Genomic DNA, 143,319 nt, shown 5'->3' on the forward strand with positions numbered 1-143,319 from the left:
GCTGTTGGACAAACTGGCATTGCCTATAATTGGAGCCACATAATTTGGGCTATAATGGAGAGGAAACATACACTCAATGTTTACTACACCTGTTTTAACATTCCTACGTGGCGAACAATTGGAAGAAACAGAAACTAGTGCAAGTTTTTTCAAATAGATACTCCAACATCCGCAGAAATTAAGGATGCGCATGCCCATTTATATTAGATTTTGTTGTCGAGGCAATCCAATAAACTGAAATTTTGGGGTCTAGGAGGTCCAGGCCGGACCCATGTCCATGGCTAGGTTAACCTGATCGCCAATGTGTTGTATATACTGGGGGCTTCTTTATAAAACTTCCAGTACAACTTAGCATATAAATTGTAACAGCATCAAAAAAAAAGTTTAGATATTATATGTCCGAACAACGAGCAAACGAGTGTCAAGTTCTTGAGGCACCCCGGCAATTGCATTCATCATTGAATCCCGTTGTATGCTTTTGATTATTCATCTATAAAGTTGAGCACTTTTTTTTTTGATAAACATTTTTTGTCGACAATGTGGCCTGTGACATAATCTTCTCGTACGAGAATTTGTATAATGCAAAGATGATGATGGCGGGCAATTTCTGCATGGTTATATTACAACCCAGGAGTCCAGGACTTCATCAAAAAAGGCCAGTCAGAAGATGTTATTTAGATTATTTGGTATTGTATAAATACTCAAGATCTACCTAGTGCATAACTGATGTTGGACTAAACACACACCTGCATAAATCTTCACTTAGTAGCCCTGGCGTTCTTGTCAGGCTAAGGATTCAAATTTATTGAAATCAATTACAAATACCACGACTAGCCCGTGGTCAGCCCCAATGGGCTCGTACTATAGTGTTCTCTAGTCTACATAGGCCATAAGTTGGATCCGCTCTTATACCATTTGTCATAACCTATGACCTCACCCAAAAAAGATTAGCTGAAAGATATTATTTAGATTTTTTGGCCCTATATAAGTACCCAAAATCTATCTAATGCATAACCGATATGAAATTAAACACACACTCATATGGATCCTCATAAGCCTTTCTTTTCTTTGCAGCAAGTTTTGGGTCTTAGTCTTCTCGAGGTTTCTGTATCAAATAATTTATCTAGTGTATGTCGGTCATTCTTTCTCTCTGTTTTTTTTTTTTGATAAAAAGCAACCACTCACCTTACAAATAGATTGAATTATTATTAGTGGGTCAAAGGGGTTGGAGAAGAAAATGTGAATTATTTATTAACTACATTTTTTTCGGAATTACCTATATTATGCTTAAGGAAAACTGATTTAACATATATGCTGAAGCGACCAATTGGCTGAATAAGATGAAATAAGTAAGTTGATAAACCTTTTTATTTCAATTTAATCCCGAGAAAACACTGTCTTGGGTCACTGGATTGAACGAGTGTTACTCGCATACTTCAAATTTTTTGTTATTTAATGTGTCTAACACATTATAAGATGCTTCAATTGTTGAATTGTTAGACAGTAAATAACCTAAATTTTGAAGTGTCTAGAGGTAACGCCGGTTCGAACACTTCAGCATTTCATACTATTAAATCTCATTGTCATCACATACATGTCCAGTTTTGGATATTCTGCATAAAAGTTATCTAGTCTAGCGCATCAATTAGCAAATCTTTTGCTATCTTGTGAACTAAAGTTACAATAGGCTTAACTAAACAACTAATATAGATATAAATCAGCAATGTTTACGCAAACATATATAGGACACGTCTTTTTTTTTTTTTTTTTTTTTTTTTGCTGGACCGGATGGTTCATACAATACGTGTACGAACGCACCTAATAAAATCGAAAAATAGAATATCACGGAGCTTCCGAGGCAGCTTCCCATCTCTCATCCACAGGGTGCTATCGGAATGGTTAGCCATGTAGGTGGCCACTCAATCCGCAGCCCAATTAGCTTCTCTAAACACATGCTTCGTCTGGATAATCCCTTCATCCCTCATCATCGTCCAGATATTGCGAAGCAAAGGATGGTCACTAGCAGCGACCCTCGGCCTTCCTGGATCCAGCTGATGACCGTAGCCGCGTCACTCTCCAAGATGACTGAACCAGCTGAGAGCACACGCTGAGCATATCGAAGATCCACCCAGGCAGCCCTTAGCTCCACACCAGGAACCGTACAGTCAAATAATTGACAGCCTTCCGCTGCCACGAATATAAAGTTTGGGCTCCTAATAACGAAATCCGCTCCACCCTTAGTGCCTCCATTCAGCACCGATCCATCAAAATTGATCTTAGGACACGTCTTTCTAATTCTGGTTTTTAAAAGGTTCTCGTGTCAAGTAGTTCTCGACACTTTGACATATAACACCCGCACCAGGTGTTCGAGTAACATTGGATCGAACCAACCGATCAAATTAGGCTAAACCCAAACCATAACCTGGGTCGGGTCCTCAGTGAAATTTGAAGAGATAGAACAAGACTGCAACTGATTGGCTTGCAATATATGCGTATCAACCAAAGTGCTGCCCAAACCAAAACTGAAGGCAAGAGAAGTCGGCACGGATTGTGCCCACCTGCGTCATGCAACAATGGAACAAAAAAAAGGCATGAAGACTCCGATATCCAAAGCGTATAAAGTTTTGTTAGTCGGAATTCAAAAAGCCCTCAGATATGTACGAAGTACGAACTTTCCTGCCAAATATAAGGAAAGCCCCCCCTTTCCTTTCTCTTCTGACCCTTCCAACGTCAAGCCTATTAACGACCCTATGCGAAAAACTTGTAAAGCACCACTCGTTTCCTAGAGATCAAAACCTGTTCAAACCCTGAAGGCAGGCGTCCGCAACATTACCGTGTCTATGGACCGTACGGAGGAAGAGGAGAACGAAAAGAGCGTGATTGGGTGACCTTCTATGTAGCAGAGCATGTTGACGATGTGCTGCGGACCAACTTGGCACTAATACTCGGGGCACTCTAGAATATTTTACTTTTCGATTTTTTTTGGAATGTATTCGTGATAGAATAGCGTGAATCGCCTGTCCTAACAGAAAAAAAAATAGAGAAGCATGGAATTAACTTGTGCTAGCTTTTTGTTGGAAAATTTAGGAGTGGAACTGTACGGTGGACCTGGGACCTTGTGATACTCAATTGAGTGTCTATCATAGAGAAAGTCAATTTTTTTTCGATTTTTTATAACAAAAAGAGACCACCAAATCTCTCCCTAAATCGTGGATTCTTGTGCCAAAGAGAGACTCCCAACTTTAGCTTTTTCTTCCAATTCCTCCATCTTTTGTTTACTAACCATGTAATAGCTAAAATAATTGGCCGTATGTTATTATTCTAATTCCCCGAGTGGTATGAAGATTTGATGGAATGAAATAGAGAAATGCATGTTAAATGCACCTATAATGGTGTTCAATTATTGGGTGCTCCATACCAAGAAGAAGTCTATCTTATGCTGTTTCAGTCCTAACTCGGAATGCCCTGTAACTCCAATGTAACTGTCCCTTAATTTTACATTCTCTTTTAATGAAGTCTTGGGGGGAGAGGGAGGTAACTCCCTCCTTCCATTTCCATCCAAACAAAAAAAAACATTTGTTGTCATTTTGGGAAGGGGAAGGAGACATGAGGTAAGATTCTAGTGCTTGGAGGCACATTAGGATGAGTGAACATGGAACATGCGGTAGTTCTCCGTTCATTAGCATCCCTCCATGTGCCCGGTTCCTTTGACCACATGCAAGCCGTCAGGGGTTGCCCCCCTTGGGTTCTTTTGGGGCCCCTCCCACCTTTGACGCATGGGATTGTCGCGCAGGGCTTCTTTACGCCCACATGCTTTTGCCTAAGATTTCATCTTCCGGTCATCTGGCGTAAAAGCCATATGATTGGATCTGCTATACATTGACATTTTATGGTCCTTGGCTTGGAATGGGCTAGGCTAAAATGGGTGTTCACTTGCCAAAATCGAGAAATTATATCCTACACCACGTGCACCATTAATGTGGTGCAGTGTAAGAACAATCCGAGATAAAATTAGGATGACGGTAATCCAAAATGAGCGCATGATAAATAAGGCCTATAGGAATGAGATCAGATGATTGGCGTGGTGCGTTATCATATCGTGCACGTAGTATAGGATATAAAAGGCTGCCAAAATAGGTATTAGAAAACTATTCATTCAGAGCCAGCCATAAAGATTAAGCTGAGCAAAGCTGTCTATAAGGATATAGATGAGTATTGTTGTACTACAAAAAAAAAAGATATTTTTTATTTGGTTGCGCTATCCAACCTAGCTCAAGATGCATACTGGCTGCCATTAATGATGAATGGGGGTTATATTTTTCCCTCAAAGAAGGATACACTTTCCTTCATGCGAACTCGCTATTGGATCACTCATCCTACAAAATCTCAAAGCACTCCGAACCATGTCATTCTCCACTTGCACAGATCTCAAAGTGACAAATAGATGATCCAATGGCGGATTCGAGCGAAGGAAGATGAACCATTCTTTTGCACTGAAAGATAAACCCCCAACTTGCTTGAGGTTGCGTGTGTAATCTGTGTTTGCATATCTCTGGATAAGCTTATTGGCATCAACAGCTAGAGGAAAGCGATACTCTTTTAGATCAGGAGAGCGTCTTATTTCTTTTTCCACAAGGGTCAGGCACAGGTTTAAACTCCTCGGAACAGGCTACCATTTCAAAATTCTTTCAGGATTATATTTGATTCTTCGATTTCAAAAGTAGACAATAAATCCTCTTGCCAATTAATTTGGGTGAAGCTATGAAGAAGTATCACGTATTTATTGAGCAAGAAAATGGAATTTTTATTGATCGAACTGTCCAACTTATCTCAAGGTGTTTACCTAAATCGAGATTTAAAACCTTGTAGATGAGCTTTGCCCATATTTTAATACTTATTAGAACGGGAAAAAAAAGAAAATAAAAGGAGCCTGGGAGTCTGGAAACTTCTGCGACGGCCGGTCTTGCCGAGGACTTATGAATTATGGTACAACAGCCACTGGAACCCGTTCCACTTCGTTAAAATACCAAATCTTGGGCCAATTACTGTAACAGTTCTAGCAACAGTACTGGGCAGCCCATTCAAAGCCCCTATCATGAGCTGCTCTAGTGAGCCCAAATTTTCCCAAAGAGTACTCTCTATGAATTTACGTAGACAAAGGCCCACAAGGTATGGGCATTTGGTTAAATTGCACAAATGCATTATATCACTATCAAATTTAAAGCTACACCCAACAATCAACCAATAGGGTGGACTGAAGCTCTATATGTAGATTCCATGTGGGTAAGTCAATTTTCTGCAAGTCAATATTTGCTAACTAGATAACGGCCTGTTTCATTTCTCTTGGCAACAGCATGCTGCAATCCATCGTTTAATTCCTATATACAGATATAAAACTAATCACAATTCAAGTGATCATATAATCAAGCTCAAGGAGTCAGATCCCACGGCTATAATGTTTGCTTTCAAGCAAAAGAGTTTTAGATTTAGTGGTTTGTTTGGAGAAATTCAAAGATGATCCTAATGAGAATGTATTAATGGAATGGTAACAACAAAAGAATGGAGCTCTTGGCATTTTTTTTTCTTTTGAAATGGTTCAAAGAGTGTCATAGCAATGAACTACACAGCGGGCGGTAGCCTTCTGCGGATGTAACACAGTACTTGGTGAAGGCAGCAAGGATTTCTGCCTGCTCGGATAGTATCTTTTGTGCAAAAGAATGATTCATCTTCTTTTGCGACATCAACTGTTAGATTGTGCAACATCCATTTCAAGAACCATGCAGACGGATGGAAGAAAAGATTGGAGGGCTTTAAAATCTGTGTAAGGTGCAATCCAACGGTTGATGTTTCAAAAAAAAAAGATTAATCATTCATTGCTGTAAAACATACAACCTGAACCGGTTTCAAAGACCCACTTAATGTTTCCCCTTCCACTCCTCTCTTGTTCTCTCTCTCTCTATTGCTCTGACTGGGCTCTAGGTCGACATTTGTGATAGCCTGTTGGGCTGACCCAGCCTGAAATTATTTGAACTTCAAATATGATGCTTGGACCGGATTGTGAGGCACTAGAATCTTGGGACCAGACGAGCAACCGTGTGCTGAGATCCGGGCGGTCAGGTCCAATTTCGCCTTCCGACCGGTCGGAATTGGGCCTCGGTCCGGCTTGCGATATCGGCACTTGAGAGGGTCTTTCCTTTTTCTTTTCTTTTTTGTATTTATTTATAATATGTTGTGCGCCGTGAGAAGAGAGTGGAGCTCTGTTTGCCCATCGCTTGTTATCGAAGAAGGCATGCATGACCCTGCGGATATTCGAAACCTCCCCATCGACATCGCCTTCGCTCGTCTCGGAGGTTTCGACTGCATCTCTATTTCCCCTTTTTATAATTTTTTTAATAGAAATCTGGAACGCTTTTCTGTCGATTTTTCCTTGGAGTAGTGATTGATTCCTTAGTGTGTTTCTTTTGGGTGGGGGGAAGAATGGCTGGTGGATCGGAAGAAGATACCGCAGGATTGGAGGAAGCGGCTGAGCTCGATCAGATCTCGGATCTCGTCCGCCTTCACGTCGCTGCCCAGGGATCTCGATCCCTTCCTCCAAACCCTAGATCCCGAAGGTAATTCCTTTCTGAGCTAGAGCTGTTATATTTAGTTTTTCCTTTTAACTTTTTAATGATGATTCAATCGATTGCGTAAGGATTTTTGAAGATAGCATGGGATGCCGTAGCTTGAAAACTTGAACGCTCCTGTCACTCAAATATGGGGTGGGGATGGAGTAACAGGTAAGTTCGGGATTGACACTTGTAGTGCTGGGAAGAAGATCTTTGCGTATTCAAATCAATTATGGTATTTGGAAGAAGCAATGATAACATAGTAAAATGAGATTAAGAAATCTTGCTCGATGTATTAGTACCATATTTTATAAGATCCTAGTGACATCAGTCCACATATGTAGCTAGATCAGTACAATATGTCTTGGCTAAAATGAAAACAATTGTTTGAAGTTGACCAGAGCTTCAGAATTATGGTAGACTTCGGCCAATTTTGCTTCCTCTCAGCTGAAACTGATGTGTTTTGTTGAATTTTGTCATACATACATGCATATATATACGATCATTATCCATACATTTAAGCTAAATTTGTTCGTAGAATTTTATTTGAATTTTGCAAGTTTTTGGTGGCGGTGGTTGTTATTTGTTATTTGAGAGTTTTCAGTAGGTTTCAGACAGCCCAATAGACAAAACATATGCAAAAATTCAGACAGTATCATGTAATCTAATATGTTGTAATTTTTTTTTAAATTCCCCCTATTTTTTTTAAATTTGTTGAACAATGTTTTACCAAAACTGGTTCAGTTGGAGTTGAAACCATTTTGAATTGCTGAAACTGAATGCAATTTGGCTCGACTGACTATGATTAAGTTTCTGAACATTTACCCTTGTTCCTGTTCCTCGTGTTACTTTGCATAGTAAGTAACATAATTCAAACCTTTTTCATAGTTTATTATGTTTGTAGCTGAATGAACAAGCCTACTGTGAATAGGTTTATGAGCTATTTTTAGTGTAATAGGATCTAATGCAGAGTGTCGGGATCAAAGGCTGAGAATTGTTTGTCTACTGTCCTAATTTGTTGTTTGTTGCCTTGAAGCTAGTTGATGAACTGATATTGTTAGGTAGATGGTGTTAAGAAGGAGCTATTTTGTTGACGTTGAGTTGATGAATTTCTCTATTATGTATTTGATGGACTTAGGGCATGTTGCTATAAAGATGCCGAAGGTGCAAGCTAATTTTCTATGATAGGTTCTGGACAAGGCCTAATCTCTGATGAAGATACTGTTCTACCGAGTTTCGCAAGAAGGTTTGGTGTGTTATTTCCTTGCATATAAAACTTGTGCAATGGCTACCTGTGGGGATGGGTATCTGCGCTCTTTTACTTCCTTGAACTAGATGTTGGATGTTGTCCTCTTTTAGGTGCTTTGGGTGCTTTTCCTCCTGCTCGTTTCTTATATTGGGTGGCGATACTTTGCTGAAAAGAAACAATATGGAATACTTTGGTGCAAGCCTTCTTTTGAAGGGTCATTGTGGGAATCTTATGTTTGGCAGTCTTGGTAGAGAATGTAGACTTGTGAGGAAATTGAGCATTGATTACAAGTGTATCATCCCAAAAATGAAACTTTTTAACCTTCCCTAGGAGATTTTTTTTTCTGCTGTATTCGTCACATCATCATAGAGGATTAGAAAGTTTGGCACCACCATGTGGCATGTGTCTGGATATGTAGATAGAGGGATAACCAGAGTCCCTGAAAACCATAGTTTATGAGGACAGAATTTGATATTATGATAAATTTCTTAACAAATATGAGCGACACAGTCTTGGGGGATGCATGGCAATCATACCTCTTGATTTTCTTGTTAGCACTGGTACATTGAGGAACTTCCGACTTGTGTTTTTCTTTTGATTTATTCATTACATTCTTTTCAAATACCATTGCCTCTGCTATTTTACAGCTGGGTTTCCTCTATTCTTCTCTTATTTTTTTATGCTTGAGATATACGTTAACTGATTTTCCCAGAAAAGATGTTAACATATGTGGTCATCTAAGTCTTGCGTATTTTGTTCTATTTATTATAAATTTCTAAAACTTCTTTTTTTTAAATACCTACATTATATTTTCAGTTATTGGGTACATGGAAGCAAAGAAAATATACAATATTCTCTTGAATTCAACTACAGAAAGTCGTAATATTTTTGGACGCTTATCAGGTTCTGCTGTAAGATCACTGAAACCCGAATTCCACTTTTTGATTGAGTTTTTCCAGTTCTTTTGGTAAACCTTTTTCGTGATTGATCTTATGGCAGGGTGAATGGGAAAACATAGTGCGCTCCTTTGAGAAGGACCATATCTTTCTTGGAGAGGCTGCTCAGATAATGGTTCAGAATGTTAACTATGAAATGTATGTTTTATTTTCATGCCAGAGTTTGGTAAGTTTGGAGTATAATCAATGCACTATAACTAATTTCACTGATCATCATGCTGGGTGAAGTCCCTACCAGAAAAAGCAGGTGCAGAAGATTCAGCAACAACTAGCAGAACTTGATCGTAAGGAGGCTGATATCAAGAGAAATGCTGCTCTCTCTGCAGCTAAATATTCTGAAGCTTGTCAAGAGCTTGGATTGCAGGTATGCATTCCTTAATGGCAGCTTTTGGACATGGCTGTCTCTTGTCATCCAATATGGCCATGTTCTGCACTCTGTAATTGGTTATGTTCTTTGGGTTGTTAAAGATAGGTTAAACAACTTTTACTTGACTTTTATAGGGGAAAAATGTGAGATTAGAGCTTTTGGAGACAGCAAAGTCTCTTCCATCCACATTCAGCAAATTATTGCAAGTCCTTAATAGTGATCTCATTTTAAGGGCCATGGAGTATTATAGAAACTTTGTCAGAGATGCTCACACCGAGAAAGAGGTATGTTTATAACAACGGCTGAATATTGATTACTTAAATGCTTCATTGCTATGGGCGGGAGCTCACATTCCAGTACACCTTTTATATTGCAGATTAGTAGTTGACATGCACTTTGTGCTTGGCGGTGTTATGCATGATTAATTTTATGTTGTTGTGACTGCAGAAAATCCCAAGTGATGTGCTACAAAATCTGAGGCACCTTCTTGAAAATCCTCCCTCTCTTAATGTGTCTGTTTCTCCAGTGGTCCAAAATTCTCTGAATGATGTGTCGAAGCCAGACTCAACTTATCCTGTGACAGGAAAGCAGCTACCTGATACCAATCTTGCCACGGATGGTATTGACTGGAACATTTTGGTAGATGATACACAAATCGATTGGGATATTGGTGCTGTGGAACAACCTGAAGAATCTGGCAATGATTTTGGTTCTTATGAAATAATTGATTCTAATATAGATTTAAAGGGGTCTGAAAATGCTGACAGCGTGGCATCTGATCACATACTGTTAAATAGAATGGAGGGTGTGGCCTCTGGAACTTCTGAGTCAGAAATATGTTGGGATATCGGCATTGAAAAACCTCAAGTGGATGTGCTTGATGTTACAGCAGATGCAGGCAAGGAAAGTCAACTATTAAGTCCAGCTGAATCACCACATCAGCAAAGTTTAGTTGTAGAGAGAAGCCAATTTTTGGAGACTGAATACAGGAATAAGATACTTGATGATCTGTTTGAGGTATTTTGTGAACTTCATATATATTTGGATAAATACATAGATGTATGTATGCATGCACATGTATATGCATGCACTCATGCATACACATCCATGCATATGCATGCATTCATGCATACACATCCATGCATATACCCATTTGTGCAAATACCCACACCAGCATATATGTACATACATGATGATGCATATATAAACTCACTTCATGCGTAGATATATATGCATGTATAGACGTGCTTGTTTTTGTGTAAATATATATTTGTATGGATGCGTATAAGTTTCTCAGCATTCCGAAGGAAAGTATGCGATAAAGTTTTAATCCCTTTTCTTCAGTCTTTCATGTATGTTTCTCTGTAAATTGTGAATACTGCATATGCTAATTTAATTGAAAGCATGTAAAAGATCAGCATCACCGTTATTAAGCAGTGTATCTATTTCTAAGTACAATGACTAGTGATCCAGAGTATCCTCTATAAAGTAGGCATCTGAGCTAATGCCCTTTGACAGTTCTAGGACAAACCTTTTTATTTGAAATGTTATTGCGTAAGTTATCACCAAACAGAAAACTGTATTCAAGGATGCAAACCCTTCACAAGTTTGAGTTGTAATTAAATCTTATACATAGACTAACATAAGATGCTGATATAGTTGCCAGGTATCCTATATAACCAAGAAAGAGACTGGCTTTGTCACAAACTGGCCAGTTTCTATCAACAAGGACCCTTAGACCCTATGATGGGAGTATGGATCACGCTTGTGATAGAGTATACAGAATTCCTACCACTTACAGATGTATTTGACATGATATAGGAATGCAGAATTTCTCATGATTCCATGCTACCAAGTTGAGAGAAACCATAACGTATCTGCTTTTCATTTCAACTCTTAACTCTTGACTATATTGTCCATCAGTTTTTATCATAGCCTTCAACCTTTTTCATCTTCGTTATTAAGTGACTCTAGGATTTAGTTTTCCGCATCCTTTAAAAAATTCCTCCAAAATCCAAGGGTTTTAAAACCAAATTGGATAGTAAACTGGCAAGCTATCCGATTACCGGGTCAATCGATCTGACTGGTCCAATCGGCTAGGCCAATCATCACGGTGCTCATGGAGGTCTCTTTCAATGTTGTAGTGGCATTGGTGGAGAAGGAGACCCGAAACCCCCCGACGAAGGCCTCCTTGGCTGTGGTCTCATAGTAGAGCTTGGTCATCACCTCGGTGATGACCACCTCCACCATGTTCATCCCATGCAAAATTTCCTCTACCTCCATCGCATGAATGGTGGCATCCAGCTAACCATGGAAGGCTTCCCTGGCTGTGGACTCTGGGGTGCCTTCAAGGATGAGGTTGCAGGCCCATCAGCTGCTGAGCATGGTGTAGTCGGCGAGAGAGGTGACGGGTGAACATGATGGGGATGCCAACGGCAAGGTAGAGGGTGATGGTGGAGCAGAGGGCGGAGAGGATGGGACTTGGGAGTGGCCACGGAGGCAAAGTAGATCTGCATGTCAATGGCGAGGAGGGCAGTGGCATTCGAATTAGGGTCTCACTGTTGCATCTCGTACTTGGAGTAGGAGGCAGTGAAGGCTGCTATGGCTAGCTGGACGACAGGGAGAAAGGCTAGAATGGAAATGGACAAGATTGAACTACAGGGCACAGGTGGGGTTATGAAACCTTTGAACTGGACCAGACAGGCGACTGGTTTCCGATAATTGGTTGAACCAGCCAAATCTGGTTCGTTTTTAAAAATAGTGCCAAAATCCAGTCAATATTCTCTCGAACCACATGTTAATATCATCAACCGATGTAACATGCACGCATATGTACCTGAACATCTTTTATTTATTTATTTATAGTCATTTATTTGGTGAACATAAGTTATTTATTTTAAGCTCTTGTATCTTGTAACTGTATGTGTTGTTAATGTTGTTAAAGGTATTTATTTATAGTCGTGTCTTGTTATTGATTGTCAAACTTTCTCCAAATCTACGCAAAATCTATGCTAATGTTCGTTGCTAAAAGTTTCCCTTTTGTTGATCAAGTAGACTTTCTTGATAATTGATATGTATTGTTTTGTTTCTATCTTCAGTCTCTGTTCTCATTGTTCATACCTTGGTGCTTTAATTTATATAGGTTCACCAATGGCTGCTTATTTTGTAGAGAATTGTAATGTCTTTTGTATGGTGTTGACCTTCAAACTATTGAGTCATTGGTTATATGTTATTTTGCTTCCACCAGAGTTCAATCTCTAATGTATCATGTGCCTTTTCATCAGATCAAATCATTTTTGAATCAGCGGTTAGTGGAGATGAGGAGTGAAGACACTTCCTCGTTACAACATCAAGTTCAGGCGGTGGCTCCTTTTGTGCTGCAACAGTATGCTTCTGATGCAGTAGAGGCAATGCTAGTGGAGGTATCTTTGGCCATTTCCATGCTTACAAACCGAAAAACACGTGACTTGATTATGATTCTGAACTCCAAAAGGTAAATAGTTGGTCTTATTAAGCTCTTCGCCTTCAACATGTTTATCTCTTCCTTCACATGTTGTCATCATTACCCACAGTTGCATTTGCCATTCTTGAATACCTCGACATGTTAGTCTTTCCATGAAGACTTTTACGCTTTAGTTATCAATGACGACTCTTCAACTTCTTCACCCTGCATCAAATGCAGTTTTTAGTCTGATACCTGACCAATCACTTCTTTTGGGAAACCAGATTTCTAGACAGATTGGTGTTGACAGTGGAGGAAAAGAAGCATCACGAAGTAAAACTACGAGAGAGCTTGGATGATTTATCAGTGAGACGCATGGAGCTGCACAATGCGTTATCATCATCTTGGCCCAAACAAGTGAGTGAGAATATTCCCATTTTGGTGAATATTTGTATTTTCCAAATATAGTCAGCGATTTGTTCGACTAGCAATTTCCCTTTGATGAAGAGGGCATGTCTGTCAACTATCAGTATAAGTATTTGAACAAATTACAATCATCATTACCATCATCGGCATCATCCTCACACCACAAAGTGAGAAATTGATTCTCATTTGGGAGGGTGCAGGAAATGACACTCCCTGAATATTGTCCATCTGAGACATGCTATGTAAGCTTTGCCTGTCATCAGCTAACCTCTGGCATGTTCCAGATGCGTAGGATGGTAACAGATCTTTTGCTTCCAGTATTATCTAAGATGAAAAGATAAGACGCATGCATATCATATCATTAACTTTGGAAGACAATGCAATTTCATCAATACTTTCAAGTCATTTTGTTTGAAAGCTTCACTGTTGGCACGAGTTGTTGGTAAGAACACATAAGATCATTAAAAGCATTTAGAGTTAGGGGCAGTGAATGCAATTTTAGTTATAGATACAATTGCATCTAGTACATAATTGTATCCTGATGCAGTTATGCTGCAGCTGCAAATGCAAACTGTGCGCACCTCACCTCTCATGCTTTAGGTGTTTGGCTTCAGGCTTTAGTCCATAAAACTCTCTCTTTCTTTATGAAGAACCTGAGTCTCGAAATGCTGATATGATCCCTTGATGTATTTCTTTTCTTTTTGGATTTGTAACCTCAGAAGGTGGTATGGATAGTGAAAGGTAATTTGCAAATTGTTGCTATAAAAATGATTTTGTTTTCTGCTGAAATAATTGTGGAACTTCTTCTCTCCAGGAAGCAGCAATTGCACAAACAAGGGAACTGAAGAAGCTGTGCGAGACAACATTATCATCTATGTTCGACGGACGACCGGTCAACATAATTGGAGAAATCAATGCATTGTTGAGTACCAGCATCAGTTCATAAAATGGTGAAAGTAGTGAACTATGTGGAAATTAATCATACCATAAAAAGAAATTGCATTTTTGATATATAATGGTTAATATAGATTAAATCCAGCTTTTGCACTGGGTATTGTATTGTTCACCACTAACCAAAATTCTTTATTGGTTTATGCAATTATTCCTCCTTGTCAAGCTGTAAATAGTCCCGTTGCACAAGAATAGTCAATGCATTGTGAGACATTGACCAGTCGAGGCATTTCAGAGGAAATATTGATGATTGTTACTGATCGATATCAGCAAGAATTACTAATTTAAACTTCTTTAAGAGTTTAGCTGGCTGGTGGGACATCATCCCTCGTTATTAATATGAAAAAGGCCTATTTTCACATTCGAAGAACAATGTAAAACTAACGAACTATCCTTCTTCCTAGTAAAAGTTGTCCGTTAAGAGTTATTCGTTATTTTAGCAATTTTCTGTCTTAACGTTCTATATACATGATTAAATTTATCAAGAAAAATTTACTCGAGCTTACAGTGGGATACTCTTAATTATCTCAGCTGAAAGGATTATGATTTGCAACTTACACGCTATGGTGGTTCACTGGGTTTCGAGCCTGTCCACGTTCTGCAAATTGGTCTAATCAAAATAGGAAAGAAAAGGTGATGACTGAATCCATACCATTGGATGAGTTAGTTGATAAGGTTCCTATACGTAATACCTTCTCTATTGATTTCACCACTTAGGGTGCCATCTGTAATTATATGAGTTTTTTTCTTTTTTCCTTTTGCGCTAGAATCTGTTAGATGATAATATTATCGATAACCTAAGGTAATCATATACAAATTATAAACATAGGACTTCTACAAGTTTTCTTGCACTTCTATTTGTAATTGGAATGAAGATTATTGGCTACCAAAATTGTTCTATATTCATTCATAAGCTGCGGCAATCCCCTTTTGGATTTTAGCTTGAACGCATCCCTGTAGTAGTTTCAACTTACCAGGCAGGATTCTAGAGTCCATGAGATGGAAAACCTGCAAGCGTCCAAGTCAACGTCCTCCATAATGTCAGCATCTTCCTAGACATATGAATGAAACGATCAAATACCAAGTCTGCATAGGAGAAAATGTTAGGGAACAAAATCATAAAATGGATAGCTGGAGCTACCTCACAACAATGATAAAAATTTATTGCTACATCACCCTTGCTTCAATCCCTAACCTTATCTTGAAATTATTCATGAACCCATTAAGTTGTTGCCACCTATTTCTAAAGTTTAAAAGATGGGCCAAGAGTTGCCTCAAACCCATAACAATTAATTATGCCAATCCAAGTTAGAAAAACTAGTTGGTGAGCCTGCTAGGGAACCCAGTTTATGGCACCCAAATATGTAAATGTTGATATGGTGCAGGCGCTTTCCTCATAATATCAGCAAATTCATAAAAAAATATTTTTGCACATATAGCAAAGGTTGTTTAAGTAGTTGAAAACTTGTTTAATTCCTGGTGCTATGATTTGGGTAAGACTAACTTATCAATGCAAACTTTTCCTTCAGCCTGCAGCATATTTTTTGGGACATGCAACATACATTTCAAAAAATAAATATTAACTTAAAGTCTTGCAAATTTTCTACATGACCTGTTATAATTACATTTACTTGTTTAATGGTGCATCAAAGCAATATTATAGCTACCATCCCTGGATGGATCTAGCATGCTTTTTATCATTCGAATGACATGCATGACCATTTCCAACACAATGCATTCTATGATACTGGACCATTGGTTTGGATGTTGGTTATTGCAGTATTTACCACGTATACTGCTATTCAGACAAAAAATAGCATGAACAAAATTTAGTAGAATATCATATGGAGAGGGTGCAGCAGAGCTATCTACCTAGATTTTTCAACTGAGATACAATATTACGAGTCTCATAGGTTACGCCTGCTGGTCAAGGATTTTCTGGAGCCATGTTTAACAATACCCGCCAACATTGATCTAGAATTCCATGACCTGATGAGAATTGCTCATTCCAAATCGGATTGATCTTTTTACCATACTGAAGAGGTCTGCGTCAATCTTGTTCTTAATTGAGTCATATCAGTTCTTTGATACCAGACTCACACTTCAATTCATAAACTTGATGATCTGAATCAGAAACTTGGTCATTCTCATAACACTGATTATGGGAAGAGCAGTGTAGAAGGTGATTGGCTTATCAATAACCAGCACAAACATTTTTTTTTCCCTCCCCTTTTGCATGCCGATTTAAATTACCTACATGATAAATGTAGAACCATTAATATTTTTCAACAATGCACTAAAATCGTTCTATATATTTATCACAATCTCTTCCGAAAGGTACTCAATGTAACTGGAGGGGGACCAAAAAAAAATAAAAATAAAAGAGCCTTATCTCTAGGCTTTGAAAAAAAAAAAAGTAGAATTGGAGGACAACCTTTAATAACTACACATGAGTTGTCATTATGAGACCGGTCATTGATTTAATAAGAAATACATCATTGATTTTAGAAAGAGCTACGAAAGGCCCGCCAAAGTGCCAAACCTGATGTGACATTGGTGTGCCAAGGACAGTATTTAGGAAAAAAATACTAACTTGGCTGAAGTTAGACTACTTCTATGTATTGTATCAAGAAGGCAATTTCAAAAAAACCACCAATTTCGCATTACCTCTAATTTTATGAAAACTAGATCATGCCCACTAATCATTCAATGTACTAGAATAAAATATACTTCCAGATCCTTTTCAGAGAAAGAAAATGAAACTTCTGCATTTTAACTATCCAACTACAAAGTTTTGAGGATGTACTATCCAAGATTTGAATTCACAATCTTTGGTTACTAAGCAGAAAGGAAATAACCATCAAGATAAGCCACAAATCAGAAAGATACTGCAACATCTAAAGCAGCAGGAAAAGTAAAAGATTGACCATAATCCACTGTAACCTTTTAGCAACTCCAGATTCATCTTGAACTACAACAAAACCGGCCCTACTAAAAGATTGTTCCAGTAAATTCATAATTAGAGAAGGGATGATGATCAAAATTCAATCAATGCAGGATCATCAAATATGAAAACACTTCTCAACAGCATCATTTGCAAGCATGCAGGGGGGAAATTCAAAATTGCTGAACAGCATGAAACATTGAATCAAAGCGACAGTAATCTCTAAGAGGTTATCTTAAATGGAAAGATTAGACATCATTTAACACAACTGTAATGAACTTAGTGTCTAGCTTTAACTGGATCCTTCACAGAATCCCTACAAGAAAATGCAATTTGTAACTGTCAGCAAATAAAAGAGATGATTATTACTCTATTCATCTTAAGAGATTGCTATAAGAAAGTAAAAATGGCAAGTGACAACAAAGAAAACCTAAAGAAGGATGGGAAAAACGAGACAAAAGAGAAGGACCCAAGCAACGGGAGAAGGGAGTAGAAGCTTACTACACCGAGTTGCTGGGAAATTTATTTATACGCCCAGAGGGGATTCTTAATTAAAAATAAATCCTCACAAAAACAAGTTTAGATAAGTCGGCAACCGCAGCCGGCTCTTCACTTTATATGCTCACTACGTCAAGGGAAACTTGTTCTGAGGCCCCTAGTTAAATAGTTAATGCGTAAATACTATTTTGTTTTCTTAAGAAAATGACTTGTGCGGAGTTGAGCACCAAATCAAGTCGGCAATGAAAGTGCCGGCTTTAGTTTTATAGGCGACCGCCATTTTTCCCGTTCGCTCCATCCATTTCCCCGCACGGTTCCCATCTCACGTGCAAATCCTTTTTCTCTCGCACATCAATGGCGGGCACAGACGGCGGCGGAGAAGATGACGACTACATGGGCGATCTCTCCCTCTTCATCCCTCCTGAAGACTCCTCTTCCAAGAAGAAGGTAAACCCTAACCCTAATCCCAACGCGCCAATTCTTGCTCCGAAAACCTCGCAGCTCACCCGCCGAAACCCTATTTTCCCTTCGTTGCGAAGTTTTATGGTGAATTCTAGCGCTAATTTCCCAAATTCTGCAGAAGTTTGGGCCCAATATCGAATCGCCGCAGGCCCCGAAGCCGAAGAGACCGAAGGGTATAAGCTGGCAGGAGCAGCGGAGGCTTGAGAGGGAGCGAAAGCAGCGGGAGGAGGACGAGCAGACGATGGCTGGGCTAGAGGCAGCGATCCCGGAGACGAACGTGGGGTTCAAGATGCTGCGCCAGATGGGGTACACCCCCGGGTCGGTGCTGGGGAAGGGCGGGGCCGGGCAGGCCGAGCCTGTGGGGCTCGAGATCCGGCGGTCCCGGGCTGGGATCGGTGTCATCTCGCCGCAGGAGGAGGCAGCGAGGAGGGATAGAGCCGCGGCGGAGTGGAAACGGTGGAGGGAGGAGGAGCTGATGGCGGAGTTCGGATCCCGGCAGAAGACGCAGTGGAGGAGCCGGCGGATCGTCGGGGATTACCGGAAGGCGGAGGCAGCATTGGCGCAGCTGGAGAACAGGGAGGTCGTTGAACCGCCTAAGGAGGATGGAGATGAGGGAAAGGAGGAGGAGGAGGAGGAGGAGGAAGAAATCACCGAAGAGGTAATTTCCTAGCTTTCTTTATATATATTTTAAAAATATATCAGCAAATATGTTATCTACTTATATAGATATCTCCCATCCAAAATGTAGAGATCAAATATTATCTTTATTTGTAGTGCTCCAATCAGTTTCACAACTCCAAGATAATTTTTTTTAAGAAGATATGTACTTAGCCTGAAAATATAGGCAATTAGAGATAACTGAGTGTCATGTTTCTGGATAGCCATTGGGCCGTTTGATTTACTTGGTGATTGCGATCAAGAATGTTCGAGGCAGGGGGAACCCAGTTAAAACAAGTTGCAACATAATTCTCACTGATGTTGAGCAGACATCAAAGCAGCAATTATGGTGTTTCAAAGATGTAGAAAATGAACACGAGGAAGTTCGGTGAAGAAGTTAAATTCATCTAAAAAGAATGAGCTGATGTCATTTATGATTGATTTTTGGTTTTGTTCCTTCTATTTTGGAATGCCAAACACAACATAACTACTATTGACCAACCTCCCTTCTATTTTGGAATGCCAAGTACATCATAACTATCGACCAACCTCTAATCATATGGTTTAATCAGAATAATGATTTTTAAAAGCATTTTACATAATTGACTTGCAACTAATATGAATATAGAGATTTGTGAATGCTATCTACAGTCAGGGAAAAATCTTGACTAAATATATTGAGGCTGCATGTGATATAACGTAAAGGTCCTTTCAACAATTAATTTAAGTGGTAATGAACTAATTAAATATTGGAACATTCTGATGTGATATTTTGCAGTTTGATTAAGTACTGACAACATCAAAAGGCATTTTTGTCAATACCAGCTGATTCACATGCTTTGTTGTGTAGGTATTTTGATATAAAGACCGTTGCATATATTGCAACTGTTAGGATAATGGTCTTGTTGTCCATCAGTTAACAGTACTATAATTTCAACATTTAGTATTAATATATTACTTTTGGCATTTGAAATTCATTTTAAGCAATATGTTTAAATTACCAATATTCATAGCACATTATTATTATCATAGATCAGTATCTTTATTTAGTTTACACTAATGAGTATTATACTTTAGCAACATTATTTTTTTTAAAAAAAAGATCATACCTTTTGTCTTGGCCATAGTACTGACCATTATTCAATTATAAGCCTATAATGGTTTCAGAAGATGGGGTAAGTAATATGTCAACTATTGAATTATCTGAATCATGTTTGAGGTCAATGGAAGTTAATATGTCCAATGTCTACATGTCTTCCTAACCTTATGAATACCAGGCATATTATGATCATGGACTTATTAGCATCCATAAAGTTGTTTGGTATGATATGTTTAAATTCTAAAATCAAAGAAAATAGATAATGTTTGATCAAGGTGAGTCCATGTTTTGTTGTCCAAAGCTAAGAATATCTTTTTTCAGTTTGGTTATATAGGGGCATCCTCATCCTGATTCTCAAGAATCAAGGGGAGAAGAAAGAAAAGAGGGAGAAAATTGATGTCTTTGTTTTTTTTGTTATCATCTGCTTTTCTTACGAGATAAATGGGGATTGAGTGAAATTTTACATTTTACAATCTAATTGACTGGGGTAGAACCAGGAATTGCACTTTTTGACCTTTTTTGGGAGGGGATCCCATGGGATAATAAGTAGGAAACAAATTTTTTCTCTTGAACAGATGAACGAATCAAGTCATCTTTCACAAATAGATTCATGAAATGTCTTAGAAAATGGGACAACAGTGAGGAATGAGCAAGTTTTTAGGTGGTGGCTGTCACCATGCCTTATTTCTATGAAGGGCCAAATCCAGCTCCATGGGCATTACATGAGATTTAGATCTTCTGGGAGGCTGTCATCCTGCCTTCACCAATTGTAGTGGGTCATAGTGGTTATTCATGTTTATTTTAACAGGACCTTGATTGTAATGCTTTCAAATGCATAGATCTCACCATCAAAGCAGATATAGAAGTAAGCATCAAAATCTGAATTTATTCCAAAATGTAAGCCTAATCCTATCAATAGAGGCATATCTCCATTTTACAGTTACCATTTTTCAGATGAACTACTTGTAGAATATACAGATAGGATACCAATGGTAGCTTTGAAACACATGAAGCTGGTAGACAAGGTAATGAATTTGCAGTGCAAGTCATATAGTGCAGTTTAACTAGAGCATGCTTATCGCTAGTATTCCATGTTCATGTGTCAAAGATTGTTCAATATATCATCTATCAACCCTGCAATGTGCTAAAGCATGAGATGATATGGTATTGCTTTGTGTTACTGTATATGGAAGATAATAAGATGTGTAATTAACATTTTCAGGTCTATATCTAATCCTGTAAAATTAATATAAATCGAAGTTTATATAAAGCCTCAGACCATCATTGTTTTGCCTGTGACAGTTATGTAAATTCTGTGTAATGTCGCATAGTATCCTCTTTATGTAGAAGTTCAATCCTGATTTAATCTTTTGCCTTGGGAATTTTGTCGTATTGTTTGATCTATGAGATTGATTTGCATGCATGCTTGACAAGTGATAGATACCAACCTTTCTTGCAGGATTTGCATGATATATTGATGAAGCTGCGGGATGAACATCATTACTGTCTCTATTGTGGATGTAAGGTGAGTAGGGCATTTTAAAAGGCTCTTTTTTTATCAGAATTAGTACTATGCAATCTATGCTGTGGCAAATAGTGATCTGTTCACATTTAAACTGCCGCATGTGGCGTTCCTTTGATGGTAATCTAGTTGCTAATTGATGGCCATAACTGTTTTTTTTCCCCTTTTATTTTTTGAGACCAGGAGGGGCTAATCCCCACCCGCCACCTGTACCCACCACACCCTACCTAGACTAGAGCCTAGGCCCTCAAGCAGACTGAGTCCAAGCTGTCGAAACAGGTTAATCAGGGGTTGCAGCAAGGGTCGGTACCCCTGGAATCGAACCCCAATTCTCTTGCCCAAACGACAAGAGGGAAGACACATTCGAGCAAGTGCTCGGTGGTATTGATAATAAATTTTAAGGATATGCATATCATTTCTGTCATTTTTCACATAGTTGATGTATGATCTGCTTCACTAAAAAGTCAATAATCTAAAACTGTATTATACATTACTGCTGTGTCCTTGATTTTGATTAATCATTCTTCCCCCCCTCCAGTTTGAATCAGCAGAGGCACTTGCAATTGATTGTCCTGGACCTGACGAAGAGGACCACTGAAAGCGAATCTTTTGGCAGCTTGGACTCATACATGTGATGTTGTATGTTCACATCTTATGAGGATGGCTGCACACTAGATATGCCAAAAGAAATCCCGGAACGGACTTGACTGTTTACAAGAACCCAGAGGATCCAAAGATTGACAGGCAATGCATGAGGTCATCACCCTTAAGCAGATGGTAGATCTAAATTCTGTGCATATTATGTCAGTTGATGTCATAAAGTAGATCTCCACACTCATGACGAAACAGAGGTGGTTTAATCTGTCAACCAAGAAGCCTGTAGCTTGCATGGATAAAGGTAATATATTTACGGCTACAAGAAGCCTGATCATCCTTCAGCTGTGGACAGATGGAAATCATGGCCTCACCAGATGTAATAGCCTTAACAGGGATTCAATTGCTGCTGGAGCACCAATAGAACCAGGACCAAGCTAGAACGCAAGCTAGGTCTCAATCTCTGTTTACCTATACATGAGACGTAATCTAACAAGTTGTTACATGCTTCTCATTTCTAAAATTTTTTGCAATTAAACAGATACCATTTCGAACATTTCGAATTGTCTGCTGCTTGTGGCCTTAGAATGCACTGTCATGTTTTGTTATTTGTTTCACAGAGAAAGCTATCAAACTGACAATATTAGGGGATCCAACAACAACAACAAAAAAAACCTCCAAAAAGAATTTGGTGGATTTCTTCACAGGGAGATGTTATCGTTGATGCATAAAAACATGAGAGATAAAAACGGAGATCATCTTATGCTTTTGAGCATTTATGCTACATATAAAGATAATAGTTTTGCAGTTAAAATATGTTTTTGATATTCTGTAAATTTGTTAATTATCTCATTAATTTTCTAGTCCATGCTAACGATATGCGCTATCTCCTTTTAGTCACTTCTTTTATGTAACTTCCAAACAGATTGGACTTCATATTTCCAGTTTTCCACGAATTCGACTTTCAAATGATTAGATCTTTCTTTCTTTTCAAAATATACATTGTACATAGCAGTATCTAATATTATCTACAAATGGAGAGTCTTTGTATATGATAAGATACAGCACAAACGGCAAACAAGGTTGTCATATACATCCAAAAATGTCTGATGCAAAAAGTTAAAAGTAATATGTCCCATATCATCTGGGCAAGCAACATAAGTTATTGGAACGACCACAGAACCCCAGAAATTATAATCAAAACATAGAAAATCACCTCAAACTTCGTTTGAAGCCAAACGTTAAATGAGTAGGATTATGCCTCCTCTATTTTGCAATGGCCGACCCATGATTCCATGAAAAACGTTAGCCACGAAAACAAAATTGATATCACCTACGCTAACATCCATAAGAAAAAGACACCACCATGAAGTTGAAACATTAACCAAAAACACCTCCAACACACTAGTGCTTTTAATGGTCTAGGTTCAAAACAGAGCAAATGGATGAGTTTAAGTTCTGAAAGATCTTACAAAAGACCACCATAGAGATTTAGCCAATGTCATCGATATCCAAAACATTGGAGATAACAAAACGGTCACACGATCCACAATTTTGGAACAGAATAGATCCACCGGTCTACAGAGACCAGTGCATCACATGTCCTGAACCGTCGTATGCTCTGTCTGAGCCGTGGTCCAGGCATTGGCCATTCCCCTGCAGAGCTAACTCAAGTTCGCCTGAAAACTGACTACTACCGGCCTCGGTGACCGGTCCTAGTCCTATGTCGTGATGGATTTCATGTGAGCTGCTCCTACCTCCATGCCCCCTGAGACCCCAGGGACTGTTCATGTAATCGTTGGCGACTGACTGAGCTGTCGGGACACCATCAAAGCTACTGCTTGCTGGGATCACTGGAGCTCTGTTTCTGGTAGAATTGCTGCCCCATGGCTGAGTTGACAGAAGAGAGAGAGCACAGCTGGAGTCAGAGACTCCCGAAAGACACTCACCCGGCGGAACCTCTGCTGAAGAGAAGAGCCCCCCCGCTGCAGAACCCTGCAAGTATTGGTGGGGGCCCTGCACCATAACTGCACTAGTTGGAGGGTCTAAACCCCCCTGCCATTGGTTGCTAGCCACCCGATCGCCAGCCCTAATGGTCGGCCACACATCTCTTGCATTACTTGGAAGACGGGGATAGCCGAAGTCCATAAGAAAGCTTCTGAACCTGCTGGGGTCTTCTGCAACAGTGTAGAATTGCATGAAATCATGGTCTCTTGGAAGAAACAGAAGGACAGCATCTAAAAGGCCTGAAGCTTTAAAAAGAAAGATGATTGTAAAAAAAAAAAAAGGACCATGGAAGGAGGTGGCCAGGCGGCCATAGCGCGACAACAGCGGCCCGGGAGGTGGCTTCCTTCGCCGCTCGTTGTGGCCTGCCAGACGTCTGCGGCAACTGCGTTTTCCTTGATCAAATTCAGGTAACTGGTGGAACCTGTTGTTGTTCAAGATGGGTTAAGTGATCATGAGAGTCGTGAATGAAATATTGCTTATATGCAACTATGGCTGGACATTTCTGGGATGCATCAGATGCAACATAGTGAGCTAAAATAAATCAGAGCAAATTATGTGAGCTGATATACTCATCACAGGAGAATATTAAACTAACAGTACTTATAACCAAAGGTAGGAGGAGGCAGCACTGCAAAACAGTTGTTGATTTCCCAAGTCCTAATAGTGATTTGAAGGACTTCAGCAGGCAGACTTTTTGATGTCAGCATTGTCACTGGATACCAACATTGCAAGAGCTTCCTTGGAGCAAGGTAAATATTTTATGCAGATCATAATCTTCTTGATTTTAGAGCCCTTTTAACAATAATACATCAATTCCATGGAGCTCTGTGACCATACATGAATAGGTAAAGTTCAATGTTAGTTATAGTGAATAATGCAGAAAACCTTCTTAGACTTCAGTGAAAACTACTCGGAACTAGATATGCCTAGCATGATACTGGTTGCATTGTACAGAAACCTTGGTATGACCGATGCAGGTAAACAAAGAGAGTACCACCTGTAATGGATATAAAAGTTTGATGAACAAAATCAACAAAGGATAGGTTCAAAAAAGCCGATTGGGTATTAATTTTGTTGGTGACAATATCATATGGGTCAATGTAGGGTTGTAATAGTGATCAAAGTCACAAGCTGCAGGAATTTTCAGGAAGACGACTAATTGATTATTAAATTAAAAATAAAGGCAAAAAAAAAACAATGGGACTTGCGGAAATAACAGGGTTAGGGTTAAGATTTAGGAATCCAGGCTTTTATAGAAAATTTTTTCAAGGTTTTTGTATTAAAAAAAAGGAAAAGAATAATAACCAGCAGAGAAGATATGACAAAGAAATAATCACCCCAAATAAATGTCTCAGAAATTCGATACAAGGTTCCTGCCATTCTCACCAAGACTAATTAAACAGTTATCACATTCTAGGGGACAGGCCCGGATAGTTCACCACAGAGAAAAGAGGAGAGACCTCTCGTGTTTTATCTAAGTTTGTTGTGAACTGATATCTCCCATTACATGTTTACGTAAAGAATAAAAACCTTGTACAAAAACTAACTTACCAAATGGAACTAAAAAGTCTCCTAAATTAGTAATGCGAAAATTTGGCCTCCTTTAGACCCCATGCATTAGACTCCTTGGGTTACCCAACTTCCATCCATGTTGGCTTTGGTCTTTTTCTCTTCTTCCTAAATCCTTGAACAAAGATTTGAGAATTTCGTTGATTTTTTTGTCCCATCCCATCACAGTCAGTTCTCCATCACATTGTTCTTAATCAATTTAATTCCTACAATTCTTATTAACAACGCATACCCTTCATAGTTTTACTATACATCCATCTAAACATACTCATTTATGCTATGCCAGTTGTATTTTCTTGGATCATATTCATTTCTCAATATTTTGAGCTTTACAATGTCAACAGTCTTATAGCTTTCTAAAAGAACATTCATCCAAGACAATCTACAAAACATTTTTGCAGATTGAGCTAGAATATGACAAAACTAATTAACACAAGAGATGCTTTTCTGATGCAAATGATCCATCAGGATATAGATCCATACTGGCTCAAAGTCAAGGAGATATATCCATTTTGTGGATTTTGTTCAGCATGCTTTTTTCTGGTACATATGTTTTGTTAACTTGATAATACCAAGATGGCAAAAGAACAAAAGAAACTATCTTGTTCTCTGAGCTTTGATCTATGGAGTTCTAGGTTCTCTCCCAGAAAGCAAGATTCTGTATAAGGAAGATTCAAAAAGGTTCTGCATTTATAATGATGCATGTGAAAAAATTTATAATGATACATGTGAAAAAATGTATCTAGCACTGGTATCTAGCTAGTAAAAGAAATAAGTATTCATTCAATATATTCATTGTCAGCATATTCAAATATGAAACCTGATTAGAAAATGTCTTGCACTGTTTTTGATGTTGAGTTTCTCATTGAAATCAAAATAGAATGCTCATTTTGCTTTTCAAATGTCTCTATGATGGGAGTCAACTTCTTGTAGGCTACTAGATACGTAATTTGTGGCTTAACTTAAGCATGTTCTTATCTTAATACGTAGTGTGACAATGACTCATCTATGCATCAAACTGGAAACAAAGAAATGAATTTATGTTATGCACAGAATAATGTTTTGAATGTTGGTCAAAGCAAAATATAAATTAAGCAGTATAGTTGCGTTAGTGAATCGAATACTATACATGCTACAAAAGGTTCACATAATTAGTACACTGAATCATGCTTTACTTGATCATCACTAAGCTAAATAGCGCATGCTATGTTGCCCAGGGAAGGCTGTACAGAAGTGTTCATTCCATAATATTCAGGATGCGTGACTTCTATGAACAAAGAGTACGATGTTGGTTCATCAGATATTTCATTACAAACAATGATTTATCACCTATTCCAATTATAGTATACATACACAAACTATAGACATCTAACTAATGGATGTTTCTCTGTTGCTTTTTACTTTTACAAGTGCTGAACACCAAAAAGTAGTCAATCAACCCAACAAAGCAAAGCATTACATTATAGTCATAGAACAAAGCTAGTTGTTAGCGGATCCAGAAAGATGGTGGTTCTCGTCATCAACACTGATTGTGCTCTATAATCTGGCAATGTGATTCTGTTATTCACCCTTGTGTACAAGTCCACACACGCGCGCGCACACACACACACAGAGAGAGAGAGAGAGAGAGAGAGAGAATCAAACTCCATCTAAATTCATGCACTCATTTCATGAAGAGTTTTGATTCAAATCCACGATAACTTTAATATTTTTAATCAATTGTGCTCTCCTCTTCATCAAAATTAATCATGCTCCATAAGTTGGCAGTGCGATTCTGTTCTCCGCCCCTCCATACAGTTCCACACACACACACACACACGTACACACACAAAGTCGAAATCCATTTAAACCCATACTCATTCGTACTTCTGTGCATGAAAAATTTTGGTTCAAATACATGCTAACCTTAGATTTTCAATCAACTGTACCTCCCCTGCTCTTCATGAGTGCTAGCTTTGGACCCATCTTTACTCTTTCAAGCACCTTCACCCTTTAGGTGTATATATTTTGTCCTTGCTCCCAGTTACACTTTAAATAAACAACTCAAGCTCAACATGTTGAAAAGAGTATGATGCTGTTACCCTTAACATGACCTGCAAAGTGCCAACCCAAAGGTATACCTAATTGAAAGAAGATTCAGTCAATTTGTGTTAGCAGTGCAGGTTAAAGTTTGTTAGTCCCTCTGCTTTTGCTTAGGATCCCTCTTACTGACTATGAAGAATACACAGATATGAGATGCATATTTGACACGATACAGAATCACCATTATGACAAGTCTTGGAAAAGCAGATTACGATATAACTAGGATACAACAATGAATAAATATAGATGTTTCAAAACATATAATAACTTTTATACATTATGGTAGCTTATCAAAACAATGCAGTCATCACTAGTTATCATTCAAATCGAACAGACCATAATCCATACTCCATACAATAATATCAACACCACAAGCTCCAAATTAACCATTTATCATTAAAAGCCCAACACATCTTGAAACATAAATGAAATAAAGCTCTCCCACTCAACCTTCGAGAAATCATGGAAATATCTCAGGCTTAGCTAGGATGCATCTGAAGCATAATTAGATCTGAAAAATAAGATATTTCAAATATTTGACATGTATCCTTGAATTATTCTACAAGTATCGGAATCCTTATGGATCTGATACAGACAAGGCTACCAATTTGAATTATCTGTGTTCCTACCTTTATAATCTAACCCTTCCAACCCTAATCGCCATATTCTGCCCTTTTTGCCTTCTCTAGTCCTGAATCATGATGAAGGTTTAAGTCTGCTCCCACCTCCTACCCCTTAGTGTGGTCTCAATTAATTTCACCATCTAAACAATGTCATCACCCTAGGGCATCCTCAAGTGCTTTTGTTTTTAATACCCGTTCTGAAAGCCTTCCTTTTATTTAAATTCCCACCAATGCATGCCCAGTGTTATACACCTGCTACCGAACATGTCAGTATGTTGATGGCATAATGTGTGTCAATGGCACACTGAACTATTTGGGCATATTTATGACTGAAATGAACCATTCAGTGTTTTGATCCCTCACAGCCACAAGAATCAACAGCCCTATGGTAATTTAAATCAACATCCCATGTGGCTGGCAACCACAACTAAAAGATGTCCGCCATACTCATACTTAATATCTCATTATTCTTCCATCTTTTAAAATTGCAGATGCTTTCATAAACCAGTGGAGCACTAAAAAACTCATATTTCACATGACTTCACAAAATATAGAACTAAATATGAGCAAATACTTCTTAGGGTTTAGAACTATGGGGAAACCTCCTTTTGTTTAGCTTTCTTCTTTAACATCCACCAAATAACCTATCATGGTACATACTTTCTACATATAAATAATGTCATTGCATAGACTTTGTCTATTTATCTAAAGATATTTCTGCAAGCTGCCTAAGCATTAAAGTAACTATTCTAGTTGACTTCATGGCATTAAGAACTAAAACAAATTGCTTTTTGAATAAATGTAATTTTTTTTGGTACATAAATATATGTAAAAATGATAGAAAAGAAACACTATAGAGAATTGGTCTCAACTCTCAAGTAACTAAATTCAATGTCAAACAATCTATAGTTGACGTGAGATGAATAAATCTCTCTGACTGCATAAGAAATTGATGGGCAAAAATGATACGTCAATAAACTAAGTCCATAAATGTTTTAAGAGTTCACAATTTGTCATGTGACCATCGCTTGCAAGTTGATCTACTATCTATAGCCTCCCTCTTAATTTGTTGGCAGCGATGCTCATTGGCATCCCAAAATCTTGTGGCAACATCTATATGTGGAAGTCATCTGAAAAGATGAGCCTCATCTTAAGCTTCACATCCAAATTTATATATCATTCATAGGAGAGCATGAACCCCAACTAGTTGAGCCTAGTTTTTTTTTAATTCATATCGGTGAAAGTAAAGAAAACGCATTCACACAACATCATTGCACGAACCCATGAATTGAACTTCTTTGAAAGGCTAACTCTCAACTCCCAAAGTTTTCCTTGTTTTCTCAAGTCTTATTTTTCCTAGCTTCAGCATTCAACTGCCTTAGCATCTTTATCAAACAACAATAACCCAATAAGCAGATCTTTTAGAAATAGAAAACACCTCGCACCATAGGGACAGAAGAAAAAGCAAATTCAACATAAGCCACAGAATGCCAAACCTATTTCTTCATCAAAACCAAACATTCAGCTAGTTCCATTGGACAGTTACAACAATAACTGATGCAAATATTAGAAAATTCCATTAGACATTACAAGGTTAACCTCTGAAACCATCCATGTTAAACCACTATAAAAGTAAAAATAGCAGAAACATTCTATAACAAAGTCAAAAATAAAAGGAATATCAAATATATAAAAATTGACTTGTCAAATTCTTTTCTGAACCACCGATCTTTAGTTTGCATGGTACTACGATTTGCCACTTAAGGCAAGGGGCAGGGCTTTGATTATCAAGTGTGTAGACCCTCCTTTCGGAACCCGTTACCTTGGTTCCGCAAGCATTAGGCTTGGTCCACCCAGGACCTGGGCGTTCGGCTCGGGTGGAGAGGATTGTGGGCATAGGGTAGAAGGTGGGGTTAGAGCCCCTCCCAATCTGAAATAGATAAATATATATATACAGACACATACATACTCCTCCTCAAGCATCATTGATAAAAAGCATGAAAGTTGCATCCCATGAAACGTATATAAATTAAGCTACTCTAAGCACATCTACAGCCACAAGAATATCACAACAAAAATTAAGTAGAAGTCTTAATTCTAGCAGCCAAAACCTTGAACACTCAAATATCAACAGCAGAAACACAATTAATCATACAAGTTTCAAGGCAATTAAACATACCGAAGTGAAGAAGTGTCTGAATTTTTCAACCAGAAATCTAACCTCTTTTTAAAGCGCAACAATGCATACAGACTCAAAAATACCTACATCCATGGCAATCTGACATACCAGACAGCGCACACCATCCCATATTAAATCCAGTTTAAAACAGAGCCCTTAACTATAAACAGTAAAGAAGCCATCTACTTGCAACAACAATAAGAGAGATCTAAACCTAACTACGACAGTCAAACACACCACACAAACCCTGCAGATCAACATTTTTTTAAAAAAAAGTTTAAACACAAACTCCCAACCCCATGAACAATAAAAACCTTGACATTAAATCAAGAAGAGAGACCTAACTAAAGCACAAATTTTTGGCTAATCCAAAATAAGAAAAACAAACTGATGGTCAAAAACAAACCTATAATTTTTTTTTCAAGCAAGCATGCAAGCAAAAAAATTATACAATGAAAAAAAAAATCCTTGTTTAAATAAAACAAATAAAATGCCATCATGGATGGAGAAATATATATATGTATATATATATACACACACCAAGCAAAGTCCAAAAGTTTTCATCATCAAATCTAAGTCCATGAGAAATCGCCCAACCCAATAACAAAAAAAACAACCAACCAAAACCACAAATCTCCAAGTGATGGTCACAATCATAAACACATCCACCAGTACTCCCACACTTTTGACAAATCTCGACCTCAAAAGGGAGGAAAATCCAAAAAGAACTCAGCTTTTCCCCTCCAAAGCCACCCAAAGCCCCGAGAAGCCCCTAAATAGACCAAGCAGTCAAGAAACCAAGAATCCAACATCTAAACAACAGATACCTGCTGCACTGCTGGCAGAACCTCTGCTCGAGCCCTCCCACGATGACCTTGGGAGCCTTGGAGTGCATACCGCAGACCTTGTGCCGGCAGTAGTAAGCCTTAGCCCCCGTCAGATCCGCCTTGCACCCCTCCACCTGACACCTGGGCGGCCCCTGCCCCCCCTGCCCCGCCCCCTTCCCCTTCCTCGCCGGCGGCGGCGGCGGCGCCGCGGGTTCCTGAGCCTTGGAGGAGGAGGAGGAGGAGGAGGAGCTCCCGCCGCCGCCGCCGCCGCCGCCCCCGGCCCCGTCCTCAAAGTAGATCTTTTTGCCGAACTTGAGCCCGTGGAGGGAGTCGCCGGCACCGCCGGCCCCGGAGACCGCCGGAGAGCTCGATCCCGACTCCATTTCTCCACACCTCTCTACAGCCCCTCCATGGACTCTGTGAGACAGGGGAGGGGCCGGTTAGGGAAGTGGGTGTCTTTAAAACAAGTTTGGAAAATGTAAAACAAAGGAAGGTGGGTTCCTTTAGCCGCTGCTGCTCTCCCTGTGGTGCACTATTTTACTAGCATAAAGCCGACACCTGACATCTGGGCCATGCCATATTGGGCATGGTACTTTTCTCAGCGAGGGGGAGAGGGAGGACGTAATGGCGGAACATGCTTAAAATATCTAAAAAACCTTTTTTTCTTTCTTTTTTTTCTTTCTTTTTTTTCTGGCAATGGACTGCCCTTTCCTTGCCGAAGTGTCTCAGATTCTGGGTCTTCTTTTATACCGGCTCGCACCGTAATAGAGATTGTGGGATTTTTTAAAGTTTTAACTGATAAGGTCATGGAGCTTTTCTTGAGCTGCACCTCAGCCGGCTTCTTCCCTTCCTTCCGTTTTATGCATAAAAAGATCACCTTGAACTCGAGGTAATTCTGATTTGGTACGGGGATTATACGAGGCGTTTTTGCTTTAGGATTGAGGGGGCTTTTCTCTTCTTCTCGCTTGGGTTTTGGTGTGCGGCATTCTTGGAAATGTGGCTAGATCTCTCTCTGCTCCACCTTGACAAGATGGGGAGCTCTTAAAAAGATTTTAACGTGGGGTTGTGTGAGGATAGGGATTTTTATTGGGTGAGAATCTTTTCGAGTGAGCCTTGGATTGCCCGAGCACTTATTCTCATGGGGCCTTGGGCTCTCGAGAGCGGGGACGAAACTTCTTGGAAATTGGCTACAAAATCTAGCAAAACCAATGACTTGATTTGATGGTGAGGAACTTCCTCCCAAGGCTGCCCCTATATCTTTTATGTAATTACTAAAGAGGTTATGCCTTTTTTTTTTTCCTTTCAAATCCAGTGTAAATTAAAAATATACATTCTAATCAAATTTATTTATGTCAAGCATCGAATCATGTTTTATGTCTAACTTTTTTTTTTTAACATATAGATAAGAAGAACACCAATTAGAAATTGCTTCGGGATTGTAATTTAAAAAGAAAAGAAACAAGTTGTGGTATAATGATTCTGCTAGGCATTAACTTTTTCTATTCTATCATCTACTCTAGTATTCTTATTCCCAAAGTATACAGTTTGAGTACATCGCATCTCAATCTCAAAAGCGGCTGTCAAGGGTTGAAGGCTATAGTTTTTGGAAGGGAAGGGTTTGATTCCTCATTGGGCTAGGCAAAGGGGTGTTAGGCGGAGGTTTATTAAATATGGAAGTAGTTAGGACTTGGTGCAAGGTTAAGTACTCTAAGACTTCAGGGGGTTGATTTTTTGTTACTGATGAAGTAATGCAATCATAAAGATAGACTGACAAAAGGGCTAATAAAAAAGAATGAAAGAAAACAACTAGGTCAGTGCCAAGTACAGGCGCCAAGTTAGCTAAGGAGCATGAGGAAATGGCTATTTAGTATGTGATCCATGGAGAAAAGTTTTGAGCTACTTTCGGCTGAGTACATTTATTTACTCAGGATGTGGCTCCCCTTTACATTCTAAATTTGGAATGAGTGTAAGCGACCTTCAAAATTTTAATATAGTTTTTCATTTTAGGGTCTGTTAGCTTCGAAAACCTGAGGCAACAGAGAGGTCCTTTTACTGTTATTTCTTTGTTATGCTTTTAAATAGTAAGCTATGGGTCAAAACTTTCTGACCTCCAACGTTCATCTGCAACGAGATAACAACTCGCTAGCTGTACCATTTATCTTCCGAAGTACAGTTGTAGTTCCCTGACAACTTAAGTTGCTTGGGTGGGAAAATGACACATGATCATATTAACAAATCTAAGTTAGGTACTACGTTATTCGTAGGATATATTTAACTAAGAAAAGCTTAAAGAAAGTAGAAAGCTTTACAGCATATGACAAGGTTTTCGTGGATAACACAAGCCCCTCAATTAAGGATAAAATGACTTTTTAAACAGCACTTCTACACAAAAAAAAAAAAAAAAAAAATTCAATCAGGCATCTTCAAGATAGTAGTGCCAGGTTATTGGTTTAATTGATGTTGTCATGTCAGCTTAAGTTTAGTAAAACGTAATCTTTATTGGCATTAGTTGTGATTATTTAATTAGGGCCCATCTGATGTAGCTATAGTTTACAAAAATCCAAGAAGAAAAATGAACTAACCGATAGATATGTAAGATGAAATAACAAAAATTCTATGCAGATGCTATCTTAATTAGCATCGGTCTCCTTGTGGTATTTCACTAGTTTGTAGAGAAATATAAAAGCGATCATAATGCCAAGCAAAATTTTAAATCATTGACAATAAACTCAGCTTTTATTGTATCTGAATGGTTAGGTAATGGTCCCAAATGACTCTTAAAGTGCATCCTAAGATAAGATCTCTGGGTGCTTCTGTATTGTTGCTTCAAAAGATATTGTGGTCCCTGAACAATTGCTTTTTTTTGGAGCAGAAGAAAGCACGAGATTATATGAGAAAAATTAGAGGTGGTTCCATCGCTTGTAATATGGGCCACCATGAAGCAAAACAGTTTGCTCATTTTTAATTCAATGATTAGAGTTTTGGATAATCAAGGTTAGGAAGATGGTAGCTAGAATATATCCTAATTAATTATAAGCAACTTGGGGTTTGAAGTCAAATAATTAGTTGGAATAGAAGCTCTTTGTTCTTTCTTGGCCCTCAACGACTCGTTATAGGCAATCGTAGTACGTAGAACCGATGGTTGCAAAATTATTTCCTACAACTTGTCCGTTCTTTTGCATGTTCAAGGGGAGATGCTCGCCTTGGTCATGTTTCCAAATTAGTTTGAAGTAACAAAACAAAAGAGACAACAGCTACAGATTATTTTGAGCTCAGTTTTTTTTGTTTCAAAAGCAAAGACCCGTTCATAAATTGACCTATGAAACTAGTCTAAATATTTTTTTTTTTTCTGGAACTAATGTTTTAACTAATGGATGTTGGGTATCACTCTCCCTTTGCTTTTCGTTGGCAGCTTGCAAGTTGACCAATAAACCATGATGAAGCTTATCAACATTTGAAGAGCTTAAACTTGCAGCCTCAGGTCGCCACAAATCAAATAACTCTCCACTGGCTGAGAATTGATGCAAGAAAATGGAAATCGTCAGTTAGTCTACCGTGGACGAAAATTGTATGTGCTTGTCTTTGCCATTGCGTTAGCATACATAGGATATATGCCAAAATCTTGCATAGATCGGTAGTAGAGCTGGATTTGGGAGCAAGCTAAGTTGCTTAAATTTTAGATAACGTATAACCACAACACTTAATTCGAACCAATCTTATCTAACCGAGCAAGATACAATACACCTAGAAGTAGCCAATTGAATATAAGAATAGGATGAAAATTTGACACCTAATATGATCTAGGTATCAATTATATTATAGCTTTATAGGTCAAGTCCAGTCCAAAGAGATGCCCATCCATATAGAAAAGAATGAAGGCAACAGTCACTATATCATGAGGTGTAGCAAAGTTTCTCACTCCAAAGCAAGCCAAACAAACGAAAACAACATGTGAACTCTATGTCTCATCCTTTTCATTACACCAAACTCAAAAAGAAACAAGCTTGAAGTAGGAAAAGTCATGACAAATGTAAATCATTACTAAATGCCTAGGTTTAACAAGGATTTTTTTTCTTTTTTAACATCGAATATAGTGCACACAAGTCTCTCTATATAGATAGACTATACTTCTCTCAAGAGGAGAGGGTAGCTGCTCTCAATTCTAAAAACAATAATAAGATGTCCAAATCGAATATTCACAATGTTAATTATAATATATATCATTGAAAATGCATGGAGACCAAAAAATATGTATTTTCTAACCTATGTATCAAGTAGATGTAAAAATAAATGGTTAAAATGATACAAGGTCATGTTTCGCATGATCTGAGCATTGAAATCAATTAATTTTTGTTTCACACATGCTTGATGATATGAATATCATCATAATTAAGGTAGATTTGATTTAAATATTTTATCATGTATTTTAGCATATTAGCACAATAAGAACTGTTCATTTTTGTATCCATATAACATATAGTTTGGAGACCACCAACATGTGTAATTTTTTTTTTTATTTTTAAGCATTTTTAATAATATGGATCTTTAATTTACGTGCTCTATTATTAATTTTAAAATGGAGAAAAGTACATACTTATTCTTTATAAGAGGAATATAGTCCATCTCCTATATATAAAAAAATAGATTGCCTATCCTTCTATTTAAAGAAGAGTATCCATTTTTTTTAATTTCAAAATCAATAATGGAGCATTCAAATCAAAAACAGTTGATCAAGATCTATACTACTAAAAATCTATAGAAATCAAAAATTGTAAATTTTAGCGGTGATCTTTTACCTATGTACAAGTGGTACAAATTTAAACTGTTAAGATATTATTAGACCTTGTTTTAGTACAATATCTAAGCATTAAAATTTATTATATTTAGTATGATACTTGTAAATAAATTAATAATATGGATCGTCAAGTTAAATGCTTTGTCATGTATTTTAGCAGACTAGTATTATTTTTGTATCAATATGATGCATAGGTTAGAAACTACTAAAATATATGATTCTTTGTCTCCAGATAATTGTAATAATACAAATCAAGATCTGAAAGTTCGATTTGGATGCTTTGTAATTGATGTTGCAATCGAGAGGATATATTCTATCCTCTCTCTATATATATGTACATATATATTTGTATGTAAGTATGCGTATGTGAATTGGACTCCATCCTTTGTGTTAACTCTTGACAAAAGAAGTTAATATTTTTTTAATGATTTGAAAAACCAATGTTCAGGAGGCAAAATGGATCGTCCTATTTCAGTATGGAGCCACCCAATTCCAGCCGAGCAGACCTCAGAGCCGAGCAAGTCAGACCTCGGTCCTGCCAAGGGCCAGGCCAATCTCAGCCTGCCAAAGGTCGAGCCGACCTCGACCAGAGGCCAAGCCGACCTCAGCTTGCCGAAGGCCGAGCCAACCTCGCCAAGCACATGCCGCGGCCTCCAAGCCTGCTCGACCTTGCCCGCAGCTGCACCTGCGCGCCCGCCCACACCCACACATGTGGCCAAACATTCCAACCTGGCCAGCTCCTTTCTACGAACCATTGCTTGCTAGTCACGCCATGACATGCCAATCAAGAATCATGCTTTGCTGCCCCAGCCATGCTTGCTGTCAAGGGCCATACCCTGCCACACTTGTCAAAGGCCATACCTTGCCACACCTGCCAACACACGCCGTCTCCAGCTATTGGCCAGCTAATCACAGCTCAGCTCGAGATTTCAGGTAACGACCGTCACCCTCACCCTATAAAAAGAAGGTAGGAAAAGACCCTCGGTAAGCTTTTACAGGCTGTTATAAGTTATTACAAGCATTCTTAAGCGACAAGAGGCCATCAAAAGCACTAAGAAACCCCTAAAAAGGTCCGGCTAACTTAGCCATCGGAGGGTCTTTGCCATAATCTCCGGCTAAGGCTTTGTGCAGGTACCCTGGAGCGTAGGAGGTGGCCCTCTTTCTCCGTCCCAGCCGGCGTCTTCTCGGAGGTACCCCGGAGCACCGAAGGTGGCCCTCTTTCTCCATCCCCGGCCGATGTCTTCTTGGCTTCCTCAAGCCAGATTTCAGCCACAACACAATTGTACTAGTACAATAAAATATACGACAAAACATATAAATTAAAAATCTACTTTATAGATCGTGATTTATATATCTTAAAATATGGGTAGATTTAAATTCATCAGACTTTGATTATTAAATCATAGTAAAATATAGTATCATGCTATTAAACCATACATCTAAATATGAATTTTGATTTAGATATTTTTCTGTAATGTAAGTCATATTGAGTAGCTTGGATTTTGAATTTGAATACTCAACCAATGATTTTAAAACGCTAACTTCTTTTTGAAGGAGTTAATCAAAAAGCATGTAATTCAACTATACATAAACATGATTGGATGGGATTCAAGGACATGGGAAATGTGATGAATACTCTTCTTTTTTCCATATACTTCTGAGTGCCTAAATGATCGACAAAATGGAATTTGGTCGCTACAAAGGGGAGTCTGTAGAAAATTCTTCTAAATTAATACCAACTGACTTTTCTTTCATGCCAATCTATATTCTTCCTTCCGTTCTCTTTTTCCTCTTGAATCCATTCATCATCGTACCACACCGTAAATGCCTCCAGGCTAACCCTTTTTTCTAAAAAAAGAAAATTTTGTTTTACTCCATTTAATTATGGATATAGCAGTATAAACTAGCCAAATACGAGCAAGCAAAGGCTAGCTCAAACTGGATTTCGTTTAATAGAGACCCAAATCAGAGTTATTCGTAAATAGTTCTTTTAAGAGGTATTAGAAAAATTTTAAATCTCTCAAAAGTTTCATTTAGATTTTTTCAGATGCCTATCCTATTAATATTTTATTCCCATAAACAAAATATTTTTATTTAATTCTTGTAAAATGATAATTAAAAAAATAAGATATGATTTGTATTGATTATTTATATATTTATATTTCAGGTTTAATCTAGCCAATCTCAAGCTCTAGCATGACTTGTTTGCTACAAGTGAGAGCCAAAATTCAGGAAAAAAAAATGATTTGTGATTACTTCTCTTGCTTGGCAACTTTATATGCATCATGAAGCTTTTATCCATATAATAATAAAAAAAATTTAGGGTAAAATGTTGAAATTTTTTTGTCTAAAAACTACTATATCTTTATTTTATAAAAATATTATAAAAAAATAATATATTAGAATAAAATTAAAAAAATAAAAAGAGCTTGCCTGGATCGAGATATATGATATATATTGCCCTAAGAACGTGATTCGCTCCTTACGTGCAGGTCTGTGACGATTCCGTCCCCGAGGTACAATAATTCGGTTTAGCTCGATCCTTCTCTAACGAGCATGATTGCTGGAGGAGCTTGATCTGACCGAATCCTTCAGATGCCTAGATTAAAAAAAAAAAATCAAAAAAAAAGCTTAGAAAAAAGAAAAGAATAAAAGAGAGAAGAATTCTATCTCGTCTCAAAAACAAAGAAATAGTAATGCGGAATGAGTAATCTAAAATACTGGACCCAAAGCCTATTATAAACTGTCTGATGATCGATAAGATGCGATATTTCAGAAGCATCTCATTCCTACAAAAATCCAAACTAACGTTCTTTTCAGAAGAGTACGACTCTTCTGGAAAAAAGCGTATGAAAAAAAATGATAAGAATTTTAAAATTTTTAAACTATCTAAAATTTAAAAAATAAAAATAATTTATTTATTTATTTGAATTTTTTTAAAGTTAAAACTCTAGCAAAAATCACATTTGTTGTTTAACTCAATGTTTATAGAAATATCACCAATGAGAGAGACTCTTGCTATTGCTTTATATATAAATCTTTTTATGATGATTTCTACTTTATATATTCCTTGCTCAAATATGTAAAGATGCAGGTGTCCCATACTACGTACTCGGCGCGCGAAGGGGGCTTGGCTTCTCTTCTCTATGCAGCATCCCGTTTTGCTGAGACTGAAGTTTCTACCATCAGGTCTCTCTCGCCATTGCTTTCAACGCCCCGTCAGTCCAATCGGGAAACAGCACCCAAGGAGGACAACCAAGATGCCCTGTACCAGTAGTGCATCGGTGGGTTAAAAAATGGTCCCACTTGGGTTTAAAATGCTAGAAATCTCTCTCCTTGCATTATTTTGGAGCAGGCACGGCGCCGTGAGGCGTCAGTCCATGAACGGGCAAAAAGCGCCGCGGTCTCCATACAGAGCACCATGGGGCTGTGGGTCACGGGTCGTCAGTAGATTTCCCTTTGTTTACTTTTCTCGGCAGAAGCCCCCCTTCATCGCGCGCGGTCCCATTTCCTTTTCTCTTAAATTCCATTTTTAATAAAATAATTTTAGAATTTAAAATTTAAATACAAGCAAATTATATTTTTGCTCGGCGTTTTTTATGATATATTCTCGGCATTAGTCAGGCGGGAAATGGCTTCGAAGATGACATTTGTAATGGTTTAGCATAAATTAGATCTATTTGAAAATAAATATTACTAATTCAATGATTATTTTAAAAAGATATCTTACTTATACTGCTGCTCATTCAATGGAAAAATAAATAATTTTTTGCAAGCCAGATTTAAATAAAAGATACTTTATCGAGATACAAAGAAAAAATGTAAAAAAAAAAAATTATTATTAAATATGCCGAAGGATTAGGTTACAAATTGGCCGGACAGCACCTGACCCAATGAGATTCAAAATTTTTCCTCCAACTCTTTTGAGTTCATCAAATCAAGCCACATCTAAACTAGCACCTCTTTATTTATCCAAGCAACTCCATGCTCGCTCTTGTTTTAGCAACACAACCAGCTTATGCTCATGCTCATAATGTGATTGCCAAAATTGCATAAATTAAATAGATGTAATCATCGAGTACAAAAGGAAATGCTAACACTTTAAGATTACTCAAGAAAATGATGATAGGGATGGTGCCCCCCGGTCTCTCCGGTACGTTTAAGTCTCTAAGAAACGCCGAATCAGTGGGTCACAAACCCGCTAGAAGCCTAACGCTCCTGAGTACACCCCCATCTCGGCTGGGATCATTGGGACCGCCAATTCCACGGCACAAATCTCTGTGGGGCCCTTTTGACGGATTACAGTAGCTAATCACCAAGTCAGGCCGTCCAAATGATGACGAGCCGCTTCAATGTTCGCAGTTGGGTCTGAAACATTGGGTCCATCAGCCATCATCCCTGAACAATTAATGCACGGATCACGCAGCGCCGTGGTCCCGTGGACCATATCACATGGACGGATGGACCGAGAGCCGGACGTCGTGATCAGAAGAAAGTGCCTCTTTGATGGATCATCACGGCTGTCCGTTGGAAATGGAGCTCTCACGAGAAACATGCTCCGTGTAATGGGACCCCGGCGGGCGGAAGACCTGCATTTGGTCCCAAAACTTGATTGAAATGGTCCCTTCCCTCTAAGTACCACACAGTTTCCAAGGTAAAGACTGGCTGGAAATCTAGTAATTTCAGCTCACACCAATCCAATTCCAAGGAATTCAAGTCAGGGCAACAAGTGGATCAAATTGGTTCCCCATTAAAGGTGGCAATGGGATGGGTCGGATATATCAATCCGAATCTGATTTTTTTATTAAGTGGGTCAAAAATCTAAATTTGAATGTGATCATTTTATTAAATAGGTAACCTGATCATATCTACAATGGGTTGGATTATTACTATGGATGCAGTTTGACCCGATGGATTCTCTTTTTAAGGTCAGGTCTTATCATTGCCAAGCAATAATCCCTCTCATGTTCATGTGTATGTATCGCACCTCCAGTGCCATCTTCTTTCTTCGATTTAAGGTGTTAGATCAGGTACTTAAATTAATGTTTTAGGGTCCGAAGAGCTCGGTTGCGGATCAATTGGCTAAGCTAAAGGTAATTCTGCAAGGTTCATACCAACCCAATTGGAATAATGGTCTTGCTTTGCTACCAACGGACAACCTCAGGATGGAATTCATGCCTGGCTGACCCACTTGGGTCCATGGAGCTTTAATTTTTTTGGCTTTAATTGCAGCTTTTACGAGAATCCAGCACTTCCGACACCGAAATAGTCTTTAAATCCTTCTCGACCTCTCTCCCCTAAGAAATAGATGAGGGATATAAGTGGCGCTTAGGAGAGTACCCGACTGTTAAGAGCTTCCGCCCAGAAATAAGAGTATATTTTGCTCCAGTGTTACTCATCAATATTTTTCTTTAACGCAGAGTCAGATGGTGCAGTCGGCCAGACCCTGACCACCACCTGATTTGTAGCAAAGAGAACAGATAGAAGTGCCATTTGAAGGACTGGCAAGTGCTGTTTTCGAAGGTTTAACAAAGTCATGGTTGATGAGAGGAGGATCAGGTGTACGATGTTTCTTAGAGCATGCTTGATCGGGCAACAAGTGAATCGATCAGTACGGTTGATTGAATGGCATCTTAGAGCACACTCGCAAAATAGTATGGGTGTCCATATCGGAGCTACCTTGGCACCATCATGATTTGATTATGCCGAATGCTTACGGTATTTGTACTTAGGCTTTATAATATAACTATCTTAACAAAAATAATAATAATAATAAGATTTGGTTATGCGCAAAAAAATTTTCCATGAGATATATAATTAGATTTAACTAGTAATATGACGGGAAACTTACTTATCCTTGGTTTGAAATAGGTTATGCCTGATGAGTTAAAGTGCCATCATATTTAATTAAATTTCTCATTGCTTACGTAATTGGCAAATGGATGCTCGCATTTTCTTGGTGGACGCCTCCGGTTTCTCTTCCTTTTACCCTCCCTTGGTTGCTTGAAATAAAAAATAAAAAATAGATATAGGAAGTCTGAAGGATATCTTTACTAGAAATAGGAGAAATTAAAACATCAAATCTTTTCTCTCGATGGATGGGCTACAATTCTAACCTCTCAAGAACCAATCATATGGGAAAAACAAAAATATTTCTACATAACAAAACCATACCCAAATCATTCCCTGCAGCTTTGTAGCTCAACCAAACACATGGAAATTTCTCAGTTCTCTCTATTCTTTGCTGCTGTCGACTTTAATGCATGACAGTAGGAAAAAGAGGGAGAAAGTGAGAAGAGAGAGGAGAGAAGAGAAAAAAGAGAGAAAGGGGAGGAAGAGAGCTAGGCTTCATACCTAGCTCTTGCTCTTGGCTTTACACCAGGACAGAAAGAAAGAAACTCAATTTTCATTCATCATAGCATAATCCTAAACAATGTACAGACTCATATATATATATATATATATATATATATATATATATAGTCAAAAAATAACAAAAAAACTTTTAAAAAAAAATAATTTCATAAATATCCTAAAATGATAATATGCAAACAAGCCCAATCAATATAAAATAAAACTAAAATAAATCAATTCAGTCACAACGAAAGTGGCTAAACCGCCCTCCTGCGACGACCATGGCCTCGCATAACAGACGGTCCAGTACTGGTGTCCGCATGTTCTTTTCGGGGAGAAGCAACATCTGGATTGAGAGAGTGTGACAATTAATGATATGCTGAGCTTAGGAATATGCAGCATAATAATAGAGATGGGTCAAAGTATCCGTCGAGCAGCATTAATGATCCAACAGATGATCGCTTTGGGCATGGGAAAAAACCACATGACTTGGTCGGGCAACCGTTCACTTCGATGTAAACTGATGAACAACATATTTTCAAATCCAAGTGGCCATCAAATAATTAAACATAAATCCACGACTCCTAGTTGATGCATTCTGAAGGCTCGTTTAGCTCCAAATGTTAGTCACAGAGACCACGAGAAAACGTTTGGTTCACTATAAATGTGGCTAACAAATAATAGTCAACTGGAGTAAACTAGGATGGATCACCTAGTTCAACCCACCAATTGGTCCTTCTCAGATTTCACCTACTGCTAGGTGGATTAAATAGTGGCAAATTAGCAATCATGGCAAGAAAAGCAACAACTGTCCACTCTTTCATAGGCACAAATGCAAAGGAGAATACTTTGGATGCCTAATAATAATATCCACACTCAACCAACCACCCCCTAAGTTCCTACCTTACTGGATGAAACTGATTCCATTCGAGCTACACTAGGTTGATGTCAAATCTTCCAAGTGAATACTCCCATGGAGAGCGCAAAGATCTGCAATCTATGGGAAGAAGAATTACGGCTTCCGGGAGCAGTCTAATATTGGATGATCCTGAAAAAAAACACTAACTACAGGGCCGCAGATCTACAAGGTGACTAAGAAGACCTAATCTCCTAGTTACAGTTTATCATTTTTTTGCTAGAAGTTACAATTTATCATTTAATGAAATAAGTCGGCATACCTAATAAAATCCCTTCAGAAAAAGCTAAAGCAGCATTGGGATATAGTGGCAGATATCTATGGGTTGAACAGGGTCAACAACATCCAGCTGATACTTTGGCTCATCGACAGTGAATCTGTCAACAACTCAGACAGAAAGTACTGCCTATTAGATCATCAATAAATATTTTTTTCGTGCTTGATTTGATAGATTCTGGTTATATTTCAGTTTTCTACTCAGAGTAGCTACAGGACTACAAAATCAAAAGGTTGAGAATCATATATTTGACTGTTTGTTAACATCATATGGTGGTTCTATAAAACAGCTCCATGTTTCTTAAGCAAAGATGTAATGAACAATATTATTAGAATTGAGTTTTCACTCCTTAATGAATACAGGCAAGGAGCTTAAAATCGAGTAATAAATATGAAGATATTTAAAGAGAAGAACCATGGAAGCTCAGTCTTGCAGTAAAGATTGGTAGTGTTTGCAATGTGCCTGCTCCCTCTTCTCTTCCTTGGTTTCCTTCAACCCTATTGTTTTTTTTTTTCATTGTCTTGACTAAATAATGACCACGGAAAATGAGATAATAATTATGCATAGTGAGATTGCCAGTTTCACAACTTGGCTGAGTTCGGGGAAAATATGGTGTATAATATGTTCAACATGTATATGGTTTTTGCCTAACAACAAGAATCTCAGAGGCACTATATATCCTTCAGCATGACCTATATCACACAGGCCAGAAAATAGTGTTATAAAATAAACTAGTCGAAAAGTAATGTAGCAGACACCGATGTAGACTGGCTGATTTGCAGAAACCAGCAAATTTCGTACCCTCCAATTCTTGAAGCTGTGTTGCAATCAGCAACACCACAATTATTGGTTAGCTTTTGACATTCATGTTTGGCCGACACGTCATCTCCTATATTTTCACTAAAATTAAAATCTGGACACATCATTAACATTTTTAATGTATCCTTCAAGTAAACAATGCTACCTTAGCATTGACCAAAATATGTCTCATGATACTGTATCAGATACTTTCTCAAGTCTAGAAATGCCATAAGTGGAGACTCTCAACTTTTGATCAGATATATTTACATCAGGTATATCTAGAAATGACCAAAATATGTCTTTACATTAGATGAGTGATCTACTCTTAACCCTTCTGTAGCCTCTGTGCTCTATCATCTTTGGCATAAAGGCCAATCAAATCCATAATCTTTTCATTATTTTTCTCAAATTTTGTGTCATTACCACGTCCAATAACTCGATATGGTAATTCATAGACCTTACACTTCTGTGTACCACATTTATACCAATAAATATGTTTCAGGGTACTTTTTCTACCATACTTTCCTCCAGGATTGCATGTTTCTAATGCTTTGCACTATAGCACACAGTTTAAATTTTTATCAGCATCAATTCTATATCGAGAATTTTTTCTCAGAAAAAGGGAGAAACAGTGGAGGGCTGGCTTGATGTGCAGGCATGCTGCCTACCGTCGCCGGAAAGGATAGAAAGATAATTGGTTTTGTTTCCTTGAAGCTTCAGGAATTTTCACTAACTACGATAAACTAAGGATAACTAACTAAAAAGTTAAAATGAAAAGACAGAATTTCATTGATCTCGCTAAAAAATCGTTGTCCTGCTATTACAGCTTGATATTTACAAGTGGCTCTTGTTACCTGTTAGGATAGGTGTTATTTTTCAATTTTGATACTTGTCCTTATTAGTTTGCGTCACGTGGGCCATTATTGTTATGCATGGCAATAACATTTCTTCCACTACTCCTATATTCTGGGTAGTGGTAACTGTTGACTATCCACTGCCCTTGGATTTCTTTCTACTAAAGACCCCATCCTAGGCTAATAGTTCTCGTTCCCCTCAGTCTGCACAGCAGGTACTCGATCTGCACCTTGATGCTTCAACATGCACTTCTGATGTTTTGGTCTGCACCCTTGATGTTTCAACCTACAACCCTGGTTGTTTGGCCTCCTCTCTTGGTGGTTCAACCTGCACCCATGGTTTTTCGGTTTGCACCACTAATGCTTTAGCCTGATTCTTTGGTACTCGGTCTGAAATTGGCATCCTTCTAGCTGTTACCTGACATCTTCGGCCTACTAATCAAGTACAACTTCGGTCTGCTGACCAAGTACAACTTGGCCTGCCAGCTGAGTATAACTTCAGCCTACTAGCCGAGTACTTCGGCCTGCTGATCAAGTTCTTGATCTGCATGTTGGTACCTGATTGAAGGTTACAACCTTTCCAGAAACTTTTATTTCAGCCTGCACAAGATGTCCCTTTAAAAGACTTACTACTATTCAATCTTATACTGGATGACCTTCTGAGGCCTCTTGTTGATCGGTATATGGTCACAGTCATCAATATGAATGTGGTGTAAACAAGAATACGCATGCATTATCCCCTATTGAGGTTCCTGTAATGAAGTCATCAACGGGCATAAGATTTACCCAATCTATTTCTTTGATTTCACCATCTAAAGGAAGGATATATGGCTTACTCTTCTTGTGTGTAATGTGGTCTATACTTCTGGTTCTCCTCCTTCACCTAAGCTATTTCTGCATTTTCATTCTATCTTTTTGGTCCAACTCAATATATGATTATTAGATGAACGATTAGTATCTTTCTGGTTTCTATCATAACTTGGGTATATTTCTAAACCTTTCCTGTGATTTCTTTGCTATACTTTGTATCATATATTGGGTTTTTGGGCATTGCATCTAATCGCTTAAAACCACTACGTCAAGTAATCCTCCCTCTATTATTGAAATATCTTCCTTCCGTTCCCACTGTCCAACTACTGCAAGGCACTTTGTCGACTATCGAACAAATTATATCAAAGAGAAACAAAAAGGAAAACACAGGCAATGATTCATATGCAAGTTTGGTTAAAGCGTAAGTTCATCAGGAGCGATTTTCTGAATCTAGATATGTTTTTTCAATTATGTTTTAGTGATACTTAAATATTCAGCAATCATCTATCCCTCAACAACAAACTCAAGAGAGGTATACCAAAATATATGTTGGGCAAGGCAACATGAAAGCATCTTGACAAGTGCAGGTTGCAACATAGTGCTTTCACACAATAAAACAGGTCTATATCACAAATAAACTCCAAAAGAAGATTCATATTGAAATCTAAGTTATTGGCATCCCAATATAGCATGCATACTTAGATGCATTCCCCTGCAGCGTTTATGGTAGACCAAGACATTGTTAGGATTTCATGACGGTTTGCTTGGTCTAGATGAGAATGATAATAGATAATCCCCCAGACAGATTGTACAGTCAATACTTCTTGAAGCTTTCATGACCATAGAGATTGGTAGGTTAGAATGCAAATAGAGAAATGTGGAAAAAGGAAGGCATTAGTTTTAAACTTGCAAAATAATGAACACTCATACGCCCTGGATATAGCAATCCATATTATTCTTTCAAGAAGAAAGGCAGGTTATGTTTCAACTTAATCAGATAATAATCAGTTTCTTCCACTTCAAACAGAATGACCTTCTTCTACCTAAAATACAGTCACCATATTGGTTTCAGCAAGTTAAGTTTCTTTAAGTTACTTGGTTAAACAAACTACTACAAGGTACAAACCAAGTCATCCAGACCTGCAAAGAGAAATGAGCAATTTGGCAGAGAGAAAAAGCAAGAGAATTAGGATACAACTCATTTAATCAAGGGTTGAGATTTCGCATCCAGTGGCTTGCCAGACTGGCATTGCATGGTAAGTATTGTGCCATCAAGACTGGCACTTAAATCTAACAAAGTCACATTTCTTTTTGTTGCATAAAATGAGGTATGGACATGTACACATTTTACACATGTGACAAACAGGGAAAGGAAAAATGTGTGTTACAAATTAAATCAGAATGGAAATGTACTTAGGTACCAAGACAATATTCATGCTCCTAACTTAAGAATTGCCACTCCATGAGCTGTTAATAAAAGATCCAAGAATACTATCGTAATTACAAGACAATGACAACCAACTCAAAGAGGGTGTCCTTACACTCCAAAAATTATCAAGGGTTGCATGGTGAGTGCTTTTGACTAAAGATTTGTTGCATGCAGTATAAGAGTGCAAACTCTAGGCAAGTTGTAAATACTTTCTGAAACACTAGCTTACTAAGCTTACTAAGAAGTAGGTTCTCTTTGATAAACATTATTCTATATGATATTGGGCAATCAAAATTTACAGGCTACAATAATGAGATCGGATCAGCTATGTTATTTTGAACGAAAGGGCTAAAGTATCAGAGGTAGACTACTGCTAGACTTCATTAAGCACTTGCCCTCAAGTGCAGTACTTTCTCTTTTCTGATAAATAGAGCAAAACTATCGCAGAGACCTTTAACTCTAGAACTTAGGATTTAAATTTCATAATATTATCTAGCATTTCAATTGATTTGAAGAAAAATAGCAGTTTCTGTGTGAACAGATTCCCATGCTATATTAAAAACGGGATCAGAAAGAAGAGACCATTTTCATGTTTACAAGAGTTCCATCACTTCAAACCCAAACCGAGGAACATGCACAAGATGGCACCTACTACTTATAAATTCAGTAAGCAGTAAAATCAAGCTATTTCTTTATGGATTACCACACTGAATTTCAATGCATGAGAACACAAATAGCATTCCTTTCACCATAGTGAGGCATCTTGCAAAACACCAGCCTTCTCTCAAACAGGGAAGGATGATAATTAACACAGTGCAGCCAAAGGCAGTATTACATTATTACTAAACATTTCTAGACTATGTAATTGTTCTAGAGATCCTTGCAATGGTTCCTACATTTGAAATATAAATGTTTTAGTACCTACAAAGAGGTCCAAATGGCATACATTGATATGCAACATGTTGTAGTTTAGGCCCACATTAAAATATTTACATTATTGCCACTACAGCTGAAAGTAGTGACTAGGTTCTAACATACATGAATCTAGATATAACAGAAGTAGGGTATATGACATTATATCTCTGGCTCCATGATGATCTAGTTAACTTAAAATAAATAAAACTTATTTACCAGATATAAATAGAGAAAGATAAGCAAATAGGTGATCGCTCGCTTCTTAGAAATGCCAAAGAAAACTAAAACAAATATACCAAAAGCCATAGAGAAGCTTAGAGAAAAGATTGCAGAATGAAGCTAAATATTAGCATGCATTAAAATTTCAATGACTTGCAACATAGACAAACAAGGTGCAAGCATGGCAGATCCAAATGAAACAGCAAGGAACAGAGTAAAATACTATTCGACAGAAGAAGCAGTCTCAGTCACATCTATATGATACATGGTAACAATACCCTTTGGTACAAGAGTTGTGGGGGATACGAAGAATTCATTTTGATCATAAAACAATTCAAACAATGGGTATTAATATATGCTACAGATGTTTTCGAATTTTCCAAATGGCATCTTGAGGTTTGTTTTCAAATGGACAGCATGAAAAAGAATCACCTCAAAACCTCAGTAAGAAGGGCATCAGTGCCCTTGAATGTTCTTTAAAGTTACCACATTGTGCAAAAACTGATACAACAAAGAGGACCAGAAAAATACAGCAGCAGCCATCTCTAAAGTACTATAAAGCAAGCAAAATAGCTGCAATTAAAGATAAGCATCACGAGAACATCATATCTAGAAAACTGAAAAAAAGACTATATATCATTAGAGAACCGCAAAACACTGGTACGCAAGCTATTGCAGAAGAGAGGAGTCTCTTGGATGAACCACGTTGCTACAATTCATTGGATAAAAAGCAGGTAGCTAAGACAAAATAGTAACAGTAAAAGAAATAAAACAAGGCACAGATAAGAAAACTTTGTGCTTATAATTCTGCAGGACAGAGAAATTGCATTTGAGCTAAAGCAAGTACCTTATATCAGCTTTATGGTGCCAAAGAAAATTATAAAACAGCATATTTAGACCCTGCCCTCCCAGTTCAGTTCATTCATGGACAAAATGAGATAAAAAGCAAAGTAGAAAAGAACATGGAAAAGAAAAGGTAAACCACTAGGGACTCTGAGATGCATGATATATCTGGCGATGGGATGATGGAAAACCCAAAAACCTACTGTTGCAAATCTCACTTGAATTCAACTCCGGCTTCAGCAGCCCGCCGAGGCTTGCTCTTTCGCCGGCTTCCATTTGGCCGAAAACCATTAGGCCTAGTCGACTCCTCATTGTTGGATCTCACCCCAGCACTGTTTTCCTCCAGGACTGAATCATAGTTTTCTTTTACTTGTGAATACCTCCTCCTCTTCTTCCCATTCTCAACAGCTGTGCCTTTTGTATCTTTGGTCGAGGCAGAAGGTTTCACATCATCTCCTTCTTCTTCTTCAATCTTCTCAGTTTCCTCTTCATCGATGTCATCTTTTAAAGGCTTTTGTGGCCTTCCCCTCCTCTTATAGGCAGGAAGCACTTCTTCATCACCACTCCCTGGATCCTCGTGGCTTGTTACTATGGTTAATTTCTTCCCCTTTCCTCTGCCTCTACCCATTAATCCAAAATTCACAAATAGAGAAAACTCAAACAATCATAGAAGCTGCAATGGAAATAAAATGAAATCAAGCAAACTTAAAATGAAACCAAGCATCAATTAACTTAAACACTGCAAAATATTTATAACCAACAGCAAATCTACAAGGTAATTGAGCAAAAGGTCGATTCAGTCTCATGGACTTGTAAACTATTAAGGCATGAACTAAAACAAGATATCTAAACTAATAAAAGATGCAACAAGGAAACCCATAACAAACAAGAACAGTTATATTTAAAATGACAATATTATCAAATACTATTAGATTGTGTTAGGGCACATATTAGATTTCGGAAAGAAAAAAGAAGGTTCATGTAAGACTGATAGGTTATAGACAATCCTAAAAACAGACTGTAATTAAGCATCCAGATTTCCATTTCAAAAAATATAACATATGAAGTTTTCTGAAGATACTATATGGTAGGTAGATAATCCCAAAGAAGAAACAGTCATTGAAGAATAAGGATTTTTCGAATATTGAACCCACGAAACTACAGAGACCCCGAGAAGGAATGAAATTTTTAACTTCTTCATTAGCATCACCATGAGCAAAACTGAAGAACCCATAAAAATCACTCTTGAAAGATCATAGAAATCCCTCCTTTTAATCGAAGCAAAGGAAGCAAATCAGTGCCAACATAAATCCTAAACTAGAGAGAAGAAAGATAAGATCCAAGGACTAAACATTGAAACACAAAAACCTCATCTTTGATCAAAAAAATCAAATCATTGAAGAAACCCATTAGGAATAAGCAACAAAAACGCAAGCTAAGATCACTTTTTGGAAGTGCCCATGCTTAAGTCTTTTCCAAAGATAAAACAAACAAAAAAAAGCCAGCGTCAACTCTACCAAAAACATGACTAAAAGCGTGAAGAACCCTTAAAATCTCCCCAAAAAAAAAACCAAAGACAGGAAAAAAAGATTCAACTTTATCATATAAACGCCAAAAAGAAGGACAAAATGAAACGCCTGGATGGAAAAGTAAGTGGGAGAACCAAATGCTGTTACTGACCTCAGATGAAACTACTCTCTCTTCTTCGGCGGTCCCTGATATCCCATTCCTCAAAATCTACTCGATTTGAGAGAAAACAGAGTTAGAAAACATTTAAAAAATCAGATTTTGAAAACTCTGGCTGCAGAAAGAGGGGGATGTGATGGCTAAAAGACTGGTCTTTGGATGAACCAAGCAAAACCCAGATCAGAGAGGAAGGATAGAGGGGTATAGATTTCAATGAAGACGGAAGGATTCGAGGGAATAAAGCTCCAGCATCTGGCCTCCAATGGGCTATGGGAGCACGAGCAAACAAAGCAGAAGAAGCGAAAGAAGGAGAACAAAAAAGAGCAGTGGAGAGGAGATATTTCTGCAGTTTGCCAGCCTAAATAGATGAATATTAAATTAAATATTAAATATTAAATATTAATGAAGATAAAATGGATGGCTTGATTTTTACATCAAAATTCGTGTTCCTCCGTGTACCACAGATTGGTGGAAGAGACTTGATAAAATTGCTGGCGGGGTTCAACGAACAGCCCCTTGAGGGTACAATGGTCATTGTAGTTATTTTAATTTATTAAACTTTTTCCGCTAAAAGCCACTTTGGGTTTATATCCAGGATTTGGGACTAATTCCCGATATTGCGGCAGATTTACGGAAACTAAAGCCGGTTTTCTTAACAAAAATAGTATTTTCGAACATTTAAGATAATTTAAAAAATTCTCAATGACGAAATTGCCCTTTCAGGGTTGCTCAATGAACCAATTCAGTACGACCGTCCGCATAAAAATATCTGTATGGGCTTCCTGGAAACGTGTCCTTCCGCGCTCCAGCCCCATCGCCGGTGTTCTTTTTTCGCTCCGCGTAGAAATTTCTATGCGCCGTTGACCGGGGTCGGCCCATCTAACTTTAAATGTTTGGTCCGCTCCAGTCAGGAAAGTTGATCTGGTCCGTCAACAGAATAGGAAATTGATAGCATCCGTCGAATCAGAATGCCTAAAATTGTCAGATACATTTTTTGTGACTTCCGCGCTAGGTGAATCAAATCTCAGCCGTCCATTGTGTGGAGTTAGTGCTCTCGGTTTGGTGATCCACTTTTAGTGGATTCTGCGACGGAGCTGCACCGTAGTTTGACCTCGAGGAGTGAACCGTGGGGCATGAACTCTCACCAGCATGAGCTGGTAGAAATAAAACAAAACGAAAAGACTAGCACGAGTACTGGAAGGTCAGAGGTCCAGCGGTTAAAGATTCTCCCGGGATCATCTGAGCCGTTGCATTTTAAGTTCGTATATCACAGTATTGGGCTTGTAGAGTTGTAGTTCACATTAAGATTTGAATGCCTCCTCAAATCCAAATTCTTAAAGAAAATAAACCAACGATTAGGTCACACAAGTCTTGTGGATTCTGTATATCTTATATGTATAATATGTTTGTGATGATGTTTTAGGTCGCACACACGCTTCCTTAATATATTCAACAGATCTATAGTCTTGGACAGCTAGCTAGGATAATCTTCGAAAATTTATCATGATAGAGATAGATTATCGTAACTGTTGGTCTTCAATGAAGAATTTTCGTTTCTCGTAAATATGAGTAATCAGCTTCTGTTGACTGCATTCTTGTCCTTTGTACACATCAACAGATTGGATGGCATCTTATGCAGTCAACCATATCGAAACAATATTATGGAATTCTATAGCTGGTCTACCATCTCAATTTTTACATATTTTTCTTTTAGAATAGCTTACAAGCTATGGCAGTTATAACTTTTGCTGTTTCTATTTTTTTATTGTTTAACCAAACGCAACACAAGTAAGATTATATTAATTTAAAGACAAAAGGCTTACTTCCTGATATTTAAAACCAAATTATTCAACTTTTCTTAACTAATCGCAAACCATTCTCTCTTCATGAATGGTTCAACAAAAGAATTGCATACGACAAATTAATAATGCTAACTTTCGACGTTCATGGTGTTTCTGGTTCTTCACTATTATATATATTGTCTTGCTTTCTTTTTTAATATATCCGTTATAATTTATAACTACTTGTTGCTTTCAGAACTTTTGGCAATTCTTTTTAACACTTAGTATTTGATGCTGGCTGGATTGCGCCAAATGCCAGACCTGTGACCGTGGCTAGGATCTCACTTCACATGGCCGAGATCGGCGTTACTCTCGGAAACTACCACGTGGAGTAACAAGAGGTGCGGCATCTGGTTGGTGGTAGGTTTAGAGCTTGCTATAAGGTTCAATCTTTGAGAAGGTTGGTACTCCTCAAGTGCGATTTAGGTTATCGAGGAAATGCTTACAAGGCATCCTTGTTTTGCCAGCGGAAAGCATGGCTGTGGTACGAGCGGCAGAGAGATGGCACGATGCACGCATGCCGCGTGGATTTGGACTAACGCGCTTGTTGTTTTGTTCCCTCCGTGCCTCACTACTCTGGGCCACCCAAGCCTCCCTGTCTCACCAAGCAAAAGAAATCTGGTCTTCTCCCATGGATTGCAAACCTATGGATTGTAAGCCTCCCATGGATTTCTAAATGACTACTAGGTATAAATATAGATACGAATATTGCTTAGATGCAAAAATTTATATTTATATTTGTTTTAGATGGATTAAAATACAAATCGAGTATGGAAAGTATGGATATAAATAGATTATAAATTGAATAATTAAATTTTATGACCACATAATCAAAGATATTACTAAGTGGACGATAAAATAAGTTAATAGTAATATTAATATAGTCATTTATTTTTCTTAAAAGTTTATGAGTGCCATATAAAATTAAATAGTATTATAAATAGAATCAGATATTCGGATACAGATCGAATAGTTATCTATTCACATCCATATCTATTTTTCTTTAAGAGATATGGATATGAATATGGATATTAATCAGATACTCAAATTTCTATCCATATTTGGATATATTCGGATATGGAAATGGATCTGGATGATATCACTTTCATGGGCCCTCTCATCAATTTTTTCAAAATTTTGTATAAGGTTTAATAAAAGATATATATATATATTATAGAAGCTAGGGAAGGAGAGTCCAAAGGGACAAACTAGGAGCTAAGGACCACACTGCTTTCCTGCCTAGTTGCATGCATTATGTCCGCTATGTATTTACTGGGCCAGACTAATAAAATGATTTACTCTTTGGGCCACACCAGACTTGAGCAAATGCATGTCGAATGAGATTCACAGGCTATAGGTATCGTGCAATGAACCTATATCATCCTGTGACTGCGATTCTAGAACAAGAAGGGATGAAAAAGTAATTGAAAAATTGAATCAGTACATATTCCAATATTTTTTGGGCATGAAAATGATCTTAAGAATTTATTAGTTAGGAATCTTATGGGTTGGTGAGGATGATTTGCCCGGTGCATTTCAGGACCTTTTGGTTGCAGATTCTACTGGGTGTATTCATATCCGTGTTGTATGAAATGTCCGTTTTAGCAAAAAAAAAGAAAAGAAAAGAATTTATTAGTTATGATGCATATCGAATAAGACATGAATGAAATGATTCTCATTTGAATAAGTTTTTATCATGTAATCGAATGAATTTATCTTGTCGATTGTTGCAATTCTCATGTTTTCTATCTTCCAACGAGAAGAGAGTTGAACTAGGTGTTATTTAAAAAAATAATTAAGCGAGTATATAGGTGATGGAAATGTGATACCAAGCAGAAGATGTAGAACCAGTCACCTATCCAAGAATTCTGCATTTGCATTATGATAATTTGCCCTTTTTTTTTAAGAAACGAATCTCCAATGTTGGTGAAGACGAGATATATAAAGCGTGAAGATGCCAATGCACTCCCGATTGAGATTAATTATTTTGTTGAAGAAGTGGATATATATGAAGCACCTAATATATGTCAATGCTTCAATTCAAGCAAAAGGCCTAGGGACCAAAGCTGAAAACTTGAGTAATTTGCACTATAATGGTTGATATATTCGATCACTATTAGAAGCTAACCTCCATGGGTACCACCAACTTCTCTCTTGTATTCTTGTTTCTTTGAATAATCCTCCCTCCTTTGTTCTCATCACCATACAACCATGGTCGTATTGGTTCTCTAAGCCCGCACGCACACATATGCAAGAAAAAAAGTGTCGACTAGGTTGATGATGAAAGAAAAAAAAATGGTGGGGAAGGCACGTAAAAACGTTAGCTTGGTAGATGAAAATTTATATGATTGCTGAAAACAGAAAAAGCTTATGGTTGGAGGTCTAAGATGAAGGTTCAAGACCGGGCCAAATCTTTCTCGGATTTAGGCTTCTAGGCCCAGCCCAGCATAACAACATTGCTGCCTTGCAAGGACTGGTAATTAAATCAATTGATTATGAATTGATATGTGCGTTTTAGCTTGAAGTTTCATAAACACATATTGATTGCTTATTGCTTACTATTTGCATAAATTTTGGAGAGCGAGGATTGTTGTGGAGTGGAATGGAAATAGATTTTTGTTCTGACATTGCATTAATAGTAATCCCTGCAATTATGCCCTCACCAATACACCCCGCTTATTCCAAACCCCGCTTATTCCAAACTGAAACATCCGAACAAAAATCGTCGAACAACAATCAATAAACCGTGCGGAAGATGCTACATAAACGCAACATACTATTATATTACTTTTTTTGTTTGGTAAACTACTATTATATTATTTTTTTAACACTACTTTATCTTAAAATAGAAAATTCAGAAATTAAAAACACGAAAATCATTATACAAAAATTTATGATAATTATCTAAAATATTTAAATAGATGTAGTTATTTACTTAAGGAGGAACAAATCTATACAATACAAATACAAACTGCTCTGTCTCATCTCCTTCATCTCTATCTAATGGCTTCTGATAACACTTATAAAAATCGTCTTAATATTGACTTTCGACGACTCATCTTAGTTTAATTTGTAATTATTTTAGTTTTGATGCTTTTAAGCGTCGTAATATACCAATGCTAGTATGTAGCAACTAAATTATGGATTTTTTTTATAGCATCAGAAGATTATGGTCGAAAAAATCTATTTTTGTTTTAGTTTTGAGCACGGAGGAGCAGATGTTCTTGAGCTTGGATAAGACAGGGAGAATTAATGGGGCCAACCAAGTTGGGGAGGTTGTACGATCGAGGTTATAGAGGTAGCGGATGTCGGCGATGGCGAGAAATAGAGGGGCTTTTCAGGCCAAACATGTATTTTATGAAGCTAATGGGGTTGCGGATTGGACGATTGCTTACATAGCCAGTCACTTCGGTAGTATCTTGTGGGTTGGTGATGGAGAGTTGTCCTTAGCATTCTGAGGCATTCTGATTTTTGATTTTGTTAGGTGCATCAATACTCATCAGGTATGATCCATATATTTTAGCAAAAAAAAACAAAACAAAAAAAAAAGACGGCGGTCCGGTCAATCTGTGTGTGTGCCGGTGGGCGCATCCTATCCCAAAGTGAGATGGGTAAAGGATTGCGGCAGCAAGTGCATTTGAGACAAAAAAAAAAAGAAGGTGGTGCAAGGTTGGCCACGCGAACGGAACGGTCCAAAACGACATGCATGGATACGCGCTGGAGCCTGCAATAGAGTCGGAGAACGCGCATAATTTTTGCAGCGGTCGACCTGGTGGTAGGTTGCTACTGGGTCTCAGGGAGGTACGATTTGCGCTTGACAATTTAATTGTATAGAATCAGGAGGATGTTCCATGTGGTGAACCATGGTGTTGGGTCCGGTCTGGGAACGCAGTTAGGTAGGCACACGAGGTTGGACGGGGGCTGAGTTATTTGATTGGTTTGACTGACCGACTGTATCTTGATGGCAAGAATTCTAGTTCGCAGCTAGTTAGAGGACCACGCAGCATGCAATAATGGCAAACGTGTTTTCTTTCCATATCTCGGGAAACTCACGGTTGCCCAGCCCGACTGGATCGTTCTCCTCAAAACGTCTCTCCATATTTTAACCTGCAAGAGGCCACGCTAGTTTAGAAGGGTGGAAAAAGTTAGAAGGACTAGTCATGCTTTAGATTATACTGGAAAAAATTATACCCAACATCATGCATGTGCACCGCAGCCAACCACCTTATATCGTTCTTGTAGACCAATTAGCAAACTGAGCGTAAGAAACGAGATGGGATAATAGGTACAGTATAATACCATATGGTGCATATGGTGTAGGACATAATTTCTTTTATATCGGCTAAGACATTTATAAGATAGCATTGCTATCAATAGATCAAAACATAATTAACTTATATATATATATATATATATATATATATATATATGTATGTATGTATATATATGTATATATTCAAGAAAAGAGATTTTAAATAACTCTGGGAATGTCCAAACCACTCTCTCTCTCTCTCTCTCTCTCTCTCTCTCTCTCTCTCAAAGTTTTAAAATTTTTCAAGGGCACTCTATGCAAAACAACGATAAAATAATTTTGTACTTCAACTAGTTATTTACTAATACCATCAGCCAGGAATATGATAGAGACAATATTATCTAGAAAATAGGTTGAATTGAGAAATATGTGCAAATAGGAATATTGATGGACAAATAATAAATCAAATTTGTAGAGATATATGTGCAAAAATTCATGTAAACTTTTAGTCGTGGTCATATACTTAAATTTCTTAGTCAAGGAAAATTCTTGACTGATGTTGTATTTTTGTGAAAGCTTTTTCTGCTCTTTGGTTTAATGATAAACATTATGGATTCATTATTTGTAGCTTAAATTATTGAGACCAAGTGACCAGTTAAATTGATATCATAGCTTAGATTACTGGAGATCATAAGTTCGAATTTCCTTATATTTTTTTTTTATTTATAAACCCAGCTATTATTTTGCACGAGGTGCAGTTTCCACATGTATTATCCTATGTGAAGGAGAGTATTAATGATAATACATATTTTTTATTCATTCCCCCTTGGCTTAAGCTTTGACTGTCAAATGATTAGTTAATGACTTCGTCATTCTGTTTTGTTCCACTAAAACATGCTACGGATATCGGAAAGATGGTGCAAGTTCTGATATCGATCCTTTAGTTTTTTTTTTGCCTTTTTTTTTTGTACTGCCTAACAATGATAGCAATATATTTTAGTAACTGATGGAAGGCAAAATGGATCGTCCTGCTGTAGCATGGAACCACCCAATTTCTATCAAGCAGACCTCAGAGCCAAGCAGGCCAGACATCAGTCCCGCTGAGAGCTAGGCCGACCTTGAATGCCCCGAAGGCCGAGCCAACCTCGACTAGAGGCCAGGCCGACCTAAGCCCCCACCGAAGGCCGAGCCGACCTCGCCAAGCATATGCCGCAGCCTCCAAGCTTGCTCGACCTCGCCCGCAGCTACACCTGTGCGCGCGCCTACGTACGTCCCCACATGTAGCCGAACATCTCAGCCTCGCCAGCCTCTTTCTACGAATCATTGCTTGCTTGACATGCCAACCAAGGACCATGCTTTGCTGCTCCAGCTGTGCTTGCTGCCAAGAGACATACTCTGCCAGACCTGCCAAGAGCCATACCCCGAATCTTCATCGAAGATCCTGCGGATCCTCAGAACAAATCTAGAAAGATATCTCCTGAATCCTCCGCATGCGGATTGATCTCCGTGATTCATGACGCCTTCAACTAATAGCCAGCTATTCACAGCTCAGCCCGAGACTTCAGATAACGACCCAGACCCTCACCTTATAAAAAGAAGGTAGGGAAAGGCCTTCAGTAAGCTATTACAAGCATTCTTAAGCCATAAGAGACCATCAAAGGTACTGAGAAACCTCTCAAAAGGCCCGGCTAACTTAGTCATCGGAAGGCCTTCGCCGGAATCTCCGGCCAAGATTTTGTGCGGGTATCCCGAACTGCAGAAGGTAGCTCCCTTTCTCCGTCCCAGCCGGCGTCTTCTTGGCTTCCTCCAGCGTGGTCACCCTCAGGCCAAATTTCAACCACAACAGCAATATTTGTTTTTATTGTATAATTAAGTTGCACAGGCAAATATGCAAGTCTTATACACGAATGACCTGCACACATACGCCTAAAAAGGTTTTTGCATAACAATATCTTCATGGCCAAACACAAAGCACATTTTGTACGTATGTTACATTTGGATTTCATGTCTTTTTCAGTTGTTAGGTTGCTGTTTGCCGACATGCTATTTTCAATATGATGTGGTGCCAATTTATCATGCGTTGTGGTTGTTCGCTCGTATTTCAATATCTGATGCGCTCGTCATGCAGGAGATAGCCAAAGGTATGTATTAACTTGATTCAGATTGGCACCACATATACATATGCATGCAGATGCACTCCCAGTACTGTTGGTTCCTTTTCCGCAGGAGACGCCCTTAAGAAGCTCAGGTGTTTAGTGTAATATATCAGGAAAAAGAGGGAGTTGGAATTCATATTTTGCAATGATCATGAGTTCTTTGTTGATTATTTCTAAGCTGACAATGGGATACAATGGGTAGGACTAGTCGGGCCCAGGCAAGGGCTGGAAACTTAAAACCACGTTTGGAATAAGTTTAAAAGGAGTTTTAACCCGCATTATCCCGGATAAAATTCCAAATGCTATTTTTAGACGATGGTTTGGTTGAGACGCTCTATCCCGGCCACGTGAGCTTCTGGGAGAGTTAGATCTCCTTCTTCACTCTCGTGTTAGCTGGTCGGGGAGTTGGTGCTGTTTGCTCATCTTTATTTAATTGGAACTGAAAGAGATAAAAAAGAGAGACAACAGCCTTAGTCCCATCCTCCCTGCCCTTTGCCTTCTTCTATTTTTAATTATATTACATCTGATTATATTATTTTTAAAAACTAATTTATTATTTATTTATTTATTTATTTATTTTGCTGAAACGGAAGTATTATAACGAATACAACCAAAAAAGTCAAAAATCAGTACATCACGGAGAACACTAAGTACGTCCGCCTCTTGCACCCATAGGTGGTTTCCTGAATGGTTGGCGACAAAGGAAGCTTGCATCTCCATTCGCCTTCTTGAACACATGCTTCGCCTGGATAAGTATCCCATCACCCAACATGGCTCAGATGTTTCTCAACAGTGGGTGGAGATCATCGACCCCACCTAATTTCTGTAGAATTCATTCAATGTCCGTCGCCGAATCACCCTCCAAGAGAATATCTTTGGTCTGCAACGCACGCCGCACAAAACTCAGTCCATACCAGGCTGCTCTTAGCTCCGCCCCTGGTATGGAGGTGTCAAAGAGCTGGTAACTCCTAGCAACAATCACTCTGGAGTCCGGGCCCCTAACAACAAAGTCCGCACCACCTCTCTCTCCATTCTGCAGGACGCAACCATCGAAGTTAACTTTGAAAAAACTCGATGATGGAGGCTTTCTGATGAAAAACACCATACAGGATGCTTGATGAGTAGAAGTAGAGCTCCAGATATCTCGAGCTATCAAAGTTCTATCCAAATAGATCATTTGGGAGACCTCCATCCCTGGTAGCCGCGCTCTCTCCGCTACCATTCGGGTGGCTCTCTCTCCAAAGGTCCATTTGTTCGTCGCAAGCCAAACAAGGTGCTATATATTGCCAATACCACGGCAAACAGGAATCGAAAAGCGACCAACCACCGTAGTAGTCAATATCGCACTTGATGGTAACTTAATCATTAAATTCTTTATTCAAAAGGAGACCTCGGAAATCTTATCATTTAAAAAGTTATTTCAGCTTCATGAGTTATTCTCTCGAACCACCTTCCTTATTTTTTTTTTTCTTGGTCAAATCGGCATTTAACTCCACCTTCCTTATTCATTCACGAACATTACTGCTACAACAAATAATCTGACAGGAAACAAACGTTCTTATATTCCAGGAGTCCATGCCATCGACCATATTTCCTTCATCACTTGCAAGGTGGGAGTGGCGTTCCGCAGAGGCACTTGTTGTGGAGGTAGCAGTACTCGTCGAAACGCCCCATATTTCCTCCAACGGGGATTTCGCCGCACAACCTATTATAACTCACGTTGAAGAACTGGAGGTTCGCCAACTTCGTTATCTGGTTCGGAATGCTCCCGTAGATCCTGTTATGGTTCAAGTCCACCGAGTCCAAGCCCTCGGGGAACTCCACGTTCGTCAGATCGAACGCGAACTGGTTCCTCGACAAATCGATCTGCTGTGCCGGCTTGGACCGGCCGAAGAGGACGGAGGCGTCACCGGTGAACTGGTTCCGCGACAAGTCTATTTGATCGAAGCCCAGCTTCCCGAAAGCCGGCGGGATCTCACCGGTTAGATTGTTGTGAGAGAGACGGAGATATGGTCCCTGCTGCGAGGATCTCTGGAAGAGCGCGGGCGGGAGGGGCCCGGTGAGGTGGTTGCGGCTGATGTCGATGGAGGATAGATTGGCGAGGTCGCCAAGGGAAGCCGGGATGGAGCCGGAGAGCCGGTTGAAGGAGAGGTCGAGTTGAGTGAGGGAGGTGATCTCGGAGAGGAAGGCGGGAACGGGGCCGGAGACGTTGGTCCAGCTGATGTCAAGGTACTTGAGGTTTTTAAGCTTGGTGAGGGCCGGGGGGATGGAGCCGACGAGGTTGGGGAGATGGTGGAAGACGAGGTTCTCGAGATAAGGGAGATCTCCGACGGCGTCGGGGATGGTGCCGGGGAAGTCGTCCTGGAAGAGGGAGAGGCCGGTGACGCGGCCGGTCTTGGGGTCGCAGTCGACGTCGTACCAGTCGCAGCAGCCGGTGTCGTTCGTCCAGGAGGCGAAATGGTAGGCGTTATTGAATGCGGCCTTGATGGCGAGCAGGGCCTTCTTGTCGTCTTTGTTGCAGCGGGCGGAGGAGACAAGGTAAGGGGCCGACGCCAGCAGAAGGAAGAGGAAGAGAGTGAGGAAAGAAGAGAGAGTAGATCTACAAGCCATTCTTTTAGTAATTTGCCAAGAACTTCTCTTTCTTGTGGGATGGAGTTTGTAGGCGAGTGGCTCCGTTTTATAAGGGGCGGGATGGCAGGCACGAGGGAGGTACAACTGGTGCTATCGTAGTCTAGAGGTGATCACGGGCCTTCTGGCCCGCCCAGCCCGCCCGGCCCGGCCCGAAATTTTTCGGGCTTGGGCATTGAAAAAGGGCCCGTTGGTCGGGCCTGGGCAGGAAAAGCGGCCCGACCAAAAAAATCGGGCCGGGCCTGGACACTTAAAAAAAAAGCCCGATTCGGCCCAACCCAACTATAAAATACTGATAATATTTAAAAAAAAAAGAAACCCTAAAACTAAAACTAAATCCTAAACCCTCCCCTCCCCTCGCTGAGAGCCGCCGCGACCAAACCCCCACCCAACCCCCCCCCCCTTCCGTCGCTGAGAGCCGCCGCCGCCCCCGCCCCCCTTCCTTCGCTGAGAGCCGGCGCCCCCCCTTCCTTCGCTGAGAGCCGGCGCCCCCCCTTCCTTCGCCGAGAGCCGCCGCCCCCCCTTCCCTTCGCCGAGAGCCGCCGCCCCCTTCCTTCGCCGAGAGCCGCCGCCCCCCTTCCTTCGCCGAGAGCCGCCGCCCCCCTTCCCTTCGCTGAGAGCCGCCGCTCCCCTTCCTTCGCTGAGAGCCGGCGCCCCCCCTTCCTTCGCCGAGAGCCGCCGCCCCCCCTTCCCTTCGCTGAGAGCCGGCGCCCCCCCTTCCCTTCGCCGAGAGCCGGCGCCCCCCCTTCCGTCGCCGAGAGCCGCCGCCCCCCCTTCCCTCGCCGAGAGCCGCCCCCCCTTCCTTCGCCGAGAGCCCGACTCGGAGAGGGAGAGGTTGGGGGGGGGGGAGCGGGAGAGCTCGGAAGTTCCGAGTCGGAACTCGGAGAGGGAGAGGTGGGGGGGGGAGCGGGAGAGAGGGAGGGAGGTCGGGCCTGTCGGGTCGGGCCTATCAGGTCGGGCCTGTCGGGTCGGGCCTATCGGGTCGGGTCGGGCCTGTCGGGTCGGGCCTATCAGGTCGGGCCTGTCGGGTCGGGCCTGGGACCAGATTTATAAGGTCGGGTCGGGCCTGGGACCAGATTTAAGCCCGACAGTCGGGCCGGGCCGGGTCTGGGCATAGCCATCGGGCCTAATTTCTGCTGTAGAGCCCGGCCCGAGCCCGGCCCGGCCCGGGTTTTGATCACCTCTATATCGTACCCTCTCGGTCACGTGTGGCGCTTGGCCGCCGCTGGCCTCGTTGTATCTTATCCGCAATGGCGAGTCAAAACTGACGCTTGATGGACCGGTTTTGGCGTCCAGAGTGAGAGTTAGAAGACCAGACAGGCTTTCGAACAAATTGGTAAATGAAACGTAGTATATAACCCAAAAAATGTATGTGTCCGTGGCAATGATTCTCCCCCGTGTGGCCGGGTCAAGTGGTATGGCTGTCTGCTGTAAGAGTTTGGATAGCTGGATGAAGAGTTTATCGTGCGTTCCAGCTAATTTAGGACTATCGATTTTTCTTTATTTTGGTCGCCGACGGCGTGCGGGTTTGCGGCGAATTCCTTCGAGAAGGGAACAGTAAATATAGCTTGGTTGCGTACCGGCAATTGCGGCGACACCGAACTTTGTCGGATGCCTATAGCAGTAGGAGGAGGAAGCACCCGAAGAGTATGACCAAAGAAAAGAGTGGCACCCACTCTATCTAGCGGCCGTGGTGCCCGAGGATGCACCTCTCGGCCTCACCGTCTTCCACAAATAACTTGCTATTCGTGGAAGGGAAGAAGAGTAAAAAAAAGTAAAAAATATTTCATCTCATATTAAAAAAATAGTTAAATATTAAAATGTTATTGGATCAGTTATTATAAAATCAGTCAACAGAGACAGAAAGTTACTGGATCGCATGGCAAAAAAGAATCGATTTGGTGTACCGCTGAGGTGGAAAAAGGATATAATTAACTTCGGGACAAAATGGCCCAGTTAAGCTGTGCCAGCACGGAGCGAGACTAGTACAGTTTGTCGACATCCACTTGAATGACGCACAAGATCATGTACTATGTATTCATGTGCGGATGCATCATCAAGGCCAATCATGGCCTTCACGATGCAAGGGCCCGTGACTGTAGTCAGCCGCGGGGAGGCAAAGCTACCTTAACCCGGATGACACAACACCTAGGGCTAGGGCTCGTTTGGTTCGCAAAGAAGAAGGAGAACCTCTTATTTAGTTCGAGTTTTTAAAGAAAACAGAAGAAAAAATTGTATTTCAATAAAAATATAATTTTTATATTTTATAAAAATATATAAAAAAATTACATTTTCGTAAGCCGAAAATCATTTTATTTTTATTTTATCCAAAAAAAATCTTTCAACATTAAAGAGTCATTAAAAACTTAATTTTTATTAAGAGTATTGTTGCTGGAAATTGGACCCGGAGGCGACCACTAGCTGAGAAGGAAGAACTCCGGGAGGTAGTGCGTCGGCGCGCTGTGTCCTCCGTGTTAGCAATATATCTCCTAACTAAATAAATAAATCTATAAATTCAATTAATAAAAAATCTTAAAGGAAATAATATACATGCATATCATTCGGCATCCAAATAATTCTATTTTAATACAAAATAAATCTATTCTAGCACAAAGTAAATCTATGCATTTAATAAGTTTATATCATAGAATTTCAAATCCTACCAATCTACTAATATTAAATTAAAAATAAAGGTAGAAGAAAGTAGCCTGATTGAAAGCAGGTCGAAGCGCGTAGACGCTGTCCCAAAGAAGTATTTGCCCCCACGTACGGGTCACCCGGCAATCCTTCTCGGAGATACGACGACCCTACAACCTCTTCTTCGGCACGTCTCGGAAGAAGTCAAAGCGAACCCGATCGGACTTGCAGATCCAGCAAAGAACGGAATGAAAAGAACTAAATAAACTGAATAAAAAATGTAAAAATAAAATTTGGAAGTGGCTAAGAGGGAGAAGAATTTTTCCAGAATTTTTCCACTATTTTTCTGAAATTTTTCGTGTGTCAAAAGAGATGAAATAGGGGGTATATATAGGGGTTTTACGCAGGGGCAAAATGGTCTTTTCGGCGGACGCGTCCGCGCTCTTCTCGCGACCGTGGGCAACGTGCGCCAACGGGCGCACGCGTCCCATTTAATGCCAACGAAAACGCCAACGGGCGTTTTCGTTTTCAAACGAGCACGCGGCCGCAGCCGCGGCCGTTTCCAAAGCGTAACGCCCGCTGGGCGTTACCTTCTTCTTTTTTTTTTTTCTCTCAAACGCGCACGCGGCCAAATTTCGGGCCGCGTGCGCATTTAAATTTTTCCCAACAATCCCCCACAAAAATTTAAATAATTTTAAAATCAAAATAAAATGCTGGATATCTTATATTATGTAATAGGTGTAGGTACCTTTCGGTTTGAACCTTCACTTAGTGACAATTGATTACATCTGTGGAGCCAAGGTGGTCTTAACCTTGAACCTCGGTCCATGGCTCAGATTAAATCAACAGCACACATAATATAGCCCGATCTGGGTTCTAAGCGGGTTGCGCTATTATGGCCATGCGCAGGTATCTATCATGTGCTTTTTAGGGAATCGCCCATTTCCCATAATCGCGGCCTCACGATTGCACATATAGGTGAGTCCTAATAAGGAAGCTAGCAAGGAAGCTCCTGCCTCTTGGGTCTCGGACTCATTAAGAGTTATACAAACGAACTCATCCTACCGCTTGCTTTTATGAGCACTAGCGCCATAGGGATGAGGAAAACATGAAATAGTGCTCCTCTTAGTCACACTCCGGTTTGTTTCTACCCATTGAACCTTTTAAGGTTGGGTTCCCACCGTGGTGATCTATCTTTATGGGCTAAGCCCCATCCCCCTCGACGACTCTAGAACTACTGTTCTAGATAAACCTTTTGTAAGCTGATCAGCCAAATTATTTTCTGATTTTACAAAATTCAAGGCAATAACATTATTTTTCAATTTATATCTCAATGATTTATGACGTACTTTTAAGTGCCTGTTCATTTTTACATTGGCATTTTCTTGGTTGCACTTATCTATTGCAGATTTACAGTCACAATGTAAGGAGACAGGTGGTAAAGGTGACTCATCTACAGGAAGGTCTATAAGTAGATCTCTGAGCCACTCAGCCTCAGTGCTAGTAGTGTCTAAAGCTATCAGTTCAGACTCCATGGTACTCCTAGATATTAAGGTTTGTTTAGTGGATTTCCAAGACACAGCAGCACCTCCTAGGAGAAAGACATATCCTGTGGTGGATTTAACATCTAAGGTATCGCTGATCCAGTTGGCATCACTATAGCCTTCTAGAACAGCAGGAAACCCACTAAAGTGCAAACTATAGGACTTAGTACCCTTAAGATACCTAAGGATCCTTTCTAATGCGGTCCAGTGATCTCTATTTGGATTAACAGTATATCTGCTAAGTCTATTTACAGCATATGCTATGTCTGGCCTAGTGTAGTTAGTTAGGAATCCTAGTGAGCCTATGATTTGAGCATATAGGCTTTGAAGGATAGGAGTTCCTAAGTTCTTCTTAAGATGTGTAGAGGGATCAAAGGGAGTAGAGACAGGCTGACAATCCGAATAATTAAATTTATTGAGTATCTTGTCAACATAATGACTTTGGGATAACTCAATTCCATTTGTACTTCTAATTATTTTGGTATTTAAGATTAAGTCTTTCATATCAAACTTATGACTTAAAAATTGTTTTACTTCATCAATTATCTGAAGATCTGTCCCAAAGATCAGTATATCATCTACATAAAGGCACAAGATCACATATTTGTGTCCAACTCTCTTATGATATACACATTCGTCTGTGCTATTGATTTCAAATCCAAATGTCATTATGGTTTCATCAAATTTCAAGTGCCATTGCTTGGGTGCTTGTTTAAGACCATAAAGAGATCTGACTAGTCTACAAACTTTATTTTCTTGGCCTGGGGTTTTAAATCCCTCTGGCTGATCCATATAAATTTCTTCATTTAAGTCTCCATTTAGAAAAGCTGTCTTAACATCCATCTGATGAATCAGTAATTTATGAATGGAGGCTAATGCTATAAGGACCCTAATAGTAGTAATCCTAGCTACAGGTGCATAAACATCAAAGAAATCTACACCAGGTCTCTGAGTAAAACTCTTGGCAACTAATCTAGCCTTAAATTTATCTACAGAGCCATCAGGCCTAAGTTTCTTCTTAAAGATCCATTTGCATCCTATTGTTTTACAACCAGGAGGAAGATCAGTCAATTCCCAAGTATGGTTTTGGATAATTGATTGCATCTCATTGTCCACAGCTTCTCTCCAAAAAGGTGAATCCAAAGATTTCATTGCGTCCTCAAAGGTAGTTGGAGAGTCTTCTATTAGGAAGGTATAAAAATCATCTCCAAATGTTTTCTCTACCCTGGATCTTTTACTCCTCCTAGGTTCTGCTTCTACTTCTATTTCTCTTGTCCTTATTCTACTAGAGCTACTAGCTATACCGCTATCTACTCTAGTCTTAAGTGGAAAGGTGTCTTCAAAATATGTTGCATCTCTGGCTTCTATGATAGTGTTGTTACTAATATCATTTATTTCTGAACTTATCACCAGAAATCTATTGGCATTACTATTGGCTGCATAACCTATGAATAAGGCATCCACTGTTTTAGGGCCTATTTTCTTTCTCTTAAAATCAGGTATTTTTACTTTTGCCAAGCACCCCCACACTTTTAAATAGCTAAGATTAGGTTTTCTATGTTTCCAAACTTCATATGGGGTTAGATCATTATTTTTAGAGGGAATCATTATTAAGGATATGGGGTTAGACCTTCCTCTTTCTTCTTCTTCTGCTCCTGGGATTGAATAGGCTTCCCATTGTAGTGGTGGTTAGGGTTTCTAGGGTTGTAGGGTTTCTTTTTGAAATTCTTACGGAATGGTCGGTTTTGATTTTTCTTAGGAGGGGCCTCTACATTATATGCATTATTCTTGGGTCCAGTAGAGGTATTATTTCTGAGCCTATGCTGCTCTTCAATCCTAATGGAGTTTAAGACTTGGGTTAGGGTGAGAACTCCTTGGGTATGGCTCAGGGTCTTAGCAAAATCAGACCAGGAAGTAGGTAGTTTTCTATCAGACAGGCTACTTGGAATGATTCATCCAAATTGGTTCCATTAGCCCTAAGCTGGTGGATCAGGGTTTCAAATTCATCAATTTGGTCATTCATAGGCTTTGAGTCCACCATCCTAAACTTATTGAAATCGGAGGCCTTGAACCTCTTTACCCCAGCATCATCAAGACCACATTTGCTATCTAGGGTGTCCCAGAGTTCTTTGGCACTCTTGGCTGTGTAATAGATATCATACAGCCTCTCAGAAAGAGCACCTAGGATTCTATGGGTACAATGATAATCTATCTCATCAGGTGTCCTAGAGGGTTTGCCAGTGGAGGCAGAATGTTCAGTGTTGGAAGAGGTAGTTGGGTTGGACCCATTATCAACTTCGGTAGTACTTTCACCTATGGCTGAGATTAACCCTAATGTGGTGAGCCAGAACCGCATTTGGTTCTGCCACCTCCTAAAGTTATGGCCATCAAATTTTTCAGGTTTGGCACTAAGGTGGTCACTAGTGTTTGAGGCCATAGGATCAGGGTTACAGAATAGTGACAGAAACCTGATTGAAAGCAAAAAATCTATGTCAAAATATTGCGCTAATATTTATATTGAACTTTGGATGTCTAATTGATATATCCAAAAAAAACTAATAGCCAGATCAGCTCCAGATCGGTGGTGGAGCACTAGGCTCACTTAAGTACCAGCCTTTCTTAGGCACGTATGCCTTTTTGACAAGCTTTTCTTAGACACTATTAGTTAGTGGATATAATCACTAGAAATCACACAAATTCAATATTTAAAATAACCTAAATGCAAATTTAAACGAATTAACTAATTTTTGAATTTTTCGTTTGACCTTTCCGAATTAGTAACAATTGATTACTAAATTTAATTCTAGCAAAACAATTATTGTAATTGAAATCTAATTTATCAATTCAATAAATTATATATAGTAGAATTGATTTATTTTCTTATTAGAATAATTAATTACTAATTTTGTAGCCAATCAATTATTGTAATTAAGATGTCAATTCGATGAATTAAAAGATTTATTTTTTTATTAGAATAATTGATTAAGATCTAATAAGTCAATTCAATAGATTAATTATTATATATCAACCAATTTCCGAATTTCCCGTTTGAATGGGATCTGGAAATTACTCCTTGAGGAGTCCAAATGGAGGTATAATAAACCTCTTGGAGGTTAACCAAATTATTAACTCTTTAGAATAATTTATTATTAATGATGTGCTAGCAAAAACAATTATTGCAATTAAAATCTAATATGCCACAATTGTAATAAAGAATTTAATTAATTATATATTACTAACAAAAAACAAATACTTCTTTGGATTGTTAGCAATATATCTCCTAACTAAATAAATAAATCTATAAATTCAATTAATAAAAAATCTTAAAGGAAATAATATACATGCATATCATTCGGCATCCAAATAATTCTATTTTAATACAAAATAAATCTATTCTAGCACAAAGTAAATCTATGCATTTAATAAGTTTATATCATAGAATTTCAAATCCTACCAATCTACTAATATTAAATTAAAAATAAAGGTAGAAGAAAGTAGCCTGATTGAAAGCAGGTCGAAGCGCGTAGACGCTGTCCCAAAGAAGTATTTGCCCCCACGTACGGGTCACCCGGCAATCCTTCTCGGAGATACGACGACCCTACAACCTCTTCTTCGGCACGTCTCGGAAGAAGTCAAAGCGAACCCGATCGGACTTGCAGATCCAGCAAAGAACGGAATGAAAAGAACTAAATAAACTGAATAAAAAATGTAAAAATAAAATTTGGAAGTGGCTAAGAGGGAGAAGAATTTTTTCAGAATTTTTCCACTATTTTTCTGAAATTTTTCGTGTGTCAAAAGAGATGAAATAGGGGGTATATATAGGGGTTTTACGCAGGGGCAAAATGGTCTTTTCGGCGGACGCGTCCGCGCTCTTCTCGCGACCGTGGGCAACGTGCGCCAACGGGCGCACGCGTCCCATTTAATGCCAACGAAAACGCCAACGGGCGTTTTCGTTTTCAAACGAGCACGCGGCCGCAGCCGCGGCCGTTTCCAAAGCGTAACGCCCGCTGGGCGTTACCTTCTTCTTTTTTTTTTTTCTCTCAAACGCGCACGCGGCCAAATTTCGGGCCGCGTGCGCATTTAAATTTTTCCCAACAATCCCCCACAAAAATTTAAATAATTTTAAAATCAAAATAAAATGCTGGATATCTTATATTATGTAATAGGTGTAGGTACCTTTCGGTTTGATCCGCATTTGTAACTTTTCCGTTATCAACCAAACATGCCAAAAATATTTTTTTAGGTATACTCTTTCTAGGAATCTACTTCTAAAAAATTATAATTTTAGGAGAAAAAAAGTTTTTTAGGAACCAAACGAGCCCTAGGCAAGTTGGAGAGTTTATCTTTTTCCGGCTTGCACATCAGCTTTTTGTTTTTATGTTATCATTATCACACTAGGCGTCAGGGTCAATCGGGCCAGGTGCTCCCGTCCAGATTGACTAATGAGGTTTTTGGTCTAAATTTTAACCTAATTGTTATCCATCCATGATTTGCGTTGGGTTTACAAAGTCCATGGCGTGAGACTACAAAAGTCAAAATCAGTAACCTATTTGACTTTCGCTTGGTCCAAAACTGGATGCAGATGGAATTGGAGTCCCAGATAACTGAACGCTACATCTAAGGGCTCGTTTGGTTCGCGAAAAAAGAAGGAGAGAAAATATGGTCAACAGAAAAGTAATGAAATGCCTCTTGTTTGATTGGAGTTTTCAAAGGAGAGAGATGTGAAAGTTATATTCCCATGGGAATATGATTCCCATATTTCATGGGAAAGTCTTTCCCATGAAAAATATGAAAAATTTACTTTCCCATGAGGCGGAAAGCACTTCATTTTTATTTTTTCCCAAAAAGGCCCTTCAGTATTAAAGAAGCATTAAAGAGTCATTAAAGACCTAATTTTTATTAAGAACATAATAGAAATTATATATAACTTTTTCAGAAAAATGAATGGCCAATCAAACATAAATACTTTGAAAATTTGTTACTTTTCTATGGTCAACCAAACATGCCAAAAGTACTTTCCTAGGCATCCTCTTCCTAGGAATTTGTTTCCCAAGAATTATATTCCTAGAAGGAAAATGCTTCCCGTGAACCAAACGAGCCCTAATTGATACATCTTGAAACCAACCTTTAACTCTCGTGGCAAACCGATCAATTAAAGTTCACCATCTAGCCACAAGTTGACCACTTAAAACTTTCCATATAATTGGTACAGAAGGTGCATAGAAAGCCTTTTGTACTTTAAACTTTCCTCCTAGTTGGTGGCAGCTGGGTCATAATTGCAAACTATTTCCAAACAAATGCGATACTCGAGCAATCCGTGCAGTCGAGAAGCACAGACATGATTTATGATCTTGTGTTCTCGAGCTACTCGTATAGGCCTAAATTACTTAGTGATGGGGTTCGACCCTTACTTATATATTGCATTTCCGAGGATCTTGCAGATAAATTCTCTTTCGACTCTTTTATGCTGCCTTTCTGCTACTCTCAAATCTCTTCCTATCTACTGTGAGCTATGTTTGATTTAGGCATCAAAGAATCCCTCACTGGACAAGTTCTGGTAGGTAGATTTTTCTGTCTTTATTGTTTCAAATCAGATCTAGCATTGCAGCACAAGTTAGAGAATTACCTCCATCATTTAACACCCACATAGAGGTGCGTGGCATCAGAGCCACTGGATCATCACTATGGAGATGTGCAGTGACTCCAATTCGATTTTTCTGATCTAGACAACGGATAAGTTGCTATGACTCCATTAGCTCGGTGCCTTAGTCATACTGATATTCAGTAGCACCAGTAATAGCATAGTTTCAAACTATTGGCAGTATAACACCTAAAAATTGCTCTAATGAAATAATAATTTCAATGAAATTCCAATCAAATTTTGAAAGTCAGATTGACAGTCAGAAAGCTTACCTAGATTGAGGTGTGTGAAGAATAGTACTCTAAGAACTTGATTCATCCCTTAGTGTAGGTTTGCAGCAATCTTGTCTGGTTTAGTGTGATCCTTCTTTGATGAGCACGATGGTTGAGGAGGCTAGATCTGATCAACTTCTTAAGTTGCCTCGAGTAAAGGATTGCGGGAAAGAAAAGGCAGAATATATAAAAGATTGGAAAAGTGGTCTCTGTCGGGAACCTATCAGCATGGAGCAGAAGAAAGATGGGAGTGAATGTAATGGTGTGCTGTATATACAGAGACTTGGACACCTAGAGCCTATTTATAGAACTTGTCCGAATGACTGAAGTGATAGAACGGTTCTGAAGCTATTGATATTTCAAAATTACTGTATCTCTTCGAAATTAACATATACTTTTGAACCAACGTAACACTTCAGAAGGAGACGACCGGGAAAAAGCGTGTGTTACGCACCCACGCCCCTCCTCACGTGCGTGCTACTAATGGCATAGTTTCAAACAACAAAACATGCTTTTATATTCGGTAAATTATCAGGTGAAGTTCAAATTGGCCCAGAGTGTCAGTCAAGTCTGATCGATAAAAATGAATCCCCTATCCAATATGTTGTACGATCTAGTTGAGTAAGATCCAGATCGAAACACATATCCGGAGTCTTGATGAGTCTACTTCTCGATGGATGCTTGAATTCAATTTTTTTTTAATAGTCTTGACTAACACATGATTACACTGTTTTTTCACTAAAAAATGATGAGTTGAGTAATGTTTGCATTGATGATGAGAGGAAGTATATACTGCGTAGATGCTGAATCTCACGCTAGTATATTCTTCATCGCTTGCGGTGGCCATGCGTGCCTACATAGTATTAATCATTGCATAGTGATAATGACGACATGTAAAAGGAATTAGGCATTGGACTGGTGAGACAGTTGTGGTCGAGGCAGAGCGAGCCACGGAACATTGTGAGGCAGGCCTAGGCTATGTCGGTGCGGGGTGATGCCATGCAGCAAGTCTCATGGAGGCTGGAGCTTATTAGGCGCAGGTTACGCCGATGGAATCGTGAGGTTGTGGAGAACATTTTTAGGAGATTGGAGGAGGTAGAGACCTCCATTTCAGAGCTGCAGGGGAGAGAGGTCGGATTGGGTGGTCTATCGGAGGATGATATGTGCTCTCTTCGGCAGAGGCTAGCTAAACATCATTTTCTTTTGAGGCAGCAGGAGATCTTTTGGAGGCAAAAATCCCGGGTGCAGTGGTTGCGGAGAGGGACAGGAACTTCCGGTTCTTCCACGGGTCCACTATCATCAGGAGGCAGAGGAGCATGATCTGGTTCTTGCGGGATGGGGCAAGGACACGAGTGGAGGAGGAGAGCTCGATCTAGCGCCTATTGGTCGACTTCTTCCGATCGAGATGGACCAAGGTGGAGGGTGTAGATGACGAGGTGGTTCCTCTACGTCCAGACACGATGGTGGGGACGTCAGAGAACGCAGCCCTGATTGAGGAGGTGACGGAGGCAGACATCAGGGGGGCGGTCTGGGCTCTAGGAGAGAATAGAGCTCCGGGGCCAGATGGTTTTTCTCCATTCTTCTTTACGAGATACTGGGGTATTGTTGGGAGAGCGGTGGTGGAAGCGGTCTAGCTATTCTTCTAGTCAGCGGCCATGGCAGATGATTGGAAGGTGACTTTTGTTACCCTGATCTCAAAGCGACGTGATGCGGTGGAGCCCAACCACTTCAGGTCGATCAGTCTTTGTACCACCCTTTACAAGGTGGTGGCAAGGGTGTTGGTTGGTAGGATGCAGCCCGTCCTTCCTCATCTTATTTGTTCGGAGCAGGAGGCATTTGTCGGTGGTCGCAGTATCACTGATGACATCATGTTGGCCCAGGAGGTGATGTGGGACTTGCAGCGTGCCTCGCGGCGGCAGTGAAGCTTGATATAAAGAGAGCCTACGACAGAGTCTTTCGAAAGGCTCTTATCAGTCTTGGCTTCCATGAGACTTAGATTTTCTGGATTATGGGGTGTGTGCAGGGGCCGTCCTTCTCTATCTTGGTCAATAGCACACCATCGCCTTTCTTCCGGTCGATAGTTGGCCTACGCCAAGGTTGCCCCTTATCCCATACTTATTTGTCATATGTGCGGACGTTTTGTCTTGTGTTTACGACATGCTTGTGGGTGCGGGCATTGGAGGCCTATGTTCTGGCCCCCGGCGCCTAACCGATCTCTCACCTACTTTTTATAGATGTCTGCCTTTTGCTGGCCAGAGCTCGGCCCAGGGATGCTGTGGTCCTTCAGAGTATCTTGGAGGGCTATTGCTCAGCTTCGGGCTAAAGGGTGAATGTCTAGAGTTTGCTATTATCTTCAGCCTGAAGACTGAGCTGCGGGTGCAATAGGAGATCAGGGGGCTACTTGGCATGAGTGAGCAGGAGGGGCTGTGGAGTTATTTGGGAGTTCTTATCACTGGGAGGAGACTGAGGGTCTCGGACCGTCAGGATGTGGTGCACCAGGTGCAGCAGAGACTAGAGGGATGGAGGGCGGCCTCACTTTCTATGATGGGCAGGGTGACCTTGATTAAGTCAGTGCTATGCTCTATGTCAGTCTACCTGATGTCCAACATCGTGGTTCCGAAGACGGTTGTTGGGGGAAAAACCCCAAGTCATACATCCACGGAGGCGCTCGGCCAAAGAGCGCCGACCGGAAAGCTGCTCGGCCAAGGAGTGCCGACTAGAGAGCTGCTCGGTCAGAGAGTGCCGACCAGAGAACTGCTCGGCCAAAGGGTGCCGACCGGGGAGGTGCTCGGCCAAGGGGTGCCGACCAGAGAGAGCGCCAAGAAGAGGCGCCCAGCCAAAATAATCAAAGTAGGGATGCTCGGCTAAAAAGAGCCGACCAGGGGGCAAAAAGCGCCGAATAGAGGCGCTCTGCTAGAAGGTGCTCGCCTAAAGAGCGCCGACCAGGAGTACTCAAAGCGGCCCCGCCACAGGGCGCCCCATTGGGCGACCAGCTCGGCTCGGCACCCCTGCCGAGCCGATGCCTTAATGTTTAACCTCCGCCTAAAGTCCAAGTGACTTGACAACTCTTACAGCTTGTAACCTGCCGTTATCTCCAAGCCATCAAGGCATAAGATCTTCGCAGGCATTCGCCACGACCTGCCATTAATGCATGAGACTCCCTCAAGTCTCCGATGCACTCAGTCATTTAATGAACACGGCCCAAGACGATCTCCGGATCACTGAACCATCAGAGCGTATGGCTCTACCTGACCGCCGGTTCATTCGGTAATAAATGCACTTACCATCCACGGACCCCAGGCCCACCACGGCCGGCAGTTCAACAACTCCAACAGGTCCGATCGACCGTGACAACTCCCTGGTTCCGGTCTGATCCGGTCCCGTTCTCCACTACGCCATTAATGGGCTAAATCGTCCCAATTATCACAGAACAGAACAAACCTCCTGTCACCTCCCAGGTAACCAAATCCTTTTATAAAAGGAAGCCTGGGGGGAAGAGGGAGAGGACCCTCGAGACTGGACTCTGAGAAACCCCTAACAAAAACTCCCCGGACTGAACCCTCCGGGACGGGTGGGAGGAAGCACAGACACAATTGATGACATCATCCCTTTCATCTTCTTGATCTTATCCAAATATCCTGTGTCTTCTCCACATACTCTCCTCCCCGCTCTCTCCACATACTTGCCCCCTCTGACTTAGGCATCGGAGGGCCGGCGCCGGGGAGCCCGGCCACCGGCTTTTTTGCAGGACAGGACAGGACTGGACGCACCACCCCTCTTCGGACGCTCCCACGCCCCACGGTGGAGGACGCAGCCGGCCGGCGCACCGCCGTCCGCCCCCTGTAGCAGCGGAGCTCCTCCTTCCCCGGCTTCGCGGCGGCCCCCGGGTCCAATTTCCAGCAACAGTTGGCGCTAGAGGAAGGGCCCGAGTTCGCTGCCATGAAGCTAAGAAGCAAAGGGGCTTCCAATGCCTCTCAACGTCCTCCACCTAGCCCGGAGCGTTCCGTCCGAAACTCATCACCTCCGATCGAGTCAGTTCATCAAGTTCGGCCGGAGCAGTTCGATGCCCTGGTACAACAGGTGCAGGCCCTGGCTACCGCTGTCCAAAGCCTGCAGCCCAGGGGCATCCCAACGGCACCGCCTCCTCCAGCTCCGGTTCAGCCGGAGCCTCCCACAAGTGGACTTCCCCTTCAAGGTCAGGACTCCCAAGTCCAGGCCTCCCTCTGGAGAGAGCGCCCAGCCAGAGGCCATGGAGGTTGGCCACAGCCTTCAGAAGCTGAGTCGGTTCCAGGGCAACCTGCGCCCGAACGAACCGCTGCAGCGATCCTCCAGAACGATGAACTCGACCGGAAGGTTGAGAAGCTGGAACGTCAAATCCAGGCACTCCATGGGAGGAAGTCAGGACATAACGGCGACTTCGAGTTCAATACAAAGTCGCCCTTCTCCCAGGAAATTGAAGATGAACCGGTTCCGTTGCGGTTCAAGATGCCCCAGGTAGAGCCCTACAACGGCAAGGCTGATCCCCTGGACCACCTGGAAAGCTACCGGGTCTTAATGGCCCTACAAGGAGCCTCGGAGGCCATGATGTGCAAAGCTTTTCCGGCGACACTCCGAGGACCAGCCCGGTTGTGGTTTACCGGGCTGAAGCCGAGTACTGTCTCCTCCTTTGAGCAGCTCGGCAGACAGTTTGCTGGCAATTTCGCCGCCAGCCAGCCCCAGCGGCGGACATCCGACTCCCTCCTCGATATCAAACAAAAGGAGGGAGAATCCTTCAAGGAGTATTTGGATCGGTTCACCTCCGCAACATGGGAGGTCCGGGAGCTTGACCAGTCAATCGCCATGTCGGCGCTGAAGACTGGAGCCCGGTCCTACAGATTTCTCTTCTCGATCGAGAAGAGTTTTCCCGCGGACCTCACCGAAATGTTCGCTCGGGCGCGGAAGTACGCCAAGGCAGAAGAAGCCGTGGCAGCCAGGCGGGGCGGAGCCGAGCAGAACCCCAAGAAGAGACGCCGCGAGGAGCGCGGCCAGCCTAAAAGCCCGTCTCCGCAATGAGCTAAGAATCCGCCCCGCCCAAAGAGTCCACCCCGGCTGAGGGGACCGCCACGGCAGAGGTCACCACCCCGCCCGAGGTTCCCACTGCAAGCCCCTGCACCTGAAGGGAGGTATGAAAGATACACTCCCCTCAACGCTCCTCGGGCCGAAATCCTCATGGAGATCGAGAGTCGGGATCGCATCCGGCTCCCACCTCCGAAGCCTGATACCCGAACCCGGCGCGATAACCGGAAGTATTGCCGTTTCCACCGGGATCAAGGCCATGATACCGAGGAGTGTTACCAGCTCCGAAATGAGATCGAAGCACTCATCCGCCGGGGGGTGCTCGATCGGTTTGTGCAAGGCCGGCGTGAAGAGAAGCAGCCCGCCGAAGGAGCAGCACAGCCTGAAGGTTCGAATGCCAACAGGCCCATCGCCGGCGTCATCAACACTATCCGAGGAGGAGCCTCGGCTGGAGAAGCTTCGGAGGAAGAAACCTCCTCAAAGCGCCTGCGCGCCTCTGAAGCCATCTCCTTTTCAGATGATGATTTAGAGGGAGTCGAAACTCCCCATGATGATGCCGTGGTCATCTCCATGATCATAAATAGATTTGATGTAAAACGCATCTTAGTTGATAATGGAAGCTCGGCGAACGTTTTGTACTTTGGTGCATATTGTAAAATGGGGATGACCAAAGAGCAGCTACGGAGGATGAATGCTCCGTTGGTTGGATTTACTGGGGATTCAGTCCCAGTAGAGGGCGAGATCGACCTTCTGGTCACAGCCGGGCTCGCCCTCCGTGAAAGTACCGTGGGGATGAGCTTCCTCGTGATACGCCATCCCTCGGTCTACAATGCCATCCTCGGAAGGCCAGGCCTCAACGCCCTCCGAGCGGTGGTCTCCACTCACCACCTGCTCATGCGATTCCCCACCAGCCAGGGGGTCGGCGAAGTCCGAGGAGACCAAATGGTGGCAAGGCGATGCTACCTGGCGACCCATGAGGCAAAGCGACCCGCCAAGGTGCCTGCCCCAGCGACTGACCAGCCCTCAACCGAGGTTATGGAGGCACGGGTCGACCCTCAGAAAGAGCGGGTAGAGCCTGGTGAGTTACTGATCCAAGTTCCCTTACAAGAGAACTTCCCTGAGCTAACCGTGCAGGTCGGTTCTGGCCTTGATGAGCACGAGAGAAGTCGTCTCGTCAATTTCCTGCGAGACAACATGGATGTCTTCGCATGGTCGCCTGCAGACATGCCAGGGATAGATCCAGAGATCATGGTCCACCGGCTCCAAGTAAAGCCGACCAGCAAGCCTGTGCGGCAGAAGAAGCGAGGTGCCGCCCCTGAGCGCCAGCGAGCAGCAGCCGAGGAGGTCAGTAAGCTCCTTGGAGCTGGCTTCATCCGGGAGATAGCCTACCCGGAGTGGCTCGCCAATGTGGTCCTCGTCAAGAAAGCCAACGGGAAGTGGCGTATGTGTGTGGACTACACCGACCTGAATAAAGCCTGCCCGAAGGACAGCTTCCCACTTCCCAGCATCGACCAGCTCGTAGACTCCACCTCGGGTTACGAGCTGCTGGCATTCATGGACGCCTTTTCCGGATACAACCAGATCCGCATGGCGCCAGAAGACGAGGAGAAGACCGCCTTTATCACCGATGGGGGAACCTACTGCTACAAGGTGATGCCGTTCGGCTTGAAAAATGCCGGAGCAACCTATCAAAGACTGGTCAGCCGGATCTTCAAAGATCAAATAGGCCGGAATATGGAGGTCTATGTGGATGACATGTTGGTGAAAAGCAAGGTGGCGCAAGATCATATAGCCGACCTCAATGAAGCATTCTCCACACTCCGAAAGTACCAGATGAAGCTCAATCCAGCCAAATGTGCATTCGGGGTCACCTCCGGCAAATTCCTCGGCTTCATCATTACACAGCGAGGAATTGAGGCCAATCCAGAGAAGATCCGAGCCCTCCAAAAGATGACGCCCCCCAGGACGGTCAAGGAGGTACAACGGCTCACAGGCCGAGTTGCAGCCCTCAGGAGATTCATCTCCCGCTCGGCTGAGCGCTGCCTTCCATTCTTCGCAGCCCTCAAGAAGCCGAAGAACTTTTTATGGTCGGACGAGTGCCAGCAATCTTTTGAGGAGCTCAAGCATCTCCTGGCTTCCCCTCCCCTGCTTACAAAGCCACAACAGGGTGAGATCCTCTACTTGTATCTAGCCGTCTCCTCTGTTGCAGTAAGCTCGGTCCTGGTCCGAGAGGAGGGCAAACTTCAAAAGCCAGTGTATTATACCAGCCGGGTCTTGAGGGACGCCGAGACCCGATACACCAAGCTCGAGAAGACCGCCTATGCTCTGGTCATCTCGGCTCGAAGGCTCCGACCCTACTTTCAAGCCCATACAGTGGCTGTGCTAACCGACCAGCCGGTCAAGCAGATCTTACAAAGATCAGACCGTGCGGGACGGATCACCAAATGGGCCATTGAGCTCGGGAAATTCGACATCGAGTACCGACCTAGACTGGCAATCAAAGCACAAGCACTCGCAGACTTTATAGTCGAGTGCACCATACCGGATGAGGTCGAACCCGGGCCAGAGCCACCCACGGAGCAGGCCCTGAGTTTGACATGGACTCTGCATGTCGATGGCTTTTCAAATTCGGGGGGTAGCGGAGCTGGAGCTCTGAAAATCTCCGCGTGTACCATCAGTAGAACCCTAAGGGGTTCCCCATTATTCAACTATTGAATTTCGTTTTATGAATTCCATTTTATAATAAACTTATGGTCCGCATACTCATTTTGAGCTCACCGATTTTCCTGATTATCTCATGGTGTCAGGTTTATTTCTCCTACCCTGACCACGGTCAGGATGCCCTGCCGCAACGGAATGCCCCGATCCGTCGGGATGGCCCGAGACGTCGGGATATGAGTTAGCGGTCCTCTCTGACCGGACGAGCTCGGCTCGTGCTCCATCGGCTATGAGTTAGCGGTCCTCTCTGACCGAACGAGCTCGGCTCGTGCTCCTACCCTGACCACGGTCAGGATGCCCCGAGACGTCAGGATGCCCCGATCCGTCAGGATGCCCCGAGACGTCGGGATGCCCCGGCTATAGGGACGCCCGAGACGTCGGGATATGAGTTAGCGGTCCTCTCTGACCGGACGAGCTCGGCTCGTGCTCCATCGGCTTCAGCCAACGAGTTCGGCCCGCTCTTCATCACCGGATCTCTGCCGGCGTCCCCAAAGAACGGAGTCCGAGCAGAGAAGTGTCTTCAGTTGCCTCGGCGCAAGGACACATGGTACAAGAGAAGCGTCTTCAATCGCCTCGGCGCAAGGACGCACACGGTACAAGGTACCCATTTATGTAATGCTTTTACATTATTCTATCTATTTTCGGATTTTTCTCTGCCGACGTCCCCAAAGAACGGAGTCCGAGCAGAGAAGTGTCTTCAGTCGCCTCGGCGCGAGGACACATGTTAAAGGTACCCATTTATGTTTCTACATTAATGTTTACATTACCTATTCTGTTCTCGGATTTTCTCTGCCGATGTCCTCAAGGAACGGACACCGAGCAGAGGAGCGTCTTCGATCGCCTCGGCGAAGGAGTGCTCGTGACACCAGCACATTATCATACAAAGTCCGGCGAATCCCCGTCACAAGCTGACGGGCATTCGACTTGTTCGTTAGAAACGAACGTGGTCCGCCCCGGCAACGCGAGGATTGAAAATAGGTAACTTCGCTGAAGTTTGAGTCCTGGTGACCGCCTTAGGGCTCGGTCAAGTCCTGGACTAGGCACCGAAAAACTCTCCGAGCCCGAATCCTTGGTATAAGCTCAAGCGTTGCTATACCACTGGTTGAAGGACCGAGCAATGGAGCTCGGCAAGCCAAACTTAAACTCAAACCCTGTGGCGGAAAAAGCTGAGGCCCTAGAGCCCATATCCTCGGAACCTAAAACGGATCCGAGCAGAAAAACTTGGACTACGACAGACGAGTTTCCAAAAAGAAATGTATATTCATTTCAAAAAGGCCCGTAGGCTAAGTACAAAATTCGGGTTTGGCCCTTACAAGTATGGGAGGCCATCCCGACTTTACAAGAAATAACCAAAATTACATCAAAGGCTCGAGCTCGACCACCTCGGCCTCGGCAGTACCGGGACTGGTTGGCTCAGCACCCGGGACCTCTTCGGTGGCCTCGGCAGCAATGGGGGTAGCCTCGGAGGCGACCTCGGCAACTTCGGGGACGGCTTCGGCCGCCTCGGCCATACCTCCCTGGTCGACTTCCGGAGTCTCTGCCTCCGCCTCCGCCCCCGGCCTTTCGACCCCTGCTCCCGGTTTGAGCAGGTTTACATCGAAGTCCGGGAGAAGCCGCCGCAACTGGTTGCGAAAATCCCGGAAGCCTTGGATCAGCCCGTTCACGCCCTCCTCTGCCATGAGTTCGCAAAACTCCTCCGACTCGTGGAAGAGCTTCACTGCGTTTTGGGCGTTCTCCCGGGCCTCTATCTCCTGGGCCTCGTGGTACGCGGCTCTCCGCTCGAGGCCCCTCAGCTCCTGCTCGAGCTCCGAATGTCGGAGGCGGGCATCCCCCACCTCCTGCTCGCGGGAGGCCAACGCCTGCTCGGCTTTGGCCAATCGAGCCTCTGCGGCGCGCAGCTCGGACCTCGCCAATGCGTGCGCGCCCTTCTCTTCATCGAGCTCAGCGGTCAGAGCTCGAATCTTTTCATCAGATGCTCCGACTTTCCCTTGGAGCACCTGCTGTTCGGCCTCAGAGGCCTGGTATTTCTCCTTGGAGGCCAGGTACTTCGCCTCGGCGGCCATGTACCTCTTCTGGGCCTCCTTGTAGCTGTGCTGGCACCTCCGGGCTTTCTCCCGGTACTCTTGAACCAGGTGCATCAGCATCTCCGTCTCGTGCAAGTGCTGTAAAAGAGAGACGTAAGGCGCCACGAGTAAAAAATCTCTACAAATCACGTAAGAGGAAAATTTTACTCACCCGGACGGTATTGCAGCGGGTAATGTCCATGAAAGCGTTGTAGCTCATGGACTGCATCATGGCCCGGTCAGCCGGGAGCAGCGCGAGCCGAAATACCTCGCGCGCCACTTGTGGGTTTTCGAGGGCTGAGTCACCCTCGAACACTGACCAGGTGGGTGCATAGGGCACCCGTTCCTCCGAGCCTGATAGGCCCGGAAGGCCAGCATCGGCTGGCTTAGGCAGAGCCGACCCCGGGGCTCCCTGACTGCTCCCCGCCGCGGAGCTAGGGGGCTGGGGTCGGATGAGCGGCCGATCTGACCGCCGCACAACTATAGCGGAGCGTGCAAGCACGGGACCCGCTGAACTCCTCCCCTGGTCGGCAACTGGAGCGTCCTGCCGACCAGGGACCTGCGCCAAGGGCGCCGGGCATAGGGGCGCCATCGGGGCTCTGGAGCCCGAGCCCCCGGAGCCCGCACCCTCTCTCCGATCAGCCTCAGGGCGCGTGGGCTGAGAAGGACCCGCCTCGGAGTTAGTGGGGCGAGAAGGCCCCGCCTCAGGATGCGCAGGGCGAGAGGGCCTCGCCTCGGGATGCGCGGGGCGGGAAGGACCCGCCTCGGCCACCACTGCCGCCGAGGGAGTCGAGGTTGCCGAGACCTTCTGCTTTTTTCTCGGCTCGGTGGGCTCTCCTGAGAGCTCGGCCGCTCTCTTCTGGAAGCGAGCATAAAGAACTTCGCTCTTCGTCACCATCTTAGCGATGTCTGCAAAGACGAACAAAATTAGAACATTAGAACAATTAAGGAAATAAAAGGTTGCTGTAACTATCCTTACCCTGAGGACGTGCCGAGCTCAGGCCCACGTTCACCAGAGCGTCCTCGCTAATGAGGCCGTTCAGCAAAATCCCGTCCCCAAGGCTGCGGATGGTGTCGAGGATCTCCTGCTCACGCGGAGAAAGCTGGGGGGCCTGTTGATGGACTTAAGCTGGGCCGGCCTCCACCTGGGGTCAAACCCCCAGGACCGTTCAGAGCCCAGGAAGAAGAATCTCTCCTTCCAGCCATGAATGGATGAGGGGGCACCATGGAAGAGTGGCCGACCCGCCCGAAGGGCAATGTAGAGCCACTCCCCGTCTCCCGGATTCGACTTAAAAATAAAAAGTCGCCGGAAGACGTTGACAGAGGTAGGAATCCCCTGCAGTAAACACAGTGACAGGAAGCCCATCACTGTCCTCCAAGCGTTCGGAGTGAGTTGCGCCGGAACCAACTGGCATACCGCCAGCAACTCATTCACGAAGCTGTGAAGAGGAAACCGGAGGCCGACCCAGAGTGACTCCGAGTGCACTCCAATCCGGCCCACCGGAGGATCGGTTATCCGATCCCTTCGCCTGGCGGGTTCCAAACGGAACCCGTGAAGAGGAAAAAACCACTCTTCGGTCATCTCGACCTCCAGGACACTCATGGTGGACACTACTTCACTAGGCAAAGAACCCATTGCAAGAGAGAGAAGTCAAAAAGAAGGGGGACCTGGGGAAGATGCCGGAGAAAAGGGACTTCGGTCTGAGGAAGACTGGAAGAATAGGAAGCTGGAAGCAGAAAGCAATAGAAAGAGGACAGGGGGCCGGGGGAGAGTTTATATAGACCTCCCCAACGGCCCGGATCAGCGAAGAAAACGCTGCGTCCCGGTTAGATGATAACACGTGTCGGTCTAAAAGACAGAACAACGCATTTAATTAGGGCTCGCGCTTCGAACATCGAAGCGCCCCATCGGATCGTGCGGAAAGGCGTCCGCAATCGAAGATCGTGCGGCCCCATCATGAGCCCACGACGCGAGGACGTTTCGCAAAGAGTGTCCCAATAATGAGGCTTTTCGGGGAAGAAGAGACGCCGCCTATTAAAGGCACCTCGAAGCTTCCGATAATTCAAAACGCGCAGTAAATCGAAATTTTCGGAATTCGTAATGACCCAACTAAAGCTACTTCCCGCGCTCCAGCTGGTAGCCAACTGGAACTCGGAAGTCGGGGGGTAGTGTTGGGGGAAAAACCCCAAGTCATACATCCACGGAGGCGCTCGGCCAAAGAGCGCCGACCGGAAAGCTGCTCGGCCAAGGAGTGCCGACCAGAGAGCTGCTCGGTCAGAGAGTGCCGACCAGAGAGCTGCTCGGCCAAAGGGTGCCGACCAGGGAGGTGCTCGGCCAAGGGGTGCCGACCAGAGAGAGCGCCAAGAAGAGGCGCCCAGCCAAAATAATCAAAGTAGGGATGCTCGGCTAAAAAGAGCCGACCAGGGGGCAAAAAGCGCCGAATAGAGGCGCTCTGCTAGAAGGTGCTCGCCTAAAGAGCGCCGACCAGGAGTACTCAAAGCGGCCCCGCCACAGGGCACCCCATTGGGCGACCAGCTCGGCTCGGCACCCCTGCCGAGCCGATGCCTTAATGTTTAATCTCCGCCTAAAGTCCAAGTGACTTGACAACTCTTACAGCTTGTAACCTGCCGTTATCTCCAAGCCATCAAGGCATAAGATCTTCGCAGGCATTCGCCACGACCTGCCATTAATGCATGAGACTCCCTCAAGTCTCCGATGCACTCAGTCATTTAATGAACACGGCCCAAGACGATCTCCGGATCACTGAACCATCAGAGCGTATGGCTCTACCTGACCGCCGGTTCATTCGGTAATAAATGCACTTACCATCCACGGACCCCAGGCCCACCACGGCCGGCGGTTCAACAACTCCAACAGGTCCGATCGACCGTGACAACTCCCTGGTTCCGGTCTGATCCGGTCCCGTTCTCCACTACGCCATTAATGGGCTAAATCGTGCCCAATTATCACAGAACAGAACAAACCTCCTGTCACCTCCCAGGTAACCAAATCCTTTTATAAAAGGAAGCCTGGGGGGAAGAGGGAGAGGACCCTCGAGACTGGACTCTGAGAAACCCCTAACAAAAACTCCCCGGACTGAACCCTCCGGGACGGGGTGGGAGGAAGCACAGACACAATTGATGACATCATCCCTTTCATCTTCTTGATCTTATCCAAATATCCTCTGTGTCTTCTCCACATACTCTCCTCCCCGCTCTCTCCACATACTTGCCCCCTCTGACTTAGGCATCGGAGGGCCGGCGCCGGGGAGCCCGGCCACCGGCTTTTTTGCAGGACAGGACAGGACTGGACGCACCACCCCTCTTCGGACGCTCCCACGCCCCACGGTGGAGGACGCAGCCGGCCGGCGCACCGCCGTCCGCCCCCTGTAGCAGCGGAGCTCCTCCTTCCCCGGCTTCGCGGCGGCCCCCGGGTCCAGCAACAACGGTGTTGAGGCGGATTGAGAGGTTGGCTCGGAGTTTCATCTGGGGGACACAGGGCGGCGGCCGCGGGGTGCATTTGATGAACTGGGAGTCAGTTTGCCAACCTACTAGGGCAGAGGGACTGGGCATCCAGTCTCTGCCGACTAGAAGGGAGGCGCTGATTGCTCGGCATGCAGTTAGGGTTATCTTGGAGCCACAGTGTTTCTGGAGTTCGATCATGATCGCTCGTTATGGTCCAGTCGGGAGCAGTGTGATTCCAGTGGGGGGTCGGAGGGCATCACAGATTTGGCACGAGATATGCTGGCATGTGCCCAGGGTCATGGCGAGATGCAGATGGCTGATAGAAGATGGCTAGAGTGTAGATGTGGTGGAGGATGCCTGGGTGGATGAGCTCCCTCTCAGGCGCTGGCTGACACTTGTCAGTGTTGAGGTTGAGGAGGGACTCCGGGTGTGTGACCTCCTTTTGCCCGGTGGAGGAGGGTGGGACACCCAGTTGATTAGCCAGTTCTTTGGTGAGCCACTTGCAGAGCGGATTCAGTCGGTCCCTGTTCCAGAGCACCCTTGCCCGGATGTCTGGGTATGGAGCACGTCCTGCAGCTCTGCAGTCAGGGTGGCCGATATCAGCTATGCAGTCCAGGGTGGTGAGCAGCGAGCGGTGGGTTTTCGCTGGATATGGCGATTTGGGCTGCACCCCAGGGTGGCCTTATTTCTTTAGAAGGTCGCGTGGGGCCGCCTTCTGATGAGGCTCCTACTGTTCGAGAGGGGCATGGGTGTTGCCCCCCAGTGCCCTGATTGCCAGACAGACGAGACGCTTGATTATGCTATATTCCAGTGCCACAAGGCTTGGAGATGCTGGGGACGAGCGGGATTTCCTGTAGAGCTTTGGTGTCATGCAGAGTCCTTTCTGCAGGTACTGGAACATTTGGCTGGGGCCTCGTAGATCAAACCGAAGGCGGTGAGGGCGACCTATACTGCCTACCATATATGGTTTGCATGGAACGTCTTGACATTTGGGGAGTTGAGCCCTACTCCAGGGATGGTGGTGGAGAGAGCGAGGATGCTTGCTGTGGAGGCCCTTCGGGCGGACTACTCGGATAGGCCTTTGACAGCTCGGGATATCTGGGGCTCTACATCTGCTCGTAGAGCGTCCGATATGGTGTTTTTCACCTGGGAGCTCCCACCCTCGAGTTTTCTCAAGGTCAATTTCGATGGTTGCATTATGCAAGGCGGGGTGAGGGGTGGTGTCAGCTTCGTGGTTAGAGGCCTAGACTCCAGGGTTATTGCTACTAGGGGCTCCTAGTTGTTTGATACCTCGGTGCTTGGGGCAGAGCTGACAGCGGCCTGGGCTGGACTATGTTATATGGGGCATGCTTTGCAGGCTAGGATGGTCCTTCTGGAGGGCGACTCCATCACGATTATCGGATGGATTCTGCGGGGTTCAGGGGGAGTTGGCGAGTATCACCTGCTTCTGAGGGGTATTCGGGCCATGGTTCGGGACGGGCTGGCTGTTCAGGTGAGGTATGTTTTTTGGAAGGCCAACACTGCTACTGATTGAGTGGCCTTCTTTGTAGCTCACCACTTGGAAGTACACCTTTGGGTGGGCGAGGTGGAGTTGTCGAGTGTGCTCCGAGATGTGCTGCTTTTTGACTTTTTTGGTTGTATTCGTACATGTTCTGTATGATACTCCCGTTTTTAGTGGAAAAAAAGAGAGGAGCCGTTGAGGCAGTCGAGGGCGTTGAGGCGAGTGAGGAAGGTAGGACGGGGACGGAGGCGTGGTTCCCAACTGAGGCCGCGCGGTAGCTGAGGTGGGTGAAGGAAGGTTGCGATGGCCAGGGGAACGGGGCCAGGAGGTGGGCGTTCTTGTGGACGGTTAGGCTCTGGAGGGACTTCTATGCGTGTCCATAGATTAAGGCACCATCTCTGTGCACGAGAACGATATAAAATTATGTCGGAATCGGATTTATGCATTTAATTTTCCCGATATGCAAGATCTTTTCTCGTGCGGACCTACGTGCACATAGTTCATGTATACGGGCTTTCGCATAAGAGGGACGCCTTGTTGCATTAAGTTGCTCTTTGCAGTTATGCGGCCTGGATAAGCATTAGGTGCGAACGTCCGTATATTGTTTTTATGCGGACATATTTTTTCCGCACCGGAGCTTTGCGCACTCGTTCTGGGAAAGTATTAGGTGTTGTTGAAGAGGGCCGTGATGGCGTGGAGGTCTCTGTGTCTGTCTTTGTGGTAGCGAGCAGGGGAGATGGGGAGGTGGGTGGAAGATAGCTGAAGAGGAGGAATATACCACAAAGGTAAAGCCCCTAATTAAGCGATGTACCAACTATGTTGCACCCACATCCAAATGAATTTTTCGAGTACGTAAGCCCCAGCTTTCATGCCTCCATGCACTCCCACTGTTGACTCCTTTCATGCAATTATGCCTCAAAATATGCTCTAAATGTTGGATGATAGCTTCGCAACTAGTAATGAAATTATGAACTTTTTTATACTTGTGATCCATGCTGTTTAACTTCTCGGGTGTTGATCAAGACAATGTGCCAGGTAAAAGAGGGGATTGGAATTGAGTTCGGATCATCTGCGGTACATGTTTTGCACCTTAGATATAGACCATCGTCATGACATATTGTAGAGATGGACGGACTGTCAAGCATGATGCATCATGTTTATTGTCATATACAATGCGACACAAGATATATAGTTGAGTGGGGACTGGATACCACTCTCTTTACGTACGAGTTTTACAACCATCTGTCTCTACCATGAGATGATATGGTAGTGATCTCGGACGCTACAGCCCTATGAGTGGTGCAAAGCATGAAAATTACAATGTGTGAGAACGGTAAAGGGTTTTCTTGGTCAATCAGGGTGCTAATAGGGTGGCTTGGACCTACCAGGCCCAGGCCTTCTCAGCCCACATATATATCAATAGCTCAAGGCTGCAGGACATGCTTTGCATGATAAGCTGACAACAAAGATAGAACTGGCCAACAGTTTAGGTGTGTCGAATTCGTTTGAAAATATGACTGGATATGATTGTAATTAACTTGTGCAAATGCTTCGAATTTTGAGATATTTCATAATGCAAACACCGGCTGAGCACAATCGCAATAAGGAAATGTGATGGAATATTAAAGATCAGCTATCAGACTCCATCTACCATCAAATTTAACAAAAGCAGCTATTTTATGCACCGGCGTTTTCATTGAATTGCTGCGACGTTGAACTTCCAAGGATGATTCTGTCCATGGAGTTCAGAATTAAAAGGAGAAATTTAAGCCATCTCTGGTCCTGTCTATCGTTCTGCAGATGCTGCTTGTGCTTCAGATCAATTGACGAACATTTCTTTAGCATGATGGATCTTCAGGAGTTTGGAAAAATAATTTTAGATCTTGCAAACAAGCAGAGGGGTAAGAAGTCAGATAATGACTTACCTATGTTTATGGACATGATGTATCTAGCCTAGTAAAATTCCTCTACCCGCAAGTAAGAGAGGTGGAGAGCACTGTTCCATTTCATTAGACATCCACAAGCTTTGAAGAAGTATTTTTAACTTTGGACCGGATTCTTCCAGATTCCATTTCATGAGACATCCACAAGCGGCGAACGCTCACAACCGACGCTCAGGTTTTGCCGCCAAATTTGCAGTCGCCATTAAACCCACAAACACCACTCCGGTTGCTGTCCTTATTGCTCGGCAAATGTCTGGAGACTAGAAGTCCACCGGAGTCCAGCCCTGGTTCCAGCTCCCATTTCTTATCCCATTCTTTAGATTGTTGAAAACTGATTCAAAATTGACTGCACGTTACCACAAAGACTTATCTCTCTATTAGTTGGTTTCTAAGCGAAACTTATCTCTTTGCTAGTTTATTTCTAGACAGGACTTATCCTTTAGTTTTTTAGTTTATGGTTTTTATCTGATTGTTTAGTATTTCCGTTCGTAGCAAGCCTATAAAGAGGCATTATCAGTTATGGAGTCCGTGCACTGTAAACAATCCTCTGTTTCCTTTGTTTTCAAAAAAAATAAAATAAGCCTTTTGTTCATATTTGTTATCTATCTAAAACTCCTTTCCAACAATTTGTAGTATCAGAGCAATGTTCTGATCATGGTTGTCAATAGGAATTCATTCAGCCTTTCACAACCCCCAATTCCTGTCTTTATAGAAGAGTGTTATGAGTATTGGAGCATTAAAATGAAGACTCTATTTAGGTCTGAAGATCTGTGGGACTTAGTAGAGAGTGGGTATTGTGATCCTGATGAAGAGAACTGGTTGAAGGAAAACAGGAAGGACTCCAAGGAACCATTCTTTATTCAGCAAGCTATTGATGAGGCTATATTCTCAAGGATAGCAGGAGCTACTACCTCAAAGTAGGCGTGGACAATATTGCAAACAGAGTTCCAAGGCTCATCAAAGGTAATAGCTATGAAACTTCAAACTCTTAGACATGAGTTTGAAACTTTGCTTATGTGAAATAATGAATTAGTGCAAGCTTTTCTGTCTAGAATAAGTGCAATTGTTAGTCAGATAAAATTTTATGGTGAAAACATTACTAATCAAACTGTTATTGAAAAAGTGTTGAGAAGTTTAACTCCAAAGTTTGATCATGTTGTTGTTACAATTGAGGAGTCCAAAGACTTGTCTAAATTTTCATTTGATGAACTAATGGGTTCTTTGCAAGCTCATGAGGCAAGGTTGAACAGATCATTTGAAAAGCGTAAAGAGAAGGCATTTCAAGTAAAGGGGGAGGCATCTAATCAAAAGAAATTTGAGAAGTCAGCTAGAAGAGGACGTGGTAGAGGTGGCTTTCGAGGCAGAGGCCGTGGCAGAAGCAAAGATAGGGGATGGTTTGATGGGCAAGTTGAAACAAGGCAGTTCTCCAATGAGCAGAGAAGCTATAAGAATGATGTTCAATGCTATTGTTGCGAGAAATTCGGGCATGTAAAACCAGATTGCTGGCATAGAGAGAAGCAAGTGAACTATGCAGAAGAAAATGAAGTAGAAACTAGTTTGTTCATGGCCCATGTTGATGCCGATGAGGTTTCAAATGATGTTTGGTTTGTAGACAGCGGTTGCTCCAATCATATGTGTGGCATGAAGTCAATGTTTAAGGAGCTTGATGAAACTCAAAATAAGACAGTGAGGCTTGGCGATGATAAGCAAATTCAAGTTGAAGGAAAAGAAACTGTTGCAGTCAAGACTAGCCATGATAAGGTAAAATTACTTTATAATGTTCATTTTGTTCATGGTTTGGCACACAATTTGATATGTGTTGGGCAACTAATAGCTAGTGGATATTCAATATTGTTTGATGATGAGTCATGTGTCATTAAAGATAAAAATTCAGGGCAAGTATTGGTAAATGTTTTCATAACAAAAAATAATATATTTCCACTTGAAGTTTCAAATGTGGAGAATTATGCTCTTGTTGATGGTCAAAAGGCTGAATCAAAATTGTGGCATTTGCGGTATGGGCATTTGAACTTGAAAGGCATGAAATTGTTGAGTGAGAAAGGTATGGTTCTTGGACTACCTAAAATTGATTCTTTGGGTTTATATAAAGAATGTATTTATGGTAAAAAAATAAGAAAATTATTTTCAGTTGGAAAATCTTAGAGGGCTTCTAGTTGCCTTGAATTAATATATGATGATTTGTGTGGGCCTACAAACATTGAATCATTTGGTGGGAGTCGGTATTTTTTGCTTTTTACTGATCATTGCAGTCACATGAGTTGGGTGTATTTTTTGAAGTACAAGTCAAAAACTTTTGAGAATTTCAAGAAGTTCAAGGTCTTGGTTGAGAAGCAAAGTGATACTAGTATAAAGACTCTTTGCACAGATAGGGGCGGTGAGTTTTTGTCTAATGAATTTAACCATTTTTGTGAAGAACATGGCATTCGCAAGGAGTTGACAGCACCTTATACGTCGGAGCAAAATAGAGTTTAGAGCGCAAGAACCGCACTATTGTTGAAATGACAAGAAGCTTACTAAAAGCCAAGGAGCTTCCAAATCAGTTTTGGACAGAAGCGGTTGCTATAGTAGTTTATCTTTTGAATATTTCACCAACAAAGGCTATTCTAAACCAAACATCATATGAAGCTTGGAGAGGTGCAAAGCTTTCTGTAAGCCACTTAAGAATTTTTGGTTGTATTGCCTATGCTTTGGTAAATTCATAAAGTCATCACAAGCTAGATAAAAAAAATCAGAAAAATGCATATTTATTGGTTATTGTTCACAATCCAAAGTATATCAGTTATATAACCCAATTAGTAGCAAAGTGACTATCAATAGAAATGTAGTGTTTGATAAAAATGCAAGCTGGAATTGGCATGATAGCAATGTGGAAGCTCAAATTTAGATAAGAGTGGAGAGTCCATCAAATGAAACAACAGATCCAGCTTCTTTCTCATCAACCTCTAGCACTAGTAGCCCTACAGATTCACCTGTCTTATCTCCTTCGGCTTCCAGCAACAGCAATTCGTCTCCTCCAGCAGAATCTTCAGATGAGACACTTCCAAAAAAATATAGATTTTTGAAAGAAATCTATGAGACTTGCATATTTGCAGCTTTGTATGTTGCAGATCCTACAACTTTGAAAAAGCAGCAGAAAAAGAAGAATGGTGCAATGCAATGAAGGGAGAGCTTATGGCAATAGAGAAAAATGAAACTTGGGAGTTAGGAGACTTGCCTGAAGGAAGAAATGCTATTGGTTTGAAATGGGTATTTAAAACAAAGTATGATGCTGATGGAAGAATACAAAAGCATAATGCAAGACTTGTGGCAAAGGGGTACTCACGGCAGCAAGGTATTGATTTTGAAAAAATATTTTCTACGGTTGCTCGATTTGAAACGGTGAGAAATATCTTAGCCTTGGCTGCACAATTACCTTTGTCTGTTTATCAATTTGATGTTAAATCTACTTTTTTGAATAGTAAATTGGAAGAGGAAGTTTATATTTCTCAACCTGAAGGCTTCATTATTCATGGTAAGGAAGAGAAAGTGTACAAATTGAAAAAGGCACTCTATGGGTAAAAACACGCTCAATGGGCATGATACAACAAAATTGATTTCTACTTTCGAGAGAATGTGTTTGAAAGAAGTGAGAATGAGCTTACTCTTTATTTAAAGAAGCAAGGTAACACTGATTTGCTTATAGTCTGCCTTTATGTTGATGATATAATCTATTTGGGCTCGTCTAATTCCCTTATAGCTGAATTTAAAGCTAGTATGATGAGGGAGTTTGAAATGTCAAATTTAGGTTTGTTGCATTATTTTCTTAGCCCGGAGGTGAAGCAAGGAAAAGATGGAATATTTATTTCACAAAGAAAGTATGCAACATATCTTCTTAAAAATTTAATATGCTGAATTACAAGATGGCAGCTACTCCCATGAATGTAAATGACAAGTTGCAGCTTGAAGACGAGACAGGAAAGGCAGATACAAGAAACTTCAAAAACTTGGTTGGTGGTTTGATTTATTTAACTCATACTAGGCCTCATGTAGAATTCTCTGTCCGTATGGTTTCCAGATTTATGCATAAGTCCCACAAAGCAACATTTTGGTGCAGCCAAAAGGATCTTGCGTTACATTGTTGGCACTATGGATTATGGAATCTGGTATTCTCATGTTCCTAATTTCAGATTATTTGGCTTTACTTATAGCAATTGCGCAGGGTCACCTGATGATAGAAGAAGCATTTCAGGAAATATTTTCAGTCCTGAATCAGGAGCTATCACTTGGAGTTCAAGAAAACAAGCAACAATTGTATTATCTTCTTTAGAGGCAGAATATGTGGCAGCAACTTCTTCAGCATGTCAAGCTGCATGGCTAAGGAGACTTTTTGCAGATTTTCATCAAGAACCAAGAGAAGCAACTGTAATCTTTTGTGTCAACAAATCAATAATTTCAATGACTAAAAATCCTGCATTCTATGGAAGAACAAAGCATATTAACATTCGGTTCCATTTTATTCGGGACCTAGTTGCAAATGGATTGATAACCTTAAAGTTCTGTAGTACAAATGAGGAAGTGACAGACATATTCACCAAGTCACTCCTTTGTGAGAAGCATGTATACTTCATATCACAGTTGGTGTGTGCAATTTTGAATCAAGGAAGAGTGTTCAAAATTGATAGTAGTAGAAAGACTTACCTCTCTGTTAGTTGGTTTCCAGGCGAAACTTATATCTTAGTTTATTTTTAGATGGAACTTATCCCTTAGTTTTCTAGTTTATAATTTTTATCTAATTGTTTAATGTTTCTATTGGTTGTAAGCGAGGCATTATCAGTTACGGAGTCCGTTGTAAACGATCCTCTGTTTCCTCAGTTTCCAAAAGAATAAAATAAGTCTTCCGTTTATATTTGTCAACCATCTGTCACTCCTTCCCAACATAGATGGACGTACTGCCTGAAGACGCCATTGGAGTGGAGCGTTGCCCTGTGATAGAAGTCTCTCATTGAATCCATTCTCGTATGTAAAATTGAACACAGTGCCGTTATTTAGGGGCAGCTACTCCCATGAATGTAAATGACAAGTTGCAGCTTGAAGACGGGACAGAAAAGGCAAGTGCAAGAAACTTCAGAAGCTTGGTTGGTGGTTTGATTTATTTAACTCATACTAAGCCTGATGTAGCATTCTCTGTTGATATGGTTTTTCAGGTTTATGCATAATTCCACAAAACAACATTTTGGTGCCGCTAAAAGGATCTTGCATTACATTGCTAGCACTGTGGATTATGGAATCTGGTATTCTCATGTTCCTAATTTCAGATTATTTGGCTTTACTAATAGCGATTGGGCAGAGTCACTTGATGATAGAAGAAGCACTTCAGAAAACATTTTCAGTCTTGGATTAAGAGCTATTACTTGGAGTTCAAGAAAATAAGCAACAACTGCATTATCTTCTTCAAAAGCAGAATATGTGGCAGCAACTTCTTCAGCATGTCAAGTTGTATGGCTAAGGGGACTTTTTGCATATCTTCATCAAGAACCAAGAGAAGCAACTGAAATCTTTTATAATAAGAAATCAACAATTTCAATGACTAAAAATCCTGCATTCTATGGAAGAACAAAGCATATTGACATTTGGTTCTATTTCATTCACGACTTAGTTGCAAATGGATTGATAACCTTGAAGTTCTGTAGCATAAATGAGCAAGTGACAAATATATTCACAAAGTCACTCCCTTATAAGAAGTATGCATACTTCAGATCACAGTTTGGTGTGTGCAATTTTGAATCAAGGGAGAGTATTCAAAACTGGTTCAAAACTAATAGTTACTAGAAAGACTTATTTCTCTATTAGTTGGTTACTAGGCGAAATTATTTCTTTGCTAGTTTATTTTTAGATGAGACTTATTTCTTAGTTTTCTGGTTTATGATTTTTATCTGATTGTTTAGTGTTTTCGTTGGTTGTAAGCGGGTAAAAAGGCATTATCAATTTTGAAGTCCGTGCGCTGTAAATAATTCTCTGTTTCCTCTGTTTCCAAAGAAAAATAAAAATAAAACAAGTCTTCCGTTCATATTTGTTATCCATTTGTTATCCATCTTTCACTCCTTCTTCCCAACATCGATGGACGTACTGCCTGAAGACCCCATCGGAGTGGAGCGTTGCCCTGTGATAGAAGTCTCTCATTGAATCCATTCTGGGATGTAAAATTGAACACTGCCATTATTTAGGGGAAGGTAGACGAGCTTCGTTCCCTTTCCGACAGTGTCGCTGGCCCGGTTTAAGAATCGTATTCAAGTCCAAAATGGGATGGCAGCGAGATAAAGCACTAGATTACCGTCATTCTAGAAGCTGAGCTCGAACCTTCCAGTGGTGTAAGGCATCGGAGGGCTTGTCTGTAAGGATCCGTGCGGGCGTGTGTTTAGTCCCACATCGGTTATTCGCTGGGTAGATCTTGGGTACTTATATAGGATCAAGAAACCCAAATAATACTTTCCGGCTAGCCATATTGGGTGAGGTCCTGAGTTGTTACAAATGGTATCAGAGCAGATCCGGCCCATAACTTATGTGGACTAGGGGATACTGCAACACAGATTCATTGGGGTTGATCACGAACCGTTCATGGTGTTTGTGATTAGATTTGAATGGATTTGAACCCTTAGCCTGACGAGGACGTCAGGACTTGAATGGGGATCAAGAAACCCAAATAATACCTTACGGCTAGCCATTTTGGATGAGGTCCTGAGTTGTTACATTGTCAAAGCTCTACCATCGACCTAAGGCATCAGCACTTGCAAGCACAAAGATTCTGATACTAAGCATTGCATCCTAGGTGGCATCGGTGGTGCCGGCGTTCCACACCTCGTGCCTTGAGCGAGAAATGCCCTCGGCGGTCAGCTCCATTGGGTGGTCCACATTCAGATGCAAGATCATGGTTCTGTTTGCAATCTTCTCGAAGAGGCTGCTACTGGTTTCGAGGGGATAAAATCCAAAGGGCAACTCCGCTGGAGGGCGAGTGCCAGGAGTTGTTTTGGCCTAGGAGAGAGGGAGGTGTCACGCCCCGAGCCCGAGGCGCGGCAGACGCCGCACGCCCGCACGGCGGGCCGCACGGGCGCGCAAGGCAGCAGATCATATCAAAGCAGATACAGCTTTTCAAAGATAACATAATTATTTAAATTGTTCAAAAGCGGTCTTACAAAATTCCAAAATAACATATGCCAACATAATTCAAATGTCCAAACTAAACTAACTAAAATGCCAATAACTGAAGAATCATCGGAAACTCTAATGCACTCCCCAATCCCGTGCGATCAAGCCTCTGGATTTGAAAAATGGAGAAAACAGAATAATGAGCTACACTAGCCTAGTAAGCAACAAAATACCCCAGAGTGGGGTCAGAGCATATCAGATCAAAATACAGGATAATGTTTGAAACAAATCACAAATAATATCATTTTTGTTTTTATAAAACTCTGATATCATAATCTCAATATGATAGGCTACGGCCACGTAACCCAGTGGCATGGGTTGCACAGAGTGCCAGAAACCACTATTGTTAGTCACCGGTGGAAACGGTGTCCAGAAACCACTATTCTAATCACCGGTGGTGCGGTGTCGAAACCGGTTCCTCACAGATTACAAGTCGACAGGTCCAACGTATAATCCCCATTGGCGGGGCCAGAACAGAACAGATCATAGCCATGCTGAGAATACATATATATAAAAATAGATTTCATAAACTGTACAGTCATATTTCACGGATTTCAGAGCATATAATATGATTTTCAAATAAAATTTAACATGCCAGACCCATTTTACTAAATACAAAACATATTTCAAAATTTAATCCAGCAATAATTATTTTACCGAATAATTTAGAAAAATGCACTTTGAAGCATTAAGTTACTTACATCTTCTCGCTTAATTCCTACTTCAGGTAGGCGGATCAGGTTCACCTGTTAACATTTAATTAATTTCTTTGTTAATTTCAGAGCTAAGCAAAAGAAATCAAAAATAATACTATTGGGTTTCGGGTTCAGGTTCGGGTTCGAAACGGGTTTCGGGTTTGGACTGGGTTTCGGATTTGGATTGGGCCCATAAAAGGGTACGACCCAAATAGAGCCCAAACTAGGCTGAACTGGGCCCAAATTGGGCCCACAAAAGATTATGGCCCATCTGGGCCCAACACTATTGAACTGGGCCCAAGTTGGGCCCCTAGTGAACCAGGCCCAAGTTGGCCCAGTTCGGCCTAGGAGAGAGGGAGGAGCCCAAGCTTATACCTGAGCATAAGAAGGGCTGATTGAAGCAAGTAGCAGAAATGGTGGAACTGGGAAGAGGATGCCACAGCGGGAAGTATGATTTGCCGTAGGATTGTTTTCCAGCCGGAGATTTTTAGGACCGTAGCTGGCTCTCAACATTGGAAGAATCTTGGGACACTATGATGTGATTTGACCTTTCTTAATTTTCTCCTGTATTAACTTGGCGTCAAGCCGAAAACGATTTGTGGAATTAGTGGCGGGCAGCCCTGGTATTTGCTCCATCGTTTCTTCATGGCATCTCGACTAGAAACATTAATTAACTAGGTAGACCAGAAATATTAACTACGTACCGTGTGGTCATTTCGTTCGTAGTATGTCATGGACCAAAGTCCTCCAACCATTATATATATATATATATATATATTATTGAAAGTGGGTGGAAACCATCCAGGGAGAAGTCTTCCGATGAGTCTTCACATCCGAGAGGTCTTTTCACATTCTTTTGCCCGTATTCGGACCTAGACTAAGTCTTCCGTTAGCATCCTAGTTGAAGTATTCATTGAAAGGTTCATATTTGGATCTTGAGCTGCAAATGGTCCATTTTCACCAACTTCTCTTGCCTGTATTTAGATCTAGGCCTTAAAGTCTCCCGTTAGCCATCGAAGTTTCTTTCAGCCGGTGAAGTATTCATGGAGAGGTTTATATTTGGATCTTGAGCTGCAGATGGTCCCCAGTAATGACGTAATCTGTCCCATCGAGAGGTTTCCATACTATCTGGTATCTAGTTTCCTGTTTGAAGGCATATGCTTGAGCCACGTTGGCGAAGTGTGGCCTTTGCATCATGCGATTCAGTATGCTCCAGCTTTGATCGGTCCTAGGAAGCTTTGTTAACTTGAACCTAAAAGATCTTGCTTTCAGATCATCCTCCGGTGTTTTACACCATGGTCGATGATCATGATGCTGCAGCTTCATGCGGATGCATAAGCCTTTCTTCATCTCTTTGTCCTTTGGTTCTAGCCGGATTTGATATTTCAGAACATGAGGCACGCTATGCTGCCATAATTAACAAACTCATACGGTAAAGCATGTTTATGTGCATGGTTCTGTGCTACCAAAAAAAAATGTGCATGGTTCTCACTGAGGAAATGGCTGATGAAGTATGCACGTACTTGTATGTTGAGGAAATAACCTATTTCTTTTTTGTTTGGATGTGTAAAAGTCTTTTCTCCCTTTCCTCGGTTTTACTTTGGATGTGAGAAACTAGAAATAATGTCCTTACCATAAACAATGGTCTCATACATGCACCATGATGGTCCACCTAAGCGTTAGTCTTGGTATTGATGATGCTTTTTTTTCGGTAAATCAGAAAAAAAAACATTATTCTAATACAAATACATCTATGAAGATTAGAACGTAAGATATTCAAAAATAGTTCCCATAATATATATAGTTCTGTTACGGGGGAACTTAGCCGCCACTCCCCACGTGACCGGCACGCGCACCCAGGAAGACTACGGCAGTCCCTTGATCCAGTAATCCGACCCCGAGTCGGATATCTTCGGCTCCGCAGCCTGACCCCGAGTCGGCTGCCCCTTGATCCAGCTGTCCGACCCCAAGTCGGATATCTTCGGCTTCGCAGCCCGACCCCGAGTCGGCTGCCCCTTGATCCAGCAGTCCGACCCCGAGTCGGATGTCTTCAGCTTCGCAGCCCGACCCCGAGTCGGCTGCCCCTTGATCCAGCAGTCCGACCCCGAGTCGGTAATCTCTCGACAACGACAGGCTGTTCCCCTGAAGCACGCCGCGGCCCTCTGCTCCACTACTCCCTGCAACGGTCGTATCCGGCGCTGCTCCACGATCCCCTGTAACAGCCGTACAAAGCGGAGCTCCACTACGCCCTGTCATGGCCGTACCCAGCGCTGCCCCACGACGCCCTGTAACGGCCATATCAGTGGCAGCTCCATCGTGCTACACGATGACCAACCCCCCAGAAGGACCCCCCAGCCTGGTATATATGCGGCTGGGGGGAGAAGGGGGGAGGTAAGAAAAAGGTTTTCCAGAGCATTCTCTTACTTGCTACTGCTATCTCTCCTTCTCCTTCAATCCTCTCTGACTTGATCGTCGGAGGGCCCCCACTACCCCAGTGGTGGTGCGAGGCTTGCTTGCAGGTTTCCCGGTGGAAGGTGGAGCGCAACCAACCCAACTCCAAGGGAACCCCGTTCACACCGCTGTGCCAATCGTTCTCGGTTTGGACCACCAGCAACAGTTGGCGCTAGAGGAAGGGCCGGATCTCAGAGCGATCGTAATGGCACGGCGAGGTGGTCGTGGAGCTTCCAACGCTTCCGGTCGCGGGGCCTCTCGCGCCTCCGGCCGGGAGGCCGCCGCATCTCCAACGCGCTCTCAGCAACACTCCACCGCCCTACCGCCTATTCAAACGGTCGAAGCCGCTCAGTTCGACCAGCTAGCCCAGCAGGTTCGCACCCTCGCGGAGGCGGTGCAGAATCTGCAGGGTGTGATGTCCCGGGCGCCGCAGCGGGCTCAGGAGCCGCTGCTGCCTGAGCGTTCGCCTGCTCTCCTCAACCCGCGCTCCTTCCTCTCCCATGGGGAGGAGCGCCGGCGCGAGAAGGATTCTCGAGCGCGTTCCATGCTGCCGGGACCTTCTCATCGGAGCTGCGCGGGGTACGAGAGGCGGACCCGGGCGCATTCCCAGACCCCCCAGTCCTCGAGGAACCCGCGCTCCAGTCGGTCTCCCTCCTGCCGCTCCTTGTCTCCCGCCCACCGGTCGCGCTCCCTGGACCGGCGGGTGGACGATCTCCACCGACAACTCCAGTCCTGAAGGGCCATTCCAAAGATCCCTTCGCCGACTTGGAGATCTCCTCCCAGCCGGCGCTAGCCTCGAGGATCCTGCGGACCCCGAATCCGCCGGGGTTCAAGATGCCGGCGATCGAGCCCTATGACGGGGCAGCGGACCCGCGGGATCACGTCGAGAGTTTCAGGACCCTTATGCTCCTCCACGGAGCATCAGATCCTCTCCTCTGCAAGGCTTTCCCAGCAACCCTCCGTGGCCCGGCAAGGGCGTGGTTCGCCGGCCTGGAGGCTAACTCAATCCAGTCCTTCGACCAGTTCACTCGCCTCTTCATCACTCATTTCGCCGTCAGTAGCCGGCGGCGACTGGTCTCCGACTCCCTCTTTGATGTTCGGCAAAATGAGGGAGAAAGCCTGCGGGATTATCTCACTCGCTTCAACAAGGCTACGCTGGAGGTCCGGAACCTGAGCCAGGAGGTAGCTCTTTCAGCCCTGAAGCGCGGCTTCCGGAAGGGCAGACTCACCTTCTCCCTGGACAAACGCCTGCCGAGGAGCTTCCCGGAGCTGTTGTCCCGGGCGAACCAGTATGCGGACGCCGAGGAGGCGGCCGCCCACCGGAGCAAGGAGGCCGCCGAGATCCCTCCAAAGCTTGGGAAGAAAAGGCGAAAAGAGGCACGCCAGAGGAGGAGCCCGACGCCCCAGCGTCGGCGCAGAAGCCCGTCGCCGGCGAGGAACCACGGCGCCCCACGCCCTCGTTCTCCGCCCCGACGTTTCAACCGGTACACCCCTCTCCTGACTCCCCGGGCCCAGATCCTTATGGAGATCAAGGGGCGGGAGGACCTCCCGGCCCCGAGACAGATGCGGAAGATCCCTGGGAGGAGGCCCTTCCGGGCGTACTGTGAGTACCACCGGGAACACGGCCACGACACCGAAGACTGCTTCCAGCTTCGGGACGAGATCGAGGCTCTCATCCGCCGGGGGCGTCTCGGACGATATGTGAACGACCGACGTCCCCCCGCGGACCCGCGTCCAGCCGACCCGGCTCCTCCGGAGCCTCGGGAGCAGAATCGACCCGTTGCGGGCGTGATCCACACTATCACTGAGGGCTGCTCACGGCCCGTGAGGAACGCAGGGGGCTCGGCGGAAGCGTCAGGGACGGCCATCGTAAAGAGGCAGAGGGTCGGTAATGTAATCACCTTTTCTGATGAGGATGTAAAGGGGGTTCAGACTCCCCACGATGACGCCATGGTGATCTCCCTCACTATGGCAAACTATGATGTAAGGCGTGTTCTTGTTGATAGTGGAAGCTCAGCTGATATTTTGTTTTACGAGGCCTTCCAAAAAATGAGCTTGACCAGACAATTGTTGCACAAAACATCCACCCCCCTCATCGGATTCACTGGTGACGCTGTCCCGGCCGAAGGAGTCGTTGAGCTGCCTGTGACTGCGGGCGTTGCACCCGCAGAAGCCACGGTGCGACTCGGGTTCTTGGTCGTCCGTGTTCCCTCGGCCTACAACGCTATCCTCGGACGACCTGGACTGAACGCCCTCCGTGCGGTGGTCTCTACGTACCACTTGCTCATGCGGTTCCCCACGGCGGCTGGGATCGGAGAGGTCCGAGGTGACCAACCGACCGCACGGCAATGTTTCCTAGCGACTTTCAAAGGGAAGAAGCCCGTGGAAGCCCTAAGCGTCGAGTCCCTTGATGCCAGAGACGAGGTGGCCTTGCGGCAGGGGGAGCCAGCCGAGGGTGTGGTCGAAGTTCCCCTCGAGGAAGGCCGCCCAGACCGGACGGTCCGGGTCGGCGCCAATCTCGACTCGGGAGCTCGGGCCCGGTTGGTGGAATTCCTCCGAGCCAATGCCGATGTATTTGCCTGGTCGGCGGCCGATGTACCCGGGATCGACCCGAAGGTCATTTCTCACGCCCTCAACGTCGACCCGACCCACCGACCAGTAAAGCAAAAGAAGAGACACTGTGCCCCGGATCGGATCCGGGTGGTCGACCAGGAGGTAGACAAGCTCTTGGAGGCAGGATTCATAAGGGAGGTGAGTTACCCCGAGTGGCTGGCAAATGTCGTACTTGTCCGGAAGGCGAGCGGGAAGTGGAGGATGTGCGTCGACTACACCGACCTGAACAAGGCATGCCCCAAGGATAGCTTTCCGCTTCCGCGGATAGACCAACTGGTCGACGCGACTTCCGGATATCAGCTGCTGTCTTTCATGGACGCCTTCTCCGGCTACAACCAGATAATGATGGCCCCACAGGACGAGGAGAAAACTGCTTTTATAACAGACCGGGGGCTGTACTGCTACAAGGTGATGCCTTTCGGTCTGAAGAATGCTGGCGCCACTTACCAGCGCCTCGTCAACAAAATCTTTAAAGAGCAAATCGGCCGGAACATGGAGGTGTACGTGGACGATATGCTGGTGAAGAGCCGCCATGCAGATCAGCACATCGCGGACCTGGAGGAGACTTTCACCACCTTGCGGAAGTTTCGCATGAAGCTGAACCCAGCGAAGTACGCCTTCGGCGCTTCGGCCGGGAGGTTCCTTGGTTTCATTGTCAACCAGCGGGGTATCGAAGTAAACTCGGACAAAATCAAGGCTATCCAAGGTATGTCCCCCCCGACCAAAGTGAAGGAGGTTCAGGAGCTCGCTGGAAGGGTTGCCGCGCTCGGACGATTTGTGGCAAAATCGGCCGAACGCTGCCAACCATTCTTCAAGGTGTTGAAACGCCCGAAAGACTTCCTCTGGACGGCCGAATGTCAAGCAGCGTTCGACCAACTCAAGGAATATCTGGCGTCTCCTCCCCTGCTGTCCAAGCCGCAAGAAGGGGAGATGCTCTACCTCTATCTGGCGGTCTCCCCAACCGCGGTCAGTGCGGTGCTGGTTCGAGAAGAGGCAAAGCTCCAGAAGCCCGTGTACTACATCAGCCGGGTCCTACGGGATGCCGAGACGCGGTACACGAAGGCTGAAAAGATCGCCTTCGCGCTGCTGACCGCGACCAGGAGGCTTCGCCCCTATTTCCAGGCCCATTCGGTCACTCTCTTAACCGACCAACCATTACGACAGATCCTCAGCAACCCCGAGAATGCGGGACGGCTGGTGAAGTGGGCAGTAGAACTCGGTGAGTTCGACATCCGCTACCAGCCTCGACCCGCCATCAAGGCCCAGGTGCTCGCGGACTTCCTCGCTGAGTGCACGGTGCAGGAGGCGGAACCTAGACCGCCGGAAACGCCCAGCCTCGACCTCCCGATCTGGACGCTTCACATCGATGGGTCGTCGAACCCCGAAGGAGGAGGGGCCGGGCTGGTCCTTACCAGTCCTGATGGAGTGATAGCCGAGTATGCCTTGAGGTTTGGATTTCCAGTGACCAACAACGAGGCGGAGTACGAGGCCCTAGTCGCGGGACTCAAACTCACCAAGGAGCTCGGCATCCGGCGTCTGAAGGTCTTCACCGACTCCCAGCTAGTGGTCGGGCAGGTCCGTGGGGAGTTCGAGGCCCGGAGCCCGACCATGCAGAACTATGTCCGGAAGGTGCAAGCGCTCATTCCCGACCTCGGCAGCGTCGACTTCCAGCAGGTCCCCAGAAGCGAAAACGCCAGGGCCGACAGGTTGTCCCGCTTGGTGGGCGCAGAGGCGCGCAACTTGTCGAGGGCGATCTACCTAGAGACCCTGGATGCGCCGAGCATCGGCGAGGCTGGAGCGGTGATGGCGATTGATTCGGAGCCGTCTTGGATGGATCCGCTCGTCGCCTACCTCGCCGAAGGGATCCTCCCTGAAGACGAAGAGCAAGCTCGGCGACTTGTCAAGAAGTCCGCCCACTACGTACTCTATGAAGGGAGGCTGTATCGGACCTCATTCACCGCCCCCCTTTTAAGATGCCTCCGCCCCTCGGAGGCGGTCTACGTCCTCGGCGAAGTCCACGAGGGCATCTGCGGATCGCACTTGGGGGCTAGGTCCTTAGCGCACAAGATCATGAGGCAAGGCTATTATTGGCCTACCTTGTTGGAGGACTCGAAGGATCACGTGCGGAAATGCGACGCCTGCCAGTGCCACGCCAACGTCCAGAGAGTCCCTTCTGTCCCCTTGGCCCCGATCACCGCACCCTGGCCCTTCGCACAGTGGGGAATGGATATCCTCGGACCATTCCCCGTCGCTTCAGCCCAGCGGAAATTTTTGATTGTTGCAATCGACTACTTCACCAAGTGGGTAGAAGCAGAGCCGCTGGCCACTATCACGGAGGCGCAAGTCCGGAAGTTCGTGAAGAAGAACATCGTTGTCCGATTTGGGGTACCTCGGGTCCTCATCTCGGATAATGGTCGACAGTTCGACAACAAGCATTTCCGTGACTTCTGCGAGGAGTTCGGGATCGAGCATCGGTTCACATCTGTGTCGCATCCCCAAACCAACGGTGAGACCGAGGTCACAAATCGGACGATCCTCCAAGGAATTAAGGCGCGAATCGGTCGGACAGGGCAAGCTTGGGTCGAAGAACTCGAGAATGTCCTTTGGGCGTATCGGACCACGCATCGGACCCCTACCGGGGAGACGCCATTCAGCCTAACCTATGGCACGGAAGCGGTCGTCCCCGTGGAGCTCGGACTCCCCTCACCTCGGATGGCCGCGCACCGACCCGAGGTCAATTCGGAGCAGTTCCGAGGGAACCTGGACCTCTTGGAAGAAGCAAGGGAAATGGCGCAGGTTCGGATGGCGATGTATCAACGGAGGGTGGCCCGATATTATAACTCCAAGGTCCGACCGAAACTTTTCAGAATCGGAGATCTGGTGCTAAGGCGAGCCAAAGCATCTCAACCCGCGGAAGGTGGGAAGCTGGCGCCGAATTGGGAAGGCCCGTATAGGGTTCGCTGGGTAAACCGACCTGGCTCCTACCAGTTGGAGGCCCTAGATGGTCGAGAAATTCCAAGGAGCTGGAATTCCGCTAACCTGCGGGTGTATTACCAGTAGAACGACAAAACCAGGAAGACAGTTCGAAGAATGTACAACTCTTTTCATTTCAATAATTCTTGGTTACAACGGTGTGTTCGTGTGATTACAAAGAATTCCCAGGGGGGAATTAGGGAGTAAAGAAAGCAAGGAAGAGGTGGAGACTCTGTGGAGCTGAAGATCTGGGATCCCGAACCCTCCATCCGAAGCAGCTGCAATCCCGCCGGGCGTGGGTGCTTCTCCCCGGAGGCGCCATGGACGCCTCACGCAAAAAGACGAAGAGCCAGCGCGGACGAAGAAGAAGTGGACGAAGAAGAAGTTCCCGCTGCCTCCAGAGGAACGCCACCTCCAAGGGATATCCCGGTCCTCCCCAGGTTAGGGGAGAGAAGGAATACAAGGGAAGAAGAGCGCGAGGAGGCGCGATCCCGGATGGAGCGTCTGGCGTAGAGCTCAATCGGGAGGGGGGACTGAAAGGAGGGGGGATGTGATCCCGGATGAAACGCCTAGAGCGGAGTTCCGCCGGGGAGAACCTCCTTGTTGATCCCAGATGAAACGGCTAGTTGGCGGAAGTCGCGAAGGGCGCGCCTCCCATTCCTCCAGCAGGGGTTTCCCAACCACACGCCGGAGAGGAGGTCCACGATCCATGGCAACCTGAATACCTTCGGCTTGGCAGACTCCGCCGCACCTGCACTTATATTTATAGCCAAACTGAGGCCCCCCGGTCGTTCCGATGCGGGTGGCTCCAATAAAGGCGGGCGCACCGAATCCGGAGCCGTTCCGGCTCTCGAGGCGTATCCTCCCACGATCTCCTAAGCGTCGTTCTCCTTAATTGCATTCTTTGTGCAGGACACTCCGGGCGGCATGTATCCCTCGGTCCACGTATCTCCGCTCGCGCCCAGGCCGCATCCGCCTCGAAGAACGCGCATATCGCGGCCGCTTAACTGACACTCCTTGCAAGCAGCAACTGGCGGTCCGATTTCCCAGGTAACGCTTCAGTTAGCATTTAATGCCCTTCTGGTGTTCCCCAGGCGACGCTTGGAGAGGAGGAGAAACACGATCGTAGCTGGACACGGAGAAATCCCGTCGAGTGACAAGCGACAGGCGCGCGACCAACGAGCGGAATTTCCCTGAGGCCTAACAACCCTCAGATGCCAGGCTAACCCGATGACCATCCCGGGAGCAGACTAGCCTGAAGCCCCGACCGGTCGCCTCGGCTTGCGCCAGCCTTGGCCGACCAACGAGCGGAATTTCCCGAGGCTCGGCCCTCGGATGCCAGGCTAACCCGATGATCATCCCGGGAGCAGACTAGCCTGAAGCCCCGACCGGTCGCCTCGGCTTGCGCCAGCCTTGGCCGACCAACGAGCGGAATTTCCCGAGGCTCGGCCCTCGGATGCCAGGCTAACCCGATGATCATCCCGGGAGCAGACTAGCCTGAAGCCCCGACCGGTCGCCTCGGCTTGCGCCAGCCTTGGCCGACCAACGAGCGGAATTTCTCTGAGGCCTAACAACCCTCAGATGCCAGGCTAACCCGATGACCATCCCGGGAGCAGACTAGCCTGAAGCCCCGACCGGTCGCCTCGGCTTGCGCCAGCCTTGGCCGACCAACGAGCGGAATTTCCCGAGGCTCGGCCCTCGGATGCCAGGCTAACCCGATGACCATCCCGGGAGCAGACTAGCCTGAAGCCCCGACCGGTCGCCTCGGCTTGCGCCAGCCTTGGCCGACCAACGAGCGGAATTTCCCGAGGCTCGGCCCTCGGATGCCAGGCTAACCCGATGATCATCCCGGGAGCAGACTAGCCTGAAGCCCCGACCGGTCGCCTCGGCTTGCGCCAGCCTTGGCCGACCAACGAGCGGAATTTCCCTGAGGCCTAACAACCCTCAGATGCCAGGCTAACCCGATGACCATCCCGGGAGCAGACTAGCCTGAAGCCCCGACCGGTTGCCTCGGCTAGCGCCAGCCTTGGCCGACCAACGAGCGGAATTTTCCGAGGCTCGGCCCTCGGATGCCAGGATAACCCGATGATCATCTCGGGAGCAGACTAGCCTGAAGCCCCGATCGGTCGCCTCGGCTTGCGCCAGCCTTGGCCGACCAACGAGCGGAATTTTCCGAGGCTCGGCCCTCGGATGCCAGGCTAACCCGATGACCATCCCGGGAGCAGACTAGCCTGAAGCCCCGACCGGTCGCCTCGGCTTGCGCCAGCCTTGGCCGACCAACGAGCGGAATTCTCCGAGGCTCGGCCCTCGGATGCCAGGCTAACCCGATGATCATCCCGGGAGCAGACTAGCCTGAAGCCCCGACCGGTCGCCTCGGCTTGCGCCAGCCCTGGCCGACCAACGAGCGGAATTTCCCGAGGCTCGGCCCTCGGATGCCAGGCTAACCCGATGATCATCCCGGGAGCAGACTAGCCTGAAGCCCCGACCGGTCGCCTCGGCTTGCGCCAGCCTTGGCCGACCAACGAGCGGAATTTTCCTGAGGCCTAACCCTCGGATGCCTGGCCTAGCGCCGGACGAATTTCCTGAGGCCTAACCCTCGGATGCCTGGCTTAGCGCCGGAAGAATTTCCTGAGGCCTAACCCTCGGATGCCTGGCCTAGCATCGGAAGAATTTCCTGAGGCCTAACTCTCGGATGCCTGGCTTAGCGCCGGAAGAATTTCCTGAGGCCTAACCCTCGGATGCCTGGCCTAGCGTCGGAAGAATTTTCTGAGGCCTAACCCTCGGATGCCTGGCTTAGCGCCGGAAGAATTTCCTGAGGCCTAACCCTCGGATGCCTGGCTTAGCGCCGGAAGAATTTTCTGAGGCCTAACCCTCGGATGCCTGGCCTAGCGTCGGAAGAATTTCCTGAGGCCTAACCCTCGGATGCCTGGCTTAGCGCCGGAAGAATCTCCTGAGGCCTAACCCTCGGATGCCTGGCTTAGCGCCGGAAGAATCTCCTGGGGCCTAACCCTCGGATGCCTGGCTTAGCGCCGGAAGAATTTCCTGAGGCCTAACCCTCGGATGCCTGGCCTAGCGCCGGAAGAACTTCGAGAGTCAGGAGTCGGCGAGACGCTACCAAGAGTTAAAAAGAGGAAGGATGTCCGCCGAAATCCGCAGACTGCCAGATCAGCGACAACCGCTATACGCCATAAAGGAGGCGGGGAGCTCGAAGCGCGCGCGCCTTTCCGAGGGATGGCGGCAATCTCGAAGCATCACTCCCTTCACCCGTTCCCCTCCTGGTTCCAGGCTCGGAAGTGGGGGGCTACTGTTACGGGGGAACTTAGCCGCCACGCCCCACGTGACCGGCACGCGCACCCAGGAAGACTACGGCAGTCCCTTGATCCAGTAATCCGACCCCGAGTCGGATATCTTCGGCTCCGCAGCCGGACCCCGAGTCGGCTGCCCCTTGATCCAGCAGTCCGACCCCGAGTCGGATGTCTTCGGCTTCGCAGCCCGACCCCGAGTCGGCTGCCCCTTGATCCAGCAGTCCGACCCCGAGTCGGTAATCTCTCGACAACGACAGGCTGTTCTCCTGAAGCACGCCGCGGCCCTCTGCTCCACTACTCCCTGCAACGGTTGTATCCGGCGCTGCTCCACGATCCCCTGTAACAGCCGTACAAAGCGGAGCTCCACTACGCCCTGTCATGGCCGTACCCAGCGCTGCCCCACGACGCCCTGTAACGGCCATGTCAGTGGCAGCTCCATCGTGCTACACGATGACCAACCCCCCAGAAGGACCCCCCAGCCTGGTATATATGCGGCTGGGGGGAGAAGGGGGGAGGTAAGAAAAAGGTTTTCCAGAGCATTCTCTTACTTGCTACTGCTATCTCTCCTTCTCCTTCAATCCTCTCTGACTTGATCGTCGGAGGGCCCCCACTACCCCAGTGGTGGTGCGAGGCTTGCTTGCAGGTTTCCCGGTGGAAGGTGGAGTGCAACCAACCCAACTCCAAGGGAACCCCGTTCACACCGCTGTGCCAATCGTTCTCGGTTTGGACCACCAGCAACAAGTTCCAATATGGTCGGCATTGATAGTGCTTTCACTACCAAGGAAGAGCATGTTTGTCCTTAGTTATTATATGTTCCTTGGCTGATATCCCTCACATACCAGATTAGAAAATTCACCTCTTTGATTAGCCAAGCAGCCAGCGGGAGATGCTACTTTTCCTGTTCAAAATAGCATACTCAGCTCATCTTTTTCTCTGATATAAGCACTGTTTCCTCTTCCAAAATAACCATCCTTTACAACTCATCTCGGATTAACCTGATCCACTTGCACCCTTAGGGCCATGACCTTATCTGCATACACCCATTCCCAGACTGTGCCGATCCAATGGGTTAGCCATCACAATGTATAAGGTGCAACGTTTAGGTACTGAGTTCAAATAAATAAAAAACTGAAAAAAAAACCAGGGCGTACCTCATATTTATAACGATCACTGCTCGTACGCTCTGTCTTGGTTTTCTTGTCCCTGTTTTGGGACTAAGAAGGAATAGCGGGTCCAGGCTTTTAAGCCCAGTCTGCTTATCCCTTGCAAATCTCTACGATAGGGTGTGCAAATCTCTTTCAAAATATCCAATATTTGATCTCTTGCAAAGGATGCAATACCTTTTCGTCTTCAAGATTATTTTCATTTGTTATTTTGATTTTTTATTTTGCTTGCTTTGACTTTAGACGTCTGACATTTCCCACCTCGCTTCTCAATGGTTGAAGGATGGCAATTTCACTGTTATTTTTATTAAAAACCAAACTATTTGGCTACGTTTGTTTCATTAGAACGAGGTTCTATGTTTGAACCTCCAGAGAAATATTTCCTCAAATATTTGACTGAAATTCCATCTTTTAATCTGTCAAGCTATTTATAGCACCACTGTCGTTCCAAGTTTTGAAGCTATTGAAAAATGAAATCACAGACTCAAATTTTTGGTGAAATCAATGCAATTCATCAACCTCCATTAAATGTTGAAGCCTCTTAGAAGAAACTATAGCAGAACCGCATTTCATCAGACTACCAATCAAATAGAAAAACATTAAGATAGCTATAAGGAAGCATAAGAATAAGAAGAAACACTATACTTCTTTCTTCACATCTCCGATTATTTCTTTTTTTCAGAATAAAATACTCTACTAGTAATTCAATATTAATTCAGGAGCTAAGACACACGTACTTGGTAGAAACTGCTTAATTTTATCACCATAATTTGCATGACATGGACAGTAACTTACTGGATCGAACTGATGTATGAAGAAGGGTCAGGTGGCACAGGGACTGTAGCGGCTCCGTCTAGCATCTGAGCCACCTTCCACATCGTAGGCCTCAGCGATGGCTCCTCTTGGACGCACCAAAGGGCCACCGTCACGAACCTCTCCACCCTCCTCAGGTCGAAGATGGCCTCTTCATCACCCCCCACCACCATGTCCAACCTCCGATTTCTATAGCAAGAATTAACCCAGTTTGTCAGTATCGCGGCCTCATCGTTCTCCACCGCTGGTTCCAAATTCTTCCGGCAGCATACAATCTCCAGCAACATGACGCCGAAGCTATACACATCCACCTTTGCTGTGATCCCCATGTTCTTGAACCACTCCGGTGCAATATACCCTGCGGTCCCTCTGACCGCGATGTCTGCTCGCGTCTGATCAGCCCTCAGAAGTTTTCCAAATTCAAAGTTGGAAATCTTCGCAACAAAATTGTCGTCCAAGAGGATGTTTCGAGGCTGTATGGCACAGTGGATGATTTGACTGCCGCACTCTTCATGCAAGTATAGGAGTCCTCTTGCAATTCCCAAGGCGACCTGGATTCGTTGGTTCCATTTTAGCCGGACATTTCCAAAGAGGAAGCTCCTCAACGGGCCAGTGCTCAGGAACTCGTATACCAGGAATCGCTCGGTTCCTTCGTCGCAGAACCCAAGCAATCGGACCAGATTCTTATGGGAAACCTGGCCAATGGCTTTGACTATATTGATGAACTCCCCCTCCGCGTCTGGCAAGAGATTCTCGATTCTTTTTACTGCCACACGAGTACTAGAATCATCTAGCATGTAGCCCTTGTAAGCTGCACCGGGACCTCCATAATCCAGTTGCTCGCTGAAATTATTCGTGGCTTCTTGGAGCTCTCTGTAGGTGAGAGAACGAAGACCCATCCCTGTCCCACTCGAATTAGGCTGAAGACTGTGAATCCTTTTCTTGTAGGAGTGGAAGGCAAAAAGAAGAAGAGCAGCGACGAGCAAAATGTTGATAAGGGCAGAGGTCCCTAGAAGCAGCCATCCAGTCCTCGTCCAAGACTTCTTATCTTTCCTCTCTCCAATTGGAATAGGAGGTGGGAACTGGGTAGTATTACTTCTGGGTACTTTGATGAGAGACTTCGTCTTGGGAGAGCTGCCCGTCTTTCCATTAGAGAGGGGGGCGTTCATCTTGGTACAATTCCAGTCATTATAAGTGGCAGCGACACAGAAACAATCACTCAAGCATTCCTTTCTGCACTGGTCTTCCTCTATGGGGTAGAGCTGTTCGTATTCGGATAATGGCCAATCCCAACCGATCATCGGTTGGAATTCATAAAGTGCCTCTATCTCCTTCTCATCTGCGTCGCAACTTTGGGCAGCGAAATCCGGCTTGCACCCTTTGTACTTCCTACTTGGATCGAAAAAGGAATACGAAGGTGGGCACTCGCAGTCGGCGTACAGCCCCTCAAAGATGCAGTGGCTGTTGTACCCACAAGCCCCGCCGCCGGTCTTGGCGGTGATTGCTTGGCAGATGTCTGGAGGCTGGATATACACAGGAGTCCAGCTCTCGTTCCAGCTCCCTTTCCTCGTCCCGTTCCTCGGGTGGACGTAGTGCCTGAAGACGCCGTCGAAGTCGAGGGTCGCCCTCTGGTAGAAATCCTTCATCTGCTCCATCGTCGCGGAGGTAGAATTGAATATGGTACCATTCTTTTGAGTGAAGTAGATGCTGCCCGACTCATTGAAGACGAGCTTTGATCCATTTCTGACAGTGACGTCGCTCGTCCAGTAAGTATCAGACTGATTGCCCGAAGGAACGGCCGCTGTGTATAACACCAGATTGCCGCCGTCCTGGAAACTGAGCTTAAACCTTCCACTGGAGTAGTCGGTGGCCGTTAGACGAGCCTGGAGCTCAGTCCCCGGATCCAGGACTTGGGAGGGCAAGATGGTGTCAGTAGGAGTGTCGAAGCTCTGCCAATTAACAGAGTCATCAGCGCCGACAAGCACGAAGTTACCGGTATCGAGCATAGCAGCGTAGGAAGCATTGTTGATGGTGGCGTTCCACACCTCCTGGCCACTGTGGTCCTTGAGCAGGAGCTGCCCGTCGGTGGTGAGCTCCGCCGTGGACCCGTATTGCATCGGTTTGTCTCTATTTGCGCACCAGACTACAGCCTTCTCTGCTGTCTTCTCGAACCAGATGGCGAGCAAAAAGAGGTTACTGTTCTCGAGGGGATGAAACCCAAATGCAAACTCGCCGGAGGGGGAGAGCCAGGAGGTGTTTCGACCGAGGGGGGTGAGCAAGGAGCCCAAGCTTATATTGCGGTGACTTTGAGCGTAAGAAGGGCTAATTAACAGTAGTGGCAGGAGGAGGGGAGCAAGGAATTGGAGGAGAAGAGAAGAAGAGGATGCCATCATTCTCATGAGGGCTACTAGCTTCTAGCTGCGAGACTGCGTCTTATTTGGGGGTTAAAAAATGGCACCAAGCCTGCTGGTGGAAGAAACATTGGAAAAATTCTTCATGTCCCTTTGCATTGACCTGAAGTCCAGCTCGACATTGACCGGAGGACTTTGTTTCCAGGCATGTGGTTTCCGCGTTGTTGCGGTTCGTTCCTCGCTTGTTCAATGTTTCTTACGCGCGCTGAGCAGTCTACGGAAGAAACCGAGCTTGTGGAACATTTGGAACCTGGACTTGCCTTTTTCCTGTTGAAGATCTGTTCACTAAATTGCACCGGAAGCAAAATTTAAGGAAGGCGAGAGAGAGAGAGAGAGAGAGAGAGAGAGAGAGAGAGAGGAGGAGTGCATCGATATTATATTTAAATGCTGACATGTGATGGGTAATAAAAACCATGGCTATCTTGGTTGAGATGAGAAGGTAAAAACGAAATTACAAAAAATTAAAATATTAGAGATTTTGGCCATTATATACAAGGCAGCGCATCGATATCTCGGTTATTAAAGTGAAATGGTGATTAGTTATTATCTTAGCATATTGATTTGATGTTTATTTATTCAAAAAATATTTAACATAACAGAAAACCTCAAAAAATATACCGATATTATATTTGCTGATATTCTAAAAATATTAGTTTCTATGTATTAAGACGATAAGAGATAAGATTTGAAATATGTAAGTGAGCGTAAGTTTAAACTGATATTTTGAACTATATGAAAATCTTGCTGGCAGATGCCATAAATTTTTAAGAAAAGCTCTAATTTCAATATGGAAAATTGGCCTCGAAAAAAACCTGAACGGTGCAAAAGTCATGCCATAAATGTTTTGTAGCCTTCTATGGCCGTCGTCGAAAGATGGATAGCTATCAAACAATACAGTGCCGTATATGATACGATATATGTTTGTGGACCGTTGAAGAATGTCCATTCATTGATGGCGATTATTAAGAACTGTATGGCACTCTGCATGTGGCAGATGCACACCGCATTTGTTGTGCAATTCAAGCTGATGAACAATCATCAAACCGCTAGAACATTGAGACGTGTAAATGTTATTGACCTGTCATGTCCGCTTCAGCTAGGAAGGATCACCGGAGGTTCCCAGTGTTACAGCAATACTTTCCGTGATCTATAGTCACAGGGGGGGGGGGGGTATCATCCAGCCTATAGCTAAAAGGCCGATCAGTTTTGGCCCAATAATCGTCCACATCGACCGGTTGAATCCTTGGTCCGGCTCAGAATCAGCTCGGTCTCGGACTCCGTCAAAAGCTCCACCAGCCTCGGATATTCGCTGATCTGCCCCGACTGAGCTCGGAGCGCCCACTTCAGTTGTACGCCCGGACTCTCGAACTCGGGGCGCTTCACCGTGCACATCTCGGAACACGGGGCGCTCCACCGTGCACATCTCGGAACACGGGGAGCCGAGCTACCCTCAGTACCCATCTAGTCGATCTTGCCAAACGCATGATGTGACCTTTCAACAGGTTCGGCCTTGCTAACAACTGCACCCATGTGTGCACCTACGACCTTCTACATGGCCGTACATTACAACGCCACAGCGCCATGCTTCGATAGCTGGCCCTTGACAATCAAAGGACAATATCATGACTACTCTGGCCATACTCTATTGTGACTATCAACATCTTATCGTTCTTGAGAACAGACAGCACCATACGCCACCAACCAGCTTTAGTTGCGCGCCATTCAGCTCAGAGCCACGCCTCCTTTCATGATGAGGGCGGACAGTGCCTCTGCGATCTGGGCCTTTCCACTGGAACTATAAATAGCCCGGTCAGGTAACTTCTAAAGGACTTTTGGCTGGACCAAATTTACACCACTCTAACTTAATCGTCGGAGGGCCCTCACTAAAAACACCAGTGAGGCTTTGTGCAAGTCCGCCGCCGCCATCGCGTAGGAGGTGGCCCCCGTCTTCTTCCTCCCATATCCGGTAGCTCCCTCAACTCTTCCGACATGGTCACCTCCGGGCCAAATTTGAACCACAACAAGTATCAACCGGACCTTTTCAACCATAATCCGGCCAGTTACGATCCAGAGCAGCAGAGTGGATTCAAATCTCTTTGGCACAAACTAAGCCTGCCTTCTCTTGCATCAATTTTTTGTTAAGGACCAAGATGGGCGGCAGTGCAGGTCTAATGTCAAGTTGCATCTCTAATCATCACCCCAGCGAATGTGGCCCTATGCATGGGTCTTCTCTTGAGAAAGTTTCCCATGGGTCATGTAACTAAAGTGTAATGTTTGTAGAGTTACAAAACTCTCCCAGTCCATCGGACATCTTAAATCGTGCTGAACAAGCTACTTATTAATTTCCAATCTAATTCGTCCCGAATATTTCCTTTGCTCAAATTCCACTGGAATTATAATTTTTCTTTATCTTAAGGAAAACTGATTTGCTTACAAACAAAAATGAGAATTGGTGGGTGTTTGCATCCCAAAGCACACATACATAACCAACTGCAACTAGGAGTGCAAATGAACCAAACAACTCGCGAGTTGCACAAGCTTGACTTGACTAGATTATTACTAAGCTCAAGTAATTCGAACAATTTATTAGGTCAAACTTGAGTAGCAAAATATCAGACTCAAAAGCTCGCAAGCTTAGTTGAATATTTGTTTACTAATATAATTTTTGAATTTATAATAAATTATTAATTTAATGCTTAAAATATAATATTTATATATTTTTAGTCTTCTAATTTTTTATTTTTAGTTATATTTTTTAATTATGATTAAGGTTCGAACTTAAGCTTGGTTGATGTTTGAGTCAATTCAAGCCGATTCCAAGTAGTATTATTATTATTATTTTATCGAATCGAGTTTGTGCTGGATCAAGCTCGAATCAATTTTTAAACTTTATTATTTTAAATCGAATTTGGTTCGAGCCTTTAGCTACGTTACTTGGCTCAGCTTGATTGCACCATTCCGCGATGGAAAACTTGATGCTCAGCACGTGCTATGGACGTTACTTAGCTCAGCTTAATTTTGGTTCAGAAGCAAACAAAACCCCAGAACGGCGGGACGGGTTTGAAGTCCGCTTGTTCTTCTCGCCTCTCGGCTCTCTTAGAACCCGACTGCGGCTCCCTCTCTTCCCTCCCCTGCCCAGCCCTTGGCTCACATTCTCTCTCCCCTAAATCTCTACAAAGCGCTCGAGAATTTCCCTAACGGAGTTCGAATTCCGATTCTGAAGCGCGGATTGGGCAGTTTCCTGCTTTGATCCGAGGATAATTGCATCGGAGAGACGTGGATATCTCGATCTATATGGGTATTCGCTCCTGTCGAGGCAAGAGATCATCTTTTCCTCTTATTTTGGTCGATCACAGTGGTTTCTAGGGTTTCAGGCCCCTGTTTTACCTTACGGGGTATGTCTGGCCATTGAGTTCGATCCTTCTGATAGCAGCGGTGAGTAGCATTGATCTTTCTATAATGTAAATAGGTGTTTCTAATATATTTAAGTGGTTTTAACTTAGAATGGGTGGAGATATTATTGCATTGTCGTCTTAGAACGAATTTGGTGTGAGTACTTGGAGAACTAGCTCTAGGTAGCCAGTAAGTACAGAAAGATGGAGAAAACTAGGGATTTTCATTTCATTTGTTAGCGATTAGATCCAGGATTTCAAAATTCTTTAACTTCTATATGAAGGTCTGCTCCTTGTTATCTGTCCGCTGGCTAGTTGCTTCTTTCTCCACTATAAATGAGTTAGCTCCACTTCGGGAATAATTAGGGTTTAAAGAATACTAATTTTTCTAGCTTGCTGATCAAGTTCAGAAAAATAGCATCCCAAGAAGAATTCCATACTTGTTGTGTAATTTTTTGTTGGCTTTGATGGAAAATCAGGGTCTTCTCATTTGAAGATGTCAGCTGGTGAGAACACTAGTATCTCCTTGGTGATTCAAGGTCTTTGATATCTTGCTTTTTGCTGGAACTACACATTGAGCATTATCACGGGCACATAAAAAAACATTGTTACCGATTCACCAACATGTTAATTTCTGAATTATGCATGCAGGCATCAGCTTTAGAAGCTGCATAGATAAAGATGCTGTATTATATGCTTAAAAATATCTAAAATTTTCATCCATTGACTTAAGAATCTGGCTCATTTCCATTGAATATATCTGTGGAAAGAGATGTCTAGCACCATGATTCATGTGAAGTTCCATGGAATAAAATTGTCTCGGCATTTTGTGTTTACCTTTTTCTTTTTAGGAGGGGTTGGGTATAGAATACTTCTGCTACAACTTCTTAAAATATGTCTTCAGGTGTCATGGGAAACTTATTTTGTTGGCCTTATAATATGACCAGTATTTTTAATGAAGACACGAGAAATTTGGAGGTCATATAATCATTAACATGCAACGAGGTTTGTTTGAAGCAAAGGATTATTTTGTGGCTGGACTATTTGCTTGTGGCTATATTCCTGTTTCTTCACCCCATATTTAATGTTGAATGTTTTTCTTTTTTGCAAGTGTAACACATTTTTAGCAAATTGATTGCTGTCAGGCCTTGATCTTTTACCATTTATTATTGATGGTCTTGTGACCATGAAAAGTGTACCAATGTCAGTCTATATCAATTTTTAGAGCTTGTAAAATTTTGATTACCATTAACTTTAACCAGATGTGCCTAAAAATTATTGACAAAGGCTTCCACTACACATGTGACATGCCAAGTTTGCCATCACAACTCCTGTGACAATTCTTGTTATGATGGAAGCTATGATTATTAGTCCAAACATGGGCAGCTCAGCTAGAATATCATGCCAACTGATAAAATTACGAAAACTCTGTATCTACTCATACCTCATCTTGTGAAAGTTCTTTTAGATCCTTGTCTGTGGACACATTTTAGAAACATCATTAACTTACACATCTGTAGTCAACAATCTCTTTTCATTTCCTTTATTCATTTGTTCAGCTTATTTTGCAATTTGCAGAATATATATATGTAGCAGCAAATATGTTAATGAAAACCTGGTATATGTGATGTGTCTTAACAGATGTTTGCTAATCATCTGGGTCTTAGAAATTATGTTAGCTCCAGCTTAGAGAAGCAGACTCTTTTGCTTTGTGAAATGGAAAGGTGCAATTAGTTTTTACCCCTTTTCGTGTGATAAAATGTGTGTGTGTGTGTAGTCGCGCCAGGCTAGATTTGAGCAAATCCTCGAACATCTGCTCAAGCCTACCCAAAACCAGGCTCAGTGGGTTTGGTCTGGGTGACTCAGGCAGGATTTGCTCAGGTCTAGACTGCGGTAAGGAAATCAAATTTAAACAGAGATGGAAATGAACTTGTGGTGGTTACAACCAAAATCAATGGCTGAACTACAATTTGATCTTTTCTGATATGTTGGTATGATTATACAAGAAATTTAAATAGATATAGACTGATCTAATGTTGTTAGTAATACGTACATGAAATGGAGAGGTGTTTTAGGTATCCATATCATTTTTGCATGCCGTTACGGCTCAACGGAAAAGGTTATACAACAGCAATAACCTTCACTGTGTTGTATGGTTCATGATGCTGGGCAAAGAAGAACGTCTTTGCACACAAGTTGAGTACAGCAGTAACAAAAATACTAAGGTGGTTGCATGACAAAACAAGATGGAAAAGCTCAGGGATGGGTACATTTAAAGGAGGCATTAACATCCCACTAGTTGAGGGCCATAATAGAGAATTGCTGATTTGATTGAGACAGTATGGGCATGTCCAAGGAAGATTCAAGGACCTCTGTTAAGAAGAGGGACTTGAATATGTGTCTAAGGATCATGATGATGAGTGAAATCAGATGTAACACTTGATTTGATTTCTTGGTGAAGAAGGGTTCATAAATCAACCCCAATTAGTTGCTACGACTGGTTATATGAGAAAACATATTGCAAGTATTAGTTATTTGCAGCAGTCCAATGCTATTTTAGAATGATTTATTTTTGTGTTTCTTGTATATAATCGCATAATTTGTAAGAGGAAGTGACAATTGTTTGCATTTTCTTTCTTTTAAAGAAATATAAGCTGTCTTGCAATTTTCAACACCGTTGCTTCAAATTCATAATTTGGGAAGGCTAGTCTTGCTGCTTTGCAGTTTCTCCTCTCATGCAAAATAAGACATGCTTTAAAATTGAAATATAGTTTTGATGTTCTCCTAGCCTGGCTTCTCTTGTTGCTAATGTATCTAGTAGGTTAGAACTTGAACCCAGTTATGTGCTTTCAACTAGTTGGCTAACTACTCATCACTATCTTCTGCTTCCATCAGTAGCCTACTCCGCTAGCTTGTGTCTCTCTTGCATTGGTGAGTTTCTATCCTATATGATGTAGTGGTAAATTGTTCCAGACTAAATGGGTCTATGGACTTAGTTTGAGGTGTGTGCGCTCCTACAAGGTATAAAATTATAGCTGTAGGTGGATGACTGTATGCAAATCTTATAGATGTTCCTTATTTATATTATGTCAAGGAAATTTCATTTATTTTGCCAAATCATGCTAATAACATGATTAGACTTTGAAAAACTGTGATTGTGTACCAAAAGGTAAGTCTTTAACAAATAGCTTTTCTATAGAATTTCAGTGGGAGGTGGAGATTCTTCCGCTGAAACTTCTTGTAAATTAGGAAGTGTTTCCTTGAACTGAATTTAAGTTTCATTCGGACAGCAGTATGTGTGCACCTAAACTGGGGGACTCCCCTGGCATATTTGTCACCATGCACTTATGGTTTGAATGAGTCAAAAACAAAAGTGAGAGAAAAAGTGTTGGCATCTAGAGATTACTTGTGGTTCCTCCTTCAGAGAGTGATACAACTAGTCATGCCTCAACAATTCTGGCTCACCAACTGAACACCTGTGAGGTGCAACCATATGCAATGTGTATTCTTCACCTCTTAAAGTCCAAATTACATGATAACCTAAGCGGCTCAAGTATTCAACGTTTTCATGACTACACTTTGTGAACTTTTTATTTTAAATTGTTTATGTTCTGCCACTAAAATATTGATATTTGAAAAGCTATTGTCCAGCTTGAAATGTGGCTGCAGGTACTGATGATGATCTTCCACCATCACGTCAAAATAGGAGCGCAAGAGGAGGGCGTGTGACTGGGAATGGGAGAGTTGCTGTTGGTTTTCTTCCATACACACCGGTTCAGAATGATATGGAGAGTGAAATACATCGACTTGAGCAAGAGGCATACAGTTCAGTTCTTCGGGCATTTAAGGCCCAATCTGATGCCCTTAATTGGGTATTTCCCAATGCATCAACGCTAATAGTTTGACCCTTGCTACTATTGTTTTCTTCCGTTCCTCTTGCCAATACTAATGCGTAATATGTTTCTCCAGGAGAAGGAAAGTCTAATTACCGAACTTAGGAAAGAGTTGAAGTTATCTGATGAGGAACATAGAGAATTGTTAAGCAGGGTCAATGCAGATGACACCATCTGGAGAATAAGGTCCTTTGGTGAATGAGACATCATCCATTGTTCCTTAAATCCCTATTTGTAATGCACAAGTTGAAGTGAGGAAGAACTTCTTTCTGAGGTCTGATTGTTAACATTAATTGTTTGATAAATTTCACAGGCACTGGAGACAGGCAGGTGGGCTCCAATCTAATTTACTAAATAATGCTCAGCCTGTTCATGACCCGGCACCGAGTCCTACTGATTCAGCTTCTCGCAAAAGGCAAAAGACAACGATACCTTCCCAATCTTTGGGTGCATCATCCCCAGTGCTGCACTCCCAACCAGTTGCTGCTTCCCTGCAGCCATCATCATCAGGTGCAAAGTGGAGAACTACAGCAGGAGCCAAGGGCAAGAAGCCAAAACCCGTACAATAATAAGTAGACTAAATATATTTAATTTTGGTAAAAATAATGTGCCATCTCTTTGTTTGATCCTCATATATTTTCGTACAAGTCCTTGCAGTACCCTTTTACAGGTCCAAGTGGAAGGGGCCAGGTAACAAACAGGAGTTCTTCTGGTGCTCTTGCAACAACTGAACATGCTGAACCTGCGGCATATGATCCACTGATTGGGCGGAAGGTCATGACGAGGTGGCCTGAAGATAATAACTTCTATGAGGCTGTTATAACAGATTATAATGCTCGTGAGGTTTGCTTTCCTTTTGTGTTTAGCTCTCATCATTTCTGTTTGGTACTGATATACAGTCATCCTTACCATTTCCAATCACTGTCAGGGTTTACATGCTCTTGTTTATGATATGAACACAATGAATGAAACGTGGGAATGGGTCAATGTCAAAGAGGTGAATTAATTTACTTATCGTAGATGAGACTGAAATTGTTCTGTATATATTTTCTTATTATTTAGTTATTTTAGTGAGGCTTTGTTGTGAATTAGTTTGGAATAGAACACTTTTTTGCTCACTGATGTATTGTTATCACTTTGTGTATGTGCATCATTTTTCCACAAATAAAATTGATGACCTTATTTGTCATATAGATATGCTTTGATCTCTCTGTGCTCTTTATTGTCGCCCAAATTTAAAATCTTTTTGGAACAGAGTGTATGGTGTACTGAGATGTGCTTTATAATATTTTTACGATACTAAAAGTCAGATGCATTTTTAAGGAGTCTGTTTTTGGAAGAATGTAGTGAAGGATCAGCTCCTTTTTATGCAAGAAGACTTTGTTCACTATAATAACTGCAATTCCTCATCTTATGAACCTTTGGTTATATGTAATTATATATTGTATGAGAGTGTTACCTTGCATAGTTGTATCACCTGTAGTCTCATCTCTTATAGCTCTATTAAGGTGTGTCAGCAATGACAAGTGCTAGCCGGTGCCAGAGAAGATAAGTATTACATGAGTATTAGAGAAAAAGATATTCTCTACTGAAGTTTATGCACAAGATTTAATCTATGATGAAAAAATAGTTTATGGAACATAATCAAGAAACTAGCCTGACCTTAAAGCAGGTAATGCACAGGATAGGTTTAGCTGCTGTAATAATAGTCATCAATAAAGATAAATAACAGAGTGATACTCCTTTGAAAATAACAGGGGAGGTCCATATATCAGTATCTAAAAAACCAAAGGAGAAGAAGAAATAAGTTCACCGGTAGGAAAAGGGAGGTTGAGAATCTCACTGTTGTGCTACTAGGCAAAAACATGTAAAAAGCAGACCACGTGGGACTGGGTATCTGAAAGTGTGAAGGCAAAGGTATGCCTAGGCCACTAAGAAGTATTCGATGCATTAGGGACCATGGGTAAAGCTTTGCCTGGAGGTACCAGTTGTGGAGATTGGAGGGAGTACAGAGGATGAAATGTGGGATTAGAGTGGTAGGTCCTTGAAGGATTAGGGGGCTTTATGGTGGAGGATTTAAAAAGAGGTACACTTCTGGGAACTTGATCATGTGGAGTGGGGCCAATGCTGAATGGAGCGGAACTTTGGCCTGAGACAATCACAAAGATGGGGAGCCTCATCCAATTGTCAGAAGAATGCATACAGGTGAATGGATCGGGATGGCTCTAGTAGCATGTAATATTCAAGGGTTATGCTGAATAAAATGCATCTCTCTATTGATTGAAGAATATAGTCAAATGTACATACAGGCTACAGGGGCATCACGGGAGCCATATGCAACGTATATGAGCATGTCAATTATATGAATGCAAGATTAGATTTACTCTCACACTCTCAAACCTTCTGTGGTGGCACTTGCTGGTTCATTACTCAGTATACAATTTTTGAGGCTTTTAGTGTCTGAGTACATTTGACATGTTAGCTTCAAGGCTTCAACTATGGAGATGAATTCTTGCTTCACAAGTTTCATTTCCAAAATTGTCTATCTTCAGATTTTGTCTGCCAAAGACTGCCCGCTTATCTTTACACCATCAGCCTTATGGATGGTTCTTCCATATTCCTGTGAAAAGAGACTCAGAACCCTGTCTTCAATCGTTTGTTCCATCTTTTATTCTTTAAAAGAGTGGTAGTGTATGGAAACTTTGCCGTACCCTGGATATCCCTCTATGAGGGTTAATGAAACCTTCCATGATGGATGGAGGGTTAACGAAGCCTTCCATACTGTCAAGTTGTTGTGCATATTGCCAGAACTCAATCAACAGATTGGGGAGTTCTAGAATCTTTGTGATGCTATGAGGTTCGATTGTTCATTTGCAACATTCTTCACTGCAAGGTTTAGAAAAATCCATGACAGATGATGATATACTATTAAACTTCTTGCTGATTAAAAATAACATCACGAAATCTAGCACTTTCACTGCAGATGGTACTAATCTTGATATTTCACTTGATTTATATGCAATGCTGTGAGGTTCAATTGTTCATTTCCAACATTTTTCAGTGCAAGGTTTGAAAATTTCCATTAAACTTTTTGCCGTTTAAAAATATCACCAGGAAATCTGGCACTTTCACTGCAGATGGTATAATCTTGATATCCTATTAAAATTTTTGCTGTTTAAAAGTATCACACACACACAAGCACGAACACACCCACACACACATACATACATAGTCTATATGATGTATATATGTATGTATTGATGCATGTATATGTTAATGAATGAATGAATGAAAAGAAGATTCCTCCTGAATACATCCGATGGGAAGGTGAGGATCCAGGCGTCTCAAATCGAGTTGGTCGAGGTGAACCCAGCCCAGGATCTAAGAAGCCTATGGACCGCAATGGGTCCATTCCAGGTGCAGGAAGAGGAAGAGGGTCCTCGAAGAATTATTCAGAAGATTGTTCCTCAGCACAAAATGGCATTGGGAAGAAGGCATTTGATGACATAGAAATACTTCACACACAGACTCTCCTAAAGGAGGTACTTGTGTCTGTTGCGTGCTTGAACAAATCATACAACTGGTGAACTGTCAGAGATGTTTAGTTAATTATTCTCTCTTTTATATTGTGATTCCATGCAGGTGGAAAGGGTTGTTGGTGCAAGCCACCCAGATCCTCTTGAAATTGAAAAGGCAAAGAAAGTGCTGAAAGTAAGAAAACTACTCATCCAACATTCACTTTCTTAATGCTGTTTGTTTTCGTGGCCAAGCATAGGTGTTTGATGTTTTTGCAGGAGCACGAACAATCACTAATTGATGCGATTGCAAGGCTTGCTGATGCATCTGATGGTGAAAGTGGTAAATACATATAGGCCCATATTTTTTACTCACTATATAGCTTGTGATGAATCTCCAATTTCAAGTTGGCCTTTAGAATCTGTACAGATTAGAATTCTTCTCAGTTATAGATATCTTGCCATTTCACAGTATCCTTCCCGCAAACTGTGAACCACATTGCATTGCTAATGTACAATAATTCTCTATTGATAGGCAGTGAAACATAGTGTTACAGCATCTCAAAAATGCACGAGGAATGAAATCTATCTTAAAATCATGATAGCTAAAAGTCATAATATATTAGATGTTCATATTACATTATATGCATAAACTAGGAAATAACAAGAGAATTGTTCTTAACAAGATTATATAATCAGGATAGAATCTTATGAGTATTTTATTGCCTAAAATCACAAGGGAGTGTATTTTATTGCCTTTCTTTGGAAGCAGATTGCTGCTTCCTTTTTGGACATCATCCCCCTTTGTTTCTTTATGTATGCTACTGAGTGCGGTGAACCTATTAGTAAATCCCATCATCTAGATACATGTCGTAATGTACTAGCCATACAAGGCCCATACCAAATGCTAAACTATCCGTGGCATTTAATCCTTCAGTTTGAACAGCCATTGGATTGTACCACACCCTTTCCATGAAGCAGAGGAGGGCGAGGACCTCACCTGGAAGATTGATGGAAAGGGACCGGGCGTGGAAACACATGCATCACACTAGGAGCCAGCGTAGAGCAAGTTACGATGATGACAAGGTTGGCGAAGCCCAGGGGGGTTCTTATGGTGATCGCGTGGCTGGCGATGGTACGACCTCAGACTCTGAGCAAGATGGTGATGGTTGTAACATGCGGCTCGGCAGCTAAATTGGCGACAACCCTGAGGCCATGAAGAGCCCAAGGTGGTACAAGATGGCCTGCTTTAAGAGTCCCCAAGAACATCTCCAGGTAGGCTTATTTTAACTTGCTTCAGACCCTTCCCCCTAAGGGCTCGTTTGGTTCGCGGAAAGCATTTTCCCTCCTAGAAATATGATTCCTGGAAAGAAGATTCCTAGGAAGAGAATGCCTGAGAATGTACTTTTGGCATGTTTGGCTAAACATGAAAAAGTGACAGATTTCCAGAGTACCTATGTTTGGTTGACCATCCACTTTCCTGAAAAAGTGATGTGTAATTCCTATTATACCCTTAATAAAAATTAGGTCTTTAATGCTGAAGAACCTTTTTGGAAAAAAAAATAAAGATTAAATGATTCCCGCCTTATGGGAAAGTAATTTTTCCATGTTTCTTATGGGAAAGACTTTCCCATGAAATATGAGAATCATATTCTCATGGAAATACAACTTTTCCGTTTCTCTCTTTTGAAAACTCCAACCAAACAAGAGGCATCTCATTACTTTTCCGTTGACCACACTTTCCCCCCTTCTTTTCCCGCGAACCAAACGAGCCCTAAAATATGCCGGGGGAAGCCGAAATGAACTGTAAAATTATTCATTCAATAGCTTGTGACGCTGTATATTGTTATTGAGCTGCAGAGTTCATCTCATCTGACAGATCTTTTCCCACATGAATCCAATTGGTAAATGCCCACAATTTTTGAACGAAATTTTGAAAATGCTTGCCACCTGTTTCAAGCCTACTCAGTTTTTAACACCATGCAGTATGTAAGATTTAAGACCCTTATGTAATTTTTTTTTTTAACGCAATTGCATGGGACACTTCAAAAATGCATGGAAACAGCATGTTGAAAATACGCCCATTCACACCAGGATGTGGTTACTTCCCTACAATTTCAGAGTCATTCATTGCTTGCATGTGATTTACCTTACCTCCAGAGATCAAACAAATGTGACGATGGGATCAACCATCCAAGCATCATAAGCTGGCCTCTCCATCTGGAAATGCCCTACTCCTTAAAGTAGATGGGTTTCAGCTCGGCAAGCTCTAGATTCCAGCTTATGTTGCAACTGCTTTACAGTCGTGAACGCAGTTTTTGTGGCCATGTTGAAAAGCTTAGGTTTCTTGGACCATAGGATTGCTTCATGATGCCTCCCGGAAAGGATGGATGCTGAACCCGCAAGCGATGCTCCTGTTCAAGGGATCAGAGGGTAGAAGCATATAATACCCTTGGACACAAAAAAACAACAACAAAAAAAAAAAGGATGCTAGAAGCAGAAGCCTTATGTTAATCACAAGTTCTACATGGCATATTCAGCTCAACATTTGAAGTTTCAGCTAGAACCGATCCGAAACTGATGGAAATTTTTCAACCAGTTTTGGTGCAAACTGATCGAAATTGTTATTTTTTTACTTTTTTTTTTGTTTCACAAGTAAATATGTATAATGCTTTCTAAAATTCGTCAATATAATTTAGCCACACATACTCAAGACTCCAATGAACTAATCCATATTATTTTTGTCAAAACTTTGTTATTGAAATAGGTAAGATGCAATCTTAATGCATGTTTTTAAGTTATAAACAACATTGCAATGTGTGAAAGTGAAGATAATTGTAAGTATCTAGAAAATTTGATGTTATTTTGAAAGGTGCAATATGCAATTAATTTTATAATATTTGTCTTATTGGCTTATGAATGACTGAGTGATATTTGATATTTTACTCAATATAATAGCATATTCTTGTGATATGATTAATGCATTAAGCTTCAACAAAATTCAATTTCACTCAAGAGAATGCAAATAACATATATTATTGACTAAACTGACAAAAAGCTCCCTAATGAAAGGAAATCTAGCAAAATATAGCATCAGGAATCTTCTGCAATAAGTACTGAATTAGGTCCAAACTTAAACACTTAGATAAAAAGCTGAAGGTCTTTTGCTCTTACATAGAACATTAACAGTGAAAATATCAGCTCAATTGTCTATAATGCAATCAAGTTTGCTTTATCTCCATTTTTTCCATTTCATATCTGTCTTTTATAGCATCTAGTAAAATATGATAACAGAAACTTGACAAGCACTTGCTCCTATTTCTTGGGACTAGACCCCTTCTCCTAATGCCTATATGTTTAATCCATAAAGCTAATTTAACAAGTTGCATGTCTCTCCATTCAAATAAAAAAAGAGAGAGTTGCATGTCTGAGCAACCAATTGCATGACTGACATCAGAGGAATAGCTTGGTGCAAGCATGCAACCTATTCGCCGTTTAGACCAAGCCTCTAAAACTGGACACAATAAGTAAACAAAGCCATGGTGCTCCCCTCATGTAGAACACTATTTGGCATAAAAGACAGTTCACATGCTCTCCACCACTTAGATCTTCCAATAACATTCATCCAAACACACAATCCTGTAAGGAATACTACTATCTTAAGCCACAACAGAAAACAATCATCAAATGTGGAAACACAAACATAAATTACTCGACACAGAAGTATAGAACGCTTGATCTGATACGGAACTACACAACCTAAAGTGAAAGCATAGCACATATTCTTTTCGGCCAAGACTTGACTTCAGTATCACAACCAGTTACATTATGTCTTCTAGAGCCAATTTCTTCTAAATCCATCATAAAACCCAACCTCAAAACCACTGAAAATCCCATCTCATCAAGCAATAAGTCACTCTCTCAAACCCAGAATTCCATCACACAAACCAATCGACCATGCAATCCAGCAAAAAAAAAAGGACACCAAAGAAGCTGTTGCTGGAAATTGGACCCGGGGGCAATCGTCAGTCGAGGAGAGGGAGCGGCGAGTTCTCACGGCGGGGCGGCGGTCTGTCGGCGGGCGGCGTCCTCCGTCTGGGGCGGTCGGAGAGAAGGGACGGCTGGTCCACGGGGCGAGACGACGATCCGTCAGCTGGCGGCGTCCTCCGTCTGGGTGCCTGCACACGAGCCGGTGGCCGGGTTTTCCGGCGCCGGCCCTCCGACGCTCAAGTCAGGGAGGGGGCAAATAGTGTAGGAAGGAGATAAACAGTGTCAGTAGAGTGCATCCATCTTCCAACCCCCTCCTGAGATGCCAAGGCTCCCTTTTATAGGCGGGGGTCGGTCTACCTGCGATGTAACAAGGCGAAGCCGTAGTACGGCTCGGCATGTCGTTCGGGTCGGCGCACGGTCAGGCGGATCATTGCACTGATGTCGGCGGTGAGGGCGTCGTACAGCCCGAACTAGCACGCTATGAGGCGAATTATTGCATTGGTGTCGGAGGTATGGCCGAGATCGGAGACTTATCATAGTTGACTAGACCCTGCTGGGCTGATTCGCCGTGGAGAGCTGAGAGTCCGTAGATGACAGGAGCCATGCGCATTTATTGTGGAGTAAGCCGGAGATCCGCATTTATTGTGGAGTAAGCCGGAGATCCGCATTTATTGTGGAGTAAGCCGGAGATCCGCATTTATTGTGGAGTAAGCCGGAGAGTTACAGCGACCATGCGCAATAAATGCCAGAGGGGCGTCAGGGCATGGTCCTCGGCCAGACCTCAGAGGCACACGGCCGTAGTAGGTGGCTGACAAGAGTAGACCTCGAACATCGGGGTTTTTCTTAGGTCGGAGGTCTCGAGGTCGGTCGTCTTGAGGTCGGGCGCTCCGAAGTCGGACGCCGACTTCGGCCGTCCGGGGTCGGAAGTTGTACGGCTTCTTAGGGGCATTTATGTCATTTGGGAAAAAATCCTATTCCCCCCAACACTACCCCCCGACTTCCGAGTTCGAGCGACTTGTGGGCTCGGACGTGGGAAGTAAAGTCTGTCACTAAGGTTAGGGGGCGAGTCTCGTCCGCCCCCTTGCGCTTCTCGGAGCTTTCATGGTGAAACCTGCGCCCTTTGGCGCCTCGAGGCTGCTTTATTCAGTGAGCTTATGATGAAGCTCGTATCATTACGCTTCTTGAAGCGGAGGTGGCGTCTCTTGAATCGCCAGGATCGCTTTACGGCGGATTAATGATGGGGGTCCTCGAGCTCGTCGAGGCGGTGCCTCGATCCCGTAATCGAGGCTTCTCGCTCATTAATGAGTGTGCCGTTACGGGGTTTAAAACGGACACGCGACGTGACCCAAGGTCGGACGCTTCCGATTTCGTGTTACTGGATCATAATTCCGGAGAGGTGGAGGCTACATCGAGGCTCCACGTGTCCCAGATCTTATTAAATGAGGGGAGCGGGGCAGCGTCCGCTCGTTCCTCAAGACGATTTGATTTTGCGGACCCATGATGAGGCCCCGAGATCCGATGGGACAACGCTTCGATTTCGTATCCGATTTATTAATCCGGAGTGAATACGGTGCCTCGGCTTCCGAGGTCGACACGTGGCGCAACCCGATCGGGGGATGGGAATCGACCCCATCGATCTGGGCCGTCAGGGGGGTCTATATAAACCCCTCGAGGTTGCCCTAAAGGTCTTGTTTGGCTGCTTCTTATTTTCGTTGCCTTTCTCCCTTGCTTCCTTTCTCAACCGAACCTTGCCGTCGGTGCCCGGAGCGATTTCCGGCAATATCCAGTAGGTTCCTACCCCGTGATTGCTAGAGTTCCTCTCTTCTTCTCCTCCCCAGTTTCCATTCGTTGTTTTTAACTTTTATTTCGTTCTTCTGTGGGAATGGGTTTGGGTCCTGAGGAAGTGGGATCGAGCCTGTCGGGGGAGGAGTTGGAGCTGATCCGCTCCCGGTTCTTCTTCCAGCCCGGGTTTCGTCTTGAAACTGCGGGGCCGGAGGACAGGGTGACGCAGCCGCCCCCAGGTCGGATCGCGGTCTACTGCGAGACACTTTGGGCTGGTCTCCGTTTTCCCGCCCACGAGTTCGTGAGCCAGCTGCTGGCCGAGTACCAGCTCGTCCCGGCGCAGTTGGCTCCGAACTCGTGGAGGACCATAATCGGGTTCTTGTCCCTGTGTCTCGGGCACGGGATCCCGATCTCGGTAGGCCTCTTCCGCCGGTGTTTTCTGTTAAAGAAGAACCCGGCGGACGCAGGGTGGCTATACTTCGCCTTTCGGGGCGGTATGTCACTCTTCCAGGGTGCCCCTTCCTCGATTCATGAGTGGAAGGGGAAGTTTTTCGTCCTGGCGTCCGAGGCGCCTTGGGGGTTCGACCCGAGGTGGGGGGACCCTCGGTTGAAGACCCTCAATAAGCTCTCCGAGCCCTCGAGGAGGGAGCTGAGGACCCTGGACTCCGTGCGAGCCCTCGGGAGGGGCAACGACCTGACCGAGCTCCTGCGGGAGGACGCCCTGGCGAGCGTAGGTCTGAGCTCGGCGCGCCCCGAGGGTAAGGGTGGTTACATTATTTTATTTTTTCTTCGTTCTTTGCTCTTACTGTCACTGGTCTGACACTTAACGAAATTTTGATTTCAGATATTCCCCGCCTGCCGACCAGCAACACATCACTTTTTACAGGCGAGAAGCCGAGACCGGGGGAGCCGCGCCCCAGCCTCGGAAGAGGGCGAGGACGGACGGCGCCTCTACGTCGGCCGGGAGGAGTGGCCCCGAGGCGGGGGCCTCTGCAGCCGAGCCGAGGCGGGCGCGGGTCGCCAGCGACGAGGGCCCATCGGCCCTTCCTTGCCCTGCCCCCTTGCCCAGCGGGGGGAGTCGTCCATGGCCCGGCCGCAGCAGCCAGAACCCGGGCTTGCCCGAGGCCCCGAAGCGAGCGGCTCCGGGACCTCGGGCTCGATCGTGCCGAGCTCTTCCCGGGCTTTCCGAGAAGAGTCAGTCGAGCCGGACTTCTCTATTCCCGAGGGGAGTTCGGCTTTTCGTAATGCCGAGGTCGCACGCTCCGTGTTGCGGCGTGCGATGCTCCCAGCGGACCGGGCTGAGTTCCGGAACATTCCGCTGGAGGAGGTCGTCAACGGCACCTACTGCAACACTGCCCGAGTAAGTTTCTTTCCTTGATTGCCTTGAGTCATTGGCGAGTTCATATGCTTTTCAACTCACGATATCTTCGTTCCTTTCTTTTCAGCATATCCACGAGCTCGACGCCTTGGTGTTTATCGCCCAAGGCTGTCAAGAGGAGGCCTGGCGGCTCGGCCAACAGTTGGAGCCGGCCAAGAAGAAAGTCGCCGAGCTGGAGGCGGCATTGGCCGATGCCGAGGCTCGGAGGACGGCCACCGAGGCCGAGCGCCTTGCTATGGCGGGGGCGCTTGAGGAGGAGAGGGCGGCTCACGCCCTGACTAGGTCGGCCATGCGCGGTACGGAGGCGCGCTTGGGGGAGGTCCAGGCCGAGGTCGCGGCCCTCAAGTATGAGGACGGGGTTTCCCGCCTCCGGATCGAGCAACTTGAGGCCCGGGAGAGGAGGGCACTCGACCGAGCCGAACATGCTGTGGAACTCTTCAAAGAGTCGCAAGAGTTCCGCGACATGTTGGAGGAGGAGACGGTGGACGGTTTCCTCCGGGGCTTCGAGAACTTCCGGGTGCAGATGCGTCGGTTCTGCCCTCAGTACGACCTTTCGACGGTCCGTCCGAGGGAGGACCTGGGCTGGGGGTCCGACGTGGAAGCCCTTCCTGCCATCCTGACATCCGAGGCGGGAATATATGAACAAGACCCCGCCGAGCCTTCGACGGGGGTGGCCGAGGCGGACGGTGTCATGGAGGCGGCTCCGGCGGCCGAGGTGGACGCCGTCCTGGGGGCGGTGCCCGAAGCTCCTGCCCCCGACCCCGAGCCTGTTCCGGATGAAGATCATGAGGTCATCAATGTGCCGGACGACCCCCCGGATGTTGCTCCCGCCGCTTAGGACTTAGCGTATTTTTCTTTTCTTTTTCGTTGTATCCGGGGTCGGCCCTTGAGTGGCCGACTTCCAATTTTGTAAGTGGCCTTCCGGCCCTTTGTTAATAAAAAGATATTTTTGTCATTCCGTGTTCATCTTTCCTTCTGTTGTCGTGAATGAGGCTAGAGCTTTAGCTAACCACCTCGACGACCTCTAACTTTGTATTTTAATTTCCGGGCTGCCTAACGAAGTTGCCCTCTTTTCCCGGGCTATGTCTTAGCCTTCTCGGGTTTCAGTCATTCCGACCAAAAGGAGCTCCGAGTCTTAGGTTTTTTAGAAAATTTCTCTAAGTCCTATAGCTCGGATCTGAGTGTCGTAAAAGTCATCGCGTTTAGCCTTCAGGAAAATCTCAAGGGCTCGAGGTCGGGCCTTGGCCCTTCAAGTAAGACCGGACTAGGTCTGTGCGTGCTGCTATTCAGGGAGTTTAGCCGGATTTCCGAACTCAACTCCGAACCCCTCGTAGGGAGCGCGGGCTAATAAACAAGTTATTGCCGAAGGTTTTCGTAGTTTTCGTTCTCAGATTCTGCCGAGATTTCGGTGAGCAAGGCCGGAATTTCCAAAGATTGCCTTGGTACCCGTGTTTGGCTGGTACACTCGTGGCCGGGACCACTTTCTCAGCCGGACGTCGGAGTTTACGTAGGAGAGCCGAGTTGGGCCCTAATTTATGAAGCCTTTGCACAAATTGCGGAGACTTGACGAACGGAGCATACATAGCGTAGTTAGGGGGTCGGTCTTAAGCCGACCTATTGGAGAAGCCCGGCTTTGGGGCGTGATAAGACTCCAACGTTGAGGTTCTGCTCAGCAGTATGTAGATAAAATTTGACAAGGAGGGCGTCTAGTTAGATGTACCTCTTGCATTCTCGGAGTTATGCTTCGCATGGTGGAGTAGGTTGCCTCTTTTCCTCGTCGACCTCCGGAGTCATTTTGACTTAAAGGGGGGCTCAGGTTTCTCACGGACCCAACGGCGCCCACCGAGGTTGAGAGAATTTGGCGAGGCTTTATTGAATTGTAGCTCTCTGCGAGGTCGAGGAAGTTTCAGACCCCATGGTAGGACCTCGGGCGCCTCAACCTTGGTCGAGGGATCTTGCGTCAGGTCGGCGAGTCCGTGGACGCTTTGCTGACCTGTGGTGCCTCCCGAGGTCGAGGGAGTTTGGGACTCTACGGTCGACCCTCGGGGCATCCCGACCTTAGTCGAGGGATCGTTCGTCAGGTCGGCGGGTCTGGGCACGCTCTACCGACCTGCGACGCTTCCCGAGGTCGAGGGAGTCTGGTTCTCTACGGTCGACCCTCGAGGCATCCCGACCTTAGTCGGGGAATAGCTCGCTTCGGGGATCGGGGATCGTCGACCGCTCCCGGGGGTCCACTTCGTGGCGCCCCGGGTGGAGCCACCTTTTCCACCCCTTACGGCTTCTTCCCGAGGTCGAGGGAGTTTGGTTCTCTACGGTCGACCCTCGGGGCATCCCGACCTTAGTCGAGGGATCGTTCGTCAAGTCGGCGGGTCTGGGCACGCTCTACCGATCTGCGACGCTTTCCGAGGTCGAGGGAGTCTGGTTCTCTACGGTCGACCCTCGGGGCATCCCGACCTTAGTCGAGGGATCGCTCGCTTCGGGGATCGGGGATCGTCGACCGCTCCCGGGGGTCCACTTTGTGGCGCCCCGGGTGGAGCCACCCTTTCCACCCCTCACGGCGCCTTTCCGAGGTCGAGGGAGTCTGGTTCTCTACGGTCGACCCTCGGGGCATCCCGACCTTAGTCGAGGTAGGAGAACGAGCCGAGCTCGTCTGGTCAGAGAGGACCGTGCTCATAGGTGGAAGTTGATGGAGAACGAGCCGAGCTCGTCTGGTCAGAGAGGACCGTGCTCATAGGTGGAAGTTGATGGAGAACGAGCCGAGCTCGTCTGGTCAGAGAGGACCGTACTGATATCTTGACGTCTCGAACATCCCTATAGCCGGGGCATCCCGACGTCTCGGGGCATCCCGACGAACCGGGGCATCCTGACCTTAGTCGAGGGAATTTCGCGCCAAGTCGATGCTTCGTCGTCCTGCGATTCTTCCCGAGGTCGAGGGAGTTTGGGACTCTACGATCGAGCCTCGAGGCATCCCGATTTTGGCCGGGGAATCTGAGGATCACAGACGACCCAATATTAGAAGAGAATTATAGCCATCAAGATAAGAGAATTGTTTGCGAAAAGGAAGCTGAGTCCATTGTCCTGATTGTCTTGAACCCCTAGGGGTTTTACTGGTAGTACATTCGTAGATTCTCGGAGTTCCAGCTTCGCGGGATCAGGGTCCCCTCTAGGGACTTTAATTTATACGCCCCTGGTCGTTGTACCCGGGCGATCTGATACGGCCCTTCCCAATTTGGGACGAGCTTTCCTTGCTCAGTCGGTTGAGAAGCCTCGGCTCTCCTGAGGACGAGGTCCCCTACTTTGAAGAGCTTGGGCTTGACTCTAGAGTTGTAGTATTGGGCCGTTCGCTGTTGGTATCTCGCCATGCGGACCCGGGCAACCTCTCTTGTCTCTTCGACGAGGTCCAAGTTGCTCCTGAGCTGGGAAGAATTGGTGTCGGGGTCGTAATGCTCCACCCTTGGAGAAGGCAGGCCGATCTCCAACGGGATGACGGCCTCAGTGCCGTATGCTAGGTTGAAGGGGGTCTCTCCCGTGGGCAGTCGGAACGTGGTTCGGTACGCCCAAAGGACATTGTACAAGTCCTCGACCCACTGTCCTTTGGACCGATCAAGCCTAGCCTTGAGCCCCTGCAAAATAGTGCGGTTAGTTACCTCAGTTTTCCCGTTTGTCTGGGGGTGAGCGACTGAGGTGAAACGGTGATCAATGCCGAGCTCAGAGCAAAATTGCCTGAAATGAACATTGTCAAATTGTCGACCATTGTCAGATATAAGGATACGGGGTAGTCCGAATCTGCAGATTATGGACTTCCACACGAAGTCTCGCATCTTTTGCTCGGTGATCCGGGCGACGGGTTCGGCCTCGACCCATTTGGTGAAGTAGTCGATGGAGACGACCAGGAACTTTCTCTGTCCGGTGGCCAGGGGAAAGGGCCCCAGGATGTCGATCCCCCATTGGGCAAACGGCCAGGGGGCGATGATGGAGGTCAGCAGAGCCGAAGGTCGGCGCTGGACATTGGCGTTTCGTTGGCACCGATCGCACTTCCGGACGAAATCCGTTGCATCCTTCTGGAGTGTGGGCCAATAATATCCTTGTCGCAGGACCTTATGGGCTAATGCCCGACCCCCCAGGTGATTTCCGCAGATCCCTTCATGGACCTCTCGGAGGGCATAGTCCGCCTCGGAGGGGCGGAGGCATCTGAGAAGGGGAGAAGTAAATGATCGCCGGTAGAGTCTATTCTCGTATAAGACATACCGGGGGGCCTGGCGCTTGATTCGGCGAGCTTCCGTCTCGTCGTGAGGTAGGGTTCCGTCCTGAAGGTAGCAGACGAGCCCATCGATCCAGCTTGGCTCGGAGTCGATGCACATGGTGGGCTCGGGTTCCTCCGTGCTGGGGATCCGCGAAGAAAGGCTCTTGCTCGAATGCGTGACTGCGGAGCGCCTATCGCTCTGGCACGGCACTCTGGAAGATACTCGAGCGCTGTTCCCTTGGGAAGCTCGCTCATGCGGGAGGTTGCTAATTTGGATAGCTGGTCTGCCCTGAGGTTTTCCGCTCTGGGGATGTATTGAATATTGAAAGAATTCAGGGCAGATATGAGTTCCCGCACCTTTTGGAGATACTTTTGCATGGATGGCTCTTTAGCTTCGAAGTCTCCTCGGATCTGGTTCACTACCAGCTGGGAGTCGCTGAAGGCCGTCAGGTCTTCCACTTTTAGTTCTTTCGCCAGCTTGAGCCCGGCGATGAGAGCCTCATACTCGGCCTCATTGTTCGAGGCCGGGAATTCGAGGCGCAAAGCTTGCTCTGCCACCACTCCGTCTGGACTGGTGAGGATGAGTCCGGCCCCGCTACCCCCCGAGGTCGAAGACCCGTCCGAGTGCAGGACCCATGGCTGCTTCGGGGCCTCCTCTACGGATTCGGGTGGCCTCTCGGGGTCGTCCGGAAGGGTGCACTCCACGATGAAGTCGGCGAGTATCTGAGCTTTGATAGCCGGCCTGGGCCGATATTCGAGGTCGAATTCCCCGAGCTCGACCGCCCATTTGGCGGTCCTCCCCGCACGATCCGACCTCTGCAGTATTTGCTTCATAGGCTGGTCGGTCAATATGGCTATCGTGTGGGCTTGGAAGTAAGGCCTGAGTCTCCGAGCCGAGATGATGAGAGCGAAGATGGTCTTCTCAAGTTTAGAATATCGGGTCTCAGCATCCCTGAGAACCCGGCTGGTGTAATAGACCGGCTTTTGGAGCTTGTCCTCTTTCCGGACGAGAACTGAGCTTACTGCAGCTGGGGAGACGGCCAGATATAAGTAAAGGATCTCGCCTTTCTGGGGCTTGGTAAGCAGCGGGGGAGAGGCCAGAAGGCTCCGAAGCTCTTCAAAGGCCTGCTGGCATTCTTCTGTCCACCGGAAGTCTTTCGGCCGTTTGAGGTTCTTGAAGAAGGGGAGGCATCGCTCGGCTGACCGGGAGACGAACCTTCCCAGGGCGGCAACCCGCCCCGCGAGCCGTTGCACCTCCTTAACTGTCTTTGGAGGCGACATCTCTTGCAGTGCCCGGATTTTCTCCGGGTTGGCTTCAATTCCGCGCTGGGTCACTATGAAACCCAGGAACTTGCCCGAGGTGACCCCGAACGCGCACTTCGCCGGATTGAGTTTCATTTGGTACCTTCTGAGTTTGGCGAATGTCTCGTTGAGATCGGCTATGTGGTGTTTCGCCGCTCGGCTCTTTACCAGCATGTCGTCCACATAGACTTCCATGTTCCGGGCGATCTGGTCTTTAAAAATTTGGCTGACCAGTCTCTGATAGGTGGCCCCAGCGTTTTTCAGGCCGAAGGGCATCACCTTGTAGCAGTAGGTGCCCTTGTCGGTGATGAAGGCCGTCTTCTCCTCGTCTTCTGGCGCCATTCGGATTTGATTGTATCCTGAAAAGGCGTCCATAAAAGTTAGCAGTTGGTGTCCTGAAGTGGAGTCGACGAGCTGGTCGATGCTCGGGAGGGGAAAGCTGTCTTTTGGGCAGGCCTTGTTCAAGTCGGTGTAGTCCACGCACATACGCCATTTTTCGTTGGCCTTCTTTACGAGGACTATGTTGGCGAGCCAGTCCGGGTAGGAGACCTCCCGGATGAAACCGGCTCCGAGGAGCTTGCCCACCTCTTCAGCTGCAGCCCGTTGTCGTTCCGGAGCAGAGCCTCTTTTCTTCTGCTTCACAGGCCTGCTGGTCGGCCTTACCTGGAGTCGGTGGACCATGACTCCAGGGTCAATTCCCGGCACGTCCGCAGGCGACCAGGCGAAGACGTCAGCGTTGTCCCGCAGGAAGCTGACAAGGCGATCCCTCTCGCGGGCGCCGAGGCCGGAGCCGACCTGCACAGTTAGCTCGGGAAAATTTTCTTGTAGTGGGATTTGAACAAGGAGCTCACCGGGCTCTACTTGCTTCTTCCAGAGGGTGTCCCTCGCATCGAGGGTTTCTATGGGCAGCGAAGGGCCCATTGGGTGGTCCGGCGCCTCGGCTGGTTGCTTTTCTGTGTGGGCCGCCATGTAGCATTGCTTGGCGACCAGCTGGTCTCCGCGGACCTCGCCTACTCCTTGGTCGGTGGGGAACCGCATGAGCAAATGGCGAGTTGAAACCACGGCTCGAAGGGCATTTAGCCCTGGGCGCCCAAGGATGGCGTTGTAGACCGAGGGCAGACGGACCACCAGGAGGTCCATCCTCACAGTGCTCTCCCGGGGGGCGAGGCCGACTGTGACAAGGAAGCTAGCCTCACCTTCAACCGGGACTGCATCTCCGGTAAACCCAACCAACGGGGCATTGATTCTCCGGAGATGCCCTTCTGTCAATCCCATTTTTTGGTAGGCATGATAATACAAAATGTTGGCTGAGCTTCCATTGTCAACTAGGACACGCTTTACATCAAACCTATTTACAATCATAGAGATGACCACAGCGTCATCATGGGGGGTTTCGACCCCTTCTAAGTCCTCGTCCGAGAACGAGATGACTTCACCAGTACGTGGGCGCTTCGGGGGTGCTCCTTGGGCGGCCGTTCCTGCCGAGGCCCGCCCGATCATGTTGATGGTGCCGGCGATGGGCCTGTTGTCGCCCGGATTTTCGGTTGGTGCGACATTCTCCGCCGGCCTCCTTTCCTCAGGTCGGTTCCTCACGAACCGGTTGAGTACTCCCCGTCGGATGAGCGCTTCTATCTCATCCCGGAGTTAGTAGCAGTCCTCCGTGTCGTGCCCATGATCTCGGTGGAAGCGGCAATACTTCCTGGGATTCCGGGGGAATCCCGTGTCTCGCATAGGAGGCGGGGGTCGGAAGAAGTCCCGACCCTCGATTTCCATCAGGATTTCGGCCCGGGGAGCGTTGACGGGTGTGTAGTTCTCGTACTTTTCCGGGTACGTCCGAGGCCGTGGTGGGGACCTCGGCCGAGGAGGGGTCCTTTGCTGAGATCGCCCCTGCTGTCGGGGCAGACTTCTCAGTCTGGGGAGGTTCTTCTCTCGGCGGGGGGATCGGCTCCTTTGTCGGCCGCGCTCCTCGCGGCGTTTCTTCTGCTTCTTGGAGGCGGGCTCAATTGCCCCCCGCCTGGATGCAACTGCCTCCTCGGCCTTGGCATACTTCCGGGCTCGGGCCAACATTTCAGTGAAGTCGGCCGGGAAGCTCTTCTCGATGGAGAAGAGGAATCGGTAGGAGCGAACCCCAGTCTTCAGAGCCGACATAGCTATCGACTGGTCTAGCTCGCGAACCTCCCATGTGGCGGCGGTGAAGCGGTCCAGGTACTCCTTGAGGGACTCCCCCTCTTTCTGTTTGATGTCGAGGAGGGAGTCCGACGTCCGTCGCTGGCGCCGGCTGGCAGCGAAGTTGGTGGCGAACTGCCTGCCGAGCTGCTCAAAAGAGGACACCGTATTCGGCTTCAGCCCAGAAAACCAAAGCCGAGCGGTCCCTCGGAGGGTCGCTGGAAAGGCCTTGCAGAGTATGGCCTCCGAGGACCCTTGCAGGGCCATGAGGGCCCGATAGCTCTCTAGATGGTCGAGAGGGTCGGTCGTCCCGTTGTAGGGTTCCACCTGAGGCATTTTGAACCTCGCGGGAACCGGCTCATCCTCGATCTGGCGGGAGAAGGGGGACTTAGTAGTGAACTCAAAGTCTCCCTCTTGTCTTGCCTTCTTGTTGTGGAGCGCCGCAATCTGGCGCTCCAAATGCTCAACTTTCCGGTCGAGCTCCCCCACTCGTGGAATTGTCGCCGTGGTTTGCGCCGGCTCGCGGTGGTCTGGGGCTGACTCCGCCTCAGAAAGCTGGGGCCTCCGGTCGAAGCCTTCTCCCGGTGACTCCCTCCGGGGGGAAGCTCGTTCTTCGTTGTTGGCTCTGGAGGAGCCATGCAGGTTTTGGCTTGGGAAAACCGGGCCGTTGGGGAGACACTCCGGCAGGGCCTGAGCCCGTGGGGGGAGCGTAGGTAAGGCTTCCTCGCGCCGTAGACCCTGAACGACGGCGGCCAGGGCCTGGACTTGCTGTACCAAGGCGTCAAACTGTTCCGGCTGGACCTGAGGAACCGGGTCCGCCGGAGTTGGAGAATTCTGGACAGAGTGTCCAGGACTTTGCGGGGGACGCCGGGAGGCGTTAGAGGCTCCCTTACTTCTCAACTTCATGACTGCTACTCGGGCCCTTCCTCTAGCGCCAACTGTTGCTGGAAATTGGACCCGGGGGCAATCGTCAGTCGAGGAGAGGGAGCGGCGAGTTCTCACGGCGGGGCGGCGGTCCGTCGGCGGGCGGCGTCCTCCGTCTGGGGCGGTCGGAGAGAAGGGACGGCTGGTCCACGGGGCGAGGCGACGATCCGTCAGCTGGCGGCGTCCTCCGTCTGGGTGCCTGCACACGAGCCGGTGGCCGGGTTTTCCGGCGCCGGCCCTCCGACGCTCAAGTCAGGGAGGGGGCAAATAGTGTAGGAAGGAGATAAACAGTGTCAATAGAGTGCATCCATCTTCCAACCCCCTCCTGAGAGGCCAAGGCTCCCTTTTATAGGCGGGGGTCGGTCTACCTGCGATGTAACAAGGCGAAGCCGTAGTACGGCTCGGCATGTCGTTCGGGTCGGCGCACGGTCAGGCGGATCATTGCACTGATGTCGGCGGTGAGGGCGTCGTACAGCCCGAACTAGCACGCTATCAGGCGAATTATTGCATTGGTGTCGGAGGTATGGCCGAGATCGGAGACTTATCATAGTTAACTAGACCCTGCTGGGCTGATTCGCCGTGGAGAGCTGAGAGTCCGTAGATGACAGGAGCCATGCGCATTTATTGTGGAGTAAGCCGGAGATCCGCATTTATTGTGGAGTAAGCCGGAGATCCGCATTTATTGTGGAGTAAGCCGGAGATCCGCATTTATTGTGGAGTAAGCCGGAGAGTTACAGCGACCATGCGCAATAAATGCCAGAGGGGCGTCAGGGCATGGTCCTCGGCCAGACCTCAGAGGCACACGGCCGTAGTAGGTGGCTGACAAGAGTAGACCTCGAACATCGGGGTTTTTCTTAGGTCGGAGGTCTCGAGGTCGGTCGTCTTGAGGTCGGGCGCTCCGAAGTCGGACGCCGACTTCGGCCGTCCGGGGTCGGAAGTTGTACGGCTTCTTAGGGGCATTTATGTCATTTGGGAAAAAATCCTATTCCCCCAACAGAAGCCATATGCCAAAAATCACAAATCCAAGAGCCCCCCCCCCCCCCCCCCCCCCCCCCCCCCCTTCTTTTACCATGATAAGTGAGTATGTCAAAGATCACAACATAACAGCCCATAAAACGTAACCGCATGAACTTGCCGTCACATAGACACGAAACCAAACAAAAACACACACACAGCCAAAAACGGTGTTTCTATATGAAATCTAGACCCAATTCAAAGCTCTCTAGGCATAAAATAGGGCAAAAGAAACAACTTGAATCTCATCAAACCAGCGCAAACTCTCACAAAGATTGAGAGAGAGAGAGAGAGAGAGAGAGAGAGAGAGAGAGAGAGAGTATACCGGGCTACCAGCGAAGGAGCCGACCAAGATGATCCCACTGGGGAACAGGGTCTCGGAGACCCACTTGCAGGCAGCGACCACGTCTTGGATCTCGGCCGGACGACCTGCCGGCGCCGTGCATGTCGAAGGTCGCCTCCCGGTAACCCTTCTCGGCGAGGCCGAAGAGGCCCTGGAAACCCCCGAGCAGGGTGTAGGTCGCGGACCAGCACGATGGCACGGTGCTCGCCGGACAACGCCATCTTGAAGAGCCGCGCCCGGAGCTTCACGCTGTCGCTCGTCCCCATTCTCCCCCAACACCAATTCACCAAACCGGAGATAAGAGCGCGTGGTGAGGGATGGTCGAGAGGGTGAAATGACCACAGCGTGCTGGCTGGTGATCGGGGAGAGAGAGTGTGTTTGTAATGTCCGGGCCCAGAACCTACTAGGCCCAATAAGAAATGGGCCCAGTTAAGGGTTGGGCCCAAATTTCACTGTGGGCAGTGCTGTTATCATATTTAAAAAAAAAAGAAATAAAAACGAAGGGATAAGACCGACAGGGAGGGGTGACCCTCACCCCTGCTGACAGCCGCTGCCGGCGCGCCGGAGACAAGGGGAGGCGGCGGCCAGTCCCGGAGCAGGAGGGAATGGAGAGGATGGGACCTCTTAGAGGGGGGTCTCATCCTCTAAATAATCAATTAAGCCTCTGCCGGCAACCCCAAATCACAGACCCCCCTAAACACCGAACGAGAGAAAGAGAGAGAGGGTTTGCCAACCTACTTCCGTCGCCGGAGGAGAGGCTCGTGACTTCTTCCAAAAGCTAGGTAAGCCCCCTGCCTTCTCTCCTCCTGATTTATTCAAGATAATAAAGAAAGAAACAAAGACAGAAAGGAAGGGGAAGAAACAGGGCTCACCGCGTGCGGCCGCTCCCTTGGTCTGCCAGCAGCCGACGCCCGCGCCGACGGGATCAGCCGCAGGCGCGGCCGTGGGCTCAGCCGCAGGCGCGGCTGTGGACGCCGCGAGCTCGGCGGTGGCACTGCCGACTGTGGCTCGGCCCTCCCAAACCCCCCTTCTTCCTTCACAGGGGAAAATGGAGAGAGGAAGAGAGAGGGTTTGGGAGTAAGAGAGAGAGAGAATATGGGGTGGTGCCGGAGGGGAAGGACCAAAGAAAAGAAAGAAAGAAAGAAAGAGAGAGGAGGAAGAGGCCGTAGATCCGGTCGGAGGAGAAGAAGAAGACCGGGGAAGCCGAGAGCTCGGCCGCGGGCTCGGCCGGGGATGCCGTGGGGCTTGGCCGCGGACGCCGCCGGTCGTGGCCCGTCCCCCTCCGCTCGCCATCCTCCCCTCCGCTCGCCGTCCGGCCATCGTCGGAGAAGAGAGGAAGGGGGAGATCGGGAGAGAAGGAAGGAAAGAGAGGAGGAGGGGAGGAAGCTTCGGGAAGGAGAAGAAAAGAAAAAGGAGAAGAGAAGAGAAGAAAAGAAAAAGAAAAAGAAAAGAAAAGAAAGAAAATGAGAAGAGAAAAGAAAAGAGTGGGTTAACGGGCCGGAATCGGGTTCGGATCCGAAACACGTTAAGCCCAAATTAAATTGGGTCCGAATCCAATTAAGCTGAGTTGGTCTCAGCATACCTAATTGATTGTAAATCAGGCCCAATTCAAGCCCAATTTAACTGACAGAAGGTCGAATTGACCTTGGGCTAATCCTGACTCAGACCCAAATGAGCCACGTTGACCAAATCAGAGGACCCAATTGGCTAGAAAAGGTTGGACCCAATTATAAACGAGGCCCAATCCTTTAATTAAAAACCCAATCAACCCAGGTGGACCCAATCTGGTTTTAAATCGAATCCCAAAGGCTTCAAATTGGACTTGGGCTAAATCCTTGGATAGGACCCAAGCAAGTAAGTTCATAGTATGATGAACTAAGAAATTTTATAATAAATGAAGGGGGAATAATGTAATCCCTATGATGTTGTTTTAGGTGATTGAGGATTAGTCACCTGGACTTGAGCAATTTGGAAAGCGAATTGAGGTAAGTAATCTGTCTTAATCCTATCGTAGATCTTGTAATACGTTTTATAAGATGAACCAGTGTTTTTTATACAATTTGAATTGTATGCATGATTAGTGAAGAATGTAAGTAACCTGTCCTAATCCTGTTATGGATCATATTATGTTATTAATGTTTCCTAAGCATTTATTTTAAGTATATATGTTTCATGCCTGATATGTTACAATGCATAAGTAACTTGCATGATCCCAGAAGCTATGGCTATGTATGCGACATGATGATACTGATATTTTAATCATGCATGTAAGTTTATAAAGTCTTAGTTAGCCAAGAGGCACTGTAACGGGCTCAAAGATGCTACTGATCGAATGCAACTGAGCTGGCCTTGCTAGTGGCCGAGAATAACTTCGCTGGCCTTGCTAGTGGCCGAGAATGACTAGCTGGCCCCGCCAGTGGCCGAATGGACTTCGTAGTAGCATCCGAGAGAAAAAGGACCACGGCATGCCGGGGGGCACGGTTTCATATGCATATATTATGAAAATTATTGTGATTTGCACTACTGCTTTGTTTAAATCGCATACTTATTATGCCATGATGATTATTAGATAAACATGCATGTCAGCTTCTCAAAACCCTGATTTACATGTTTAGTCTACTGGTTGATCCGGTAGGATTATGCAGGATTACTTACTGAGCCGTGTAGCTCATATCCGTTTATTTACTTTTTTCTTTCAGATCCTCACCACTGATAGCTGCCAGAGACACGTTAATTTGGTATTAGCGCTTCTTTCTTTTGGGGTAAAGCAAGTATATACTTTTGTGTATATAAACTACGTAGAAGCTCTGTATTTGGGTACTGACCAGCATGTTGTACTAGATGAATACACATGAAAAGATTTGGTTGGTTTGACTACCCTATTTTCCAGGTATGAGGCTGCGTGCTATTGTGGGCGGTAGTCGGCAATAGCACGACCGTGTCACGGATCCGGATCCGGGGCGTGACATTTCGTGGTATCAGAGCAATAGGTTAACCATGAGTAAAAATTTTAAGCTTTAATAAGGAAATGGGTAGTTAAGTCTCATTTAGTGAGATTCCGCATAACCGGAAAGGA

The 143,319-nt window shown here is 44.6% G+C and overlaps 7 protein-coding genes across 10 annotated transcripts; 3 read left to right on the plus strand and 4 right to left on the minus strand.

The window, feature by feature from the left end:
• The first annotated feature begins 6,206 nt into the window (after positions 1-6,206).
• LOC120105492 (CDK5RAP3-like protein) lies at positions 6,207-14,213 on the plus strand. 2 transcript variants are annotated; one of them, XM_039118032.1, is made up of 10 exons: positions 6,207-6,350; positions 6,477-6,611; positions 8,671-8,765; positions 8,854-8,948; positions 9,039-9,174; positions 9,312-9,461; positions 9,625-10,194; positions 12,462-12,670; positions 12,904-13,036; positions 13,860-14,213. In XM_039118032.1, the coding sequence occupies exons 1-10, from the start codon at positions 6,227-6,229 to the stop codon at positions 13,989-13,991; spliced, it is 1,779 nt and encodes a 592-aa protein (XP_038973960.1). In that variant the 5' UTR covers positions 6,207-6,226; the 3' UTR covers positions 13,992-14,213. The 2 variants fall into 2 exon arrangements, with proteins under 2 accessions (XP_038973960.1, XP_038973961.1); XM_039118033.1 differs by having other exon boundaries at positions 6,228-6,350; positions 6,452-6,611.
• A 3,400-nt stretch (positions 14,214-17,613) lies between these two features.
• Positions 17,614-22,389, plus strand: LOC120105494 (G patch domain-containing protein 11-like). Its single transcript, XM_039118037.1, has 4 exons — positions 17,614-17,885; positions 18,019-18,558; positions 21,116-21,181; positions 21,717-22,389. Exons 1-4 carry the CDS (start codon positions 17,793-17,795, stop codon positions 21,774-21,776), a joined length of 759 nt encoding a protein of 252 aa, XP_038973965.1. The 5' UTR covers positions 17,614-17,792; the 3' UTR covers positions 21,777-22,389.
• A 752-nt stretch (positions 22,390-23,141) lies between these two features.
• Positions 23,142-32,049, minus strand: LOC120105493 (squamosa promoter-binding-like protein 14). 3 transcript variants are annotated; one of them, XM_039118036.1, is made up of 3 exons: positions 31,060-32,048; positions 24,064-24,200; positions 23,142-23,946 (listed from the first exon to the last, which is right to left on the minus strand). In XM_039118036.1, the coding sequence occupies exons 1-3, from the start codon at positions 31,440-31,442 to the stop codon at positions 23,351-23,353; spliced, it is 1,116 nt and encodes a 371-aa protein (XP_038973964.1). In that variant the 5' UTR covers positions 31,443-32,048; the 3' UTR covers positions 23,142-23,350. The 3 variants fall into 3 exon arrangements, with proteins under 3 accessions (XP_038973964.1, XP_038973963.1, XP_038973962.1); XM_039118035.1 differs by having other exon boundaries at positions 23,142-23,949; positions 31,060-32,047; XM_039118034.1 differs by having other exon boundaries at positions 23,142-24,200; positions 31,060-32,049.
• A 17,073-nt stretch (positions 32,050-49,122) lies between these two features.
• LOC103711401 (myoneurin) lies at positions 49,123-51,309 on the minus strand. Its single transcript, XM_008797532.4, has 2 exons — positions 50,953-51,309; positions 49,123-49,945 (listed from the first exon to the last, which is right to left on the minus strand). The coding sequence occupies exon 2, from the start codon at positions 49,898-49,900 to the stop codon at positions 49,487-49,489; it is 414 nt and encodes a 137-aa protein (XP_008795754.1). The 5' UTR covers positions 49,901-49,945; positions 50,953-51,309; the 3' UTR covers positions 49,123-49,486.
• A 9,252-nt stretch (positions 51,310-60,561) lies between these two features.
• Positions 60,562-61,871, minus strand: LOC103711402 (polygalacturonase inhibitor-like). Its single transcript, XM_008797533.4, has one exon. It carries the CDS (start codon positions 61,815-61,817, stop codon positions 60,807-60,809), a length of 1,011 nt encoding a protein of 336 aa, XP_008795755.1. The 5' UTR covers positions 61,818-61,871; the 3' UTR covers positions 60,562-60,806.
• Positions 61,872-109,601: 47,730 nt separating this feature from the next.
• On the minus strand, positions 109,602-112,607 carry LOC103697956 (G-type lectin S-receptor-like serine/threonine-protein kinase LECRK2). Its single transcript, XM_008779906.4, has one exon. It carries the CDS (start codon positions 112,287-112,289, stop codon positions 109,869-109,871), a length of 2,421 nt encoding a protein of 806 aa, XP_008778128.4. The 5' UTR covers positions 112,290-112,607; the 3' UTR covers positions 109,602-109,868.
• Positions 112,608-119,362: 6,755 nt separating this feature from the next.
• Positions 119,363-124,490, plus strand: LOC103697955 (protein EMSY-LIKE 3-like). The gene is made up of 9 exons (XM_026801436.2): positions 119,363-119,565; positions 119,663-119,772; positions 119,900-120,146; positions 120,235-120,429; positions 120,515-120,583; positions 122,886-123,128; positions 123,229-123,297; positions 123,381-123,444; positions 124,083-124,490. The coding sequence occupies exons 1-9, from the start codon at positions 119,479-119,481 to the stop codon at positions 124,151-124,153; spliced, it is 1,155 nt and encodes a 384-aa protein (XP_026657237.1). The 5' UTR covers positions 119,363-119,478; the 3' UTR covers positions 124,154-124,490.
• The last annotated feature ends 18,829 nt before the right edge of the window (positions 124,491-143,319 follow it).

This window comes from Phoenix dactylifera, unplaced genomic scaffold, assembly GCF_009389715.1.
Source record: "Phoenix dactylifera cultivar Barhee BC4 unplaced genomic scaffold, palm_55x_up_171113_PBpolish2nd_filt_p 000299F, whole genome shotgun sequence".
Lineage (NCBI taxonomy): Eukaryota > Viridiplantae > Streptophyta > Magnoliopsida > Arecales > Arecaceae > Phoenix > Phoenix dactylifera.

What these genes read in the sequence shown, in the direction of transcription:
- LOC120105492 (XM_039118032.1), top strand. Translation starts at nt 6,227, where the DNA reads ATGTTGTGCGCCGTGAGAAGAGAGTGGAGCTCTGTTTGCCCATCGCTT. An exon ending in TACTTGATGATCTGTTTGAG is followed by an intron (nt 10,195 to 12,461) that starts GTATTTTGTGAA and finishes CCTTTTCATCAG; the next exon opens with ATCAAATCATTTTTGAATCA. An exon ending in CATCATCTTGGCCCAAACAA is followed by an intron (nt 13,037 to 13,859) that starts GTGAGTGAGAAT and finishes TCTTCTCTCCAG; the next exon opens with GAAGCAGCAATTGCACAAAC.
- LOC120105494 (XM_039118037.1), top strand. Translation starts at nt 17,793, where the DNA reads ATGGCGGGCACAGACGGCGGCGGAGAAGATGACGACTACATGGGCGAT. An exon ending in AGGAAGAAATCACCGAAGAG is followed by an intron (nt 18,559 to 21,115) that starts GTAATTTCCTAG and finishes CCTTTCTTGCAG; the next exon opens with GATTTGCATGATATATTGAT. An exon ending in GTCTCTATTGTGGATGTAAG is followed by an intron (nt 21,182 to 21,716) that starts GTGAGTAGGGCA and finishes CCCCCCCTCCAG; the next exon opens with TTTGAATCAGCAGAGGCACT.
- LOC120105493 (XM_039118034.1), bottom strand. Translation starts at nt 31,442, where the DNA reads ATGGAGTCGGGATCGAGCTCTCCGGCGGTCTCCGGGGCCGGCGGTGCC. An exon ending in TTCTGCCAGCAGTGCAGCAG is followed by an intron (nt 24,201 to 31,059) that starts GTATCTGTTGTT and finishes GAACAACAACAG; the next exon opens with GTTCCACCAGTTACCTGAAT.
- LOC103711401 (XM_008797532.4), bottom strand. Translation starts at nt 49,900, where the DNA reads ATGGGTAGAGGCAGAGGAAAGGGGAAGAAATTAACCATAGTAACAAGC.
- LOC103711402 (XM_008797533.4), bottom strand. Translation starts at nt 61,817, where the DNA reads ATGGCTTGTAGATCTACTCTCTCTTCTTTCCTCACTCTCTTCCTCTTC.
- LOC103697956 (XM_008779906.4), bottom strand. Translation starts at nt 112,289, where the DNA reads ATGAGAATGATGGCATCCTCTTCTTCTCTTCTCCTCCAATTCCTTGCT.
- LOC103697955 (XM_026801436.2), top strand. Translation starts at nt 119,479, where the DNA reads ATGGAGAGTGAAATACATCGACTTGAGCAAGAGGCATACAGTTCAGTT. An exon ending in GACACCATCTGGAGAATAAG is followed by an intron (nt 119,773 to 119,899) that starts GTCCTTTGGTGA and finishes TAAATTTCACAG; the next exon opens with GCACTGGAGACAGGCAGGTG. An exon ending in CAGATTATAATGCTCGTGAG is followed by an intron (nt 120,430 to 120,514) that starts GTTTGCTTTCCT and finishes AATCACTGTCAG; the next exon opens with GGTTTACATGCTCTTGTTTA.